This window comes from Motacilla alba, chromosome 18 (assembly GCF_015832195.1).
Source record: "Motacilla alba alba isolate MOTALB_02 chromosome 18, Motacilla_alba_V1.0_pri, whole genome shotgun sequence".
In the NCBI taxonomy this organism is placed as follows: Eukaryota; Metazoa; Chordata; class Aves; order Passeriformes; family Motacillidae; genus Motacilla; species Motacilla alba.
In genome coordinates this window covers 9,404,305-9,530,843 of record NC_052033.1, presented here as the reverse complement: position 1 = coordinate 9,530,843, position 126,539 = coordinate 9,404,305, and the positions used below count along the sequence as shown (strand labels likewise).

The 126,539-nt window shown below is 49.0% G+C and overlaps 2 protein-coding genes across 6 annotated transcripts; one reads left to right on the top strand and one right to left on the bottom strand.

Annotated features, from left to right (window-relative positions):
- Positions 1 to 5,782: 5,782 nt before the first annotated feature.
- On the bottom strand, positions 5,783 to 35,556 carry GNA13 (G protein subunit alpha 13). Its single transcript, XM_038157083.1, has 4 exons — positions 35,185 to 35,556; positions 32,687 to 32,913; positions 14,944 to 14,994; positions 5,783 to 10,533 (listed from the first exon to the last, which is right to left on the bottom strand). The coding sequence occupies exons 1-4, from the start codon at positions 35,465 to 35,467 to the stop codon at positions 9,961 to 9,963; spliced, it is 1,134 nt and encodes a 377-aa protein (XP_038013011.1). The 5' UTR covers positions 35,468 to 35,556; the 3' UTR covers positions 5,783 to 9,960.
- Positions 35,557 to 43,157: 7,601 nt separating this feature from the next.
- Positions 43,158 to 75,562, top strand: RGS9 (regulator of G protein signaling 9). 5 transcript variants are annotated; one of them, XM_038157272.1, is made up of 19 exons: positions 43,158 to 43,249; positions 48,781 to 48,877; positions 51,326 to 51,376; positions 51,541 to 51,647; positions 52,120 to 52,171; positions 53,567 to 53,625; positions 54,021 to 54,097; positions 55,493 to 55,574; positions 55,891 to 55,953; positions 61,979 to 62,008; positions 62,608 to 62,669; positions 64,827 to 64,940; positions 65,830 to 65,945; positions 66,546 to 66,633; positions 67,143 to 67,281; positions 67,855 to 67,939; positions 69,237 to 69,438; positions 73,279 to 73,670; positions 74,485 to 74,740. In XM_038157272.1, the coding sequence occupies exons 1-19, from the start codon at positions 43,187 to 43,189 to the stop codon at positions 74,595 to 74,597; spliced, it is 1,992 nt and encodes a 663-aa protein (XP_038013200.1). In that variant the 5' UTR covers positions 43,158 to 43,186; the 3' UTR covers positions 74,598 to 74,740. The 5 variants fall into 5 exon arrangements, 4 of the variants coding, with proteins under 4 accessions (XP_038013200.1, XP_038013201.1, XP_038013204.1 ...); XM_038157273.1 differs by having other exon boundaries at positions 43,187 to 43,249; positions 67,855 to 67,940; positions 69,239 to 69,353; positions 74,485 to 75,562; XR_005259365.1 differs by lacking the exons at positions 73,279 to 73,670; positions 74,485 to 74,740 and adding an exon at positions 71,746 to 72,493 and having other exon boundaries at positions 69,237 to 71,619.
- The last annotated feature ends 50,977 nt before the right edge of the window (positions 75,563 to 126,539 follow it).

Genomic DNA, 126,539 nt, shown 5'->3' with positions numbered 1-126,539 from the left:
GGCACAGAGGAGTGGGGCACACAGGAGTGGGGCACAGAGGAGTGGGCACACAGGAGTGGGCACAGAGGAGTGGGCACACAGGAGTGGGCACAGAGGAGTGGGGCACAGAGGAGTGGGCACAGAGGAGTGGGGCACAGAGGAGTGGGCACAGAGGAGTGGGCACAAAGCAGTGGGGCACACAGGAGTGGGCACACAGGAGTGGGCACAAAGCAGTGGGCACACAGGAGTGGGCACAAAGCAGTGGGCACACAGGAGTGGGGCACAGAGGAGTGGGCACAGAGGAGTGGGCACAGAGGAGTGGGGCGCACAGGAGTGGGCACAAAGGAGTGGGGCGCACAGGAGTGGGGCACACAGGAGTGGGCACAGAGGAGTGGGGCACAGAGGAGTGGGGCACACAGGAGTGGGCACACAGGAGTGGGCACAAAGCAGTGGGCACACAGGAGTGGGCACACAGGAGTGGGCACAGAGGAGTGGGCACAGAGGAGTGGGGCACACAGGAGTGGGGCACACAGGAGTGGGGCACACAGGAGTGGGCACAGAGGAGTGGGCACAGAGGAGTGGGGCACACAGGAGTGGGGCACACAGGAGTGGGCACAAAGCAGTGGGCGCACAGGAGTGGGCACACAGGAGTGGGCACACAGGAGTGGGCACAGAGGAGTGGGGCACAAAGGAGTGGGCACAAAGCTGTGGGGTGAAGCTGGTCTCACTTCACTGACAGTGCAGCCAGATGCTGACACATCTGGCAGTGACTCATCCCACCAACCTGGGACACCTTTCCTGGCTGAGGATTGCTCTCTGCAGGTGCTTCTCTCTCCCTGCTGGTGCCCTGGAAGCTGCCAGCCCCCAGGAACATCTCCTCCACGTGGACAGTGATTCCCACCCCAGGCTCCCCTGCTCCGGAATCACTGATCTCCCCTGGCAGGGAGGGAATGTGCCAGGCTGTGTTTCCTCCTCTGCCCTCTTCCCTTGGCATCATCCCAGGTGTTTGCCTTGGTAGGGAGATGAGGAGTGGGAAGCCTGGCTCCAGAGGAAGGCTGGAGGGCTTCCAGGTGCTCTCCTGCTCCATCCCTGCTGCTGTGCAGAGGGGAGAACAACAATTTACCTTCTGGCCCTTAAGAGAGGAGCTCCCTCTGGCAATTCTTTTGAATAATAAATGTCTAAATACTCTCCATATATCCAACCTTCCAGTTCAGCCAACTGGCGTTGCTTTTCTAAAGGGAGAAATCTTGGAATGGGCTGGGTTGGAGGGACCTTGAAGCTCATCCAGTGCCACCCCTGCCATGGCAGGGACACCTTCCACTGTGCCAGGCTGCTCCAAGCCCTGTCCAACCTGGCCTTGGGCATTGCCAGGGATCCATGGGCACCCTCAGGGCCTCCCCACCCTCCCAGGGAAAGATTTCTTCCTGACATCTCATCTAAACCTGCTCTCTGTCAGTTTGAGGCCATTCCCCCTTGTCCTGCCACTCCAGGCCCTTGCAAATCGGTTTTTTCCATCTTTCTTTCAGGCTCCCTGCAGGGACTGAAGAGCACAATTAGTCCTTGCAGTGGTGTCAGTCAGCTGAACAAGGAGACAGCCACAGACCTGCTGCTTCTGCACATGCAAAAATGTTCCTTTCCCCAGTGACACCCCCAGAGAACACCAGGGCTGACTCCTCACTGCTTCATTACAGCACAGTGAGAGCCAGCTTTTCACTGGAAATGACAGGAGGATTTAGGATTTGCCACATGCTGGCAAAAAAAATAAATAAATTGTTTAATAATTTTTCACCTTGAGCATTGCAGAGGTGAGAGGAGCAGCAGCAGAAGGGTTTCCTGCTGTGGGAGGAGATGCAATACCATCAACAGGGAGGGACTGGAGTGGCTTCTGCTGCAGAGCCTCAGGCTGGTGTTCCTTCCCCAGGCAGCTTGTGGAGCACAGCAGAGGATAAAATGAGAAATAAAATAAATAAAAAGAGAAAAAAATCCCCTTTTCTCAAGTTTTGTAAGTGGGCATGGGAAAGAGAGAGAAGGAGAGTGTGTGTGGGTCGTCTGCAAGAACAGAAGAGGAAGTTCTGCCCTTAATTTTAGACAATTTTTCAGCAAATGCCAGACGTGATGTAAGAAGGCTGGTGCTGCTAAAGCCTTGCTCAACTTGCACCCCTGCAAATCCTGGTGTTAGTAACACTTTGAAAATGCTGATTTTACTGAAGTTCTTTCATTTGCTTCCCTTTTCTTCAGGGAAAATGGAGGCTAGAGCAGGAACCAGTCATCAATTCCCAGCTGCTCCCACCCTTGGATTCTGGATCGATAAGAGAATCAGCTCATAGAGCAAAAATGCAAAATATTCTGCCTAGGCAACCCAAGAAAGATCTGTATCACTGATAGGTGCTGGCTTTTCTTGCAAGAAAAGCTGAAAACAACAACCAGGCACAGTCTGGGGGTGCACAGAGGAGCTGAACTTCCCCTGGTGGCACTGCAGGGACAGCTGGATGCAGGGAGTGCTGGAGGGGTCACTCCCTGGAGGGGAGTTATTCACAGCTGCTGTCACCCCCCAAACGTCTCTGACTGGAATATGGTCAGCTTGGAAACAGTGGTACAAAGGCTGCCTGGGGGAATGGGGATGTTAAATTAAATGTCCTTCTCCTTTTTGCCGCTCCTGCTTCCCCTCTGGATCTGATGGAGGTGGCTTTTTGGTACATCAGAGAAGCTGGTTGTGTTCCAGGCTGCAGTGACAACAGAGAGGACAGGACAGCACCTGCAGCCTGGCCAAGAGCCACCAAAGGTGGCCTGATGCTGGACAGGACAGAGACTGGGACATCAGCAGGGATCTGGGCTCTAAGATGCTGCCTGTCAATGGGCAGAATCCTGGGAAAGGCATCAGCACCTTTTATACAGGCAAGATCCACTACTGAACACTGGGAGAGGGAAAATCTCCCTTTGGATGCTGTTGGATGCACAGGATCTCGTGCTTCCTCCTGCTCTGCAGGTCCTAAATTAATCAAGACCAGTCTGCACTGATCAGCATCATCTTAGCGGGTCACTGCGTTCCCAGCCATCCAGGCAGAGAAACGGGATTTATTCAGGTCCTGCATCTGACAAACACCTTCCTGCCTACCCCTGCAGTGCCTCGGAGCCCTCCCTGCCCCAGGAGCAGCACACACGACCTGCTGCTCGCAGCTTGGGAGTGCTCAGCCTTCAGATATTAACTCTGCGTGGAGCTGCAAGCAGCGTGGCAGAGCCGCAACCCCAGCTTCGTCAGATCAGAGCTCAGCAATTCACCAAAGCCAGAGCTGGGCAGAGGCAGCAGCCCAGGGCAGGGGCTGCTCTCCCCTCTCATCTCACTGGGGATGTTTGGATTGCTCATCTCGAGCCGTCTGCTGCCTGTTTGCTGAGCCAGGCTGAGCACTGGCTGTGCCGTGGAGCCCTGCAGCAGGGCTGGCTTGGAAACGGCAGGAGCTGCTCTGAGCAGGGCACTGAGCGAGAACCCAGAGCCCAGGGAAACGCTGTGTGTGGGAGCTGCACTCCGGCTGCAAGCGATGTCTGGCTCCTCATGTGCATAAAAGAAAGCAGAGAAAGGCAATCCAAGAGCACCTGAGGTTAGGCACAAATAAAACACCACTGCAAAGCCTCGTGGGACTCGATTCACCTGGGTCACAGAACTCACAGAATCACAGAATCACAAAATCACAGAATCCACAGAACTCACAGAATCACAAAATCACAGAATCACAGAACCACAGAATCCCCAGGTTGACAGACACCTGCAAGACCATCGAGTCCAACCCAGCCCCAACCCCTCAGCTAAACCCTGGCACCCAGTGCCACATCCAGGCTTTGTTAAACACCCCCAGGGATGGGGACTCCACCACCTCCCCGGGCAGAACATTCCAGAACTTGATCCCCCTTTCTGTGAAACACTTTTTCCTGCTCTCCAGCCTGTATTTCCCTTGGTGCAGCTTGAGGCTGTGTGCTCTGGTTCTGTCAGTGCCTGGAGAAGGAGCCCAGCCCCAGCTGAGCACAGGCACCTTTCAGGGGGCTGTAGAGAGTGACAAGGTCCTTCTTATCAATTTAATCAAGTAATTCCCATTTCACATACACTGAGAACTGTTCAGCTGGTGTCAACACAAGTGGACAGTCAGGTGGAGGGGCCAGAAGTACCTCCTGCCATCACCTGTCCTGTTTTAGAGGGCAAACCCAGCAGGGTCTGTGCTAGAGCAGATTCCTGCCCCATTTCCAGCTGGATTCCCCATGGGATCTCTCTCCTGGCAGCTCCTCCTCAGCACTTTGCCCTCCATGGTCACCTCTGCTCCCCGGAAGGAGCAGGACCAAGGTCAGCTCTGAACCCGGCTCCTGCTGCCAGGGGACAGCTGGGGACACTTTGGGCTCAGCCCCACTGCATTTTTAATCCCTCCTGTCAGTTATTGTGCAATCACTGAGTTACTTTAACAGGAAGGAAGAGGCTTGAACACCCAACCTACATTCAGCACTGCAACGAGGTGTTTTGGTAAATGAAAAGCGTTGCAAATGTGAAGAAACTTCACTTCCTCCTGGAAATAAATCCTGGAACATGCTCTTTTTTCCACTTCTGCTCTTCCCAGCACTTCAGCCCCCAGCACATCAGTGTGGCGAGGTGATCAGAGCCCAGGATGCTCCAACACCACTAACCCATTCCAAAGAAATGATTAGTTATTTATAGGTCATGAATTATTTAATGGAATTATCATGGAATCATGGAATGGTTTGAGTCAGGAGGGACCTTCAAGCTCATCCAGTTCCAGCCCCTGCCATGGGCAGGGACACCTTCCACTAGAGCAGTTTGCTCAAGGCTTTGGTTCCCAAAAGCTTCACCCAGGTGAAGGCGATGCAATTACACCTGTGATTATAAACCCCAACAAACGTGACTTGTTATGCTGAGCTCTAGACGGGCTTGGTTTTACTCCTCAGGGGGCATCTCAGGAAACAGGATGAAAAAAAAAGCTTAAAACCCCCCTGGATTTTAAAGTCAGAGGAACATGACAGCATTCAGCTGGTGTGACTTTTCCAGAGTGAAAAAGGGCCAGGCAGGACGTGGAATGGAAACCACGTGGAGCTGAGTGAGTCCCAGGGCAGCCAGTGGGTTTTGAACTGGTTTCAGTGACCAGAGGTGGCTCTGAGAGCCTCCAGGCCCCACTTACCCCCAACACCCACAGAGAGAATCCTGCACTCCTGGGTGCCTGTCTGCAGGCCCGGCAGCAGCGCTGAGCTCCAGCTCCACAAACAAGGATGACCAGGCTGAGACTGCTGGGATTTAGTGCCACAGCGTGCCAGCCAAATCCAAGGGCTGCTGTGGAAAATGAAGCATTTCAGGCCCATAAAAACTGAGGAGAAATCAATGTTTTGCTGCAAAATCCTGCTTGGTACTGCAGCCAGTGAGCCTCTTCTCCAGGAGGCAGAGGCTGGCTTAGTCAAAAGGAGCTAAAAAAAATAAAAATCAACTCTGCTATATCCAGATCCATAATTCATTGAGCTTTGTCGCAGAACACACCCAAGTGCCATCAATATTTTAAATATTGAGCACAAAACAGGCTGTCAAGTGCAAGTCAGCAATTTCCTGGTGCCTCCCTGCTGGGGACAAAGTCATCAGGCTGGGCAGAACCTGGAGGAGCCTTCTGAGCAGAGTTTGTTTGACTCTGTCACATATTTTATTTGAAACACAAGATGTGTTTGCAGGAGCAAATCAGCCAGGCTCTGCCAACTAACAAAGAGAGTCAGCTGACTGCCTGTGCTGTTACTAAACAGAAAAAATGATTTCATCACACCAACATGAGGCTGCATACGTTTATTCATCGTCAGTACTTTTGTACACAAGGCAAATATTAATAGCTGAAAGGCAACACTTTTGGAGAGTATGTACAGAGCAATGTACAAGCAAGAGTAAAGGTTTGAAACTGTGAATTGATTTAACCGTTTTATAAAAAAGAAGTGATGCTTTTTCTTCTAAGACCTCCCTTAGAAATAATTTATTGCCAATCTTAAACTAAAGCAAGGAGAGAAAAAAAAAATTTACAATAAAAAGTAGTCCCTGGAAAGTTTATAAAAAGTTAAACATATAAAATTGTAAGCCACAAACATTTATACAAAGCTAATACAAATCTTGGTTTTGTTAAAGATCTATGAGGTTGTTATAAAATATATTTTTACATAAAGGCTTCACATAAGGTAAGCTCTCACTGCTACTGAAAGCGCAGGAAAGCAGTTTTAAATAGTCTGCAATTCAACTTATTTTCAAGTACAACGCAAAGAAATTGCAAAATGGCACTGTATTGCAATGCTGTGTAATTAAAAACTACATTAATGGTACCATCAGAGAGACAAGACCTGTAAAGTGAACTGGTGAACCATTTGCAGGAGACTTCCCCAGGGTGTGGAACGGGAGTGGCGCTGGAAAATGAAAATGAACTTCTGCAACCGTGCTGCAGGAGGAACTGCCAGGGGCTCTGGGCACGGGGGACAGCTCGGGCTGGGATCCACCAGGACCCCCCAGCCACCCCACCACTCTGCTGGATAATGCTGAATGTAAAGCTGCTCACAAACAAGCCCCGTAAACAGCCTTTGAGATCAACTTGACTTTTTTTTTTTTTAAGAGCAGTTATTCTAGAGAAAGCTGAAGTTTCACACAAACTGATGGCTTAAGCTCCCATGTACAATATATATATATAAAAGAGTAACATTTTTAAAGCCCTGATGAACAGCCACAGTTTTTAGGTATCAATCATCTCAGCTGAACACTCTGCAGCAGGGAACAGTTGCTGAAACACCAATTTCACCTTCAAGTACAGCTTGTACAGGACAGTGGTTTATCTCCATAGGGTCAGTGATCTTTAGGACACAGCTCACTCCAGCAAAGAGAACTAAAGAATTTTGGGAAACTTGATTTTCTGGGACATTTCACTTTCTATCTGCTTTCCCACCTTCACTAGGAATCCATCCCAACCTTGTACCACAGACTGGTTTCCATGAGGAAGCTCCACTCTCAGCAGCAAACTGTAATTCTGCTTCTTTCAGGACAAAGCTCAGCCTGTCCAGAGCATCGACCCTTCAGCTCTTGCACCAGATTTGTGTCCTGCTATGAACAAATGACATGCAGGAACAAATCTAACAGGAAATACAACAGCCCAAGGTGTGCTCCGCTCAGGGAGGGCATGAGGAGTGAGCCTGAAGATGGACAAGGGGGTTGATTGGGGGTTTTTGGCTGCAGGGAACACAGGAACCATGTAAACAGGAACATCCAGGGGCGCTGCCTCACCCCTCTCACGCACTGGGAGTGGGAAACCCGAGTGATTGGACTCAGTTATTTCATTGAAACAATTCATTTCTGCCTGAGATTCATAGAGTGCTTTATCTCCCAGGGCCTACAAGTGACCCAGCACTGGGGTCCCCCTTGCTCTCTGACAGGCCCTGGGGTTCACAGGGAGAGTGATCTGAAAGGATTCAGAACAGGGATTTTTGTGGTGGTTCTGGGGAATTTCTCCCACTTTGGCCAAGGTCAGAAGTGCCCAGTGCCTTGGTGACCCTGCCTACATCCTTAGACTGACATCAGTTTCAAGGATCTTCAGTAAATTAACAGATTCCATTGACAAAAAAGTCATCAATACTTCACATAAATTAGTTTAGACAAATCCCTGGTACTTGCCCTATCATCCACTACCAGTCTTTAGTCTTTTCTGCAATCATCTGGTCTGACACCCTCCAAAGCACCTACTGCAGACCTCTCCAGATCAACTGTTTTAATCAGATTGAAGTGAAAAGACACTTGTTCAGACAACTGCCAGCAAAGGAAAAAACAACCCAACTCCTCCTCCTGTTGACAACCAAGGGCATGAATTTGTTCTCTGCTTTCCAAGACTGGACTTGGAGGCCACCAGAGGTTTGTGTCTGTTCTTGGAGCATTTATAGCCCAAAGGAGAACTTCTGCTCCCACCACAGGTGTGTTCTTCAGTCCTTCAAAGAGCCTCCCCAGCCTTTCCTGAGGTCTCTGCTTCATTCTCCTTCCTGAATTGCTCTGAATATAATCTGAACACACCAAATCAGAAATAATCCATGTCCAGTAGAGGCAAGTTCTACATTAAATATCCCCATCCAAGATTCTATTAACCCTCCTGACATCAGTGCTGCATCCAGACTTTAGGATTACGTTTAGATTCTGCACTGTGACTTCTCCCAAGCTCTTTTCAGAATTCTTTCCTCCCCCAACAGTGCCTGATGGCCAGAATCACAGACTAACCTATGACTATTCACTGGATGACATTAAAAAAATAGAGGTCTTTCAAAGCACCTAGCTAAATAAAAATACAATATTCCCCTTCTACCGCCAGGAGAACGAGGTACAGAGATGTTAATACAACTTACAATCACAGTAAGTAAAGGCTAAGTCCAGGAGACAGGCAGCTTTCCTATGTCCTGGCAGGGCCACTGCTCCCAGCAGTGACGCCACCGTGTCACCCCTGGCTCGTGGGATGAGAATAAAGAAGTATTCAAGGATTGGCCACCAGCACGATCCACAGGAATTGGCCAATTCCAAGGGGCAAAGTGGCAGCTGAACTGCCCACACCACTGTAGCCTGGGGGAAACGTGGCAGGGACACTGATTTTTATATCACAACCTCACTCTTTCTGCAGTGTGCCGTGGGGTACCTCAGGATTGCTTTATTTTTACTATTTTTCATTATTATTGTTATAATTTCTTCTTTTAATCACACGGCGATGCTGACAACTCCCCATGAAAAATTCAACAAAACTGCAAAAGGACTTTGGGTAAAATAGTCACAAGCAGCACTCTGGAAGATGCTGTGCAACATATTTGGCTCAAGTACACTTAGGATTGCTTAGACCCAACTGGGAAGTCTCAGAAAGAACCTCATCAGCTGAAGCACATTCTGCTGGGACAAGGTCTTCAATTTTTTCAGAAGAAAACATTCATCTGCACGGTGTCAGCTACACAAGGCCTCTGCTGGGAACTCATAAGGCCACTGAAAATGCCAGAGGAGGACAGAACGCAAGGAGGCACTTAGGTTTGCAAGTCCTTCTCTCCATCAGCAAATGCTCCTGACTCAGAGGAGGCACCCGGGAAGGAGGCAGGGAGTTCAAATAAACCAGTGCCAAGTTAAAGCGCTTCCAGAACAGGTGAGCCACAGGTAACATCTGCTACCTGCAGGTAACATCTGCTCGGTGAAGATAAAAAACGCAAGCTGGGCTTGCTCCCCCCTTCCCACACCAGAATGCCGAGAGGATTGATCAGAGTGCTCTGTGCTTTGCCATGGCTCCAGGACGTGGGGACGCCTCTGGAGCGAATCCGTGCACTGTGCCAACCATGAATCCCCCGTCACTGGACTCAGCACTTCCTGACAGACATGTCTGAAACTCCTCATTTCCCATCTTTTTGAAGCATCTCCTATTCCAACCCAATGCCATGATTTATACTTAAGCAGGAAGTACGTCACACCCAGGAAGGTGCTACAAAGAGATGATTCCAGCAAGGGATCTGATGGGATTTCTAACCAAAAACAGACCTGAGAAATCATAAGTCAGCTATGGTATCACAGTCTTCACAATGAAGTCAGATGTGAGAAGTTTCTTTCTCTCTCTCCCCCACCGCCTTAAATTACTGCCACAGTCTAATAATTGCAACAATTTCATTGACGTTTCGACTTGGAATTCTGGATTTTCTAGGATAATACACATGTTGGTAAAAGGTCAAATTTACCACTTTACAGGTAACTTAGACATAGGTCTGCTATAAAATTACAACTTGAGTCAACTTGAAGCTACACTGGAAGAGATTAAGCCTGAATTTCTGCAGAAATTGGCAATAATGTGTTCAGCAGCAGCTTTTAGCCACATATCAAGAAGTCTGACAGGATCTGGATTTCTCTACTCCTGCTGTAAACTTCTAGTTAAAAAACAACACACAAGAGTTACTGAAATAAACCAGTCTTTCTGCACATCACTGTAACATCAGCTGCTTGAGGTTGTCGTGCAGGATGGTATCCTTAACGTCACGGAAAACTAGCCGGATGTTCTCTGTGTTAATAGCAGTGGTGAAGTGGTGGTACAGGGGCTTCTGCTGCTGGTCCCGGCGTTTCGTGCGAAAACAATCCACCAGGAATTTCTGGACATCTGTTAAGCAGTGGGGATCCCCTTCAAACTCTGGGAAATAGTCTTTGATGCTGACTTTCTGTACTTTTTCCTCGAGCAAGTCCGTCTTGTTTAAGAAGAGGATGATGGAGACGTTGCTGAACACCCGGTTGTTGACTATGGTTTCAAAAATGTTCAGGGACTCCGTGAGGCGATTCGTCTGCCTGTCCTCCATGAGCACTTGGTCAAATTCACTGGAGGACACGAGGAACAATATTGATGTGACGCTGTCGAAGCACTCGAACCACCGCTTCCGCTCCGACCTCTGGCCGCCCACATCGACCATCTTGAAAGGGACATTTTTGATTTCAAAGTCGTACTCGTGAATCCCTTTGGTGGGCCTTCGTGCCAGCAGGATGTCTTGCTGTGAGGGAAGGTAATCCTAGAAATAAAGGAGAGTTTTGGGGTTAGGATGTGATAATAGGTATGGGCACAGCTGAGCTGCAGTGGAGAGAGCAGCTTGCATGGGAACAGGACGAGGTTTTCAATAAAAAGACATGGATGTGGATTTCCACGCCAACATCGGAGCTTTTGGGAAAGAGCTGGAGGCCAAAGCAGGAAACACACCCAATATTAAACCAGAACATGTACCCCAAAGAACTTAAGCTTTCCCTCTGCCACGTGACAAGGATCCATAACCAACCTCAGAGGTGAACCAGCAATTCCTCCTGCCAGTTTCCCTCATTCTGGATCACTTCCTGCTTCCTTCATTCCCTTCCCACAGCACTGGCTGCCAACACTCCAATGCAGCAAATGGGTTCTAAACCAGCTTTCTCAAACCAGTAACTGTGGGATATCCCACGCCAGCTGTGGGCTCTCCATTCCTCCCATGCTCTCCTGCAAAGTGCATGACTGCTTCCAGAAACAAACCAGCTGCTCCACTAAATAACTTTGAAGCAATCAATTATGCCTGAAAACTAAAACCTAAGCAACTTCCTGTGTTTGTGCCATGCAGCTTTGCACCCTGCTGGATCACTGCAAACTGGTGAGCTCACTCTGCCTGGCTTTGCCCAAAATTTACTGTGCAGTGAGTAGAACAAGGGAAAAAACAGAGCTGGGGACAGCAGTGCCTTTCCAGCCTGGGGGGCACAGACAGCTGTATCCTGAAGTTCTCCAGCCCACCTTTCCCCCAGAATTTAAGAGGCATTCCAGAGACTATTTTTTTTTAAATTGTTATATGAACATCATCAGTGGATGCAGATGAAGAGGAATTCTTATTAGTCAGCTTTTGACAGCATGAATCCAACACTCGGATTGGGGATTTCTTCATTCCCAGAATTACACTTTGGTCTATGGTCCAAGGCTTCCTGTTATCTGCAAAGTGCATCTCTACCACACAGCTGCCTGTGCTGGACTTTAAAACCTTGTTGTTCACTTGTTATGGAAACTCTTCCTCATATTTTTCCAGCATTCCTCACCCTTTCAGAGAGCGCTATTTAGGTTTTGGAATTTCAGTCTCTTGTTAAAAAGTGAATGATCTATGATCTTCCTTTGACAGCGCCAGTTCCCACACTTGGAGCTTTTATAAAGACGTGTAAGAGCAAGGTTCAGAAAGTCTGATTCAACCAGTCGCTGGGTGGGGGAACAGGCACACAGCACCATGGCAATTTCAGTACTTGTATCCCACGTTTAAGGCAGCTGGGCAAGCTCAAACCACAAAAATAAAATTTAAAAATCATGAAGTGAGGGCAACATTTCAAAAAGATCACTTTGCTTTACCGTGTAAGTTCCAAAGTGAAACCAGAGAGAGAGGGCTTTGTCTGAACTCTGGGTTCCTTTTCCAGAGCTGCCCATGACTAAGGCTCTGATTTTTATCGTGGCACAAATTACAAAGCAGCTCTGAAGCACAGGCTCCCCACCCTGCAGCCTTTGCTGCAGCACTGTACACAGCCAAACCCCACAGCACCAAAATCTGGTGAGGAGAATTCCTAAAGCAACATCAAGTTCCCTCCAAACTGACCCAAAGAGGTGCTGCACCCCCTAGTGTGATTAATGGACAACTTTAAAGGGTGATAAGACTTTTCCCTTTGTTAAATGCATCTTGGGTTTTTCCTACTGAAATGAGAGAGAGGAGAACAATCAGCCAAAGCAGGGCAGGGACTGTATGAAATGTCACTGGGCAGATGTGAAGGGATTTTGAGCAAAGCTGACTGTCAACATGTGGGCAGGAGTGTCACAGGTTCAACACTCACTCCAGCTTCCAAATGGGAATGTATATTCTTCTGTTTTTTAGTCTCAGCTTCTCAGAACAAAAGCAACGAGTCTTAGGAAAGCTCAGGAGTTACTGAAATTATTAAATTATATAAATGAATAAAACCAACTAATATAATAGGCAAAGCCACATGCACCTTCAATATTGAAACAAGGGCACAAAGCAAACTCTCCTGGGAGTCGGCCTGTAATGTTTGTTCAGTAAAGCTTTCCAGAACAAGCTTATCCCCGGAATTCCTGACAAATTCCCTCTCAAGTACTATTAGTCATTGAAAATTCCTTCCACACTTGCAGCCACTAAGAGAATCCTTTCCAGTGCTTTCTACTTCTACATTCTACCAGGGAACTGGGTATCTTTAGGGTCCCCTCCAACCCAAACCACTCCGTGTATTATCCTGGATATTGGCTACTCTGATCCAACAGGCAGCAAATGAGGGCTCTGCGAGTTCAGTGCTGGTATCCAGCCACCTTCTGGCTACAGGAGACCAAACACAACTCCTCTCAGGAACCCTCCCAGTAGTTTATACCTCTTTCTGAAGGACAGTTAGGTTTTCTCCCTCATGTCCAGACCCTTGGAATACAAGCAGCTTGCCCCTGTCTCAGTGCTGATCCCATTCTCCATGTCTGAAGACTGCAGCACCAGGTGAGTATTTTCCTTGGATGGCACTCAGTATCACTGTCCAAGTTCTTTTAATGTTTTCCCATTGTCAATAAGTGTTTTTCCCTCAAGCATTCTCACATTGACACTGATTTGGAACACGTGCTTTCTTCCTGATTTTCCTATCTCCTTTCCTCAAATTCACTGCACTCTGCTTCTTCTAAAGGAGTTCCTTTGGTTATCAGCAGCTCTTTTGGCTATCACATCACTGTTTGCCTAGCTCAAATTACAATTTAAGGCATGACTAAGATCCAATCACAAGATGGAAAGCCAAGTCCCTCCGTGAGGTATTTTGGATACATAGAGTCTGCACTGGCAGTTGAAATAGCAACACACAGTTGCAAGGAATCCAGGAGATCCCACGCATGTCTGCCTGTCAGATACTCTTATTCTGCTGATCTGATTAAATCTGAACATTAAGTTCTTTTCCCTCAGTGCTGTTATCAGCTCCCTTTTGGCAAGAGGCACGTGAATTGCAGATCTATGTGCTTATAAGCAATTTAGCTGCAAGTCAGCCCAGTTGCATCAGATAAGAACAAATACTTTTATTTACAATTTGGGGAAGCAATCATTAAACAATCTTCCATATAGATAAGAACAAACCAGAACCACCTATCAAATCTTTCACTAACAAAACTCAGCTAGTGCTTTTTAGCTCATAGATGTAACATTTTTTACAACAGCAGATCCTGATGAGTCCCTCTGATTCTCAACACCATTGGTCCAACCTGAAGCCAGAAAAGCTGCAATTCACAGCACTGCCACAGGAACATCAGACCTGCAGTAAGTGTGTTTATGTATAAGAATATTAAAAAACCCAACTGCTGACCATGTTTCACACTTGAATCAAAGAATGGACCAAAGTTTCTCCACAAAGAACTTTGAAATGGAGCTGCAAAACTCTATCCAATATTGCTGGGGAAAAATCCAAGCCCTTTGAAACTGAAAGGCAATGGATTCAAAGACCATGAGAAATCCACCACAGGCAGAGAGTTCAGCAGCTCATTAGAGCCAGTGCAGTTCCCCTCCTAAGTGCAAGGAGAGACCAAATATCTCCACCAAATATCTTCATATCTGGAGACCAAATCCAAATTCAGAGACCAGGTGCTGGAGTTCTCAAGCCAGAGATCTGGGAAGCACAATGACCACCAGGGCTTTAGTTAGAACAACGACAGTTCAAAGCAGAAAAACAGTCTGGCTTAAAATTCAATCTGTTAAAAACAAAAATGAAATTAAGCATGATGTAACAGGGTTTCACTGAAGTGGTTTGGATTCCTTCATTTGTTACCATCAGCTGGGAATGACCATGGAGAAACTGTCTCCCCACAGAGACACAGCTCAAGCACCATATTAAAACTCCTGTTTTAAAGGCAGCTTTTCCACATGCCATTCCTGCAATCCACAACTGATGAGCATCAGCAGATACCTTCATTATTCAAGTGCTAATTAACAGTTCTATAAAAAAGTATTCTACAGAATGTTCAGGTTTTTCTCCAGAGAAAAGAGACTTTATTCTTTACTGTGTTTAGGTTAAAGTAGATATTCCTGGAAGGTACCACTGACTTGTGACTGATTTAACTCAAGAGTTCCTAACTGGACATGTAACCCCATACCCAGTTGTTTTTTAGATGTCATTTAGTCTTGAAAAGCTACTTTAACAGTCTCCTGCCTGGCCAAGCATTTGTAACTTGTTTTTGGTTCGATTTTGACAGATGGTTTATTTCCAGAAAGTCTCCTGGCCCCTGCACTGCCCTGTGTTTTTGACATGTCAGTGATGAACTGCTGAGATAATGCGACAGTCCGAGTTAACCAAAGATAAAGTCATTGGAGTAGACACTAATTACATTTCATCTATTTAAAACCCAGAGATCACAAAGACTACTTAAAACTCAAGACTGGAAAGAAAAATAAAAAAGGACTTACTTGTTCTCCAAGTTTATCCAAGTTGTCCAAGAAATACTTTACAGATTCCCCCTAAAAACAAATCAAACAGTTATTTAAATAAGCGACATCCTTGATCCCAATAGTTTACATTCTGAAGTCCAGACAATTTATCAGAAACCTACATTTAAGCATTGTAAGCTTTAATCACTGCCCTTTTTAAAAGCAGCTATCTTAAGAACACAACTGATGATTTATTCTTAAGCCAGTTAATATTTAAGCTTAAAAGCATAAAAGGCACTTTTATAATAGTCACATTCTTTCCAAGTTTAGATTTGATAAATAAATCCAAGTGTTACCCACAGGGAGCATCAATGAAGCAGCCACACCTTCGCTCTGAAAAGAAACATTCAATTCCTCTGAGGCTTAGCAGTGTGCACACACAGGCACTCGGGTGCAGGGATTAACCACCAGAGAAAGTTCATTTCTACCTCAGTGCCACAGGACTCGTGCCCAGGTACTTCCCTGGAGCACAGCGAGCGATGAGCAGAACACGGGATGAAAACCACAGCACACAAAGCATTTGACTCGAGTTTCCCATCAGACACCAAGCTGGACCAGAACACCTTACTCTGAGTGATGAGCAGAGCTGCTGGGCATGACACCACATTTCCTACCCAGGTTTATCTTCTGGATTCAACTCATCCCTGTCCTGGCAAAGGGTAACTGCAGTTTTTAATCTCTCCAGTAATGCAGAACCACAGATTTTTTCATGGTAAACCTGAACCACAGTCAACCCTGCAGAACTCCATCAGGGGGCTGGATTAAGGAGGAATTCTGCCATGGATACTGTTGCACCTGAGTTCACTTGCAATGGGAATGTACTGATGGAATTGACTGCAGAGGAAAGTACCTTTTTAAGGTTCTCAGCATCCTCACAGAAGCACAGATCTGCTTCCTTTTGGAAACTCTTAATTACCAGCTGTAACTTACTCATTTTACAGTAAGTGCAGGAAAGAAACCACCTGTGTTTTCACTCTGCAGGTGGAAGAGCAGGAATTCTGTCTGAGCTTTCTTGATGAGAAAATCAAACAGCATCTGAGACCAGGGTGACTACACCTAATCCGGACAAGTGAATTAGGACAGGAGCTACACCCTGATAATGACTTCCCCTCACTTCAACCTGAGCTCTGCAAGCTTATCTAGGGAGAATATAAACCTCACTATTCAACTGTGTCATCTAAGCATCTACTCTGAACAGAGTAAGGTAAATAAAGGCCAAAGAGGGGTCTGGCAGACACATCAGCAAGGTACCTTTGCAAGTTTTCCAGGCACTAGAATAAGTTACATAATACAAGTAGATGCCACACCTTGAAGTGTGCAATTTGAACATCAGTGTTTAATGAGGCAAAACTGGGGCTCTGGTTGGAACATGCCTCGTGCTCGACACACCTGCAGGGAGAGAGCCCAGCACACCTCTACTGCCTCACTGTACCTCCTGTTTGGCTCAGCTGTCCTGATTTTCTCAGGGGTGACAAACTGCAGCAGGAACAGCATTTTAGTAGCACACAGCAACAACTGCTTGCAATGATAGCAGTATTGTATCTTTTCCATCACCTGTTCTAGCCTCAATCCTCTAAGGAAGGTATGCAGGGAAGAGCACTCCTATTTCACAGAAAATAAACAACTTTGATGCATGAATCCATCAAGCTTCCCAAGAAGGAGTAACAGGATCAGAATTCAGGCCAAGTGCTAAAGCCACTGTCTGTAGCTGATTACTAAGGCAAAATAAAATTTAAGGTCAGATTTAATTTCTTTTTTAGGTGCCAATAGGAGCTGGCAACCTTTCCTTCCCCACAGGGCTGGCTACATAGCAATGAGGCAGATTTCAGACTCAATAAATGCAGGTGTTTACTCTGGAATACCTGGGCTCAGAGGCTGAAATTGTGTGTGTGTGTGCATACAAACATGCATCTCAATCTTAGACAGCTTTTAATACGACTTACAGCAATATGCACTCCCTAAAGAAGCATTAACTCTGCACTTAATGTGGAAGTTACTACCTCTCCTCTAAGTCCCAGGGCTTACAGCTACTGCAATGCACAGAGCAGTTGGAGCAGACAAGCAAACCACAGCCTGGAAAGGTCACAAAACATCCCCACAGGCAGCTTTCCAAAAGAGGGGATTTCCTGAAATCACAAATGCAAAACACACAGGCCTGCAGCGACAGCAACACTCCAGAGCCACCCATCCAACAGCAAAGCCACTCAGGGAGCACCGAGATGCCAGCTCCACTTCTGGGCTGTCACCTGTCAGAGTCAATGGCACACGAACATCAAGGTGGCCAGGCTGAAACTGAAGAGACTGAACTCTTAAATGCCTCAGTTACAACATAACCCAGCTCATTAAGCAGGGACATTCCAGCTTCCCTCCTCCACACCGTGGGCTCAGCTGCTTGGGCTCTCCCCTCATAAAAATCTGTTCAGACAGCAAGTGCTGTGGACATGACTCAGCTCTGGAACCAAGGACAGAAGTTGTTCATTCACTGTTTTTTACCCATCTGCATACCAATTAAAAACCTAGAACAGCTTCAAGCTCATCATCTCCCATCCCACTCCAGCCACCCATCCATACCACACAGCCACAAGCCAGGGCCCTGACCAGTGGTAATTTTCTGTCTGCCCTGGACATGTTGCTATCAGGCTGAGCTCTGCTAACTACAGACACTCTTGAGCAGCAAACTACCTCACTGAACAGATCTTTATCAGAATGCACTACTGGAGAACCAGAGAGTTTTGACCCATTTACACAAGCTTCAAAGAGGCAGCATTACAAAGCAGCCAAGCTTCAATCCCTTCCCAAAGAGTGTAGGTTTTTTTATTTTATCCAATAATGAAGAGAAACACATTGAAAAACTCAGCACACAACAACTAAGGAAAGCTTTAATGGCACCTATTTTTAAAAATCAGTTAGAAAAGGACCCATTCACATCCCTGTACAACAACAGCCCCAAAGACAGCTTCTGTGTCAGGCTGCTTTTTCTTGTAGAGAGAGAACCAGACCCCACTCAGTAAATCCATGACAGTGACCATATTTAAATAGCTGCATGCAACAGCTATCACCTAAAATTTCCTTTCTGACGAACTGTAAACTCTCTGGTTTACCCAAGATGACTAGAAAAAAGAAACTGGGTTTCCCCACTCGGTCCCGCTAATGCCAGTGTGGCTCACCATGTCCAGCCCTGCCACGAGGCTGCTCAGCAATCAATCTGTGGTGTCACACCACAAAGGAGCCACACCAAGGGCAAAATCTAGACAGAAATGAGAAACTGAAGGATCTGCCCCCATTAAAACCCCCACAGTTCTCCATTACACTCCTGATGTCTTCACACCCACATTCTGTGAGTACATAGGACGGAAATTTAAAGATTAGCTAAAAATACAGTGATGTCCCCAGGACAGGAAGGACCTTGACCTGTTGGAGGGAGTCCAGAGGAGGCCATCAAGTTGACTGCAGAGATGGAGCACCCCTCCTACAAGGAAAGGCTGAGAGAATTGGGAACGTTCAGCCTGGAAAAGGGAAGACTTTGGGGTCACCTAACTGTGGCCTTCAGTACCTGAAGGAAGCATAAAGAAAAGGTGGAAACACTATTTACAAGGGTCTGCAGTGAGAGGACAAGGGGCAATGGCTTCACACTGACAGAAAGAAGGTTTAGATTGGTTATTAGGAAGAAATTCTTTACTTTGAGGATTCTGTGGCACTGGCACAAGTTGCCCAGAGCTGTGGATGCTGCATCCCTGGGAACGTTCAAGGCCAGGTGTGACAGGGCTTGGAGCAACCTGGGATAGTGGCAGGTGTCCCTCCACACCATTCCATGTTCTGTGTGACAGTCTCAAATCAGTCCCAGACTGATTTCAAATGCAGATGAACCCTGTGAAGTCATTTGTACAGTTGAGCAGTTTGGAAATGCAAATCTCTGCAGGCTGCAGTGACACTGCAGGAACCAGCCATGCCATGAACCCAACTCACGGCCTGCCCACCCCCCTCTCCTGCACCTCAAGCGCAGCCCAAAGATGCCAACACAAGGACAAAACCCAGCACAGGCTTGGGCACACATCTCAAATGAATACTGAGGTACTGCAGTAAGCAAACTTCTCGAGCACACCCCAATACAGCAGAAGGAACAACCCACACATCAGCTTCAAAGACCTTCTGGAGTTCCAGGAGGGTGCTCCGGCAGTTTTAAACTTTATTGTTGGATTTTGAAGCAGTCCCTTTTGAATGCTTGAGAAAGATGCCCTGTTTTGTTCAGACGGAATATACACGTCTCAGCTGTGGCCCTTCAGCCTCCTCCTGATTCAGAAGTGCATGTAAACCACAGGAAGTTGACTGTTAAGTAACTTTATTCATAACTGTCAACTATTCCATTTTCAGAAAGGTTTGAGTCAAAGCAGCCTGTGTCTCCTGGAGCCCTGGGATCCTCCCTGAGAGAGCCAAGCCACTTCATCATGAATGTACAAGAAAACACTGAAATCTTCCTCCTGTCAAGGTGACTGACACAACAGCTTCCCCTACAACTCTGCATTTAACTACATGTTAAATGAATTATCTCCAGTTCTATAATTCATCCTTTTTACTAAGACATTTTACAAATTCATTCTTTTTACAAAGCAGAGGTGGTCATTTAGTTGTAGGCCAACACCTGCTGGTGTGGTCATCTGCAGTAAACCAGAGCAAGTACCTTTCCTAAGCAAAACACAGCACAAAGATCACTGTCTGGTTACTGCCTAAAGCAAACTAACCACAAAAATAGTTTTGGGGAGGGAAGAGGAAAAAAAACCAAAAACCTACATGAAATACACACCAGATGAACACATCTTTTAAACCCAGGAAGCACCAATTTATTTGGTTTCCATGAAAACAATGTCAGCAATCTAAATATGATTTGTTGAAACCTTAGCATAGCCAAATGGCTTTTTAGCTCTTCAAGGGGATCAGGGACACTGCATTTTTTCCACTAGCAATTGCTTAAAAAAGAAAAAAGAGATAGAGAAAAAGCATCAAATAAAGATTTAGTCATCACAAGGTTTAAAGAAAGAAACAATTTATCAAACCATCTAGGTTTGGCTGCAAGTTCAGTGGAACATACTGAACTGACAAGGCTTATTAAGTGTCTGAAATAATAAATGTGATACTTTAAGAAAATAGGAGATATAGCTTAGTAGCTCTATATTAGAACTCTAAGAACCACCAAACATTTTCTCTTCCTGACCTTACTTGAATTTCTTGAAAAAGAGAAACAAATATTTCCTATTTTATTTAATTAAAAACCCACAAAAAACACTAGAAACAAAAACACCACCAAAAATAAGCTTTTTTACAAGCCTAGTTTAGAATAAGAACAGGTAATTGCAGTGTTTTTAGGCTGGTGTGTACATGCCTAAATATGCAAACCAAACCATCCAAAACTCTGGAGAATCAGCTTGAAGGAAGATGATGGAGACATAAGAAGAGTCTAAAATTCCTGCATTTTACAGCACCCTAGTAATGCTTACAGCACACACTTCATTATGTACAGGGTGTTTTTCTGTTAGGGCTTAATCCAGGAAAATCCATATCTGAGGATTTTGGCAAAGGAAAGAATCTCTTTTTTTTTCCTTGCCACCCCACCCTAAGCTGATTTAAAAGAAGACTGAGTACAAATCAATAGTGCTGCCACTGAAGTTCTGGCAGATGTCTTCTGAAATGACAGCAATAAACAGAGGGATAATGAATGGAGAAACGTTTCAATCAAATCAATCAATGCAGATTCCCAGAGGAAGGGAGATTAGAGGGCACGACCTCCTCCACCCAAACAGGGAATACGAGGGAGATGATCCATGTGATGTATTTATGCCATAAATGCATATCCTAATTACATGAACGAGCTCAAATCCTCATGTCTCTTGATTGTTACAGCAGCAGGTTTAACCACGTCTCATGTCACGACATTCAACTGGTTTGGTCTCTTTTGCTGGTCTCACACTTGGAGGTAAATGAAACAATCGTGGTTCCTTCACAGCTTTCAGGTTTCTACAATTTCTCTTTCCAGTCACTCCTCCCAGTGCTTTTTGATGAGGATTCCTCTTTCAAAGATGCCCCAGTCAACAGACTAGGACAAAACTTCCCCACATTCATACCTATAACCTGTTTACTCAAGGAACTAAAGTTTAAAAATACACTTTCCCTGTTTTACAGCAGCAATCCAGCAACTTGACTGGTCTCTCCTAAAGTGAAAGTGTTTTTATTTCTGAATTGCCACTCCATACTCTAATACTTGATTTAACACTCACTCTCCAAGCAGTATTAGCAGCATTCTGGAAGTTTACAATAAGCATATACAAGAGCTATTTTTTAATAATGGTGCTGAAGGTATTTGGGGGAAAAAGCCCAGGTAAGCAGCAGTATATTTACTTCCCAAATTGCAAATCGGGGTAAAAATATTTGAGTGTGCACTAACACAAAATACAATTCCCTGTGATAGGTTTCCTTTCTCTGAGTGTTCATCACGGCCAAAGCACAGCAGTCCCCGTCTATGCCCGCATGAGCATTACTGTGGCCATGTGCAGAGCAGCCAAGTGTTCCATGTGAAACTAATCCCAAACTCTCCAAAAGCCAAGGGGCAAACTGCTGGAAAATGGCACTGCTGCCTGTGGAAGCATCGATGGAGCAGCCTTACGAGGGCTGTGTCACCATCTGCTAGTACAAGCTGGGGTCACGATGGTTCCTTAACTGATCTCAGAGTGCAAAAGGGGAAACTGCTTTTTCTGTACGTGTGAATTTGGACTGTCTGGGAAGGAAGGGACAACTTGAAGTAACTAAGCAGAACCTCCCAGGCGGATTTTGTCTCTTCACCCGCCCAGCAGCAGACGGTCTCTTAGAGGCTGAAGCACAGACAGTGTGTGTCAAGACCAGACATCTCACATCTCCCAGCTTCTTTCTCTCCAGCTCAACCATTTGAATAGCCATTTAAACCTGATCTGCCCATTCCCAGAGATAAAAGCCAGCACATTGGGATTAATTCCTGTTTCTTTGCAAGAACAGAGAGTTCAGACACAGTTGCTGATACAGAGTACAAAATAATGCTGCTCCTCATCAATCCACATCACAAATGCGTCACAGCTCGGGCCAGCTCTCAGAGCTCAGACCCATTTCCCCTTTCCAGCGCTCGCTGCGTGCGGCCCGAGCCGTGTTTGCCTTTTTTCAGAGCCATCAGAACTGCGTCACGCGGGGTAGAAGTGAAACCTGCCTCGTGTTTGGTCCCACAAACTCAGTATCTGTCCTAAAAAAAACCAAAGGTTCAAGTCCTGACTCATAGAAGCCATCTTTTGTAAAACCTTTTGGTGGCAGAGCAGAAATCTGTGTTTGCAACAGCTGGATCACTTTGGCTGGAGGGTGCTCCACTCCAAAAGCACCAAGAGGAGTCAGCCCAAGTTTATTTCATGAGTGACATTTTTATCTTGCATAACGGTATTAACAAAGAAAGGTGAAGGGGTTTAAGAAGGGGTTTAACCCAATAATATCCCTTTAATCTATTATCCCCTATTTACCATGTAATCCAATTAATCCATAATTCTCAAAATGTGGATAACAAATGGAGGGAGACAGAGCACGCCAACCTGAGGGCCTGCACTGTGACACCCGGGCAGCACCTGCAAGCTGGGGACATCTGCCATACCCTGGGAGTGACAGAAGGATGTCACCAAGGCAGCCTGGAATTAAATACTCCAAACAAGGCTCTAGCATCAGCTGCTGCTCCTTCTTGCACCCAGCTCAGCAGTGCTCTCCCTTCCAAGAGCCAGACACACAACTCACACCCAGGATGTCTCCCACAGTAGAGCATTTACACACTTTCATATATACCATGCCACTCCAATTAAAATAACTAAAACATGATTGAACTCTAAAAAGAAGTTAATCTGCACACCAGTATACCACAGAGCAAACTATTCCAGTTTTCAATTACTCTCCCAAGAGGGAAGAAATCCATTTCAGTTTTCTTAGTTAGGTATCCCTCCCCTCTCCTGGTGGAATTTAATTGCTGAATTCTTAATTGCTCAAAAATATGCAAAGTCACTACAGCTTTTAGGTAGGAAACAGCATTCCACTAAAGCCTACAAAACTACAATTTCTTCACACCAGGCATTCTGCTATTGTATTTCTAATTCTGAAAGACTGCTTGGAAACCAGGATGTGACATATTCTAGAGACAGCTTCCAGCAATTAAAAACCCTCAGAGTCCACAGCATCGATCCTGAAATTAAGAAATTCTTCCCTGTGAGGTCCTGGCACAGGTTATCCAGAGAAGCTGTGGCTGGCCCACCCCTGGAATGTCCAAGGCCAGGCTGGACAGAGCTTGGAGCACTCTGGGATAGTGGAAGGTTGGGAGAGGAACAAGATGAGCTTTAAGGTTCCTCCATCCCAAAGCATTCTGTGATTCCATGATTTTCCTTAGGATCACCGTGCCTTCAAATAGGAAGCAAACTCAAGGTTGTTGCAGCCCCTTCTGGAGATCAGAGCCAGGCTGAGGAACACATGAACTGGCACATGGAACAACCACAGACCCAGAGCATCCAACCAAAAGGCTGCTGCTTGCCAGAACCTGAACAGAAATTAATCCATGAAAGCAAAGATCAGGTGAACTTTGTTTCTTCAAAGGTCTTTTTACTCCTTCCCTAAGTATTTACAATCCAAACTCTTCTTCCACAGTTTACTTTAGGAAGGACACCAATACCTTGCAGAAGATTTTCAAATTTCATTGATGAAACCAATCCTCCAAGGCCCAGAACACACAGACCTAGAAATCCTATGAAAACATGCACTGACCAAGGAGAAACTGCCACCTCCCAGTTACTATTTACACTCCGGGCAGCATCTCTATAAACCTCAGATGTTTTGCACACAAAACAGACTGGAACCAGCCTGTAAACATTTGCTCCTCTTTCAGAGCACTGACCCACTGGCTCCATGACTTCATGTGTTTGCAACTCCAACTGCATTTAATCTAATGCTGGAGCAGTGGTGAGTCTGCAAATCTGCCATCCATCATTTAGAGCTTCACTTGCTTCCAAGTTGTACAAGACCAGCAAAGGCTCCCAAAAGCATGACAAATATTTGGCATATGGAAATGGATCAGCACTAAAACTGGCCACACTGAACTTGAAGATGCTTGAAAAGTCCATTATTGCATAAACTCTGCACTAAATCAAAACATTTCAAAATCAGAGCCCTGAACTGGATCCCAATGCATTTCTCTAGGATTCAGTTTTAAAGTACATTTGGTTCCTATTTCAGCCTCATGAGAAATCCAGATGACCAAATGCTTTTTAGTTCCTTCCTCTGTCTCAATTAGAAGAATCCATTTCAATTAAGTTCTGGTATTTCTGTTTGCAGCCAGTGATGCACTCATAAACCAGCTCTCGTTCCAAGCTGACAAGATCCTGTGTGAATTTACTGGGCCTAGTGAAAGATCTACCTTATCATTAGCTGAATATTGGTGTTTTTAAAAACTACTAAAAGTTGTGTCTGAAAGACTCAAAGTAACAGTGAAGTACACAAGACTCCCTAAAGAGCACCAAGAGGCTGAAAGCATTTCGTGTCACTTGTAGAATTTCCTACCATGAATTTACTAAAACTAGAAAGAAACACAAATTAATTACTAGAGCAACTATGTAACTTTGCTACTGAACCAATTGAGTCCCAATACCATCCACTTGTAAAATTTTAGTAATCACCCTGCATTACTTTTTTCCCCACAATTTTGTGTAGATATTTTGAAATACAAATGGTACCAGTGCACCGTTTCCACCCCTGGAAATTCTGCATCCTCTTGATTTGGTCACCAGTGGGTGATAAAATATCATCATGTGCCCAAAGAGAGAAGTGCTCCCAGGCTGGCTGCAGAGATCCCAGCGTTTGGTTTAAAATTATTTCCCCAGCATCTTTAAACAAAGGAAAAAGAAACAGTAACTCATTTGGTATTTTACATTCCTGTACCCTTGAGCCATAAAAAAGAATTTGGGGTTTTTTCAGTTCCTTGGTTAAGTCTCTGAAGAGGAACATCTATTTCACTTATTAACTGAGGAGACTGAAGGAAAAGAAATTTAAGGCAGGAATGACTATGATGGAGAGGTGTGCAACATGGTACAGTGAACTGAGTGCTGTAAAAGGCAGCTCACTCCCTATTACTGCTCAGAAATTTTCTTTTCTCAATTAGTTGTTGTCAGTTACTGTGATGATAATTCAGGGTGTTTTCTGTATTTAAAATTCCTCAACTTTTCCAGCTCTATTAGCTAATGTTTCTTCTTAATGCAGACATGCAAGTTAAGAAGATATTGGAAGTAATTTAAAACTTTTTTAGTTATTGATTTACTCTTAAACATTTTCTTTATCACTATTTAAATTCAACCCATCAGGCAGCTCTGGTATAAAATATAAGCGTAAGTCTCCGGGATTATTCAGATTTTTATTTGAATTAAACACATTTTATTTACAGTTTGAGGCTGCCAAGTTAACTAATATCATGTTCTATGCCTCATTTATTCACCTTTAAGATATAAATAAAGGCTTGATATTCCAGAGTAATACAAGACACCACTTGGTATCAGGCAGCCTCCATCAGCACTGTGAGTATACAGCCTGTTATTCTGTAAAAGGGCAGGTTCTGCACCCTCAAACTTCTCAACTGAATTTGATAATTGAGATCCTTAGCAAAGGAAAGTGCCAGCAGACACAATGCTGGCACAGAGATTATCTTGCTTTCCCACAACTACAGTTTTTCTATTGCTTGTTTTACGTAGTGAGTGAGGTCAGCTGCACTCGGTTTTCTCACATTTTCTGAAGCAACTTCCTCAGCTACCACAAGCTGAAGTTTCTTACCCCTTTTGCTAGTTCTGTGTAAGAGGTGCAGCCTGAGCCCAGAAGATATCAAAGCATTCACCATGAACAGAAATCTGGGACAATAAAGAGCCAAAACAGCCACCCAGTGCAAGCTAGGTGTAGTACGTGCCTGGTGAGAGCTGACTTCACCAGCCTCTGAGGCTGAAGCCTTGTCACAGTGAGCTCAAATTAGGGAACAGCGAGTCAACACCGCCTCTGGCAAGGCACCTCAGTCCTGAAGGATCCCATATTTACACGTGAAAATGCTCTCTGCTCCTTGCCTCAGGTGCAGAACACAGGCATGGAAGATGACACTGCATTTATCCCACACAGATTTGCTGACAGCCACGAGCCCGGGGACTGTGCAGGGTTTGTGTTCAGGAAGTCATTTCTAAATGGACCCAGAAGGGGTGCAGCCACTGCTGTTTAAATTCCAAAGGTTGTAACGAGACAGCTCTGCAGGCACCAACATGCAACACCTTGCAGGTGAGCGGAGAGCACGGAAATGAGCTTGCAATGAACGTCTGTACCAAGGGCTCAATTTACACGGCACAGCAGAAGCAGCAAAAGCTCCTCTAACACATTTGCAGAGATTCGAAACAACCTGCTGAGAAGAGGTTCACACGCTCTAGATGTGAATATTCATATTCAGAAGGGCACTTGTATTTTATATTTCTTTAACCACGGCTTGGTTACAGAATCCCATTTTATTGCAAGAAGTAGGTCACCTTCTAGTCTTCTGCAACAAAACGTTTAGGAAACTAAGGCACATGACTATCAACACGACACAGCTTGTTGGAGATGGCATATGTATAAGAACACATCCCTCTGCTCCCACACTGCATTGTACAAGTCTGCATTTTAAAAGCAGCAGTTCCCCATGAACAGATCACAGAAGCCCAGAATGGTTTGGGTTAAGAGCACCTTAAAGATCCCCTTGTTCCAACCTGCTGCCATGGGCAGGGACCCCTTCCACTAGACCAGGTTAGTCAGTACCTGGATTGAGTTTGAATTAAGAATTCCACCCTCAGAGAGTGCACTGAAAGCATGCAGAAAACACAGGCTTGCACAAGGCAAGTGTAGCACACAGGACTCCAAAGGCATTCCTGCCTCGAAGACAACTCATCCTGCTTCGGTCTGGCACTACATGTCTACATCAAGACAGCTCCTGCTGAAAGACCTCTCAAGTCCAGAACCACGTTTGTGCTTAATAGCAACAAAAAATAAAAATATAAAAAAAGAAATAGAGCAACATTTGGAAAAAAATACAGCAAAGAGGTTCTCCATTAAAACCAGACCAGCACAAACTGGCAATAAAGACTGGTCCACTCTCCAAACACATCAATATTTTGCTGCTAACAAGAAAAGTTACCAGGCAGGAGAGGAAGAGTGATGGAAAGGGAAGAAGGCAGCCCCAGAAACAGCATTTCAACTCTCAGAGGCTGAAAGAGGAATCCTAATCCCAATTCGAAAAAGGATAAAAGATGGCACTTTAAGTTAGTATAATTAACCTGAAGATCACTCAGCCTGACTGAAATATTACAGTCAATCCCCACTACCAAAGCACTGACATACACTGAAGGGTTTTTGGCCACAAACCTGGAGTAAGGACACTCAACCCTCTACTGCTGGACTCTAGAGTTAATCTCTATAAGGAGTCTTATTAATACCAACTCCAAACCAGCATTATCTTGTCATTGAAGCTGGAAAAACAGCAAATCTTCAAAAATCCGTGTCTCTTTGTAGGATTTGAACAGCTCATTTTAAAGTATAAATTTGTAAAGCCCTTTTCTTTCCATAGTTATAGGAACAATCTTTGATAAATCCTTTTCACCTGAAGAGCATGAGATGGCAAATATCCTTTTCCAAGGGCTTTAAGGAGTCATGCTCACTGTACACAGGCCATCCTGTGATCTGGGGTTTGGCAGAGCACTGATTAGAGAAAGGGGGAAAAACTGTTCCTACTTCAACATATATAAAGCAGCAGCTTTTTGGGTTTCCACACAGAAATTTAAGCAATAGTCAGTGTAATTGCAACACCACATTTCAATAAACTCTGAATTATGTGATTTTTTTAATGTCCAAACAGTCAATATTTAGAGAAATGCTGGGTGACTGGATCTCATGCCTGTAATGAAGATTCTCCTGTCAGTCTCAGAAACCTCCTCCCAACAGTTTATGCACTCATATCCCAATAGAAGCAACTCCTGAACCCTTCAAGCAGAGTGGGAGCACTGAACACCCAATCCCAGATCCAAGAGGAGATCCAAGGGGAAAGCCATGCCTACCTCCTAAGGTAGGGGCGTGGAGAGGTTAAAGAGATGAACTCTGGGAGGAAAACCAACACTTTGCAGAAGCTGCTGAAAGGCTTCTGAAAGTCACTGTCACAAACACAATGTAGGCACTTCCATGAATGACAGGTAAGACACTCTTTCCAGGCTCTACACTTGTGACTTCAGAGGGACTTGGTGCACTGACCTCACAGCTGTCCCGTAAGATGGGAATCCACCTTCCAAAAGGGGAAAATCAACATCTGGCTTCACACAAACTGACCTCTGCAGGATCAGGGTCTATAATCAGGCATATTTCAAGATGTGTTGAAAAAACAATAAACTTTCTGAATATTCTGCAGTGTCCATTTGAGGACTCATCCTTTCAGTAGAGCTTAAATTATTTTCTTGTGTGTATAACAGCCCTACTAATATTCAGACAGAACCCTGAAAAGCCCAAGGAGAATAAGACAAAATACAATACAATCTCCCAGTAAACTGACTAATACTTGCAAAAAATACTTGTCTGCAAAAGAAAAATGCTACATGGAAGCTGCTGCAAAGCTATCAGTGTAACTTCAGGCAGAACACGCCTCTTCCTGTCTCCTATAATCTGATCTAGCACTTGCAGGCATGTCACAGAAAAAGTTGTGATGCAGAGGTGAGTGCATATCCCATAATCCTTACTGTATCATCTGTGCCTGCAGTTCTATGCAAATATGGACAAAAATGAAGTGTCATCTCACATGAATCTCACATCTCTGCAGCTTTCTGGCTTCAAAATACTCAACAACTTCACTTAAACTGCAAGTAGGGCAATAAGTATCTGTCTGAAGATCAACAACTGCTGGCAGCAAAGATCAAAACTCGCCCAAAAGTTACCTTCAACAAGAACAAACCCTGAACACATTCAAAGCTTATCACACATCTGAGCAACTCGGCTCTCATCACACTCTTCCATTCTCAGAGAACAATGAGACTCCTGGAGAACACTTCAAAATGCTCCTCTGTTAGCAGCTCTCACAGCAAGTTCAAGAAATGACTGACATGAGAGGGAAGTACAAGGCTACTCTTACTCGCAAGGTCCCTGCTCAGGGCTCCTCAGCACCAAAGGCTGCTCAGCTGTCAGTGCCCCGGAGCAAAGCTCCAGGAGAACAGCAAACCCTGACAGCCACACACGGAACAGCTCAGCAGCACGAAGAGAACAGCGAGGAAATGCCCAGGTAAGTCAGCTTGCACGCTGCAGAACTGACAGAACGGCTGTGTTTATCCAAGTCACTTCAGATTTTTACCGGAAACCAAGCGCTGAGGGGAAATGTGAAATGTTAATGAGGTGTCAGAAGGTGTTGGGCTGATTCAGATTAAATCTGTAACTCAGCCCTGTCAGCCACCTGAGAGGCCAGAGGAGAAACAAGCCTGGTGGACGGAGGAGAGGAAGCCTGTGGATGACCAGAACCTCCAGTGGAAGTTACAGAACCGCCTCAGCTGCAGAGCCAGGCCAGTCTGCAGCTACCTGTGCTAGAGGAACGAGCACCTGGGTGAGTCTGGTTTGTAAGAAATGTGAGGGATTAGAACGTGAACCACCCGGGAAGCACTGAAGTGGCACATATTGCACCAAGCTGTAATTAGCTCTTTCCAGTTTTAAAGCACTACACAAGCATGACCTAATGAATTTTCATAAATGCTGCTGCTAGTGGCCAGAAGGCCTCTATTTTTATACCAAGGAAAATAAATCATATTGGCTATCCCATGACCACTTGAGTTAACAAAATGAGGAAGGACACTCCAGTGAACTAGACATGGAAATGCTGATTCCTAATTCCATTAAAATACAACCAAGTTCTTTTTTTTTTTTTTTTTTGCCGCTATAAAAAGATCACATTGTTTCCTTAGGCTCCCAACACCATCAGTAAAAGATCCTGGAGAAAAACAACAAAAAAGCAAAAGCAGCTGAACAAATCCTCACAAACGTACATATATGTTGAAGTTTTAACCATATTCTTGCAGAAACTTCAATTTTAAACCCTTTTTCTCTGTACTTCCTACCTGCCCAAGCTACAAATGGCTTCTACACTACATATTCTTGCTGCCTTTCCTCCACAATTTTCATGTAAATTTTGTCATTTTTCACTCCTTACCCATCACTGCTCCATTTTCCATTTGCTCGCCTCTACCTCTGTCCCAAAGTGTCCTTTTCCCACGGCAAACACTTCCCCACTGCTTCTGCCCGTGCTCTCACAGTATGAGCCATGTTCTTCAGACCAGTGAGAAGTTAAACTCACTCAACAGTCTGAAAAGAAGTCAGGGCAGACACAGCCCAATGATGCTTGTCTACAACGTCAGCCCTAGAGCTTTACTCTATTTTTGTGCCACTTTTCCCTCTCTCCTACTCATCTAATCATTGCTTCTATCTCTCATCATATTTTTTTGCCACAAGCAGCTAAACTGGAAGCAGAACAGTGTTTTCCTCTTTTTCCCCTTTCTACAGTGTTAAAGATTTTTAGTCTGGAGCCTTCACTTGGAGAGTCAGTGCTTGACACGCCTGAACTGTCTGTCTCTCCCAACTTCCCCCTGCTCTACCTCCTGACTGGGACACGCCTGTCACTCCCTCCTTAACCCTTGGTGTCCTCCTCTCCTGTCAGAGCACAGCAACTCTCTGAACACTCTCCTGCAAAGCCTGCAGCAGGTACAGCACGAATCCACAGCGCTCCAGGAGCCTCCCTCTGCTCTGCTGCTCACATGGAGCTCTGGCAGAAGTCAAGCTGAAGCTTACTGGGGTAAAACTGAGACTTCATGCTTGGCCAGCACAGATCACAGTGCCTGCACTCAACACAATGACATCATTCAGCTGCCTTATTTTTTTCTTTCATGTTTATAACTTGGCATAAATATGTCCAGCGGAGATTTTGAAAGGATTTAGGAAATAAAGTAATATAAGAATAAATAAAGCAATTATCTTGCTTTCAAAAATTATTAGGATAGTACTGAACTATTAAGAGCATATAAAAATATTCCTGAGTTTTACCTAAAGCACAACATGATAAATACATATTTTTGCAGACAATTACACAGATGTAGGGATTTACAGAAGAAAGCAACAGCTTTCTTTCTGTAAGGTTCAGAAGAACAAATTCTTCACTACCCTCTTCTCAACCCACTCAAAGTGAAACTCTGCACGTTTCAGCTATGGAAAGAACCCACTTCCCAGGGCCTCAAGATGACAGAACACTAATTGCTCCCTTCCCTTTGCTACACAGCCTCAAGTCACTAAACATGTTTAATCGAAGACAAAACTGTCTTATTGAACAGATTTTACAGCAGATCCTTCCAGCACAGCAATTACACCAGCAGAAGTCACATCTGCACCAGAATCTTGACTACGGAAGAGCAATTACTCTTTTATGATCACTTGAAGGTGAAACTCAAGGAGCAACAGGTCTCCTTAGGAACTTATTTACAGAGCTCAGCCCAGGGCTGGGCAGGTGATAGGCCACTGCAGCACCTGCCCATTCTGCAATCTCCAGAAGACATTCCATGATCAGGGCAATACATATTTATAGAATATTTACACAACCTCTTTAAGTCAGGCTATGATTACACAACCATTCATAATAGCTCAACAGGAGACATCGTAAGCTATTGTTTGGATTCACACTAACACAAAGGTTATTTTTAAGACATAAAAACACAAAGCCACTTATGTTTGAGAGACCTAGAAGAACAGATTTAATCTATTTTAAGGTTCTCAACCCCCACCCCCACAAAACCCTATGCCACTGGCATACACAAGTCTAGGAACCAACAATCAAATTTAACTTGAATTTTTCATTTCTTTTTGCAGCATTTGCATGGGAATGGAGCAAAGGGAGTTCAGCTGTCACAGACAGTTTGAGCTGCTGCTCAAGAATCAAGAGGTTTCTTTTTCCTTTCCAACCCCACTACTGAATTGTGTACTCCATCTCCACCCCGCTAAAATAAAATTGTGTATTCCATTATATTTCACACAGAATAATGAATAATTTCCATTCCATTTTGTTACATTGAAGCTGAGGACTTCAATGTAACAAAAATCTCATTACACGAGTATTAACACAGACATTCAAAATTAAACAGGAAGTATACAGAGGGAATGTTTGCTAGATTGCTCAAACTGGAATAGAGAAGGGAGTGGTTTTTAAATTCTTCTCATTAACCCATGCATATCTTTTCTTTAAAAATCACATTACTATTAAGTCTGGGGTTTTTTGACAAACCATTTTTTTTTTTTTGCTTGGCTTGGTTAAGTTGATGCACTAGTTAATAAAAGAGTGGTAATAATTATATGGTAAAAATACTGTGCAGGTACCAGCTTTTGTTACAAAACTTAAAAGCCCTCAATACCTCAGCTTTCCCACATATGAAATGAGGACGATTACGTCAGAATTTCTTTTATTATTATTAAAAAAAGAGGGGGGGAAGTAGCTAAATGCAGCTGTGTGCAACACCACAGAGTAACAGCCAACCACTCAAGGAAGCGGCTGGGTCGGCGTTTCACAGAGAAGCAAGGCAGGGACAAAATCACACGCGGGCACTTAAAGACACCGAAGGCCAAATCTTACCAGCTGGAACTCCCTGCGCCTGTCGTAGGCGTGCTGGATGCCACTGTCTGCCCACAGGGCTCGGATGGCTGGCAGGTAGTCCAAAAACACGCCGGTCTCCACCATGCCCTGCGCCACGGTGACCGCGCGCGTGTCGAAAGCCATCACCTTGTCGCCGTTGCTCTGGTTGGCAGGATCTCCCCAAGGGATGTGGAGCTTCTCTCGGGCGTCCACGAGGACTCGGACACCTGCAATGACAAGGAAGGGCACCGTGAGCAGAGTTTCTCAGCATCTCCTGTTTCACCAGCCCGCAGATCTGCACAGAGGAACAATGCACCTACTCTGCACAAAGCTCAGTGGGAACATCCACACGTAGGGAAGCAGGAAGGGTCCAAAAAAGTGATTTCAAGCCACTACAATTAGCAAATCTGGGGTTTGCTGTTACCTCTATCTCAAGAACATGACTATACCATCAACAGGATTATCCCCACAGTGCAAATTCAATTCCTGAACAAGTGTTATTTTTAATTACTAAGTTTATCCAACCTGTGCTAAAAAACTCTTTCACTTGGCTTGAGTACAAAGTACACTTAAAAGTTTATTTCAAAATACGTTAAACCACCTCATTTCTTGCTTTAAGGCTCTCTAGGCTTTGTGTTCTTATCAACTTGGTATCCAGTTATATCAAATTATACAAAGAATCTCTATCGCTGACAGTATTTCTACGATTGCTTTTAATACTTTCAGAGAGACTAAGACATGTATTAAAATCACTGCACTTGCTCAAAGTATGTTCCTATAGCTTAAGTGCAGAGGAATTATATCACTTAAAGGCTTTCCTGCATTCTGTGGCTGTTTTGGTAAATATTCTCTAGGAAAAAAAGAGTATTTTAAACTCCTTCTGAAGGATATAAAAACCCACTGTGCTCAGGTCGATAAGGTAAATGCAGGGAAATGATTCCTGGCACTAAATTTACTGATGAAAAAATAAAAAGAAAATTCCAGAAAGAATAAGCAACTGTAAAGGCATGGGAAGAGATATAAGGAAATTAAGATGTGGCAACAAATGACTGTACAGTAACATACTCATTCAGTGCCAAGGTGTTTTGTCAAGGTTCACTCCCTTTCCATGGTGTTTCTCTCTATCAAAGGGGGGTATCTGTCAAATCTATCTGTGACTGCAGGAAAACAGCCTCGCAGACAGATGTGCAGTTCCTACGTGGATACCTTCACAGAGTACCAAGCAGCTTTAACACTAACCTTTAACCTGGTTGAGATACATGCAAACTTTAACCTGCTTGAGATACATGTGTGTGATTTCTCCTGCCTTCTACTGCTATCAATAGTTTTTCCAGGCTTGATTCATCAGCAGGTTTGTAAAATTGAGAACTGCTGGATTTTCAGGGGCTGAGTCTGGCAACACTTTTGCTGTTTTGAGAAGCCACATTAAGATTCTGTCCAACTATTGCACAGTCCAAACTGAAAATCCAAGGAGCGATTTAGATAAGAGAGAAAATGAGGATGACCAATGAAGTCAGGATGACAGCAGTGAAATCAAGCGTCCACTACTCCCCTAAACCATGTGTGGAGGTTTTGGCAAAGCGTCTATGAGAGAGGCTCTGCCTGCGGGTTGCAGTTAATTGATGTGTCAGCCGAGTTTCCAACACAACGGCAGCGATTCTTCCACTGCAGCGAAATGCTGAAAGCACAGGGCTGGGCTCCTCCTCACGCACTTCCAGGTGCATCTTCCCCTCATCCATTACCGCTCATTACTGCACTCGCATTACCAGGAAATCACAGAATCAATTAGATTGGAAAAGACCTCTGAGATCATTCAGTCCAACCTATGACCGAACACCACCTTGTCAACCAGACTTGCCATTAAGTGCCACGTCCAGTCTTAAACACCTCCAGCGACAGTGACTCCACCACCTCCCTGGGCAGCTCATTCCCATGTCTGAAGTGAAGAATTCTTCCTAATGTCCAGAATAAATCTCCTCAGGTGCAGCTTAACACTGTCCCTTCATCCTATCTCTGGTTCCCTGGGAGCAGAGCCCGACCCCCACCTGGCTGCACCGTCCTTCCACTGGTTGTAGAGAGCGATAAGATCACCCCTGAGCGTCCTGTTCTCTTCAGGCTGCGCCCCCTCCAGCTCCCCCAGCCGCCCCTTGTGCTCCAGCCCCTTCCCCAGCTCTGCTGCCCTTCTCTGGCCTCGCTCCAGCGCAGCACCGAAAGGCAAAGCCCGGCACCTCCCGGGCTCAAACCGCTGCTCCCGGGGCCGGGCGGCGGAGCCGCCCCGCGGGCCGCACCCGGGCGGCGCGGTGACAGCCCCGCGGGCGCGGAGGGGCCGGGAGCCGGCCCCGGGGGAAGCTGAGGCGCCGGGACAGCGCGGGAGGAGGAGGCGGCGGCGGCCCCACGGCTCCCCCGGCCCGCGGGACCCGCCCGAGCCGCCTCTCCCCGCCCCGGCCCGGCCGGGCCCGGCGCTCGCAGGGCGGCCCGTCCCCGCCGCCCTCACCCACCCTTGATCACGTTGCTGTAGATGGTGGCGCGGAACTCCTCGCGGGCCGCGCGGTCCCAGTCCTGCCCGTGGATGATCCGCATCTGCTTCAGGAAGGTGGACTTGCCGCTCTCGCCCGCGCCCAGCAGCAGGATCTTGACGAGGCGCTTCACGTAGGTCTTCTCGCGGTTGAGGCACTTGTCGATCTCCTTGGACTTGCGCTGCTGCTCGGCCTCGCCGCTGGTGAGGAGGCAGCCGGGGAAGCAGCCGGACAGCGCGGAGCGGGACGGCAGGAAATCCGCCATCTTAGCGAGCGCTGCCAGCGAGGGGAGCGCCCGCCCGCCGCCCGCGCCGCCCGCGCCCCGCACCGCGCCTGCGCGCCCCGCCACGCCCGGCGCGTGACGAGCGCCGGCCCCGCCCACGGCGCGGGCTCCGCCCCCTGCGCGGCCCCTCACAGGAAATGGCGGGAGCGCAGGGCGGCGGGTCACCCTGAGGGACCCCGGGGCCGCCAGCCCGGCCCTGCGAGCACACCCCGGCCAGGTGCCTCACAGCCTGTCCGAACGCTCCTTGATCTCAGGCAGGCAGGGCGCTTTTTAGCCGGACTGACAGTTTACTTGTATAACTCTGCCTTTTCCTCAAGAAATCCCCCGAGTCGCTTTGAAGTTGAGCTTGAAATTGGGATTTTTCAGCACCGTTCCTGGAGGAGATCCAGGCTGTACCTTCCTGGAGTATTTCTGAATCCTTGCTGTACCTGCTGGCAGGTGCCGGGCTGCTCACGAGGAAACACAGTGAAAGAACATTCAGGCACAGGGTGCTGCTGTGTAATGGAATTAAAGGTTTATAGATGCACATGATTATAATTTTAACGTGCTTTGTAATGGGAAATAAAGTTAAGGTGGAGAATGACTTCATAGAGTAATAAAGGTTTGGAAGAGACCTTTAAGACCAAGTCCAACCATCCACCCAGCATCCACAAAACCACATCACCCAGCAGCAGGTCCAGATGTTTCTCAAACACCTTCAGGGATGGTGACTCCACCGCCTTCCTGGGCAGCCCCTTCCAATGCCAGACCACCCTAAGTAATTTTACTCTTTTTTTTCTAATCTAATCTGAATCCCCCATGTCTCATCTTGAGGCCATGTCCACCGGTCCTCTCACTGTAGGCAGGCAGAAAAAACTAAATCATAGAAACACAGAATCAGTTAGGTTGGAAAAGATCTCTGAGATCATCCAGCCCAATCTGTGACTAATCACCTCCTTGTCAACTGGACCATGGCACCAATTGCCGTATCCAGTCTTTCCTTGAGCACCTCCAGGGTGTCTCCACCACATCTCCGGGCAGTCCATTCCAATGTCTAATTACCCTTTCCATGAAGAAATTTTCCATAATAGCCAACCCCAACCTCCCCTGGAGCAGCCTGAGGTTGTTCCCTCGTGTCCTGTTCCTTATCCCTGGAGCAGAGCCTGACCCCCAGCTGGCTGCACCCTCCTGTTAGGGGTTATAGAGTGAGAAGGTCCCCCCTGAACCTTCTTTTCTCCAGGCTGAGCCCCCTGAGTTCCCTCAGCAGCTCCTGGTGCTCCAGCCCCTTCCCAGCTCCATTCCTTCTCCAGACATGCTCCAGCCCTTCAATCTTCATCCTGAACTGAGGGGCCCAGAACTGGACACAGGAATTGACGCAGCCACTCCTGTCCCTGTCCTTATCCCTGTCCCTGTCCCTGGCTTCTCATGGGTAGGTTTAGGAGAGAAGACTGAGAGGAGATCTCATTAATGCCCATAAATATCTCCAAGGTGAGTGCTAAGAGGATGGTCCCAGACCCTTCAGTGGTACCCAGTGACAGGATGAGGAGCAATGGCCATAAACTAAAACATGACAAGTTCCACCTCAACATGAGGAAGACCTTCTTTCCATGGAGGGGCCAGAGCCTTGGAACAGCTGCCCAGGGAGATTGTGGAGTCTCCTCCCTCTCTGGAGACGTTCCAAACACACCTGGACCTGTTCCTGGATGACCCTGCTTAGGCAGGGGGGTCGGGCTGGACGATCTTAGGAGGTCCCTTCCAACCTTAACCCATCTGGGATTCCGTGGAAACGAGCCCCAGGCTCAGCCCACCCCTGGCTGCTGGGAAGCTGCCGGGCAGGCGGCCCGGGGAGGTCGGCCCTCGGTCAGGGGGGCAGGATGGTGCTTGCCAGCTAAGCAGGTTTTGTTCTCGCTGCAGAAAGAGAGCTGTTTTGTTAAAGCGCTTGGAAAAATCGGCACGTCCTTCCTCTCTGGCTGGCTGAGAAGAGCTCCCCGGTGCTGCAGGGCTGCAGCACCGAGCTGAGCAAACAGCCGGGCTCCGACCTCTCCCGAGACACAACGAGCAAAAGAGAGTGGGACTCTGAATCTGATACTGAGTTAGAAGAAGCAAGGACTTATTTTCAATGGTAACCCTGCATGTGAAGGGTAGAACAACTCATGGGCTGAGGGACCTGCAAGGATTGGAAGTCCCAAGGACTGAAAATCCCACACTTCATTCAACCCAGCCCTAAGCACAGCTGCTCTTTTACTCCTTTGTTTAATAAATTAACTTTAACTACCATCAGTTACACCATCGTAGTGCAAAGATTGCATTAAGCATTTTTCTCTCCTTACATCTCTTAGTCTTTGATATCTAGTGAGTTATCCTCTCAATTTTTTCTGCTTTCCCCCCCAACATTAATAATAACTTAGAAAAAGGAAGAAATAAATGTGGAAACGGTGAGGTGAATTTAGAACAAGGAAATGTTGCTTGGCCCCAACTGGAAGGACCTTCAAAATCTGAAATGGGCATCAGTGTTCTCACCTTAGGTTGGTCCCACACAGAGATAAACTGCATGAGAATTATTTTGCAGGGCCTTACCAGAAAAAAAAAAAAAAAAAAAAAAAAAAAAAAAAAAAAGAATAAAAAGAAAAAAGCATTTCTCATAGGAGAACAGGATGTGGTACAAGATTAATATAAGGAGCACATCCTGGTGTTCTTGGTACAGATGTGGAAGCCAGTCATTCCTGAGCTCTGGTCTCAGTTTTAAAATGAAGTTTTAAGATATTTGACTCAGCCCTCATCTCACCTCCCTAGCTGCAGAGGACTCCCGAGTTTCCACAGTCGAGTCGGTGAAGTGCTGGGGAGTCCCTGACCTCGCCGTGTCTCTGCCCTTCACTGGGGAGCTCTCCGAGCTCCGTTGCCGTGTGCTGGCCCCGCAGCCTGGCTCTGGCAGCTGTGCCCTGCGGGAAGGCTGTTCCTGCCCTGCGTGTTCCCTGGAGAGGCCTCAGCACCATCCAGCTCAGCTGTGAGCCCAGCTGCATCCTCCCAGCCCAGCAGCCAGGCTTCATCTCTAAGGCAGGGTGCATGAGGTCTTTCTCTGCTTGGCTTTTTTCCTTCCTCTTTGCCACTGCTTTCCTTAGCTTTCCTGGAAAGCCCAGGAATGACGGGAAACAAATGCTGCCCCGCTTGCGCTCGCAGCTCTTCCCGTGAGGCTGCTAAGGAAACTTCTCATTTTCAGTGCTTGTGCCCCACCAGGCAGGACAATGGACTCTGGAGATATTCCTTTAACCATTGCCTTGCTGGCAGAGCTGAGCTGAAGTCGCGCCTCTCTCTATGCCACAGTTCACACAAATTTTTTTTTTTTTTTTTTTGTTGGCAAACTGCTTTGAAATCTTCCTGGAAGGAACTGCGTGCTAAAACCGAGCCCCCACTTGCCACTTGCTTCACTTACGTTACCCCTTCCTTCCCCTCAGGGCGTCCCCAGTTCCTTGCATAGAAAGGTCGCTTACTCACCACATGCCTTTTGTGTCGGATGATTCAACTTTCTGATGTGTGAAGAAGGGGCAACCACGTAGGAAATGTCACCTTTTAAAGACAAGGGGGGATTCCCTTGGCAGCGCTTTCCACAAGAGAAACTCCGGAGAGTTGAGAGCCGGTCTGTTGAGAGCAATCACAGCTTGTGGGGCTGCACAAGGAGACCAGAGGGATAAAATCCAGCTTTCAGCAGACCTTTCCCCAGCCTGGACATACTCTGTGGGAGAGGCTGGCAGGGATCTGTGGGCTCTGGAGAGCCCATGGACTCTCAGCATTGCCCTGTGATGTGATGATGTGATGTGATGTGATGATGTGATGATGTGATGTGATGACCACAAGTGTATTTCCACGGTAGCATCATTCACCCTCTGCATGGGGTAGAACACCCATGGAGACTTGCAGCTACATAAATACCACTGCATTTACCATACAAAACAGGAGGGTACGGAGACTCTCCAGAGAGAGACTCCTGCATTATCTGGGGGGCAGAAAGGCCAGGGTGAACGTGGGGAGTCAGAAATCTGGAGGGAGCCTGCGTGGCTGCTGCTGGTGCTCTCCACCGCTCTTCCTGCTGTTCAAGTCCCTTGTTTTCTTGACCAACAAATTCACACATCAGCCAGCCAGGCTGTGTCAAGGACTGGAGAATTCTTTGCTTTCCACAAGTGTGGGTTTCGTGATTAGAGGCCCAGGAGTGCCTGCCCTAGACAAGCCTCTATAATCTGATTTAAATGCCTCGTGCTTCATGTGGCAGATCTGCCAAGAGCATTAACGGCTGGGGTGGTTCACCTGGGCACAGGTGAAATCTCAGTTCATGTGTGTTTGGTGCTGTGGGTCACTCACAGATGTTAATAAAGCTGAATTTACCTTGGACATGTTCTGGAAATTATACAAAGTAGCTTTATAATAGAGAAATATCCATAAGCTTCATCATAGCTTGTCAGAGAAGACTAGAAATAGAAAAAACCCTACACCTGACCTGTGAGGGGGTGTTTGGGGGATCGGAAGGATTTAAAATTATCTGAATCTTTGGAGCTCAGTGAGGCTGAAGAGCTCACACCTCAGCGTGAGCTTCTCAGGGCTATTTTTCCGGGATCTCCTGCAAGACCATTTTATTTTTGAACTCACTTGAAGACCCAGATTTCAAATGTTTCTTGTGAATAAGACACTTATATTCCTCAGTGTAACTGTTAAAGTCAGCATTTTGGAATGAAATTACCATTTTTATTCCTTTAAGTGTGTGGGACATGGGAAGTTGTTGGTAGTTGATCCTTTACTTAGGCCAGTGTTGGCACCACACCTGGAGTATTTCTGAGTCCTTTAACTATCACTTGTGTAACAGACCAAGTTGTTTGGTTTTAAACTGCAAATGTTTCAGAGGAACCATTGTAGACTATGACAAGTTTTCCTATTTTGCCTATCAAACCAAGAAAACGAGCTATATCTTTTTATGTGCTCCTTACTCTGATATTTTCTCTCAAAGAATTCCTTGCATCTGTCTCTAAGAGATGGAAGCACTTTAGTTCACTAGCATCATCAAAATGCCTGCTTGCCTTTGCTGTCCTTTCTCTTGCTTCCTAACTCCCCTCTGAACTCCCTTTTTCCTCCCTTTTGCCTCCAGGACCATCTGTGCTACTGAGTTTGTCACCCTTGGCCTTTCAGAGGCGCACCAGGATCTGAGCTTGGTTTGGCAGAACAAAACAGCACTTCAGAGCCTGAATGATGAGACTCTGCAAACATCAGGAGCTCCCCTCCCGCTCATTTGGCCATCAGCGGATGCCTTGAAGCATGAGGCAGGATAACTCGGTACCAGTGTGGAATGACAGGGGTTGCTCATCATCTGCATGGAGCAGAGGGTCTGATCAGCAGCTGCTGTGACTTCCAGGGGAATTCCACATGGGAAGGGCTGAGCAGACACAGGGGAAAGGCCTTCCAAAGCACTGGCTTGTCTGGGTGCTATGAAAGAGCAGAGCTAAAGATAAAACACCTCCACAGGGCAGCAAAGCAATTGGGAAAGCAGCCTGTGCCTTCAGGGCATTACTGTTCATGGGAAAAGCTCGGTTCGAGCTCAGAGCCAGCCTGCTCCCCTCAAGTGTGAGAACCACGGATCCTAAATCCAGAGCAGTCACAAGTACTGTGGTGAGGGAGGCACTGCCCTGAGAAACAGCTGCACACGTGTGGGGAGTGTGAGTGCTCCCCGTGTGACATGGCAACGTGGATGTGAAGTGTGTGAGGCACACGGGGCTGGGGGTACAAATATGCTTGTTTGTACATACACACATGCTGGGGGTACAAATGTGCCTGTGCAATCTGTGTTCCTGTACATACACACATGCTGGGGGTACAAATGTGCCTGTGCAATCTGTGTTCCTGTACATACACACATGCTGGGGGTACAAATGTGCCTGTGCAATCTGTGTTCCTGTACATACACACATGCTGGGGGTACAAATGTGCCTGTGCAATCTGTGTTCCTGTACATACACACATGCTGGGGGTACAAATGTGCCTGTGCAGTCTGTTCCTGTACATACACACATGCTCAGGGTACAAATGTGCCTGTACAGTCTGTGTTCCTGTACATACACACATGCTGGGGGTACAAATGTGCCTGTACAGTCTGTGTTCCTGTACATACACACATGCTGGGGGTACAAATGTGCCTGTGCAATCTGTGTTCCTGTACATACACACATGCTGGGGGTACAAATGTGCCTGTGCAATCTGTGTTCCTGTACATACACACATGCTGGGGGTACAAATGTGCCTGTGCAGTCTGTTCCTGTACATACACACATGCTGGGGGTACAAATGTGCCTGTGCAATCTGTGTTCCTGTACATACACACATGCTGGGGGTACAAATGTGCCTGTACCATCTGTTGCTGTGTGTCCTGGGCACACTGGGAGATGCCAACAGTGTTGGGTGGGATCAGCTCACGGACAGAGAGGTGTGAGTGCCTGCTCAGGATGTGTACAGGTGGCACTCTGGGCACACACAGGTGTGAGCACACACTCCTGTGTGGGTGCTCTCTGGGGTGTGCAGGAGGGTACTCACACAAAGGGCAGTGCCTTTTGGCTGGCAAGAATCCTGGGAATGCATCGTCCGAGCCCTGGCAGAATCAGGTTCTGTGTGAGTGAGGACTCAGCCTCTCCTCCTGCCCAGCTGTGCTGGCAGCTGAGCTGGGGGCAGCAGAGGAAACTCTGCCACTTTCTGGAGGAACCACGCAAAATCTTGCTGGAGCTCTTGGTTTCCAGTGCTGCCAGTCAGGTACTGTTCTCCCTCCACCCCATGGCATGAGGCAGTTCCACTGGGAGGAAGAACTCTAACCACATGGTCTTCCTCTGGTCACTCTTCATCACAATTTCCCCATGTGAAGAAGCCACCAACTCCCCAAACCCACCTGGCTCCTGCATCCACAGCTGAGCTGCCTGAGGCTGGTGGCATTCAAGGGACACGTGCCCAAAGCACTGCTCGCCCTCACACACATGACACTCAGCCACAGCACCTTGGCCTTAGCTTGTTTAACGTGACTTCACAAATTCCAGAATGATCTTATGCCTTTATTTTCTCCATCGCTTCAGCACATGGCTGCCCCCCCAAGCCTGACCCCTGGAGCCAGCTGGGGTCTGCAACAGGTCATGACCCGAAACTCTGGGGGACAGGGCTGTTATTCCTTGGACCTTACACCTGGACCTTGGAATCGTGGCCCAGCAGGATGCTGTGACCATGGATCCCCCCCGGAAGTGCTGCCCTGGGCACCCTTCATGGGCAATCAGCCTCCATCGCTTTCTGGGCCTGCTCCAAACCCAGGCCTGAGACCCTGGCCCTCCCATTCCGTTCCGTCCTGTTCCGTTCCATTCCGTTCCATCCCGTCCCGTCCCATCCCATTCCATTCCGTTTCGTCCCGTCCCGTCCTGTCCCGTCCCGTCCCATTCCATTCCATTCCATTCCATTCCATTCCATTCCATTCCATTCCATTCCATTCCATTCCATTCCATTCCATCCCATTCCATCCCAGCCCCTCCGCGCGCTCCCACGAGCGCCCCCAAGCGGCCGCCCCCCCGCCTTCATGCAAATGAGCGCGGGGCGGCGGGTGCTGATTGGCTGCGGCGCGCGGCGGTGGCGCCGCCCCCGGCGGGTGGCGGTGTCCGCAGCCAGGTGCGCCGGGCCGGGCCCGCTCCGCTCCGCTCCGCCACCGCCACCGCCACCATGACCGTCACACGGCTCGACCAGGGCCAGCGCTACCGCCCGCGGATGGCCTTCCTCAAAAAGGTGAGGGCTCAGCAGCGCCGGGGACAGCCGCACCGTTATGGGCACGCCGGGGCGATGCGATGCCCCGGGCAGCGCTGGCGGTGCTTCGGGTGATGCGCGTTCTCAGCATCTTGCTCGGCCACCGCTCCGCGGGCACCTCTGGGCGGGTGGGGTCCGAGGGGGGACAGCCCGTCCCCGGAGTTTGGAGCCATGACCTGTTGCAGAGCGCCGTGGATCCCAGCTGGCTCGGGGGGCAGGCTGGAGGGGCAGCGTGTGCTGAAGTGATGGAGAAAACAGGACCGTAATGGTATTTATCTTTTGTAGCTTATCGCACATGAATGGTTGCCCTGACACGTTTTCTCCCTCTTCCATCATTTTTTTTCCAAGTCCCTCAAACCCAGCGTCCGTTCCCAGGGAAAAACCCACTATCTGCAGCGCTAGGCCACTCGGTATAGCTCTGCTCCAGTCGGTCCAGCGTGTGTTCCCAGTGCTTCCAGCTGATGTCCACATTCAGAGGGTGTATTGCAGCCTGCTCTCTGCCTCCTTGCAGTTTTTCAGACCTGAGTGCATTTGTGGCCAGAAGCAGTAGAAGGAGTGGGGTGATGTATGCCCACGCTTTTGGGTGTAATGAGTAATTTTGTGCAGCATTTGGTGGGCTTTTTCTGTAGCATTCATTCAAAGCATAGCCAGTTGTAGTGTAGCTGGTACTGCAGATTTTAAAAAGCAGTGTGTTAAGCTAGCTTTCCCCCCACCCACCTCTCCTGAGTGTGGCTTATCCTGTTGGATGGAATTAACTGAATTTCCAGTGACAAGTACAGCCAGCAAGTTGCTGTTTGAATTGTAGTTAGCTTTCCTCAACGCCCACAACCTAAGGAGGATTCCAGGGGTAAAGGGAGGGGAATTTGGGGATATTCAATGCTAAGGTATAAGCCTGGCAGTACTTACTACCCCAGAGGAAGTAAAGAGGGTATTTTCTTTGGTGCTATGTCTTGCAGGGTAAATTTGGCTGGGGAGCCCTGCCAAGGGAAATATTCCAGGCCAAATTCTGTACTGAGTAATACTCGGTGGAGTTGTGTGCGGGGGTGCAGAGGAGAAGCTGTGCTTTGAGAAAACAACTGCCTGCAGCTGTGCTTCAGCTGCTCCGTGGGAGTGCAGCAGGCTCTGCAAAGCACTCCGAGTTCCTCAGGTGGGAAGATCAGTCAAAACACAGCCAATGCTGTTACAGAGGGTGCACCACTCACACTGAGAGCAGCCAGGGGGGCTGAGCGCTTCCAGTGCTTTAGTCCAGGACCTGTTAGCAGCAGGAGGGTCAGTGAGCTCCAGGTGGTCAGTGAAAGCCCTTGGCTCTCATCTCCACTTTCATTCCTGCTCTGTTTCTTCCAGACCTTGGAGAAGCCGTGGAGGCTCGGCTGTTGCATGGCAGTGTGGCCAGCCACATCCTCAGAGCTGCCTGGGAACACCAGGCACCTTCACTGGTGCCCATGGCAGGAGCTGAGGATGCTCAGGGTGCACCCAGTGAGCACCTTACAGGCTTAGACCCATGAGGAGCTAAAATCCTAGAAAGAAGCTTTGTTAATTGCTTAAGCCTGTGCTCACGCTCTGCCCCCAGCTGACACACGCTGTGCCTGGGCTGCTGCAGCTGCAGGGAGGGATTCCTGCCATGCTGCCAGCCCGTGGGCCCTGTGTGTGTTCACAGCTGCCAGCAGCTCCCTGTGCTGGAATCTGGTGACCACAGCACCAATCCTGCCGTGGGACATGGGGAGAGGACAGGGGGCTGCTGCAGGGGTGGTGGGCAGTGCCCTGCTCTTGCTGTGAGGCTGCTCTGAACGACTCGGGCTGGATGTGCAGCTTGGGCTTTGTGGCTGAGCTGTGAGGGGATCAGAGGCCTCCAGGGCCCTGTAACACCTGCTCCTCATGCTAGCACTTAGGTTGTTTTATTCTGTTTTTTCCTCCCCTTCTAAACCATCTTGGCTGGAAGAAGAATGACCCAAAAGTCTGTTGGGATAGCAGGCAAGCCTCTGAAATGCATTTTGGCTGGATGCTGTGAGAGCTTGAATGAACCCAAGCTCTTGGTGCCTGTGCCTGCTCCAGCAGCCAGATCTGGCTCTGCTGGGCATCAGCTGGCAGAGCTGGGCTGCGCTCTCCAGGAGCTCCTGGGCTGGGTGTTTTTCCTTGCTGTGCCACACGAGCTGCACAGTGACTCACACCTTGTGGGTAGGGCTGATGGATGCCTTCTTCCCTGCCTCCTCCTCTCTCTGGTCCCTGGTGGCTTCTCCCAAGCTCTGCAGCAGCCAGGGAGGGGCTGTTCCAGGGTCTGCAGCATGGCAGGGGCCTTTTCCAGCCTGGCTTTGCCTCTCCAGGCTTAGACTTTCCAGCAGCTGCTGGGCCTCATCTTCCTGGGCATTTCCAGAAGTGTGTGAGCAGCTGAGTTGTGTTTTTGCTGGAATCCAGCAGACTCCTGCTCTCTGAGGCCCTGGGTATGGCTGAAACTGAGCCTTAGGCCAAGCACAGCCTCATCCCTTTCTCCCTTTCGTTGTTCCAGGCTGGGAGATGCCAGTGTCACATCTTTCTTTGGAAAAAATCCCCTCTGGACTGGGAAGAGCCAGCTACAGCCCTGCCCTCCCCACTCACAGATTGCTTCCTTTAGCTGAGGCATCACTCAGTGGGAACAAGCCACTTCCCCTCAGCTTTAATTATGAAAAAGCAGGAAGTTTTAGCTGGTTAACAATGGATTTTTTTTCATTTCTTCTTTTTTTTCTGGTCATCCATCAACATGCAAAGCAAGGGTGGTAGTTGTAGACCTAGAAAAGAATTGACTGAGCCCTCAGAGGCCAGAGTGGGGATAAGGACTGTGGTGTTACCTTGGAAATCAGAGCAGGTAGGGCTGATCCTTGCAAACAGCAGCAGGCAGTGAGGGGGGCTAGAAGCAGGCAAATAGGCTGGAGAAAGCAGCAGATGTTTAATTACAGCACCAGGGCTGTGCACTCAGCTGGGAACTGGAAATTCCTGCTGGGAAAATTGATCTCTCTTGTGTCTGAAGCAAAGATGCCTCTGTCTGGGTTGATGCTGAGAAGGGCTGAGCTCCTCACCTTGGCAGTGTTCTGCTGTTGCATTTCTGAGTCTCAGCACCTGGAGTTAGTTTTTCCTGCATTGTGGATGCCCTGATCCTGGGGAGCTGGAGGATGCCCAAAGAATGGGACCTGCACCCAGGGTAACTCAGGGAAGCAATCCATCACTGCCCCACTGCTCCATGCTGCAGCAAAGCATCCATCCTCCTCCTCCAGAACCACGGGCACCCCCTCAGTTGGTGGCCATTTGCCTCTCCCTGGGGCTTCCCACGGGCTCCTGAAATCCAGTGAGGGTTTTTCCCACTTTGTGGGAGTTTGAGTTCTGCTTTGCACTCAGTGAGCTGAGCCCTGTGGCTTTGTGCAGTCGGCGAGGGGACATTTTCCTGTTGTCTCCTCTGTGGCTTTCAGGGTGAGTTCACCTCCAGGCAGAGACTCCAGCTGATCTGAAGGGAAATCTCCAGGGGGCTCCTGCCTTGTGGTGTCTGTGTGTGCAGCCTGGCTCCTTCAGCAGTCCTGATATTTACCTCTGTGTGCATCTCCACCCATCAACCAGTCAGGAAGTGGCTTCTGGCTCTGCAAAATTCAAACCAGACAGCTCTTTCCTGGCTGAAAGCGTGACAGAATGTGCTAGAGACCTTAGCAAAGCAAGGAAGTGTTCCTGCTGCGTGTGAAGCAGCCTCCTGGCCTCCCTCTGGTGCTGATAGCAGCTCCTGATCCTGGAACCCACTGTTCCCTTGGGAGAAGAGGCACAGACAGGCTGAGGTTTGATCAGCAAGGTGGATGGTTTGCAGCCAGAGCTAGGCAGCTCCTTGCTTTTTAATGTATTTGTCATTTCTCCAGTGACAAGAGAGAGTGTGGCAGAGTGTGAACGCCACGAGAGTTGAAGAGTTGCTGGTTAAAGGAAGGGAACATGCTGTGCTGGGGGGGTTTCAGAGCCAATTCCCTGCTCTCAGCTGGTTGAAGATGTGTCTCTTGAGCCCACCTGGAGAGCAGCAGCTGTGTGCTGGAGCAGGATGTGCTGTGCTGCCTGCCTGGAACACAGATCCTGGTGGGATCTGCCAGGTGGTCACTGCACAGGGACAGGGGGATGAGCAGGGCTGTGTTTGCCCCCAGGATCTCTGTTCTCTGTGAAGGGACTGTGCAGTCACTGAGGGTGACTTCCCAAGGTACCTGGGTTTGCTTAGAATCCCAGTTTCCTAAAGAGTGCCCTGCCTGCCTCACCTCATCCCACACAGCTGAACTTCCTGAGGTTGAAATTGTGAGTTCTGTTAAAAGACCTAAAAAAAAAAAAAAGTCTTTATATTCCATCACCTCTGCTCTGGTTTTGCTCCTTTAAAATATTTAATAAGTATTTATACAAATATTTATGTTAAATTTTAGCAGGCTTCTCCATTTTAGCATTAATTTGTCAGTGCCTTTACAAGCAGTTGAAAATCCAGTTTTACTGACAAGCCCGGAGTGTATCCTGTCACTACAGTTTAAATCCTCACAGAACTTGGCAAGACTTGGGACCAAAGTCACTGTGGTGCCTGTGAAGACAATACCCTCCATTATGTGTGTGTGTCATCAGCTCACACTGTTAAATCCCCTGCTCTCAGTTAAAAAGCTACAGCCTCACCCAAAACAAATGTGTGGAGAGACCAAATTGGTCCTGTTGGAGCAGTTTTGATTTAATAGCCCTGGAAGCAGAAGACAAAAAGAAGAACGTCTTCCCCAGAGCTCTCATGGCACCCAGATAATCAAAAACGAGGAGATGAGGAGTGTGCCCCAGCTCCATCCATCTGAGCACACATCCCAGCTGAAAGAAAAGCTTTGTGCTTTGGGAGCGGTGCTGGTAGGAAGTCAAAGAGAGGCAAATACCTTTGAAAATCTTTATCTTTTAAAAAGAAATAAAGGTAATTGGGAATGAGGAGTAAAAGTTGTCTGGCCCTGAGCGTGAGACTCATCCTGTGTTAAAAATGAGTCAGCAGGACCCCTGAGGAATCCCAGGTGGGAGGTGATGGGCAGCCCCCAGAGAGGAGGATGTGCCTGCCCCATCCCTGGAGGCGCTGACACCTGGGTGGGGGAGTGCAGCCCTGCACAGGAATGGTCAGAGCGTCCCTCACACACCTCCTTTGCACCTCCTAACAGAAGCACAGATTTTATTCCCTCCCCATTTTTCTTTCTAAGTGCCCAGGGAGCCAGAGGAGAACCTTTCTGGGTGTGGTGGGGTCTGGGTAGCACAGATTTTTATTTTTTTTTTTTTTTTCCTTAGCTCTCATGGAGTGGTTCCATCCTGTCCCTCCTGTGCCAGCCCTGGCTCTGTGTGTGTGTCCATGGCAGTGTGAGCTGCTGTGGGCTGGAGGTGGCACCTCTGGTGCCAGGGGGAGGTTCAGAGAGGGCTGTGGCCGCTGCATGCATTGCTGTGGCACACCAGTGCCCACCCTCTGGAATGCTGGCTCTCCTCTGCCATCCATCCCATCCCATCCCATCGCTGCTTTGCAGATTGAAGCTCTCATGATGGAGATGCAGAGCCCGGACACAGGAATCAAGACACAGACACAGACAGTGATGGTCGCCAACATCCCCCACGCTGTGACAGGTAAGAGCTGCCCTGGGGGAAGGGACTGGGCCCAGTTCAGCAGGGAAAATCTGCCTGTGGACCCCCGGCCAGGGCTGCCAGTGCCTGGCTGTGTGCTGGAGCTCTGCTCCCAATAATATCAGCTGTTCATCATTTGAAATGTCCCTGCTCCCTTGATCTCTTGTCTCATTTCATTCCTGCTCCTTGAATCAGACAAAGGTTGATCCCCAGGCACTTCCAGCTGTCCCCTGGGGGTTAACTCAAGTGACCTTGCCTTAGCACAGAGGTGAGGACACGCTGCAGCCTCCAGACCTCTCGTGCTCCCAGTGAGGCTGGATCACAAATAAAGATAAATATTAAAAACCCAATTAAAACAAGCAGCCTGGAGGCAGGCTGAAACATGGTACTTCAGAAATGAGCAATTAACAATTAGTCTTCCTTTTAATGTTTACTGCTAGTAATAATTTTTCTTGAGTAGGCAGGAAAAGAACAAAATATTCAACCCACTTCTGTGCCTGTAAATGACAGCTTTGCCTCCCTCAAGGAGGCTGGAGGAGCAGCAGACAGGAGCTGAGCTGTGTCATGTGCAGTGTTCCAGGCAGCTCTTATCACAGCCTCCTTGTGCCTGCTACTCCTTTCACCAGGCACTATCAGTCCCTCTGCTTCCCTGCTCTCCAAGCCTCCACAAAAGCTCTTGTGAGGAATCCTCTGCTATAAATATTCACACGTACTCCAGACCCAAGTTTCCTCCTCCTGCTTCGATCTCTCTTCAGCACATGGAAATTCGGAACAAAACCTCCCACTGAAACAAAGTGGGTTTGCTCCAGGCAAGTCAAGAGAATTCCCCCACTGTGTTTGCAAAGCCTGGTAGGCTCAGTGTGTTGTTTGCCCCATTTTGTTTTTTTTTTTAAAGAGGCTGCAGAGGCACTGAAATCACTTGCCCATGGGAAGAGGCAGTCAGTGGAAGGGTCAGAGAGCTTGGGCACATGTGAAGCCTGCTCCCAGCAGCACCCTCCGTGCCCTGCAGTGCAGCCCACATCCTGGCTCACGCAGCTGAGCTGGCTGGAGGCTTTGCCTGCACAAGGAGCTTCCCAGAGCTGTCAGGGCAGCACAAAGAGGAGATTCCCTGTGCTGAGGATGACGTCTCACACAGATGAATTGCAGGGGAAGGAGAACTTCTCTTGATGTCTGCCCAATGTAAAACCCCGCTTCCTAAAAGTCCTTGGGTGTCTGATGTCTTGGCACTCACCCTCATTGTGTGCTGTCTGCTTCACTCTGCTTCCTTAACTAGAATTGTTCCAAGTTCCCTCTTGCACAAGTCATAAATTCCAGTCCACCTCTGAGAGGCAAGTGACTTCCACTCCCCCTGTGTGCTGGTCATCCCTCTCTAAACTGGTATTTTTATGCTGCATGGATACTGATTTGCTCCTGGGTGTTGCAGAAGAGATTGATTCATTTTGATGAGGGTGTGGTGAAGATATTGGAGCAGGGGACGCAGAGCCATTGGAGAGAGCCTGGCTCTGTCTGTGCAGGAAGCCAACTAGTTAAATTCAGTGAAAGCCAGTAAAATGAACAAATAAACCTCAATGTTAAATGTGCACCTTTGGGGGAAAGTGCTTACAGAGGGAGCTGTCTAGAAATGAGTGATGAGATAATCCTTTAATTTCATCTATTTCAGGAAGCAGGCAGTAGGATAAGAGCTCTGAGCCCCTATTAGAAAGTTAAGTCATCACTGCAATGTCAAGAAAGGTCAACACCTCAGTCTGCAGTCCTAGGGGAGGTTTGGAGGAAAAGGCCAGGAACTGGTCAGGGGACAAGAGCCTTTTTGCCCTCTTGAAATGGAAGAAGGTTCATGAAATTTGCTCCCCAGAACGTAAAACTAAAACTGAAGTTTATGCTGCCTGTGGTGGGTACAACTGCTCACAGTCCAGCAAAAGAACTGGGAGAGATAAAATGTGTGTGAATTTGATAAATCCTGTAACCACTGCAGCTTGGATCTCAGATTTGGACATCCCTTCTGCCCTGTAAGGGACTCTTAGGGGATCAGGCACTGGTCTTCTACAAAACTGGGACAGGACTGTGCTCTGTGGCTCTGGAGCTTCTTTGAGTGAATCTCTCCAGGCAAGGTGGAGCAAAGCCTCCCCTTCCCTGGTGAGAAAGCTGTTGCATCCTTAAGCCCTTTCTAAGCCCCTGATGGGGGTTTGGATGCTGCTGAGGCCACGTGAGCTGGTGACACTCTCTCTGTGCCATGCCAAGGTCACGCCTGCCTCAGGCTCCCTCTGGGTGCCCTGGGGGTGCCACATGGCATCTTACCTGTGCCTCCTTGCATCTGAAAGCACTTTTGCAGAAAAGGAGGCTGTGGGATCCAGAGCACAGTGAGGGGGAGGACTGGAGAGTCTCCTTTCCCCCTGTGGATTTGGGCACACTCCTGATTTCAGTGCCTGACCTTTGCTTTGCTCTGCTTTGCAGGGATTGATATCATGCAGTGGATCCTTCAGCGCTTGCAGGTCACTGCAGAAGGTGGGTAAAAATGTGAAAACTGGAGCTTTCTCAGCTTCCAGTCATAAAATTAAGACCTCAAGCAGCAAAACCTTCTAGCTGAATTCTCCCCTGCATAAGAGCTCACTTTTAATTCCAGTGAAGTGTTTCTGTGCAATGAAAACATCTGCATTCTCCATTTTCAGAGGCACTCCACCTGGGAGACCTGTTTGTCAAATACGGATATATCTACCCTCTTCAGGAGCCAAAGAACCTCACCCTGAAGGCAGATGGCAGCCTCTACAGGTTTCAAGTGAGTTGCAGCTCCTCTAAGCCTGTTGAGAGGGAGTTCAGCACTGGTTTTTATTAAAAACAGGCAGCTGGGGCACTTCCCAGGAGCTGTGTAGCTGTGCAGGAGGAAGGGGAAGACTCAGAGAAATCTGCACAGAGAAGGCTGAGATTGCAGTTTACAGGGAAACTGTGATTGTTTCTTCAATGAAATTAGTGTGCTTGTTCAGCCTAAAAATAGCTGTGCTTTCCTCCAAAGGGTGTTCCCTCCCAGGTCTTAAAGTAGCAAATGGAATTGTTGGTTGGACGTGGAATGATGTGCGGGCACGGAGTGATGGATATTCAAAAAGCACAGTGAGAGCAGGATGGCATTGAGGTTCATGGCTGGACTCTCTCCACTGCTATCAGGGGGAAATCAGGATATTCCTGGGTCTTGGAATGAGGAGTCCATGAGTTCAGGGCCTGTGTGCACTAACAGGAGGCTCCTTGCCTTGCAGACCCCCTATTTCTGGCCAGTGCAGGGCTGGGCTGCTGATGACACAGACTATGGTGAGTGGTGGCACTGCACGTGCCCAGGGGTGAGGATTTGTCCCACAGTCCAGGGGTGTGGGTTTGTCACACAGTCCAGGGGTGTCTCCAGAGGTTCCCAGGGGTGTCCAGGGGTGAGAGTTTGTCCCCCAGTCCAGGAGTGTGGGTTTGTCCCACAGTCCAGGGGTGCCCAGGGGTATGGGTTTGTCCCACAGCCCAGGGGTGTCCAGGGGTGTGGGTTTGTCCCCCAGTCCAGGGGTGTGGGTTTGTCCCACAGCCCAGGGGTGCCCAGGGGTGAGAGTTTGTCACACAGTCCAGGGGTGTGGGTTTATCACACAGCCCAGGGGTGCCCAGGGCTATGGGTTTGTTCCACAGTCCAGGGGTATGGGTTTGTCCCCCAGTCCATAGGTGTGGGTTTGTCCCCCCACCCCAGGGGTGCCCAGGGGTGTGGGTTTGTTCCACAGTCCTGCTCCACACCTGCTCTTCCTGTTCTTGTGCTGTGTCTCCACTCACAATGACCAGCCCATTTTTTTTCATGCTGCTTTGTGAATATTTCTCAGTAGTGGTGAATTGAGGGTGTGACCATCTTGTGGTGGTGGCCTTGATGAGAGAAAGTGCTTAAGCTCTTCTGCTGCACTAAGATCCATCACACAGGAACACATCTGAATTACCTTGCTGGGGAGGGAAGACTTTAAACACAAGATTAGATTTCCCTGAGCAGTTAAGTGTGTTCCTGGATCTGAGCCCAAGGCTGTCTTCCTGTAGATTTGGATCAAGCCCTGCATTCAGAGATGGCTCTTTCTGTGTAGAAAGCACAGTGGCTTCCAAGATCTCCTGATGGTTTTTTTCCATATAAATCTCTTGTTGTCTTTATGATGCTTTTTGTTGTAGAGCTGATCATGAATCTTGGGCTGGTCAGCTGGGTTGGCTCCTGTGAGCTGTGCAGTTCACAGACTGATCTGTCCATGCCAGGGTTGTCCTCTGTGGCTTTTAGCTGCATTATGCTGTAGATCTCCTGAGGAAATAAAAAAGCCTGGTTTGGATTGGAATGTTTTTGTTAGAACTTGAGCAAAAAAACACTGGCCTGTGCTCAGAAAACTTGGAGGTCAAACTCTGAGGAGCCTCAACACCTGGAAGGTTTGGCCCAGTGTCCCTTGACCCGTGGAAGCCTGGCTGAGTTCCCCAGGGAAGGGTGGCAGAAGGCACATGCTGCCTGTCCTGCCTGGGCATCAGTGACATCCCAAAAGCACCAAGTCCTTTCTTCTTCACTGAGCTTTCACGAGCTTTGGAGCTCATGCCTGGGAAGATATTGCAGCAGACAAAGGCTCCTGTGTTTGTAATGTGGGTAAATTTTAATTATTCTTGGACTTGTTGGTCTAAGTATAACTGACTGCTAATTTGCTTCTACCTCCACAGCAATTTATCTAGCAAAGAAGAACATTAAAAGGAAAGGGATTTTGGAAGAATATGAAAAGGTGAGGAGACACTTCACTTGTTCCATTACAAGACTCTCATTTGCTACAACTTAAGCCCTTTGTTGTTATGAGTGGGGGACAGCAAAAAAATCACCTCTTCAATTGCACGAGGTGTTCCTCCAGCTGTATCAAAAGCCAACATTTTGCAAGTGAAAAAAACGACCAGTACAGAAAACTACTGTGAAGTCAATTATAATTTTAGCAGGGGTAATTGCTCTCCTTGCAATGGCATTTTTGAACTGTTGCAATTCTTGTAATTACGTGCAGAACAATCCAGATTTCTTGGCTCAGTGGCCAGCCTGGCCTCGTTGAACTATGGAGAGTCAAGAAAACCCCAGCATGGGAGTGCCCTGGTCAGAATTTTCACACTAACTGCTTTTTTATTTTTATTCCAGGAACATTACAACATGCTCAATCAAAAAATAAACTACAAGTGGGATTTTGTCATTATGCAGGCCAAGGAGCAGTATAAGTGAGTGGAATTGCATTCCGTTGTTTGCATCACTGGGGAGGGCGTGAGGAGCAGAGCTTGGCTGCCTTGGTGCACAGTTCAATCACACATTAAAAACACCAAAATGGCTTTAAAATGGCTTGGAGTGAAGGTTTAGATTTTGCACTTGATGTGGTTCTGGGAAGAAGCTGGGTTCTGCTGCTGCAAGCCCTAATTAGAAACAACTTCATTTAGCTCAGTGTTCTCCATGAGTATTTGTGGATCAGGCCCTGGACTTTGGGCCTGTTGCTGGTCTGGGTCAGGAGTTTCTGGCACATCTCTCAGCTGAGTGGAGCGAATCAAGAAGCAGTAAATAGTCCCAGCAGGGACTTCTGGAGAAAACTGAAGTGCATCCTTATGTACCCAGCTAAAATGACTTGGTTTTAGGAACTGAAACCTTCAAATTGCCAGGAAAGTTGGTGAACATGAGATGGGAATACTCCTTTAGAGATCTTTCCTGCTTCTGAGGGCTCCTCTTACCTTCCTTTACCTGCTGGCAGGGCAGGCAGTGCCTCTGCTGCTCAGCAGCCTCTCTGTTCCCTGGGATGGCAGCCAAGTCCTCGGAGTGCAGCTCATCAGATAACTGTCTCATTAAACACCAGACTGTTGTTCTTGTAAATTGAGGTCAGACTTGGGCTAAGAGATGCCAAATGCAGTTTCAAAGTTAGATCCCCAGCCTGTGTCTGAACGAGCAGATTAAACTCGTCTGAGGCTGTTTGATGGGGCTGCTGGGGCAGACTGGTGCAGAGCACCCACCCTGCTCACCACAGCAGGGAGGCCACATGCAAACAGCCTGTTGGGAATGTTCCCTTCCCCATGCTCAGGCCCAAATTGTGCTCAGGACTTTTCTGGGAAAGAATTAGTTGGTCCAAGCCCAAACCATGCTAGTGCCTCTTCTGTTTAATTGTGGAGGTGATTTGGGTTTTAGTGCCTGGGAACCTTCCTCAGAACCATTTCCAAGCAGTTTCTCTGAGAAATGCCTCTGCTTTCCTGAGAGACGGGGATGAGACATGTCCAGGATGTGTCTCTGGGTGGCAGTCCTTGGGGACATGGGACAGGGACGAAGGTGAAGCAGCAGGACTGAGGGCAAGTCAGCAGAGAGCTCCCAGAGGGCTGTGTGCCTAATCAGAAGGGGATGTGTCTGCTCCCCACTCAGCTCAGGAAGATGATGATTTCTCAAAAGCCAGTCACGTGTGGCCATGTGAAGATGATGTGCAGCCCAGAATTAGTCAGGACAGGATGTGGTCAGGGGTGGCATCGGGGCAGCGATGGCGCGGTCAGGCCGGGACCCACGGGAGCCTGGAGGTGTGCCCTGCTTCTCATCCCACTGATTTCAGGAGGGCAAAATTCCTGAATTCCCCTGTTCTTGGCTTGCAGGGCAGGGAAGGAGCGGAAGAAGGAGGACAGGTATGCCCTGGACTGCCAGGAGAGAGCCTACTGGCTTGTGAACAGAGCTCCTGTGAGTAGAGGGTGACAGGGTGGCCTCAGTGACTCGGTGGTGCCCTCCCTGCAGCCACCTGGGACAAGCTCCCACGTGGAAAGGGCACAGCCTCTGGGCCATGTGCCAGGGAAGGGCCAGCCCAGAGCTGCCCTGAGTCCCCACCACCTTCCCTTGGCTGTTCCCAAAGCTGCAAGGGACAGAGGTCCAGCTGCAGCTTGAAGAGGGGCATTCCCAAATCTGGGGGTTCCCAAGCCTGGGGGTCTCCTCTGCATTTGTGTGATGCACAGCCTTTAAACCCAATGAGTTACAAAGCTTTGTTTGCTGTTCACCACAGCCAGGCATGCTGGATGTCCTCGAGTATGGATTAGACCGTGTCACAGATCCCAATGAAAATAAGGTAAACCAGGTGAGACAGGGTTGGTTTTTCTTTACACACCTACTGAATTTGTCTGGGAGGACCCAGAAAATGTCCCTGGGGTTGTCATTTTTTGGGCGCTGCAGGCTGAGTGTGTCAGCTCAGCTCTAAGAGCTGAACAGGCCAGAGGCTGAGGCTCTCTCACCCGGGAGGTGAGGCCCTCAAAACAGGCTTTGGCAGCTTCTTCTGCCTCGAAAAGACTTTGTCAGCTTTCTTGCCACACCAGTTAGTGTGAGTGCTTGGCTGCAGGACATGTTTTCTTTGCTGGTGAAGCTGAACCAAGGAATCCTCTGTCTCCAGGTGCTCCTTGCTGCCTTTTTGTGAGTGCTGAATGAACTTTGAGGGGTGTAAAGGGTCAGTGCAGAGATCCAGATTTAAAATGAAATTACAGAATACCTCCCAGAGGGTAATTAATGTGTGGTAAGATGATGAAGAGGTTGGTGTGGTGGATAGGAGACACAAAATGTTGCCAAAAAATGCATATTGTAGACCATAAGGAAGCAGAATCAGTGAACTGAGAGCATGAGGGCTGTAACTGGGTGAACTGGTCTGAGATCACACAGATGCAGTCAGTGGATGAGGAGCTGGAGCTGCTGCTCCCTTCCCCATCAGCCCTCTGAGATGATCCTGTCTCTGTGCCCTTAGCAGTGTTCCTTTGGAAGAAAAGTCAAAACATCTCTCAGCAATTCAATGCAAATGTTTCTGCCATCACACTCACAGTGTGCCCACAACTTCCCATTCTTGTAGCAGCCTCTAAACATCTCCAGCCAAGGCAGGATAATTGCTTTGGCCAGCTGTGTTCTGTTGCTATAGAGACTGAAAAGGAGCAAAGTGGAGGCTTGGGGTGTATTTTATTTTTTTTTTTCTTGCTGTAAGTAGCAGCTGCTGGAAAGCCTTTTTCTTTCTTTTTTTTTAAGAGTAAAGAAGTAGTGGAAAGGGAAAGGGATAGAAAGAGGAGTGAGCCAACTTCTCACCCACAGTTTTACAGCTGACATGGAAGGGATTTTAGGTTTGCAAACGGTCTGAAGAGCTCCATCCATCTGCCAGCTGCCTGGTAGCACGGAGGGGGAGCTGAGGGATCTCTGCCCACTTCCACCCTGGCCATAAGAGACAGGGGCAGCTCCCCCCATCAAGGGAGGCTCCAGGGAGGGCAGAAGCCCAAGGACACCAGCTTTGGGGTGACTTCCCTGCCCCTCTCCTTTCTGTGCCTCCCCTCTGGAGGCTGAGCTGAAGAGGAAAGGTTCTCCTTGCTCCTCCTTTTGCTTTTGAAAGAGTGGTTGAGAATATATGAGACAGCCAAGAGCCCTCATGGAGCCACCTTTGGACCAGCAGCTTTATTTTTGTCCTCTGCTGTCACCAACACCTGTGGCTCAGCAGCCTTTGGTGAGCAGAAAGAATGGGCCAAGCTCTGATTTGTGTCCCTGCTCCTGCTCAGTCTACCCTCACTTTGTTGGCCAAATTATGGAGTTTTTTATCTTGGCAGTTGAGAAGGAAAGAAAAGAATGAATTCCTGATTTCTTTGAAGCTGAGATTAGCATGAACATCTCTCCTCTTGCTCAGACCCTTTGGTGGGCTGCTCCCCCTCACAGATAGAGTCCTCTGGTGCTCAGAATCGTTTGAAACACTTTTATTACTGATCCATGGGCAGACCTCGTGGTTACAATGAGTTAGGGGTTGTGGGTGGGCAGGAGGAGTCAGGCAGAAGTAGCCACCCATTGAACAGCTAATTTAGGGATGTTTTAGCCTTTAGTTGCTGGCTCTCAGGCTCACAGCAAGCCTCACTGTTTGAGAATGCCCACTCAGTGCCTGCAGGTACCTGCACAGCCTCTGCCTCCTGGAACCAGAATATTTCTAAAGAGCTTTAGCTCCCCCAAAAACCTCTGTGCTGCACTCAGGGGCTGCTGAATGACGTGCCCTGGTTTGTTGTGTGCAGCAAATCAGCCACAGATCAACGAGTCATTGCTGGCCTTTAATTTCATAAATCCCTGCCAGTTTGCCTGATAAAATTCTGCTGCATCATCACAAGTTTGGAGAGCACAGAGTCAGGGGAAGATAAACAGGGGAAAAATGGCCATTTGAACAAGGCTGGGGGCATGGGCTGGGGCAGATTTGATTTCCAGCTGCAGGGCTGGATGCCCCAGCACAGTGGAGATGGGTGTTGAGATGATCTAACGCCAGAGTCAGGATTTGCCTCTGCAGGATCTCAGCTGGCTGAGTGCAGGGAGCAGGGGTGCACTCAGCAGGGGTGTTGGGGTGTGCAGAGGCAGCTGGGGTGCACTTTGCAGGGTTGCAGAGGCAGATCTTCCTGCCCAGAGGCAGCTCTTCCTGCCCAGAGCTCTGGAGGGAGGCTGGGCTGGCTCTGCCCTGTGCTCAGTGGCCAATTCCCTGCACAGGATTCCAGGGATCAGCCTCAGCCAAGCTCTGTGCATGGAGCACTCGGGGCAGAGTGAGGCTGGAACTGCAGTGTCCTGGTCCCAAACAAACTCTGCACAACCTTCTTCACTCCCAGCTCCTTCCAGGCATCCACCCAAAGCTGTTTCCAGGTGTTTATGACCTCTGTAAACAGGGAGGCAAAACCACCATGACCATCATCTCCCCAGTGTGGTCAGGAAGTCTCCCACTGGGCAGAGGAGCAAGCAGGTAGCTGGGAATGAGCAGATATCCCAGCTCTTGTAGGAGCTGGTGGCCTCAGCCACGGGGATCAGCTCCAGGGAGGGCTCTGATCAGCTCCTGGCTGGCTCCCAGCTGGGCTCTGCAGCCACATTTCTCTTCACAGAGAAAAGCAAGGCACAATTCTTCCCAAGAATATTTCTGGGTTTCACATTCTCTGAACCTCAGAGAAAGCAAAAACAATTCTTACCTTATTTGCTGTACCTGTGTTTGTGCAAAAGCAGAATGTAATATGGAGATGGTTTACCCAAAGTGGTGGTGTTTTGTTCCCTTGGCCTGTCAGGGCCAAGTGTGTGTGTGGGGACTGACAGTCACGAGATTCTGTGCAGTTGTGTGCAGCTAAGTGCTTAGCAAATTCAGTTTAAATGTAATATAACATAGAACAGAATAATACAGTATAATAAAGTCATTAATTAGCCTTCTCCTAAGATGAAGTCAGATGCATCATTCTCTCCCCCTTGTCAGGGGCAAAAATATCTTCAATAGGGCTCTGCAGCCCCAGTGCCTGGGGAGCACAGAGCTGCTGGCACGGGGTGTGACCAGGGCACTCAGGGTGTCTCAGGGCCGTCACAGGATGTGGAACAGCTCGTGGCACTCGCTTGGGACACACTGAGGCCTTGCAGTAATTGCCATGCTGATTTGGAGGCCGCGGGGCCGGGAGCTGATCCGCGCTAATTGCGATAAGTCACTCGTTAAGGGCATTGCAAAATTAATCTCATTATGAGAAACCACTCTTTTGTTCCAAAGATGATTTCCTGCCAAATGAGGCAGAGTGGGTGGGTGGTGCAGGGCACTGTGGCACTGCTGCAGTCAGTAGTGGGGGTAGGGGAGGGTGGGTGGTGGGCACCGCTGGCAGTGCTCAGTGGGACATGGAGAGTGCTCAGGGCCACTTGCAGCAGCTCTGAACTGGGAGCTGGTTCTGGGGGCGCTGTGGGAGTGAGAGGGAAATGAAATGATGAGCAGCTCTGGGTGAAATAGCTGAGATTCCTCCCAGTTACTGCTGATTTGAGAACTGCAAGGGGCTGAGCACAGCCAGCACCTGCAGCCTCCCCAGTGTTCAGCGCTGGGCTCCCCTTGGATTTGGTGCAGTTCAGTTTGTGCCGCTGCTCAGAGAGGCTCAGCCCCTTTCTGGGGGGGCCTTGGCAAATCCCCTCCCCACCTGGAGCACCCCAGCAAAGCCCCCCTTGTTTTCCCAGGAGCAGCTGCCCACCACACTGACCTCCACACGGACTGCAGCAGGAGGGCATCCTTGGTGTGTGGGGCACTTAAAAAATGAAATCTTCCCTTGTTTGCTGATTTTTCTTCCCCCACATATAATTTTCCTGTTGTGATGGCATTTTAATTGATCCCTTTCTGTCTCTGTATAACATTTGACTCACTGTGCTCTCTTTCTCTTTCCCACAGCTGTTTGTCTCATGTGTGTGTGGTGTGCTGCCAGCCTCAGACCCCTCTAGAAGATAACACCACTTTCCTGCCACGTGAGCTGCCTTCAAGCCACTGTGCCAGCACCCACTTCTCCTTCCCCACTGCACCAGGCCTGTCTGAGGCCCCAGCTGAGGAAAAAAGTGGAAGAAAATAGAGTTTTTTTAAATGATTTGAACGTGTTGAAATCACTGCTCTAGCCACAAGTTCCATCAAATGGAGCCCTTCAGCTGGCACTTGTAAATCTGATGAGGCCTGGTTTGTAGCTGAGATTCCCCAGGGAGACAGTGAACTCCTGTTGTGCAGGAGTGGAGCAGAAACACAGGTCTCTAAACAGGACACTTCAGGACAGTAAATACAATAAATTTCTCCGTGCAAGCAGGTGATTTTTCCCTTCCACTTCTGCAGTCTGTCTGAACCCATGACACTGTAGAAGTGAGGGGAAGAAATGGTGTCTGTATGCAAGGTGGCCTGGAATGAGGGATGCAGCTGAGAGCAGAGGAGGCTGAGAAGCTGTTCCTCAGCTCCTCCATCATTTATCAGGGTGTCCCAGGAGCTTGTGAATCGGCAGGGGAGGTTGTGCAGCCCTGTGAGCAAGGATCCTGCTGTCCTAGAGCTTTTTCTGTCCCCTGATGTGTCAGTCCTTTCCCCCTCTCCCACAGGGGGCCAGCACAGCATCACTGCTGGCTTTTGCTGCCCTGTTTGTCCCTGCTGAGGTGGTCTGTGCTGCCCACTCAGAGCTGCTCATGGTATTCCCAGCAGGAAAAGCTTCCTCCCCTCACAACACCACTGTGAGGACTTTTTTTGATGCCCCTCTGGCCAGGCTGGGTCTGGGTCAGGGTCAGGGCTGGCTCCGTGGTGGTGCTGTAGGGATTGGGCTCTGCTGCATTTCTGGCTCCTGCTGCTGAAATGGTGAGTTCAGAAACAAGTGTCAGCAAAATGGGGGTGTTTTCCTGCCTTGTGGAGAAGAGTTTCTCCCTCCTGAGCAGGACTGGTGATGGTTAAAGTGCAAAAGCAGATCAGTGTCCCCACAAAGCAGCCCTGGGAGAGCATCTTGCCTTTCCCAAAACAGGGGCAGTTTGGGGTGCAGGGTCTCTGGGGAGGTGAGGGGAGAGCAGAGCTGCCTGTGGCATTCAGTACCAGAATCTTCATCCCTCATCCCTCACAAACTGCACTCCACCAAGGCACTCTGCAGACCCCCACCTGCCCCAGGGTTTTTTTTGATAGAATAATTTTGGGATGCAGGTCTTGACTGAAACAGGAGCTGAGCAACTGAAACCCCTGAGCCTTTAAAGGCTTGCTGGGAGCATCCCTGACTTAGCCTGTCTTTCCTTCTCCCTTCTGCAGTTTATTCCACACAAAGTAACTGTGCTTCAAAGGAAGCTGTGTGAATAAACACCCTGCAGTTAATTCCTTGCCTTCGATTGCCTGCTCATTTGTGGATGACATGTAACATAGGCTGAGTTATTCAAATCACAACGTAAACACCCTTTGCACAGCAGATACTGCTTCTGAGGCTTTTAATTGTGGTGTTTATATTTTGCAATGTGTTGGTTCCTGTCTCCTTTAGCTAATATTGAATGATCTAATCTGTGTCTCGTAAATGAATCTATTTTAGCTCCATTAGAATAACCCCTTAATTGAAGGCATGCAGGCAGCCTGTGATGGGAGAAGCAATGCTAAACAGTAAATACAGCTAATGGGACAATTTACCGTGTGGGGATGCTCTTAGCTTTGATGATACCCTGATTAGCTCAGCTGCTGTGTTTGATTTTAATTGTAATCAGAATTAATTGGAGAGCGCTGCACAACGGCAGCCCTGCAACGGTGTTTCCATGTCTCAAAAAAAAAACCCAAACCAAGTGTAAGTACCCATCCCAATTTAATAATTCTCTTTTTTTTATATATTTTACAGAAAAATACTATGGAATTCTATAGGAGAGAGGTGAGTGGTGCTTCCCTCACTTCTCAGTGTTCATCCTGTGTGAGTTGCTTCCACCAGTGCCCTCTGTGCAGGGCACGGGCTCTTTAAAAAGCAGGATCCCTGCCTCATGGAGCTTTTATCAATGTAATTTCAGGACATTCCCTCCCACTGCAGCTCTCCCAGTGACGGGAAGGCTCAGGCAAGGACAGACACCAGGGCTAAAATCCAATAGATCAAAATTAGTGGTGGGGAAATCACAGTGGCGCCAGCACAGAGACAGCCAAGAATCAATGATAATTACATGCTAAATCATCCAGAGCATTTGTAGGTGCTGAGGATGGTAGCTATTATTCAATTTCTATATAACATGGGGAGTGCTTTTTAATTACTTGCACATTGCAAAGTGTGTTTCTGATGTTTGCAGTAAGCTCGGTGAAAACAGACATTTTACTGAGACAATTCCGGGGTCCTCTGGTTCCTTGGACATTCAGGAATTAGGGAAGAAGCAGTCCCTGCTGTAATTAGCCCCACTACCTGGGAGAGAACCTGTTTGAGGTTTAGATAGGCCTTATCTCTCTCGTATCCATGCTCCTAACCATGGCCATGTCTGATCCCCTCAGATCATGTACTATCAGCAGGCCATCCTGAAGACCAGAGTGAAATCTTCTGTCTCTCTTGGAGGGTAAGTCCTGATTTCCTTCTGTCCACACATTAATTAGTCTTCAGTGCTTATCTCCTAATGAGCTGATGAAGCTGTCTGCTCTGGCAGCTGGTGACTCAGCCAGGGGATCCATGTGGTGGCCCAGTGCTGTCTGGGCTGTCTGGGAGGAGGAGGCTGAGGAGGGATCGGAGTCCCAGGCAGGATGAAGCTCTCTGGGAGCTTTGCTGCAGAGCAGCACCAGCGCCTGGGCTGAGAATCCCACTGAAATCAGGAGATGCTGACACTGCTCTGTCAGCTGTGATGCCTGGGCACAGCCCTGCAGCCAGGGGAGGATCCAGCAGTGTGTCTGTCCTTCAGGAGGAGCAACCAGCAGGACAGACTGACCCTCCTGTCACTGGTCCCCACCCTGGGCTGGATTCACCCCCACGAGTGTCCCTGCCCATGGTGGTGCTCTGCTCTGGCTGTGTAACACTGGTTATTCTGCACTGCAGGGGGAATCAGCCTCCCCATGAACATCCAAGCAATTAATTAGCAATTCCCCTTCCCGGGGGGAGTGTTTCCTGATTGCGTTCTTGATGAAACCTCCAGCCCTGGCATTAGGCACTGGTGTGTTTGCCAGAGGCATTCCTGCCTGGAACCTGCCTTGCTGACCAGGCTCCTTGAGGTGCAGCCTCAGAGCGTGCAGAGCACCTGCCTGCTTTGCACTGCCATTGCCACCAGGGATTCCTGTCACATCTGACATGAACCTGCTTTGCACTGCCATTGCCACCAGGGATTCCTGTCACATCTGACATGAACAAGGTGCTCAGGCCAGTCCCCTGGAGAAGAGTCTTGGATGAATGCAATGGGTGGAAGAGAGAGTCTTCTGAGAGCCACAATTTGCAGGGCACCAGCAGCTCTGCTCGTTTTGTCACTGCCTCAATTCTCCAAACTCTGAGCTGGAGCTGGGGTTACCTGGCTGCTTTCCAGGAATTTTGTGATGTTTCTCTGTTTGGCAATGGGGCTTTTCTCTCATTAGTTCGGGTGGGATGATGCTTCTGGTGGGATGCTTCTAGATCAAAAATCTCAGGAACTTTGGAGCTCCAGAGTGTCAGCTGCAGGGTTGGCTCCAAATCAAATTATTATTAATGAGGATTTGAGCAGCAACTGGGCAGTGTGCATGCTTCAGAGCATTGCAGTGACTTAGGAGAAGCTGCAAAGCACTTCAAGACCACACAGCAGTGCTGCCTGAGCTGACAGGTTTAGATTTGCTTGATCATGGGCTGGAGTGCCCGGTGCAGGTGCTGGATGCCTTGGCATTCCCAGTGGGAAGGCAGGATGGAGCAGCTGTGTGCCAGCCCTGTGGTTTGCTCTGTGCAGGAGCATTGTATAACTGCAGGGTATGTGCCAAGGTGCCTGTTAGCAAAGGGCTCCTGGACACTGCACTCCCAGCTCTGAGCACATGAAAGCACTTTGGCCTGGAAGGAATTTTAAATGCAGAAACCAGAGAATTTTAGTTTTTTTTTCAAGAATGAAAAAGGGAGGCGGGAGCTAAAATTCCAGGACATTAGTGAAATCGGTTGTAATTAGAAGTCTGGCCAAGTTGGAAGGTAGGAGAAGTGTTTGTCTGGTTCCTGATGGGAGAGAGACAGCTCTGCTTTGTGCCAAGCCCTCGGAGCCGCTCACAGAGAAACGAGCCCTGTGGTAGGTGATGGAGGAAAGGAGAAGCTGGGATGAGCCCTCAGCATTCCCTCACTTTCCCAGAGCTCCCTGAGTTCTCCCATGGCTCATGGGGAGGCTGCAGAGAACCCACCTGGCTCAGCACAACCCCTGTGTTCCTTTCCCTGCCACTTTCCCCCCAGAGCAGTGCAGGATCAGGCCCCGGCCAGCTGAGAACAGAAGGAGACAGAAACTCTCCTTAGAGTCCTAAATCTCTCTACCTTAAAATGAAAAAGCAGATGGAGGTGATGGAAGAGAGTCTTGTATCTCCTTGTATTTCAATTGACAAATTGACTGCTTTAAAAGGAGACTTCTGCTGGCAAATGGAAAAGATACCTGAGCTAATGAATTGATTTTTCTAGATCCCTGTGCTGAGAGTCCTGCACCTCTGAGGATATCTGTAGTCTGTTATTTGGCTGTAATGGGCCTGGCTGTAATTCTGGCTTCCAAATTCATATTTTGATTTTGGATTTGTTGCAGAGTTGTGAAGTATTCTGAGCAGTTCCTCTCCAATGATCCCATCCTGTCTGGATGTCTCCCCAGCAACCCTTGGATATCAGATGACCCTGACTTTTGGGATCTCAATGCAAAGCTGTATGTATTTCTCTTGTTTTGCCAACCTGTGGTTTACAGTGACCTTTATACTGATAGAAATCAGGAAAGGAAACCACTGATTTTCGTTGTGGTATCTGATCTCTGCTCATGAGCAGAGGAGCGTTCCCTTTCAAACTTACTCTGAAATTGGGAATACTCCCTGCTGAACTTTCAGCACTGCCTTCTTCAGGTGGAGCCTTCCTTAACATCACAGAAGTTCCTGAGCTGATGATGGGAGTGTGCACTCAGCCCCTGCTGATGGGTCTGATCCTCCCTGGGACGAGTGAGGCCCCCCTTAACCAGCACAGGAACGGAACAGGACCAGCTCAGGCTTCAGCTGCTCCCCTGGCTCTTTGCTCACCCCTCAGGCTGCTTCCTTGGGAGAGGCTTTGGGTTGGAGGCACACACTGGTGGTCCGTCCCTTCTCTGAGGCCTCCCCTGGTTTTCCCTTTGGACAGGGTTTGCTAATTACACGGTGGCATCTCGGGGCTTGGAGCATCCAACATCTCGGTGGTTCTGAGAGCAGCAGTCCTGGACTCATTGCATCCCATTAGACATCCCCAGGGGATGCCTGCACCGAGTGCCTTTATGAGGAGCAAAGCTCTGGGCAGCAGCCAGTGCCTCCTCCAGGATGGGACTGACAGACCTCAGGGCAAGGCTGGGTGTCACTGTGAGAGCTGCATAAATCCCAATTCAATTCTCATCCCGCTGCGCCCGAGTTGTTTAATTACAGCTTACTTAGGGGGTTGACTTCAGGAGCTCACTACACCACTCTGGAAAACAAGAGAATGCTGAGAAGTCCCTTGGCACTGCAGCAAAGGGCATTTTGGTTTTAATTAATCTGCTAATTAGAGAAAGCAGCGGTGCTGTTTGTGCTCTCCCCACGCAGGGTGGAGGTGCCCACCAGGATGCGCGTGGAGCGATGGGCCTTCAACTTCAGCGAGCTGATCCGGGACCCCAAAGGCCGCCAGAACTTCCAGATCTTCCTGAAGAAGGAGTTCAGCGGTGGGTGGCAGTGTCCCTGTTTGTCCCCAGGCTGAGGTGACGGGCACAGGCTGCTGCAGGCTGTGCAGCCAGGGCAGGCGGTACCATCTAGTGGCTCGGGACACACGGTACAGCCCGGCGTGTCCCCAGCGCGGGGATGGCCTCCGAGGGTTTACACTGCAGTTTAGGAAGGAGTTCTTCCCTGTCAGGGTGGGCTGGCCCTGGCACAGGTGCCCAGAGAAGCCGCGGCTGACCCTGGATCCTTGGCAGTGCCCAAGGCCAGGTCAGACAGGGCTTGGAGCAGCCTGGGACAGTGGAAGGTGTCCCTGCCCGTGGGACTGAGATGGGCTTTCAGGTCCCTTCCACCCCAGAGCATTCCATGATTCTCTGACTGCTCCCAGAGAAGCTGTAACTGCCTGAGCTCACAAGTTCTTAGAGGGGTCAGTGGGCAGAGAACAGGGGAGAGCTGTTTTCCTCTTTCAGTCACTGGAGAGTGACTTTCAGTCAATTGGAGAGACAGGTTTGGGGCCAGCAAATTGTGCCAAACAAATCCAGGAGTTGATAAATTGGATTGTGTTTTCCTCAATCTCACTCTCTGCTGATTGTGTCCTTGCCATGCAGGAGAGAATCTGGGTTTCTGGGAAGCCTGTGAGGATCTCAAGTATGGAGATCAATCCAAGGTCAAAGAAAAAGCAGAAGAAATCTACAAGTGAGTGTGAAAATTTTCCACTCTTTAACTCTTTGTGCATGAATCCCATCAGCTTCCACAGGTTCTCATTCTCCAAATGATTTATTCCTAAGATTTTTGCGTGCAGGCTGTTATCAGATGTGGCTGTCTTTTGTCCCCACACAGGAAAGGAACTTCAGGAGATGAAAAGAGAGCTGGATTTTTAAAATATATATATTTACTTTTCCTCTCTGTTGTCTGTTACATTTCAGCCTTAGGATGTAATTTAAATATCGGTGTGAAATAGCAAAGTTCTTGAGGCTGCCACAAGCCAAGTGGGGAGAGGCTTTTTGCTTCCAGTGAGCTAAAGTTTGGCTTCTATTATGTGCAAGAGGAAGTGAGTGCAGTCTCTGATGAAGAGAACATTGATTGCCCGAGATCAGGACAGCAAATTGCAGCAGGGAGCAGAAGGGACTTTTCCTTTCATGCATAGATTGGAGTCTGTGAACTCTCCAGCTGCTAATGGCACTGTTGATTCCTCCTCCTGGCAGGCTCTTCCTGGCTCCAGGAGCAAGGCGCTGGATTAACATCGATGGCAAAACAATGGGCATCACAGTCAAAGGCCTGGAGCACCCTCATCGTTATGTTCTAGATGCTGCTCAGACCCACATTTACATGCTGATGAAAAAGGTTTGTTATTTGCTGCCAGAGCCTGAGGGGGATTCCAGCCCTCTGGGCCTTTCAGTGCCTTTGTGTGCTATCAGCTGTCCCTTTCAAGGGGCCTTTGTTTGAAAATCCCTCAAATTTGCAGAGTGAAGCAAGTGCTGCTTCAGGCATTGGTATTTTGCTGCTGCTCCTTCCCTCTCAGCCTGCCCCCAAGGTGGTGGGGGTCAGGTGGGCACCAAGCAGCAGAACTGGACTGATTTTCACCCACTGATGAAAAGTTTGGCTCCTGGAACACAAGCTCCTCACCTTGCAGTGACTCTGAGACCCTGCTGGCCCAGGCTAAGCTTCATCCAGATCTTTTGATCTGGGTCTTACCTGTGAAGCTTTATTGTGAGATGGAAAATCCTGGGAATTTTACAGCAAGATGAAAGGATATTGGTTTAAATAGCTACATTTGCCTGAAAGATGCAAAGTCCCTTGAGCTGCTGGGGGAGATTATCCAGTTCCCAGCCTCCCTGGCTCCTGAGCAGCTGTATTTGGTGGTGATTTTAATAAGGGTGTTTGCAGCCCATAACTACCTCTTTTTTCTCCTAGTAGGACTCCTATGGCCGCTATTTAAAGTCTCCAATATACAAGGAAATGCTGGCCAAGGCTGTTGTGCCACAAGAGGGTGTCAAAAAAAGGCAAGTGAAACTGGCTGTAATTGTGGGGTTTGTTTTTCTTGTTGTAGCAAGGGTAGAAAAAGCCCAAGTTGCAGCAAAATTACTATGATTTAGATGTTCTCTTAATTAAATAAAATTTTGCACTGAGAAGATGCTTTGCTTTGAGACTGCTGGTGCTGTTTATTCATGAGCCCTTTGGAAAAGGCTTGTGAACAGGAGTGGAGCTGCTGATTGCTCAGCTGCCTTCTCTGCTGGGTCTGCTGAGAAGGGCTGGGATTGTTGAATTAATTCGTGGCTCCTTTCCTGGAAGGAGACAGCACTGGTGTCCTGGGCAGGGGAAGGCTCCTGCCCACCAAACATTGGCTGCCAGAGCAGAGGCAGACCCAAGGTTTGGGATAATCCACGGGATCTGCTCATGTCTGCCTGGACAAAGCTCACTCCTGGTGTCAAGGAAGGTGGCAGGCATTTGGGAACAAGCAGCACCTTGTGAGTGACAGCTGGCACAAGGTGGATGGCCTTGGAAATGGCTTTTTCCCAGCAAGATGAAGGTTATACAGCAAATCCAGGCCATTTGAGCTGCAGCTGCTCCTCAAACTGAGTGTGCAGTGCCAGACTGCGTGCTGTTTCTTTCTCTGTTCCACTCATCAACCTAGCAGGCAAGAAAGAGGAATCATGGACTTTCACACTGTTGTTTAATCTAAAGCCTGTTTTAAGTCGGTGGGAAAAGCCCTGCTGCTCCCTGGCCTGGGGTTAGGTCAGTTTTCCCCTGAGCCACACCTCCCGAGGTCCCTGGCAGATCCTGCCTGATCCTGGTGGTCCTGCCTTCATGTTTGTCAGTGCTTGTTCTGGATGCCCCAGACCTCAGCATCCCGTTGACCTGGAGCTGGTGCCTCATGCAGAGGTGGGTTAGCACCTGTTCCCACTGCTGGGCGTTGCTGAAGCAGGCAGTAGGTGTTTTTTGGGGGCATCACAGACACCAGGAACACCCACACTGGTCCCTGCCTTGATCTTCCCGAGGACACTGGAGAAAACTCCACGGATGGGAGCTGTGTGGCTTCACCCCGGGTGTGAGTTATGTGCCAACACAACAAAGGAGTGATGTGGGTGTGCCTGGAGTCCCTCAGGAGCGGGACTTTGACACTTTTAGCAGTCCTGTAGCCTGTGTGTGACACTGACTCACCGAGTGCTGTTTAAAGCACTTTGCGCTCCTTTGGCCAGCTCTGTGTCCGAGCTTGTCCCGTTGGGTCCCTTTACTTCCCGGGGGGGAGGTTTTGTTCCCTTCTCCTCAGTAACCCTCTCCTTCCCCTCTCTCTGCCCAGCACGGGTTTGTTCGGACGCCGCCACCTCCGCTCCAGCCCCAGCCCCATCATCCTGAGGCAGCAGGAGGAAGAGGCCAAAGCCAGGGAGGCCGCCAACACCGTGGACATCACGCAGGTCATGAGCAAGCTGGATCGCAGGAACCAGCTCCAGAAGGAAGCTCCTCCCAAGTAGGCTCTGAGCCCCGCAGGGAAAAGACAAGGCGAGGCTGGTGTTGAGCTTCGTCTCCCCTTCCTGAAGGTGTCAGTGCTGCTTTAGGTTTCCCAGGCCGGCTCTGCGCTCTGCCGGCTTCCCTCCCGTTGCCATGGCTTCTGGAGAGCAGATGTCCCTTCCCGGGCAGTGCCGGGCTGCTGCTGAGCCGGGCTCGGCGTGCAGCACCCCGCACACCTCGGAGGGGAGATGCCTTCTGCTGCCCCGCACCCCCGGAGGCTGCAGAGCCCGGCTGCGTGTCCCTGCTGCTCCAGGAGTGGGTGGCACAAGGCAGGGTAGAGCTGTGCCCCGGTGCTGCGGGTTCAGAGCAGCCTGCCTTGGTGCAAGGGGGGTGAGCCTGCGGGGAGCCGGGCGAGGTGACCCAGCCCAGAGTGTCCCTGCTGGCCTCCGTCCCCTCGGGGGGCTCTGCACCCTCCCAGGGTGTGTATCTGGTATCCCCTGAGAGGAGCACACCCCCACTCCAAGAGTCCTGCACCTCCAGCCAGCCCACAGGAAGAAGAGCTGCTTGTGGGAACAGTAGCAGGAGCATTTCTGAAGGTTTAGCTGACCTTCTGGATTTGAATGACACTCCCACATCCCCTGGCACGCTGGAGATGATCAGTAGGAAGCTCTGCTCTGCTCTCCCTGTGACTCCTATGCTGTGAGCTGGGTGTGCAGGTGCAGAGAGCAGCCCCTTGCCAGAGCCTGCATGAGGCCAAGAGAGATTTTATCCAATCCTTCCCACCTCTTGTCTTGTCTTTTTCCTGCTCTTCTATTTTCTATTGTTAACAATCCAACAGGAGGTAGCTGCAGTTGTCACTGGCTTGTAGCCCAGAGGCAAGGGAGAACAGGGTAGAGGTGTTAAGAGCACATTTCAACTTTAGGTAGTATTTTCTTTTTCATTTGTTCTGTCTCTTTTGCTCTGTAGAGTAAGGCAAGCTAAAATATCATATTACTGCTAAAGAGCTCAGGGAGATTGCAGGCCTTGCTGGAAAAGCCCAGCATGCCTGGACCAGGCCAATGGTTACCAGAAGGGTGAAGATTCCTGCAAAGCCCAGTAAAGGGAATTGAAGGGGCAGAAAAGCTTCCTTGTTTGTTAAGATTCTGGGGAAGGAAAGGAAGTGAGTGCAAGCACTGAGGTTTGGGAAGCTGCCTCTCTCCAGTTCACATTGTTCATCCCTTTTTAATAGTGGTAGGACTTTACAGAAAATGGGAGATCATAGAATCCCAGAATGGTTTGGATTTGAAAGGACCTTAAAGCTCATCTCATTCCACCCCCTGCCATGGGCAGGGACAACTTCCACTGTCCCAGGGTGCTCAGAGCCACATCCAGCCTGGCCTTGGACACCCCCAGGGATGGGGCAGCTTCTGGAGGGAGCTGGCAGGGAGTGGGAGCCCTCGGATAGTGGGGTGCAGGCAGGCCTCTGGAGCCCTGGGGTCCTTGCAGGGCAGCTCCCTGTGAACAGGGGACAGTCATGATGTCACTGTGTCCCTGACAGCTCTAACAGTGACTCTGGCCCTCCCCATGGCAGGATCAGGGCTGCACACTCTGATCTGGTGTCACTCCTCCACTTGTGGCTGAGCCAGGGAGGTTGTCCTGCCTTTCCTTACCCCATCACTGATAAGCCTCCTCAGAGGAATTCTGAGTCACCCCAGGCCTTCCCTCTGATGTCTGTGCTGAGTCTGTTCTCGCTCCTGCTGGAAGCACAGGCCCATTCTGCACTGCTGGACAGGGGAGCAGGCTCAGGCTGCCTATTTTAAAATTGAAACCCCAAGGCTTTGTTACATCAGGTGCTGAGCACCCTCAGCATACTTGGACATCAGAGCATTGGAAGACTCTCCAGAACCTGGCAGGGTTGGCCCAAAGCCAGTGGGCTGTGATGAGCTCTACAGCCTCTGCAGAGTTGTGTAACATGGAGCACTGAGCATGTTGGGATTGCCAGTATGTAGGAACATGTGGAAGATCAAGTCAGGGTATAAATAATAAATAACAAATCTGTGTGTTCCCGTCAGTCCCTCTGATTCTACTTCTATTTTGTCTGCTGCTTTGCTTGTTATGTTCTCTGTATCCATTCCTTTCTCTGATTTTTTTATCATCTCTGCTTGGCATTGCTGCTCCCCTGCCATGGGTTGTGCTGCATGCTCAGGAGTCACTGTGCTTGTGGAACACCAGTTACTGTGTGTGGAACACCAGGTAGTGCTTGTGGAACACCAGTTACTGTGTGTGGAACACCAGTTAGTGCTTGTGGAACACCAGTTACTGTGTGTGGAACACCAGTTAGTGCTTGTGGAACACCAGGTAGTGCATGTGGAACACCAGTTACTGTGTGTGGAACACCAGTTAGTGCATGTGGAACACCAGGTAGTGCATGTGGAACACCAGTTACTGTGTGTGGAACACCAGGTAGTGCTTGTGGAACACCAGTTACTGTGTGTGGAACACCAGGTAGTGCTTGTGGAACACCAGGTAGTGCATGTGGAACACCAGTTACTGTGTGTGGAACACCAGGTAGTGCATGTGGAACACCAGGTAGTGCATGTGGAACACCAGTTACTGTGTGTGGAACACCAGGTAGTGCATGTGGAACACCAGGTAGTGCATGTGGAACACCAGTTAGTGCGTGTGGAACACCAGTTACTGTGTGTGGAACACCAGTCCTTGCTTGTGGAACACCAGTTAGTGCGTGTGGAACACCAGTTACTGTGTGTGGAACACCAGTCCTTGCTTGTGGAACACCAGTTAGTGCATGTGGAATACCTGTTACTGTGTGTGGACACCTGTTAGTGCATGTGGAACAAGCAACCATCCTTCACACTCAGGCAGGAGCTGTCTTTGCCCTGCCACAGGCTGATGGAGCTGTCACAGCCCAGCCTTCTGCTCCTCATCCTCTGCTGCTCAGTCCCTGAAGAGGAAAGTTGCCTGGTACAAGCTGAACTTCACTTTGTGCCAGACGAGAAATTGTTTGTTTCCATGTGTTGTTTAATTTTTTTTGGCCATGGCTTCCATGCATTCATCTGTCTAATAAAAATAAATGTAGAAAACAGAAAAAGAGCCGAGTTCATCCTTCTCTGTCGTGTCTCAGTGTGTTCATGCTTCTCTGTGCCATCTCTGCATGTGTGTGTACAAGTCCTGTGCGTGCCTCTGCTCTCAGCTCCTCTCCTTGGACACTTGAGCTGCATTTCATTTTGCTGGGACTAAGTCCTTGAGAAATGGGAGGGGACCTGGCATGCAGCATGTGCTGTCCTTGTCCTGTCCAGTCTGTGCTTGGGCTTGTCCTGAGGGCTGACTGAGCAGTGCTGGAGCCGCCCCAGAACCCAGCCAGGCACACTGGGGTTCCAGCAGGAGATGTCATTGGTACCACGAGGTGGGCTGGGGCTCGGGGTCTGTTCCCGGCCCTGGTGGTGCCGTGGGTGTGACATGGTTGTGCTGTTCATAACCAAGATCACATTCCCGGGATGACAGCCTCCTCAGCTAATTGTGCTGAGGAATGATACAAGCTGGTGTCTCCTCCAGCATCCCGGCGGGTGTGGGGCTGATCTGTCAGCACCCGCTGGGGCTGTGGTGGCAGCAGTGACCCTGCAGGCAAGTTGTGACACCCCAGTGCTCTGGCAGTGGGAAGGGGACAGAGCTGCAGGACAGGGGGACACGGGCACAGGCATGGCTGGGGTGGCCAGAGCTGCAGGACAGGGGGACACGGGCACAGGCATGGCTGGGGTGGCCAGAGCTGCCTCCCAGCTAAGCCTTCTCTCCTGGCAGCACCAAAGGAGAGGGGTTCTCCTCATGAAGAAGCCCGGGGAGCCCTGGGTGTCACCCCCAGACCTGACCGAGCCTCTCTCCTTTTCCTCCCCACAGCCAGGCCTCCTCGCCTCCTGCTCCCCTGGCCCGGCTGCCCACGCTGGCCCCAGCACCGCGGCATCGCCACCAGCCGTGCCCCAGGCCGTGCCTCCCGTGTCCCCGGCCCTGCCCCGGGGCCCCGCCTGCCCCTCAGCCACCAGCCGGGCCGCGGGCAGCGCCGCGGGCACCCAGCCGGACCCGCGGGCCGCCGGCCCCGGCCCCTTCCCGTCCGGCGGCCGCAGATCGCGCCCGGCCGCCCGGGCCTGGGCCCGCTTCCTGCGGAGGGGCTGCCGCAGCTCGGGCAGCCTGGCCCCGCTGCCGGCCCGCTGCCCGGCCGTGCCCCACGGCAAGGTGCAGCCGCTGGGCGGGCGGGAGCGGCGGCTGCGGCCGGACAGCAGGACGGTCAGCAGGTGAGCGGCGCACGGACACACGGACACCCGGCTGGAGAGGGCTCGGCTCCAGGGCCGGTTCGGTTTGGGATTAGCCAGAGGGAGAGGTCCCTGAGAACCTGTCTGGCAGTCACCTTTGCCACACTCGCCCCAAACCCCGGTGTCTTCCCTGTGTCCATTCCTCCAGTTTTCCGATGGGAGCAGGCCGGGAGCCCGTGCTGGCGGTGCCTCTGCTATTGTCACACCTCCTGCTCAGGGTGCGAAACCCCAGGTTTTACTTTTAATCCCTGAATTTGGAAAACCTCAGTGTTCTTGAGCACTGACTCAGGTTTGGTTTGGTAATTTCAAGTCAGAGGAGAACTAGAAGTGACAAGGGACGGGAAATCTTGAGTAAGAGTCGCTAAGTGTTTGTCGGTCCAGGGCAGAGATGGGGAATTTTTGCCTGGAAAGGCTGCCCCTGCAGGAACCAAACCCTGGCCATGTCCCTCACCAGGAGCAGCGTGTCCCTGATCCCGTTTAACCCACCTCTGCTGCTGACCGTGTGGATGAGTCCACATTATAAATTCCTAAAGCACAAACCTGAGGGCTCCTGCTCTACCTGGCTCCGTGCTCCGGAGCTCTGTCACACGGCGTTGCAGCTTCAAAGGAGCGGCAGCGCACGTTCCCTTCGTCCTCCCTCTCCGTGGGCTCGTGCCCGGGAGTTTTGCTTTGGGATTTGGGGCTGGAACGGTGGAAATCTGAAAGCCGAGCTCACTTGCCGCCTCGGAGCACATCAAAAAGCGCTGTATGTGTGTTTGTGTGTGTGTGTGTGATGAGTTTGTGTTTCCCAACGCAGCTTCTTCCAAGTCAGAACGGCCGCGCCTCTGGAGAGCCCAGCGTGCCCCAGGGGCTCCAGGCAGGGAGAGGACAGGCAGCAGCAGGCTCGGAAGGACTCTGCAAAGGAGCTGATCTGCCCCTGGGAGACCCCCACGGAGCAGGGGAGAGCGGGGTAACCCCGACACGGACGCTCCTGCCAGGCCTGAGACCACAGTGTTTGCCGTGCGTGGCTCAGCACATGGTGGAGAAGTGTGTTGGAGCCATCCTCCAGCACCAGGGACACCCAGACCACCACAGCTCTGGATAGCAGCCCCTGGTGTGCCCAGCTGTTTGTGATCCAAGAGCTCCAAGCCTCTCTGGACTGGTTTTCTTTCCTGTCTTTGGTGTGCTCAGTTCTGCTGATGACAAACTCGTTGATAAATGAGCCTGGTTCCATGCCTTGGAGCAGATGGAGGACGTGTGGGGTGATGTCCTGGGAAGCGGTGTCTTATCGGAGTTTCTGCCTTGGCCATGAGGTGTCAGCACACTGAACACAGCACAGCTGGAGCGGGGCTGGCAGGGGGCTGGCAGGGTTCAGTACTGAAACTGGGGTGTGTTTGTGTCCCCAGCTTGGGCCCACCGCCTATTAATTACAATTTTTAAATTTTAAAGTGTGCTGATTAAGAGGCTGGGGAAAATGGAGTGCCCCTCAGGAGATGCTGAGTGGCAAAGCATCATTCCTTCATCCAAACCAAACATGATCCCAGAGGCATCAGAGTGTGCAGAGCCCTCCTGCATTAGCTCCAGCTTCCCAGTGCATGGGTTTGAAACCATGGCTCGACCTGGGAACACCTGGGGAGATCCAAGCCAAATCCCTGTTGGTGTTTTGGGCCCCTCCAAGCTGGGACTGATGTGTTGCCACAGGCAATGCTGATATTGAGTGTTGGACTGTTGCCTTCCTTGTGCCAGTGTTTGAAGATGGTTGTTTTATTCCCTGGACGAGTTTCCTCAGTGTGTGTGTGCTGTGGGTCCCTGTTCTGTACCTTGGCCATGACCTGTGACTTCTGATGTTGCTGTTTTGTACTTTCTGATTATAAATGGAGTTTTTCCTGTGTGGCTGATGTGGTTCCACATGCTCAGTCCTGCTATGGGATTTAAATCTGTCCTCACACACACTCAGTGCTCCCTGTTTCCCCCAGGTCTGGGCTGACACTTCCCATCGCAGGGAAGTTTGGGAAAATCAGAAGGCTGCTTCTGTCTCCAAAGAGTCTTTCCCAGGCTGCTGGCCCTCACTGCCATGGTGCTCCTCTTGTACAAACACACGTTGGCTCTCGGTGGCTTTGCTCTGTTAGAGAGACCTGGTCTGGCTCTGCTGCCACTGACAGGGACATCTGTTATCGATGAGAGACAAATCTGGTGTCTTCTGCAATTTTTTGTGTGAGTATTGTTACTTAGCTAGTCCTGGCAGGATGCTGGTGATGTGTAAGCCAGGAAACACAACAGGAAGACATTGTGATTTGTCAGAGAAAAGAACATTATATTTTATATTATGTACATATGATAAGAGCCATCCTACTGTAAATACTTCTCTCATTGGTTTCAGGCTTCTCTTGGGCACCTCCTTGCCTTTGAATACTCCTCGTGTTCATCTTCTACACCACAGGAAAGAGTTCAGATGCAAATCTGCTGCTCTGCCAGGGCTGGGACACCCAGTGCAGCCAGGTACACACCTATCCCAGAGGCCAGCTCTGGCAGTTCCCAACATTTATCCCTTCAGGGCACTGATTTTTATTCCCCAATATCTTCTAAATATCTTTTCTCCCAATATCCTTCAAGCAGAGCTCTTTTCCCTGAGGGCACAGGGCATCTCAAGCCCTTGCCTGGTCCCCCTCCCTGTGCCTTGGCTCCCCCGGGTGCCTGCTGACTGCAGGTTGGAAATGACAGCTCCAGAGGCCCCGGGCCCCTCCTGCCCCCGTGCTGTGACATCTGAGGCTGTGTCCCCTGCTGGAGGCCTGGCGTGCCGGAGTTGGGAGCGCTTTCAGCTCTGGCACTTCAAACCCCTCGCTGTGCAGGAGCCCACTTATCGCTGCCTGGAGTCACCTGGAGGAATTAGCTCGCTGCAGCAACTTAGACATCCAAGGTATTCCTGTAATGTGAGGGATGTGTAAGGTTAATGACTGGAAAAAGTGATCGCTCCCTGTGGGCAGTTTCTCAGAAAACTCCCTGCTGCTTGGCTGCCAGAAGAAAGGAGATTCCAGCAGCAGCGGCGGCGGCGGCGAGGGAGCCTCGTGTCCTTTGCAGAGGCTCCTTTCTCCAGCCTCCCATGGCTGCACAGACCCTCCCACTCTGTCTCCTCGGTGCTGGAGGAGCTCCCACACCCCGTGTGCTGCTGGGTGGGCTGTGGTGGTCCGGCTTTGGACAGCCACAGAATGAAGCTGGAAGGAGATTCTTACCTGAGTGGTTCTCCAAGTGCTTCGCTCCCAAGCGTGGAGCTCCCACACCCACTGTGGGGTGGGCTGCTCCAGCATCCTTCACTCGGGCTGATTCACAGCTGCTGGGATTTGTTGTTGGAGCAGCCTGGAAAACGAGAGCAGCTTCTGGGATTCCCCTGCACCTCCATGAGAGCTCTTCCCAGGCTGCCTCAGCCACCAGCCTCAAGGGGACACTGTTGGGATAGGATGGGAGCGAGTCCCACGCTGGTGATCCTCATCCTTCTCTGGAGAGATGGGACTGCCAGTTTTGGGAGTCTCAGCCTGTGCTGGGGAGGAGAGCTGTGTGTGAGAGCATGGCCAGCTCGGAGAACCTGGCTAAAATCTCCAGATTATGGATCTGTTTTCCAGGCATCTCTCATATCTCCCTTCAAGCCTGACATTTCCCTCTCCTCTCCAGCTGGGCCACACGGCCAAAGTGCCGAAAACACCGAGGGGCTGTTTCTTCCCCACGGTCTGGCACCGTGCATTGCTCGAGCCTCATTAATTTAAAAATGGAACAAAGAATGCTCAGCATCCAGCAGGATCAGGCCTCGGGAGCAGGAAGTACCAGCTGGCTCGGGAGAGGGCTGGTTCCCATGGGATTCCCAGTGTGGTTTTGGCAGGCGGCGTGGTTGGGATGGTTCTTCAAGCAGGCTCTTCCTGCCTGGAATGCCAGCCCTGGAAGAACAGCTGACTCAGAGCGTGACAGCTCCTCACAGCATCCCCTCCTGAAAGGAGCTGTCAGGGAGGGTTCCTGACACCGCTGCCTCTACATTTTGTGCGGGTGGCTTGAAAGCCGAGCTGTAAGCCGAGCCCACGTCATGGTGCTCTTGGAAACGCCTGCCGTGGGTGGAATTCACCCCTGAGCAGCGCCTGGCAGCTCACCCCGCTCCCAGAATAGGATGCCAGCACAGCCCAAGTGCTTCGTGCTGCATCCACCCCAACATCTGAATATCTGAGCTGTGATAAACACACAGTGACAGAATCACCGTGACTTGGCTCTTTGGGGTGCAAAGCCAGTCACGGAATAATTTTTCCCCTTGCCACGAGGGATATGTTTTATGCATTTTGCAATACACCTGGCCCAGAAGCAGAGGTGAGCGCCTCACAGGATCCCTTTCAGGTAGAGGGTTCCCAGATCTGTTCTGCACCACACTAAAGAGGAAAAGATAAGCTCTTGCAAGTGAGTTTATTTTTTAAAATTCATGTTGCCATAGCAGCTCAGCACACTGTCTCAAGTCCTCCTCCTTGCAAAACTTTGATCACCATGAAAACAGAATTATGTTGTTCTCCAACACATTCTATACATAAATATGTTGAAGTTCCCATAGTTCATGCCTCAGCACCTCTGCAAAGACCTCTTTTATTTCTTGCTCACAAAGAATTTCTCTGGCCAGAGGTCAGTGTTTTAAATCTTGGTTTAAAGGCATCTCCTCAGCACCTCTGTGGTCCTGCTGCTCATGTTCCCAGCCAAGGTTCTGGTTCCAGTGGTTTCTAACACACTCTGGTGCACCACAGCACTGAGCCCAGCCACCAGCTGCTGTCCCCAAGATTGCAGGGATACCTTCCTCCCTTGGCTCTGCTCCAGCCTCTCCCTGAAGCACCAGAAGAGCACAAATCCCACTGAAACATCCACTCGTTTGTTGTTATCCAAGGGAAGCGCTGAGCTACGTTATCCTCGCTCACCTCCAGTTCCATCATGCTGGATTCCCTCTGTCCCAGGGAAGGAGTCTGTCACCCCTCTTGGGATGGGATGAATCAGCTGTGGGAATGGTTTATTTTTGGCTTTAGGGGATGAGCTCCAGGCTGGACAAGAGTTCTGTGTGGGTAGGGTTTGGTGACAGCTCTGGGTGGGATCACCTGACACCAGTGGCTTTAATGAGAGTTCCTGCATCCAGCATTGAGTGCAGGCAGCTGCTGCAGCCCCAGGGGCTGAGGTCTGGCTCTTTGCAAGCTCTGCTTTCAGCCTCAGGAGTCCTGGAATCATGGAATAGTTTGGGGTGGAGGGGACCTTAAAGTCCAATCAGTCCCACAAGGACACCTTCCACTATCCCAGGGTGCTCCAACCTGGCCTTGGGCACTTCCAGGGTTGGGGCAGCCACAGCTTCTCCGGAAAACCTGTGCCAGGGCCTCCCCACCCTCACAGGGAAGGACATTTTCCCAATATCCCATCTAACCCTGCCCTCTGGCAGTGGGAAGCCATTCCCCTTTGTCCTGTTACCACTTGCTCTTGTAAATAGTCTCCCTCCACCTTTCTCGTCAGGTGTCCCATTTTTCCATAGCAATACTGGAAAAGGGGAAAACAAAATTAAAAAAAAAGGAAATTAGGTTAAATATAGACAAATTTGGAATGAGAGCCTACACAGTCATTTGATTAAAGAGCATGTTACCCTGAGCCCCTCTTCTGCTGTTGTTGTTCCCATTAATCCACCTCCTCACACAGAGAAGACCCTCCCAGACCAGGACTAGGAAAGGTCAGTGGAATTTTTATTAATACTCACAGCCAGACTTCTCCCAGTCAGCTTTCCCCCCCTCCACCCCAATAACTGAAGGGAAAAGGAAAAAAAAAAAAAAAGAAGAGGAGGAAGAGGAAGAAAAAAATTGGGGTAAAAGTTGAAGAACACTTTAATTTATAAGAAAAAGAACTAAATAATTGATGTAGTCATGGTGCCAAAGGTAATTTCTGCTGCTCCCTCTATCTCACAAAGACATTTAGCATTGATTGAGATCAAAGTATCAAAAACCCCTGCTGCTGAGCTGAAAGGCAAAACTTTCGGCTGCCTTTCTCCGCTCTAATAATATCGTCTTTATGTAGTTAATAAACTGCACACTTCAGTCAAACTATATCATTACAGAAGACTTAGGGAGCTAATAATTTAAAAGCAAAGAATTGCCTCTGTTCTTCGCTTTGAACTAAACAACATTCTGTTGAATGAGGGGGACATCAAAGCTTTGTTACTATTACCAATGTGGCTGGAGCATAGGGCCGCACAGAGTGTGTACTTCAGTCATCAAGAGAAAAAAAAAAGATTAAAGATATTGGCTTATCAACCCACAGGCAGAACCAGGTGTTTTCTTTTCTGCTGTGCAAGCATCAGGTGGTTTGCTTATCAATGAGTTTTCTTGTTAAATAGATGTACATGACTTAGGCTGATCCCGCCGATCCCGTGGCCCTTTTCTTTCCCGAGCCATCTTTGAAAAAGTTGGGCTGTGGGGATGTTTGTTTGCAGGAGGATGCTTTAATTGGGCCTTTTGTCCAGGACCAGCTCCTGCTCTGTCACTCTCCTGTCGTGCCAGGCCCCTCCCTGCTCCCACCTTCCCCCCTCCCACTTGCCCCTGGCATGAGGGGCAGCCTCATCCTCTGGGGATGCACCAGGGTGGGATTAGGTTGGATATTAACAAAAATTTTTCATGGTAAGGGTTGTAAAGCATGGAACAGCCTGGAACCCAAGGTAGACAGTGACCACCCCTGGAGGAGGAGTCACCACAGAGTCACTGATGGAGTCACCACCCCTGTGTTCAAAAGTGGCGATGTGGCACCAGGGTTATTGATGGCTCTGGGTCATGGTTGGACTCGATGATCCTGAAGGTCTTCTCCAACCTTCGTGAGTCCATGGTTCACCCCCTGCCTGCCATCTCATCCCCACAGCCTCAGCTCCTGCCAGGGCAGAGCTGTGTCCTGGGCACCCAGGAGGAGCCTCTGGCATGGCTGGGGCTGAGGAAGGCACGTCCTGCTCCTTTCCCTCTGTGAGGGGAGGACAGGGAGCGCCTGGCTCCTGCTGCTGCCTTCTCCAAGAACTGCTTCTTCCCCTCCCACCCACCAGGCAGTGGCTTGGGGGGCCCTGGTGCTGCCAGGAGTGGGCGTCCATGGAGGGTTTGAGTGTGGAGATCCCCAACTCCTTGGTGGGTGTGTGAATCACTTGTGTTCATCCCAGTGATGGTCCCAGATCATTCTTAGCCAGAGGATTTTTTTTTCCAAGTATGGCCCTTCCTTATCAACCCCACTAAAATACAGAGCTTTTCCTGGGACAGGGGCAGGGGTAGGATCAGTAAATCCAGTCCAAGGAGCCTTCAGGAGCTCATCCCTTCCCTGCATGGCCACATCTGCCCGTGAGTGTCTGGATCTGGTTCCAGGTTGGTGGTTTTTGACTGGAAACAGTTGAATGTGGGGCTGTGGTGTGAGCCCTGAGGCCTCACCAGCACAAACCAGGTCAGCCATGAGGTCAGGGGGCCTCTAACCCGCCCTGCTCTGGTGTCCCAGGCTGGATGGATCCCTGGATGCTCCAGGCAGGCCTGGGAGCTGGTAATGTGGCGTGGGCTCTATTATGGGATACTTGCACTTCTTAAAAGCCACTTTTCATTTGCATCAAAAACTCTCCTTGGTTCTTGGCAGTCTGGGTCTCATCGCCTATTAAAGACTGGAATTTTAAAAAGCAGAAAATAATGGCTTATTTCAAAGTAACAATTCGAGTGCTTTTTGAAACGCTGTCCTTATTCAAAACCACTTAAATTTATACATATTTCTAAGTCGTTATTATCCTCAGAGGCTGAACCAATTTGGGTCTTGATTTCTCCAAGTGTTCTCCTGGATTTCTGTGTCAGAAAGTTGAGCTGCCATGTGAGCAGACTGGATGTTAACCACAGGTAACAAATGGTTCCCTGGGAATTATTGCTGAATTGTTCTTTAAAATACTTTGCAAAGCCTGTTACTATGAGGAGAAAAATCATAGCAAAAGGACTTTGGGAGAGGGATAATCTGATTTTATCCTGTTCAGGTGCAGGAGTGTGTGCCTGAGCACGCTTGTAGACGTGTGCACATGTGTGCTTTTGTGGGCTCTGCTCTTTTCTCAGTGGAATTGGCCTTGCCCTGCCTTCAGAGTGGCATTTTAGACCTGCTGGAGTGCTCTCTTTGCCTTTAATTTTGGCAAGTTTAGATTATTGCAATAATGTAATCATGTGACCAGAGAGGAGGTGTCCATCACAGACACCCCGTGCAGGTCGTGTGTGTTGTTTGAGGACAAAAATAATCCAATGGGGAGGTGGGAAAAGGTCTTGTACCCTCTCTGGCCCTGTGTCTCACATGCAGGCATGGAGCCATGGCTCTCAGGACTCACAGAAATGTTGTTCTCTTCTGCTGGGGAGGCTTTGAGCTGCCCTGAGCTCATCAGACTGATGCCAGCCTGGACTGTGTCACACCTGCATCAACCCCATTGTTCCTCAGAGGCAGCTATCAAACCAAGGGGGACTCTGGTGTCTTCTGCTTGACTCATTTGGCTTCCACTATCACAGAATCATCATGGTGGGAAGAGACCTTCAGGATCATCCAGTCCCACCATCACCCAGCACCTCAACCATAACCCCAAGTGCATCCAGATGACTCTTGAGCACTTCCATGGTGACTCCACCACATCCCTGGGCAGCTCATCCCAGTGCCTGACCACTGACGGGCTCTGTTGGACACATCACCCAAGATTGGTGTGAATTCTGTGAATTCTGTGAATTTGCACCCAGAAATCAGCTCAGAGGTGGGTTGTATTGAATACAACTTTCAGGGTAAAGTGCTTTAAGCAAACCCTAGAGCGCGGTGTCTGCTGGCTGTCCATCTGTCTGTCTGTGTCTCTCCAGGCAAACTCATCCTTGGAGCGGCTGTTTCTGCAGCATTTCTTCACAACAGTGCTGAGAGTGAAGAGAGAGGTTCTGGCTGGACAGAGCTGCAGAGCTGGAGGCTCTGGAGCCAACCTTTGCAAGATGTGGTAACACAAAGATAATAAAGCGCCTCCGATGGAGTGCAAGGCAGAGGGAAGCTGTCTTTAGCCTTTACCAAAACCACTGTCAGTCCTTTGCCTTTGCACGGCACAGCTCTAGCAAAGCTAATTGGGTTAGTGCCTTGCAGGGGGTTCTCAGTGTCTGCAGGAGGTGGGCTGCTGCAAACACCTTCCCCTTCAAGGCACACAGCGTTGCCTTTTTCACACCACAGCTCTCTCCCTGGCTTCTGTTCTCGAAAAGCAAAAGTCCCAGGCTGTTCTTCAGTATCAGCCATTACAGTGTTTCAGCTCTTTCCTCCCAGCCATTTTCAAATGTTCAACTTAAAAGGAAAATGTTTCATTTTAGGCCAAATCCCCCCTTCCTCTCCCTTTTCCCTCTCTTCTCCTTCGTCCCCCCCCCTCCCCTTTTCTCTGGAAGAAGAACAAAGTCATTCAAATCAGGAAGCTGAGGAACTCCATGTATACTTTCCACTGGGACCTCAATCCCTACTGGTTTGGCATGATTTGATTGAAGTGTAATTTAATCCTTCATCATTTGTCATAATGTCATTTATATATAAAAACAACACTGCATCCAAACTTCAGATCAGCACCAAGGAGCTCTCCAGGAGGGATGGGAAGGGGCTGAAGAGCTGTGCTGGTGGAGAGGAGGGGGTGAGGAGCTGCCAGGCAGTGTCCCCCTCTCTGGGCAGGCACCAGGACAGGGCATGGCATTGTTAAGTCAGCTCAGAGGAGAGGGGTTTGGACTCCCAGGGAAATGAAGGGGTGGCTGTGAGCACTCCTGTGTGAAAGGGTTCAGGCTGGCTAGGTGAAATAGCTGGGCAGGGGTGAGCAACCTGGGTGTCAGCGTGGCTGGAGTCTGGGCTGTGTTTGCTCTGGAAAGTGTAGTGATGGTGGTGTCACTGCCCTCTGTCACCAGCTGTGAGCCTGCACACCTCAAACCTCATCTCTGTTTGTGCTGGAAGGGGAAAACAGACAAGAGCCCTTCATGGTAGGAAATTTCTTCCCAGCCTTGCTCTGCCATGAGGTGCAGTTTCCTTCATCCCCTCCTCTTCAGAGTGACCCCTGCCTTGTTGCTGTTCACCTCCAGGTGCTGGGGTTGGGGTTGCAGCAGGTTTTTGTCTCTGAGTCCCCCTCATGGATCCTGTCAGTGAGGGAAGAGAAGCCCCAGACTCATCTTAGGGCTGTAGGAAGCTGAGTCTTCTTCCTTTTATTCAGATATTTAGCTAAGCACAGCTCAAATACCGACCACCTTCACCCAGGAGAGGACAGGCAGGGAGGACCCTGCAGATGGGATCTGGTTGCTCAGGCAGGGAGGCACTTCAGAGGGCTGGTGGCTCCTGCTGGTTTGGCCTTGCTGCTCACAGATGGTGACCAAGCCCTGCATGGGCTGCCCTGTGGAAGCTCTTCCCTCCCCAGTGTTCCCTCAGTGCAAAGGGAGCTCCAGGATGGGCAGGAGGCTGGTGGATGGGCAGGATCATCCCTCTGTTACTGCACCTGTTCCTCTCTGCAGCCCTGCAGAATAAAAGCATTTTCTGAAGCTTTGGTGCAATATGGACCAAAAACCAGCCCAGGGGTAGCTGAGCGGTGTCAGGAAAGCTCTGCCCTGCAAAGCCCCAGGGGATTTTGTTTCCAGATCCTCACAGCTCAGGCAGGGTGAGCTCCCCACAGAGGCACCCACCTGGCTCTGCACCTGGGCACAGTGGCTTCTCGTCCCCTCTCAAGCTGCCACCTCCCTGCTCCTTGCCTGAGTATTTTTGGCATGGCCTGGCCTCAAGGGGAGGCATGTCCTGGAATGCACCATGGCTCATCCTGAGGAGTGCCTCTACACAACAGGAAGGTTGTGGCTAATCTGCAAAACACGTGAGGTGCTTGACTGGGCATTTGTTTGAGAGAGATGTTGAACATCTTTACTTCCCCTTCCTATCTGTTCACTGAACACCCTAAAAGGAAGTAGGAGCAAGGGGAACAGATAAGCCTTATCCCTCAGAAAGAAAACATTCCTAGAGTCAGGGTATATCAGCCAGACACTGCCTGCCTTGCTTCAGCCTGAACTGTGCAGGGATCCCAGCAGCCAGAGCCTGGGTATCCCAGAATCCAGAGCCTGGATATCCCAAAATCCAGAAACTGGGTATCCCAAAATCCAGAAACTGGATATCCCAGCAGCCATAGCCTGGGTATCCCAAAATCCAGAAACTGGGTATCCCAGAATCCAGAGCCTGAGTATCCCAACAGCCAGAGCCTGGATATCCCAAAATCCAGAAACTGGATATCCCAGCAGCCAGAGCCTGGGTATCCCAGAATCCAGAGCCTGGGTATCCCAAAATCCAGAAACTGGGTATCCCAAAATCCAGAGCCTGAGTATCCCATCAGCCACAGCCTGGATATCCCAAAATCCAGAAAATGGATATCCCAGCAGCCAGAGCCTGAGTATCCCAGCAGCCAGAGCCTGGATATCCCAGCAGCCAGAGCCTGGGTATCCCAAAATCCAGAGCCTGAGTATCCCAACAGCCAGAGCCTGGGTATCCCAAAATCCAGAGCCTGAGTATCCCATCAGCCAGAGCCTGGATATCCCAGCAGCCAGAGCCTGGGTATCCCAGAATCCAGAGCCTGAGTACCCCAGAGTCCAGAGCCCAGAATCCAGAGCCTGGCTATCCCAGCAGCCTGAACAGCCCAGCATCCAGAGCCTTGCTCTCTGCTGGAGTAGGGACAAGAGCCAGAGGTTGGAGCTGGCAGGGGACAGCACCCAGCACCCTCAGAGCCCTCCCTGTCATGCCTCCCTCCCCCAGGCACCAAGCTGCCAGCTCAGCTGCAGTCTGGCATGGTCTAACCTGCTGTGAAACACCCACCAGAGAGGGCTGGGTGAGGGTGGGACCCCCACTCACCCCCACCAGGCTCCCACTGGGGTCAGGGCTCTGCCCCATCCCTCCCCTTTCCCAGCAGAGCAGGGTGTCTATTCACAGCACTTGTCAAAAATTAAAGCAGAACCTTCTTTCAAATGTTCCATCTGTGCTTGGCTGCCAGAAAAGCGATTCTTCCTCCAAAAAAAATTTGCATTTAAAATTCCAAATATGCACTTTTGCTCAGACCAAAGAATGTGTGTTCCTGCTTTCAAGTCGGGCTCCCTGTGACCTCTAGGTTTTAATAATTTCAGCAAAGTGTCATTTGACAATTCAAATACAGGCCGTAAGCACAGGAAAGTAAATGTCCTTTAAGATAAGCACATATTATATTGAGAGTTGATGATGAGAAGATTTCACCTACAGCTAGGAACTTCAGAGCAATGTGTATGACACTTCTGCATATTAAAAACCTCTTTGGTGAAATATTGGTATTTCCAGATTTCAGCTTTGCCAGCTCTCAAGCATTTCCACTGTTTAATTCATAAGAAGGTGTGATGGCCTTGTGTATAGAGGGTTCACTGTTTAGCTTTTGCTTCCCAATTAAAAATAAATCAGTGCTTAAATCCTGCTGGCTGCTGATCCGAGGGGGTGAAGGACCACAGCTGGGATGGCAAAAATCTGTGCTGCCGACCCACTCCTGGCCCAGGGATGTGCAGGGATGTGAGGCTGACCCCCCAGGCTCTGAACCCTCAGGATCTGCTCACTGGGGTTCCCCCTCACTCTCTCCCAGATCCCCTGGGTTTTGTTGTGCTGCCCCAGCCCCTCGCACAGAGCGGCCTCTTATCACCCCAACACCCAGCCAAGCCCAGATCTGCGTGTCACCAGAATTCACAGGCTTCCCTGTGCTCCCTGGTAATCCATCCCTGCACAGCCCTGCCTCTGTTTTGCTGAGGTACATGGAAGCCTCAGAGCAGCCCCAAACAGAGCCTTTTTCATGAAAACTGCTTCATTCAACACCTTCTAAGGGCTGCGGGCGCAGGGAGGGGGCAAGTTTACACAGATGCTTGTGTCTCAGGGCTTGCTAGCAGGTGTCTCCTAACTTTACACAGACCACCCTCACACTAAAGGGACTCCTTTGCTTTGAGCCTGGTTGAGTTACATGGCTTTGGTCTCCAGGTTCCTGTCCTGCAGGAGATTTATGGCTCTGCAGGCTGACAATGCTGCCGTGAGGGAGCACAGGGATGGGGCAGGGTGGCTTCCACAGCACCCTCAGATGGCTGGGCTCCCCTGGCCATGAAATCCTCGGGCTTTCCAGGGAAAGGAAAACAACAGCAACACCCCTACGGGCTGTAGGTCTTTCATTTGTTTGTTTGTTTGTTTAAAATGGGTCGGGGGGTGTGGGGGGAAGAGTTAATGAAGATTTAGGCAAAGAATTTCCTCTCTATCTGGCCATGTTCTGTTGCTGAGGTCGTATGACAGCTGAGCTTGCACAATTAGAAATGTTTTGAGGCATTCCTTCAGCCTCGAGAGGGGAGGAGAGAAGATATTTAGGGTTTGCTGTCTGTAGTTTGGGGAACAGACGCCTGCAGAGCTCTCCTGTGCAGGGGTGATCATGGAGAGCACTGCCTCCTTCCCAAGGGGTACTGGTGAGCTCAGGCTGCTGCTCCTCAAGGAGAATTTGGGGTTGCTCAGGCTTTGGGAAGCTTGGGTTGGGCTGTTGCAAGGTTTGTGTCCCTTTTTGCAGTTCTCTGAAATTTCTTTGGTTCTCATTGGGAGTTAGTGGGGAGGAAATGTTATTGGGGTGAAGGGTTTGGGATGGAGGGGACCTTAAAGATCCATGGGCAGGGACACCTTCCACTGTCCCAGGCTGCTCCCAGCCCTGTCCAGCCTGGCCTTGGGCACTGCCAGGGATCCAGGGGCAGCCACAGCTGCTCTGGGCACCTGTGCCAGGGCCTGCCCACCCTCCCAGGGAGGGATTTCTTCCCAGTATCCCATCTCTAAGTGCAGCCCAGCACCCAGCAGTGCCTCCCAGCTGCTGCAGGAGCAGGGATGGGTGCTCCCAGATAGAAATGGCATTTCTGGAACATGTCCTTTTCTGGTGCAACCAGGAGTAGCCACAAGATCCATCTCCTTCTCCTGCTTTATCAGCTGCCAGTAGAAAGGAAAGGAGGACAGTCTCCTGCTGATCACAGGGAGGTTATTGGCTGAGTTTATTCTTGGCTGCTTGATAAGTCCAGCCCTCATCCCTCTGGTCATTTAATATTTTCCTCCTGACAGAGCTGCAGAGGCACCAGTTGAAGGCAGCGGAAGTGTCAGGCACTGGATTGTCCCTCCAAAGGCTGCTGGTGACACTGGGGAGGGTCTCAGCAATCTCTGAGGATGACTTCCCGTGCCCCCAGCCCCTGCCTCTCCCACACAATGCTTTGTAAAAGCTGTAAGGGATTAGTTTGGAGTGGCACGATAAAAAATAAATGACTTTGTTGTGCTTTTGGAACAAAATAATGCTTTAATAGCAGAATCCTTTTCAAAGTTAGCAGTTAAGAGTAAGCAGTACTTTAGGCAATCCAGGCATCTGCTGCAGGGACTTTCCCTCATAATTACTTAATGAGCTTGATGTACTTTTCCCATCTAATTAAGGTGCCGTCCTTTTAGCCTTGTTAGGAAAGGTAAACTCTTGAGACATGTTAGAGACAGGTCCCCTTGCTGACCATGGCTGGGGGAGGGAGCTGGGTGTCTGTGTGTGGGAGCTGAGGCAGGATGTGACCAGACCTGTGTCCATCTCCAGTCTGGCCATCCTCCTGGCTGGGATAACCCTGCTGAGCAGGGCCCCAAAGCAGGGCTGGGGGTGGCACAGCCCTTTCCCAACTCCCTGCAAAGGGGTGACCTGTGAGTCCATCTGCACGAGCAGAGGGGGTGTGCACACGTGAGGAAACACCCCAGAGCCAAAGGGAAGCAGCAGATCTCACCAAAGCCAGTGCTTTCCCCCAAGCTCAAAAGAAAGAGCTGCTTTGAAAGGCCTCTGAGGGCTGGGAGCTGCAGGCCTGATGCTTGGTCAGGGCTGTGGGCTCAGAGTTTTCTCTGGCAGCAAATGAAAGCAGCCACAGCTCCAGTAGCTGGAAGCTGCCTGTGTGCTGGAGTGCCAAAATACAAGAGAGCATTTGGGATAAGGATCCAAGAGGGGCAGGGATGGAGTGCCAGAATACAGGAGAACACTGGGATGAGGATCCAAGAGGGGCAGGGATGGAGTGCCAAAATGCAGGAGAGAATTGGGATAAAAATCCAAGAGGGGCAGGGATAGAGTGCCAAAATGCAGGAGAGAATTGGGATAAAAATCCAAGAGGGGCAGGGATAGAGTGCCAAAATGCAGGAGAGCTTTGGGAGCAGGGATCCAAGCAGGGATGGAGTGCCAAAATACAGGAGGGATCATTTAGATAAGGATCCAAGAGGAGCAGGCACAGGGACCTGCTGGCTCCTGTGCTGGCTTTGCACGGGCACCTTCACCAGGGCAGCAGGGGGGGATGGCACTGGGTCCACAGCCCCCTGGTGTGTCCTGCCTGGGGCAGAAATCCCTTGGGATGGCACAGGAGACCACAATCCCGGCCCTCCAGGACCTCCCATCACTTTTACAGCTGCACCCAGCTGTGCCACAAACCATCTGAAAGCCCAGGGCTCGGGGTCTGGCTCTCCTGGGGATGAGGGAGCAGCTCCTGCTCTTTCATGGAGCATCTGGAGCACCAGCCCCACGTCAGGATGAAGGAGACTCAGTAAAGCAGAGTGACTTCTGCCTTTCACAGCCAGACACTGAACTGGAGGCCACCCTGGCATGTCTGTCAGCCTCTTTTCCCAGCTGACCCCATTTTCACATGTTCCCCCTTCAGAGCTGGGCTCCAAAGCCTGGATACATTTCCTCCTGGCCTGCCATCGTGCTGATGGGATTTAAATATGAAAAGCATTGCTCTCTGTGCAAGTTAAGCCTTTGGTTAAAAGTGCAGGATGCTAAGAGGTGTGGGATTTTTTTTAGTCTCTTGTAAGGTCTTTTTCAGTGTTCCTTATGAGACGGTGTTGAAAATGTCTGTAATATAATGATCCCACACGTGAATATGCAATATCTCTCCTCCCTTTATGCAGAGTTTTCCCAGCTAATTTCACAGTTTATTCCCTTAAATCCTTGCCATCCTTTGCCATGAACTCTGGAGGTTTTGCTGCCACATGGTGCATGTGGCTGCTGCTTGTGTATCTGCCTGGAATTAATGTGGGCAGCCTTCATCTCCTGCAGCCTTTCTGCAAAGATCAATGGCCTTAATCCTTGGCCTCCAGGATCTACTGAGCTCTCTGCCTCTTGCACTGTGGTCCATCTTTTACTTGGCAGCCTTTAAGTAAAAGTTTCATAGAATTACAGGCTGGTTTGGGTTGGGGTGGACCTTAAAGATCATTTGTTCCACCCCCATGCCATGTGCAGGGACATCTTCCACTAGAACAGGTTGCCCAGAGTCCCATCCAGCCTGGCCTTGAATACTTCCAGGGATGTGATGTGTTTGGGAAAATTCTAGTGATGGGAAGTTTGACCTCCCTTCAGGTTTTGAAATGCCAGCTCCCAGAGACTCAGAGCACTGAGGCAGGAGGTGTCCCTTGGAGTGGCAGGAGCCTCTCCTGAGCCACAGCCCCTTTGGGCTGCCAAGGCTGGCCCTGCTCGTGGGCAGCTGCAATTGGGAGCCATCCCACACCTTCACTATTGCTCATCCCCACCCAGCTTTGGAGGACTGGTGTTGCAGACAGCTCCTTTTTACCCCCAGAATCTTCAGAATAAGAGTAAAAAGATAGAAAAAGGGAGCACTCGTGGGTCCAGCTGCAATTTTACAACTCATAATTGTCTCTTCCAATCCTTTACTCAGATTTTCCTGCATGGGTCAGCCCAAGGCTTCATGCACAGCCCAGTTCTGTCAGGGGTGTTCTTCCCATTGTCTTTGGTGAGCCATAAATCCTGGAGGTGACCCTCAGCTGCCCCTCCCTCAGCACCAGGCACCCCTGGTCCCTTGGGATGGCATTCCTTGGCTCAGGAGCCCTGGCACAGGGCAGGGACAGGAGGGGACACTCGGTCAGGCTGCAGGCTCTGACACACAGACTCCCTCTGCCCAGCCCAAAAAAAGAGAAGATAAAACAGGGATGAGAAGACAAAGAAAGAAAAGCAAGGCAGGAAAACAGCACAAGGGGAAGGTTATGGCTGTAAAACACATTTTGGCACGAGCTTCCCCCATAAACTGCAGGCGCAGCACAGCGGGGTGAGCGGGGAGGCAAACTCCCTCCTTCCTCCCCGAACCACACACACCTCGCTGCTGGCACTGTCACTGCTGCCACCTCGGTGTCCCCGGAGAGGGGCTGCCAGTCATTCGGGGGTGCTTTGAAGCGGGCACAAAGGAACAAGTCATTTGAGACGCTTCCTGCCTGGTGGCCTGTATCAGCTTGTGAATCATCCCGGCGCTCCCGCTTAATCCGCTTGTGCATCTTTGAAGCCTTTTCTGTCTCGCAAACAAATGATCAACTGCAACTTATTTTTAATCCATTAAAAGGTTCCAGATATTCCCCCCTGTAAAAAACAAAACAAAACAAAAAAACCAAAAAAAAAAAAAAAAGCACCAAAACCAGAATACCCAGCCTTGGAACCTCAGGGAGGAGCGAGTTTTGTAAGTATTGACTGGGTCTCTGCTGAGCACAGCCAAATATTAGCATCAATTTGTGAGTTGCTTGCAAGGAAGAAATGTCAAAGGTTCAGCTTTTGCTGTGAGCTAATCCTGGCTATTAAAATACCAGGATCTCAAGGAAAGGAGCTACAAGACGGTGTCAAAATGTCTTGTATGCAGAATTGTGTATGGCGTACTTGATCCAAGGGACCACAGAGTCAGGTCTGGAGTTGGGAGAGAAATCCAGGGACTGTTGTCTTCCATTTGCAGCTGGATGTACCTGGAAGGACGCTGCTCTGCTCCCAGACATTTATATAACTACCCTCCCATTAAGTTTGATGTGAATTAATTGATGCTTTCCATTCCTTCTTTCATGTTTTGCTCTGAACAAAAAACCCCTAAAATTACAAAATCCAGCTGAAACTTAATTGAAAACAACAAGTTCCATCTGGCCTCACATAAATTATGGCCAAAGTTGCCATTTTAAAGAACAGTTGTTGTTGTTGTTGTTGTTGTTGTTGTTGTTGTTGAATGCTGAACTATAAATCAGCTCAAATGGAGTTCAAATCAACTCAAAATTGGGACCAGGTTTGCTCAAGCGGGTTGAAAACTTAAGCAAAAGGTTTTGGGAACAGCTCAGCTGAGCTCTAGACTTGCAAGGATCCAAGAGAACTCAGGGTTTTGTACTGGGGATTTCCCAACACATAAAGGGGCTGTGAGAGAGATGGGGAGGGATTTTGGACAAGAGACAGGACAAGGGGAATGGCTTCAGACTGACAGAGAGTGGGTTTGGATGGGATTTTGGGGAAAAATCCTTCCCTGGGAGGGTGGGCAGGCCCTGGCACAGGTGCCCAGAGCAGCTGTGGCTGCCCCTGGATCCTGGCAGTGCCCAAGGCCAGGCTGGACGGGGCTGGGAGCAGCCTGGGACAGTGGAAGGTGTCCCTGCCCATGGGACTAAATGTCCTTTCAAGGTCCCTCCCAGCCCAGGCTGTTCCATGGTTCTGTGCCCAGGGGCTGTGCCAGGCACTGGTGCAAGAGCAGCCCGAGGGCTCTGCCCTCCTCTGAGTCACCTGCTCCTTGATTGAACCTCTAAATTATGTTGCTCTGAGGGTGGTTTTAACCACATACTCTAAAAATCCCTCCCATGGCACTGAGTTCTGGGTGTGTAAGCAAAGCAAATCTGTGTTTCACACCCTTCCCTGGCTGTCCTGGCTGTGGGGAGGTGCAGGAAGGCTTCTCCTCCCCACAGCCCCAGTCTGGGTCCTGGTCTGTGAGCTGCAGGTGCTTGTGCTGCTGAAATTGGGCTGAATGGTGAGAATACCATCCCTAGGCCCAAAATGTGCCTCCACAGCTCTGTCCAGCTGTAAACAGCACCGGAGAGATCCTGCGGGATGGGTTTGGAAGAGGAACTGGGAGGGATGTCCCTCTGACATGAGGGATGAAAACAGCTCTGGTGAGCAGTGGGGCTGAGGGTTGTGTAAAATCTGTGAGTTGTCTGAGTGCAAGGTGCTGCTGCCCTTGGGAGGCTGACTGGGCTATTTTTTGGTATTTATTTAATCACTGCACATCTTTAAGACACAAATACTCAGCTGATCCTCCTTCCTTTTGGGCTGACTGCACCTTGTGGAGTTGAGCATCCTCCTGTGATGTGTAAATGACCAGTGACTGCTGGTGATCAAAGGGCACTGGCTTGACAGACACATTTCAGCCTCCTGTTGGATACCCAGGTAGCATTTCCTATCCGCCCTCATATCCCAGGGAATCTTTCCCAGAACATGCATTTACTGGATTAATTCTCTCCAGGCAGCCAGTTCAGTGGGAGCCATTTCCTCTTCAGCTTGCCATGGCAGTCCCTCTGCTTCTGTCAGTAACTGCAGGCACCCCAGGATCCCCTGGGATGTCATTCAGATGTGTAAATCTTGTTCTGAGCAGGAGTGGGGGATTAGGATGGAGTTACTGGGAAAAGCGTTAGTCCTGTGTGGTGGCAGCACCAACAGAGCCAAACCCCAATCTCCTGCCACGTGTGGGGGAAACACAAATTGTCCATCTCTGTGTGCTGGGGCAGTGCTGGGGAGCTGCCCCAGCAGAGGAGCTGCACAGGCCTGGGTGTCCATCACACCCGTGGGGTTGGGACCCTCAAACCCTTCAGTGGGGTTGCCAGAGCCTGAGGAAGTGCTTCCAGTCCAGGCATTGCCCTCCATGCAGGTCTCAGGTGTGAACTGGAGCATTTCTGCTGCAGCTTATTGGGAAACCCACAGCAATTCAGAAAATCCACAGCAATTCACACCAGAGGGGGAAAGATACTGCATTTTATATTATTCTTCATTTCTTAAAAGAGACAACTGGAATTACTGTCCTGCCTTTGTCAAAGGAAGGCACCAGTCCAGTGTGTGGGAAGTGCTTTCTCTGACATTTCCTTTTGCCTTTGGTCACAAAGAAAAAGCAAATCAGCCTCTGCCCCTGCCACATCCTGGAGGAAGCTGCTCCCTGTGTGCAAACCTGTAGGAAAAGGGAATTAATTATCGGTGGTTTGTCTTGGGATCCAAAAGGCTCTTTCTGTTGAGGGGGAATGGACCTGCAGGAGCATCTCCCACTTCACTTTGCATCTGTTCCTGTTCTTCTGGGAGCTGGAGCTGAGGTCTGAGGTGTGGGCACAGCCTCTCCCACCACTGGAGGGTGAAGGGGTCCAAGATGTGGTGGGCAAAAGCCAAACTGGAGGAAAGGGATGCTTTGAAATGGGGTCCTGAGCCCAGAGAGATGCGTGTCCTTCCCAAAATGACAGTCTGGGGTGTGCCTTGGTAAACTGGGATTTTCATCTCCCCTGGGGACTGAAGGGTTTTCCTTTCCCACCTCCAGGAGTGAGGAATGGGCAGTGAGACCCTGCACTGTCATTAAATGTCGTGGTTATTGCTCTTTTCCCACTGTTTAACCTTCCAAAGTGATGAAAAAATACTTCAGACCCCTGAAAGCAGCAGTGAATGTCCAGCACTGGCTCCAAAACCTTACAGGAATCACAGGGACTTTGATCTGCCATCACTCCACCCCCTTCTACTTTCTGTTGTTTAAGATTTACCAAACGTTGCATCTCCTCGCATCAAAATTCACCTTTGTTTCGCTACAGATAATCACCCAACGCTGATAATAACAATAAAATTCCTAGGAAATCTCCCTGTGGCAACAAGTAATTGACCCAAGAATTTTCACTACAAGGAATTATGATTTTTTTTTTTTAATAACCACACAGCACTGGAGATGCTCGTCTGTCGGGGGATGCACTGCTATTGTTCTCATCAGTCCTGATGCTTTGCCTTCACCCTTTGAGTTCTCTCAAAGGATTGAGATTATTTGGTTTCTTTGAAGAACAAAGGAGAAGGAATTTTTTTTAGATGACTGGCTATTTTGATCTGCAAGGTCTGCACGCAGTGTGAGGGAACAAACATCACTAAATCATTAAGGGAAAAGGGAAGGGTATGCATAATGGAAAGAGAAACACAAAAGCCACCGGGTGCAGTGGTGGCAGCCGGGGCTGGGCGCTGCTTTCAGCCCCACTGCTGATCCTGCACGGGGTTTGTTGCTTGGCTTCTCTGGGCCTTGCTTCCTCTCATGGGTTATTTGGCACCACAGCACTCCCAGCCTCACTCTGTCAGGTTTCGTTAGAATTCCCAATGCCTCTGCAGAAATAAAGGACGTTGAGTAGGATGTTTATTTAACCAGCACGTGTCTTGAAAATGGAGATTTAAAGTGTCGTGGAGGTGTCCATGAAAATCCTCTTTGGCTGCCTGGACTCCCTGTCTGTGCCTGGACTGAGGATGCCAACCTTGGGTGCCTCGGAGGGGACCTTGAGGGACACAACTGGCCAAGCCAAGGTGCCTCTTTTCCCCAGGAGCTGGAAGGATTTGGAGCTTGCCCTCCTGTGCCCCACAGAAAATGAAGATCCCTTGGAATCTGTATGGCATGGGATGGAACACAAGCACACCCCCATTCAAATGTGCCTTTTCCATTTGGGGAGATAAGGAAATATCACATGTTCTGAGGAAATAGGATTAGCTTGTAATTAAGCAAAAATCCTCCTATTTAGCATAAATCATTTTTTTTCTTAAATTAAAGAGTGAATATTACCTGCTAATTACGGGGTACACAATATACATAAAGCAATGGCTAATTTGTATATGAGTGTCTATTTTTGTTCTGTTTGAGAAAAATTAAACTTTAATACAGTCATTTACCCAGATGCATAAGTAGAAGATGTTTTCTGGACTCCCAGCTAAACAAACAGCATCCTGCTGAGCCGAGTCCTTGCTGATCCTGCCAGCTGGAACACAGCAGGTGATGCTGTAGCTGACTTAAAACTGCTCAGCTTGAGGTGGTCACCTAAAAAGGGAGCACACAACACACCTCAAGGCTGTCACAGCCTGTGCAGGTCAGGCCAAGGCTGCTGTGGAGCTCTGAACCACAGAGGGATCCTGAAATCTGGAGGAGTTTTAGTCTGGATCCAAGCTCTGCAGAGTGTTCCTTGGCCAGGGCCTGGAGCTGTGCTGGCCTTCTCCTGGTTTTGGCAAGGAACTAAAAGCCTGGTGTAGTTCTGACAAAGTGTGGGCTTGTACAAGTGAGCTTGAGCTGTGTTGTGGCTGAACTTTGCCTTTTCATGGTGGAACTGGTTCACTTGAAGCTGTGCAGGGTGAGTGAACTTACTCCCCTCAGATTCTGACCCCCCTGTTACCCACCCGTTTTAGATTCAGTTCTGCATTCTGCAAACACTTGAGCACACATTTTGCCTCCCACACTTACCAGGAGTGCTCACTCACACACAGCCAAACATGTGCTGCTTCTCACAGCATCCAAGAGGCTGCCACGAAGATTTCAACTTCCATTTTCCCATCTCTTGAATTGGAGCTGCTCTTCTTCCAGAAACTGCCCTAATTAGTCACTTTGATGCTCTAATCCCCTTCCTGCCCTTCAGACACATGGATTTGTGAATGTCCCTAATCTCCAGTGGGGATTTTCACCAGGGTCCAGACGTCTCCTGGAGATGAGTGAGCGTTCCTGACACACAAGGAGCTGTGTTGGTCATGGGGTTAACCACAACAACTCCTGAAAACAAACCAAGGGGAAACATCACCTTGCCCGGGGTGCCACTGCCACGTGGGGAATATTCCCAGCTGTGGCTGGCTATCCTTGAGAAGTGAACAGCCCTGGGTGCTGCACCCCTGTGCACTGGCTGCTGACTGTGCAGCAGGGTGACACCTGAGGGAGGGCACTGCCAGGTGGCACAAGGCCTCTTTTATTCAGGAATGTGGATTATTTTCCAAATTCCAGCAGCGCTGTTCAGCTGCCACCAGCCCGGCCTGGCACCTGAGCAGGCTGGGTTCAGGAGTGCTCTCCTGCCTTCGGGTGCACAGGGCAGGGTGTTGTCCCTGATCCGGGGGGCAGGACAGTCCCTGTCCCTGCTGCAGGAGGCTGATGTCACCCTGTGGTGGCTCTGCTGTGCCCTGCCTGGCAGCAGAGCCACCCCCGTGCTGCTGCTTCCTGCCCCTAGTACAGAAATATTAAAGTCTACCTTGCAGAAAAGTGAGGCTTCCTCAATTAACAAACGTGCTCACAGGCTTGCCAGATGAAAGGAATGTAAAATACCTTGATAGCTTCTTTTATGATCATTAATAATAGTATAAGTTACCTGAAAGGCACAGAGCGTGTCCCCAGCGGGTTTTGATCTCTTGTCATGCCTGGCTATGTGGGATGGGCAAGGCTCTGTCTCTTTGGGGAGTTGTTAGATGAGAAAACAGGCAGCAGAGATTTCTCCACCCCCTGCTCTGCTCTATTCCCAACACTGCCTCGCTCCCAAGGATCAATATCTGAGCTGAGAAATTATATTATTAAGCTGCACATTGTAATCAGACATCAAGTAGAGTCCAGTTCCCCCCTTGGCTGGCATTAGCATGCCCTGGTGGAGTGGTGGTGCTTTTGAAAAGATGAAGAGCATCATCCATGCAAAATATGTGGGGTGCAGGAGCGGGCCAGGCCTTGTGCAGAGCGTGGCTGATGTGCCTCACAATTTGCATTACAGAAAAACAATCTTTTATTTATTTAAGTTGGAAATCCCTTTGCATCTGAACTTCAAGTGTGCAGCAAACACACTTTGATCATTTTAATGCAGAAGTCACTGATTTACAATAAATATTGTGTTTTCTTTTCATACTTCTTTTTGTTCTTCGAGGAGATTAGAGCAAAGGAAGGAAAATAATTTTTGACCTCATTAGAATTGCTCCTGGTGGAAGGAAATGTGCAGAATGAGGAAGATGCTGGGCTTCAAATGTCCCAAGCTAAGGACAGGCATTACAGCATGGATGGGTCATTAATTCCTGCAGCTGATGAGGGCTGGGACAATGACTCCACTCAAAGTGCCTCTGAATGGGATTTGGGAGGGGGTCTTGTTTTCTGTACAGGATCAGGAGGAAATGATGGATCCTGAGACACATCCTGCTGTGGGGTGCACCTGATAATTCACCTTCGAGGGGTTCCAGCTTTGTGGATCCCTGAAATCCCCGTTTTCTCTGTGTGCCTGGCTCTGAACTTGAGATGGGGACCAGGACTGAGCCCAAAGAGGGCAGTGAAATGTTAAAAAGGAGCGGCTTCCCTGGAGCATCGGGCATGGTCCCACCCCCAGGTTAGAAAGGTTGCAGCCAGCAGGTTGGGTGGTGTCTGGGAGGGATCAGTGAGCTCGGGGCTGGGTCAGGCAGCAGCTGATCCCCTGCGAGCTGGAGAAGCTGATTTTTGGGAAGGGTTTGCTGGAGCATCCTGGTGGGTTGTGCTCCTGCCCAAGGGGGCTGAGCCCTCCCCCAGCACAGCTCCTCGCAGCTTCCCAGGGAAGCTTTCATGTGGATTTGCAGAATTCCTCCCCCTTTCGGGGATAGAAATAGATACAAAGTGGATACTTTAAAAAAAAAACCGAACAAAACCCAAAACAAAAACAAACAAAAACCACAACAGAAACAAAATCCCCCAAAACATAAAAAAGCCACAAAAGAACCCAAAACCACAAAACAAAGAAACCACTCCCCCCAAATCCCATCCAACCCACCTCGAACAAACAGAGCTTTCTTCTGGAGCAATGCAGTGGAAAGGGAAGGGCTCAGGTCCCTTTATTGCCCCTCTGCACTGACACTGATCCGAGCTGACTCGGGCCTTTGTGGCCTCCCCATGGCAGGAGCAGCAGGTCCAGCTCCCAGGTGTGAATTCCAGCCCTGCCTCCTTTCAAAAGGGACATTTCTTGCTGGGCAGGCTGGGACAGAGAACAATTAAACAAAAGGAGTGGTTTGCTTTGGGGTCACTCCTGCCTTTCCCCCTCTGTCCTTTGCTGCTCTTTTTATTTCCTTATTCCACGTGGGTTCCTTTTACTTCATTCAGTGTGGTTGGTTTTTTTTCCCCCAATTGTTTGTTTGTTTGTTTGTTGTTGGTTTTTTTTTTTTTCATCCTGGAGCAAACCTATGAAATCATATTCCTGGTGTAAATTCCTAAAGAAAAGAAAAGGCCACAAGGAAACTCAGGTTGCTTGGACTTTCCTCAGGGCTGTAACTGGAACCAGCAGGAGCCGTGGGGTATTGGTTGCTCCAGGTAGGTTGGTTCCTGCAGGCCATAAAGGGTTATTTTGTACTTGGTCCCCAGCTGCTGAAATTGTTGTGTATATTAAATTTGCAGTCCTGAGCATCAGGAACAGATGTGAGGAAGGAGAAGGATGGATTTGCTTTTAACAGAGTAAAGAAACTGAGAGGCATCTCCCAAAATGAGATTTTTTTTTCCAGTGTAGGGAGCTGGAAATCCAGGCCACCATCATCCCTTTCACTCCATGCTAATTCATTGTTCTCCAGGGTTGCCGGCAGGACAGTTTAGGCCAGAAGTGATCCACTCAATTATCTGCTACTGTGTCACTTCAGCTACAAAGAGACCAGAGACCCATCCCCTTATCCCCAGCATCTTGGGCAAACAAAGCAGGGGGGTTCGTGGCAGTGTAAACACATTTAAATTACCCTCTTTGCAAAACCCTGATCACTCATTATGGTCAAATCCAGCTGGATGGAGCCAGAGTGGCACTTGAAGGTTTTTGTCTGCTGGGAAAATGTGTTCTGGAGAGCTGTGAAGAACAAACCCAGCGTCACCCTGCCATGTCCTGGGGAAGCTGGTTGCAGTCCCGGGCTGGCGAGCAGTTGTCCTGCTCCATCCTGGCTTTCAGGGTCTCCTGGTGAGGTGTGACTCCACCTGTTCCTCTGCACACCAGGATTATCAGCGCTGCACTCACAGGGTGCTTTTTCTAGTGGCAAGGGATAAAACCCCAGCGATAATTTCTGAGCCCATTTTGCACCCAAGTGCATCCTCATCCCTCCTCCATCCTCAGCAGGTGGAGAAGAGCAGGAAGGGCATCTTGGGGCCACGTTCCCACCCCTTCCCCCACAGTTTTCCATCCCCACGGAGGAACTGGCACTGCAATGGGCACATGCCCATGGGATCCTGCAGGGCACACCTGGCCCTGCCAGCCAGGCTGATGGCTGTGACCTGCAGGTGTCCCAGGGCAGGTGGACACCTCTCTGAACCACTTTGGGCAGCTGAAACACCAGAGGGACGGCGGGGAAAGTCAATCCCAGCAAAACTGGTGGAAAGGCAGGCACCCCTGGCTGCTGCTGCACGCCCTCCACCCCCAGGTGTGCTGGGCAGGGTTTCCCTGCTGTGACCCCTCCGTGTCCACACCTCTGCCAGAAACAGCTGCTCGCTTTGAAAATTTAAAAAGGTTTATTAAACCTTAACAAAAGTACAACAAAGGACCACATAAGGAATACCCTGCTGCACTGGGGACTGGGGGGCCCCTCGTGTGTACCACGAGGCCAGTTCATCTTCGAGATGGATGCTCAGTCTTTTACACCCCAGGGGTTGCACCAGCCAGCCCTGGCCCCCCTCAAAGTCTGTCAGTCAGCTCTTCTTTGCCATTTATCGGTGGAAACTGCTTTCTTGTAACTTGTTGGAGGTCGGGTGTTGCCATGCCGCGCCCCCTGAGCACCAAGCTTTTCCATTCCCACCTGCCCCAGGTAAGGGACATGTGAAAAACGCCAATCACTTGGCTTTAGAATTTTAAAAGTTTAATAGCAATAAAATGGTTATAAAAATAGTAATGTAATTAGAGGAATAAAAATTTGAACAATTGAGATTAGGACAATACAAGACAATAAAATGAAGAGTTACTGACAGTCCAGGTACCTTTTCTGGGCAAAATAAGCCCAAAAAAGGACCCACATTAACAGAGGATTAACCCTTTAAAGCAACAGCCTGTTGCATATTCATACACCTCACACATGATGCATAAATTCCATTCAAACAGAGGATTCTGTCTGGTCAGTGTCAGCTTCTTCCTCTTAATCCTAATGGCATCTTCAGGGCTGAGTGAGGTGGGAAGAAGTTCGTTTCTTCTGATAATGGAGCAATAAATTCTCTTTCTCTGAAAGACTGAGGTGTCCTGTGGCTGCTGTCTGGTGTGAGTACCTCATTCCTTTCTTTAAAACAATATCCCACATATACAGTTTCTATTTTAACATTATGTTATAACCTAAAACTATATTTAACACACTGCTTGAGAAAATTAATACAGCATAACTTTCTAACATAGCACATATAATATTCATCCTAATATTTGCAAAAAAGCCAATCATAAAATACACATTTTTCACAGGACACATGTGCACATCTTCTTTTTACCTGTCCTAGACAACCCAGGCTGTCTGACAGCAACCATACAGGGGGGAAAGGGAACTGTGGGGAGAACAGAGGACATCTAAACTGCAATAGCACAACTGTACATCACTAAAGCTTGTCTTAATATTCACACGATAGTTATCTTTTCATTGCGAGAGCAAATCATCTCAATATCCATCTATAACAACACCTTTGTGAGAAACAACTGCTCACTTTGAAAGTTGAAAGAGGTTTATTAAACCGTAACAAAAATACAACAAAAGGACCACATAAGGAAAAATGCACAGCGCTGGGAGCTGCCCTCATGGATACCACATGGCTGGTTCATCCTCAAGAACAGAGGGCATCTAAACTTTAATAACATAACTACACATCACTGAAGCTTCTCTGAATATTCACACAATAGTTATTTTTTAATTGCGAGAGCCAATCATCTCATCATCCATCTGTAACCCCTTGATTCAGCTGGGAAGTGCTGGAGCCACCTCACCCCAAGCTAGGGCCAGAAATGTCAGCACCCCTGGGAGAAGCCTGGGAGACACCAACCTGGGAGTGTCCTGCAGCTGGAGGGAGGGGATGGCAGGAGCTGCTGGTCCCACCTGGATCCACCTCAGAGCCCCAGGTCCCCCCTTTCCTCGAGATGCTTGAAAAGGAACAGTAGTTTCCACTTAAACCTCATTTCCTGCCCATTTCATGGGATGCGATCATGCAATTCCCTTCATGCAAGTTTTGCTGGGAAAACTCTGGATTTTGGAGGGGTTACAGTGGGGCTGAATTCCTCCTGTCCTGTGAGTGGGTTTAGGGAGGCTCCTCCAGGATGGCACCAGCACATCCTGAGAAACCTCCATCAAAGCTCAGACAGCATTTTCCAGTTATTATCTGGTGGCTGACTGAGTTTAGGTTTTCTGCTGACAATAAAACAGTGGGTAAAAGGAAATGATTAGCAGCTTACAACTGTATCTAGTTCCTCCTGAGCAAAGCTCTCTGCTTTATTTTGGGCCTTGGAAGATGAACTGTACAGTATATTGTTTGAAAAGGCGTCCTCTGTTTTGGAAAATCTCCATATATTTTGTTTCCATGTTATCTGCATGGTTGTAATTAGAAAATTATGTGCCTGCTACATGACCTCCTCATAAAGAACATATTTAAAGTGAGACAATAACATTCAATTCCCTTTCTAAACCATCAAAAAGAAAATGGTTTTCAAGGCATTTCTTCCTCCTTCCCAATTCCCTCCCTCTGGCCACTTGGGTGGTCTCATTTGACAAGTTTTACAATAGAGGACTTTTTTTTTTTTTTTTCATGGACAAACATGTAAGTGCAGGAGAAAATCTGGAACTGGGAAACAAATGCTTCCCCCCTGCCTTCCCCAAGAAAAACTCAGAGGCTGAATCTCAGCAGATCCTGGCAAAGGCAGGATGAGAGGGAGACCTTGCAAAGGGAAATCCAATTTTTTTTTTCTTTTTGCTGTGTGCCTTCATTCCTGCTGCAAAATTCCCAAATCTGTGCCCCTGGGAGGGAGAAGGATGTGCATGGCCCCTGAGGAGAGCTGGGGACAATGATGGGACAGAACCTCTGCTTGTCCCTGCTCCAGGACCAGGTGAAACACATGGGATGGGCACTGGTGAGACCACCAGAACCTGCAGGTTTTAAATAAAATTGCATTGCAGGGGAACAGGCTGGGGCACTGTGTGCCTGAATATTGTTCAGAGGGAATAAGGATAAGACGGGGAGGTGATATGGAATTAAACAGGAGCTGCTGTGAGGGGCTCATTGGGAATGGGAGAAAATGCGATTTTTTGTATGGCAAGGATGCAGAAGATGAGGTGGATAATGCCTGTTTTTAGCAGTGAAACCCTTTGGTCCCCAGGATCCCCAGGGTGTTTGCTGTGCTGGAGCTGGGCATGGCTTCCCCAAGCTCCTGGCCACCAGTGTCACAGTGTCACACACCTTGGGCTGTCCCCTGCCCAGGGAAATGCTGCCTTTGGAAATCTGTCCCCACTCTCAGCTGATCCCTCTGGCTTTGTGGCACCCTCAGAGCTCAGGGAAGGGGCTGCAGGTGCAGTGAGGGAGCAGGAGCTGCTCTTGGGGCTGTGCTGGATCAGTGCTGTTGGCTTTGGAGCTGTGATTCCCTGCTGTGAGCCGTGTCTGCACCACCAGCACTGCTCTGCTGCCTTTTCAACCTGCACACGAGCAGCTTCCTGGTCTGAGTGCCCTGGATCCCCAGAACTGCACATTTCCCTTTGCACAGTCACTGTGTCACACAGGAGAGGAGCCCCTGGGGCACCTGGAGAGAAAGACAGGGGGAGAAGAGAGAGCAGAGCCAGGTGTGACACAGGGTGGGGACAGCAGAGCACAGGTGCACCATGAGAACTGAAAAAAACCATTTTGCTTGTATAGAATAAAATGGAGTAACTGGAATGACTGCCCAGAGCTGCAGTAAATTATCCATTCCACTTGTTTGGGGAAGAGCAAAATGAGGATTTGAGCTCTGCTCACTGCTCTGGGAGGGTGCTGCTCCTGTAAGGAGCCACCTGCATTGTGCCTCGGCTATGGCTCCCAGAGGGAGGATTCTTTGCTTCTTTATGCCAAGGTCAGGATTAAACGTGCTGGAGGGTGTTTCTTGTTGGACTCAGATGTTCATCAGTTCTTATCTCTGTCACAGTCTCACACACCCTGAGTGCTGCAGCACTTCACTCCAACAAACTAAAAATGGAGCCCCATCTCTCTCTCCACAAGGCCTTTGAAGGATAAACTGTCCAATTAAGAAATGAAACCTAAATTATTTTCACTTTTAACCCAATAACCAACCATCCATGGCCACAATGGGGACTTTTTTATCCAATTACACAAAACCACCCAAGCCCATGGAGAAGAAGGTGAAGAAGGAGCAGCCTCTGCCCCAAAACCTCCATCTTTCTTTATATATATTACTGTATTCTAAACCCTTAAACTCTGAGTTTCCCACCCTGTGATATCACACACTTCTATCCAAACTCCACACCCACAATCCCAGCTCTGCCATTCCATTTTGGAAGCTTCTCCACGGCCTCAGGTCAGTGCAGTGTTCTCTTGGGGGTCAGTGCCTGGCAGCACAGAAAGTCTCAAAATCTCAGTAACCAGAACTCCAACACCAGGAAATTAACAGAACAAGGGTTGGGAGCTCCCAGCATTTAACTTTGGTAGCCTGTGCAGGATCACAGCCCTGCAGAGAAATAACCTGCCACGAGCTCACCTGCTCTGATCAACAGAAGTGTGAGCATGATTACCCCTTCCACTGCCACCCTTTTAAATCACTCTGCCAAGCTAAGAAGCCTTTAGTACAAATGAGAATTTATATTCATGACCACGGGCACCAGAACCGGGAGGGATTTGCAGCCTCCACTTCTCCTTTGTGCCTGCTCAGCTCAGCCAGGCTGTGAAGGACAGCACCTGTCCACCCCAGGCTGCTCCTTTTGGCTGTGCAAGCAGGAGCCTGCTCACCTCCTCTTGTTTCTAATGATCTCTTTGTTCACCAGCTCAGCTCCTGTGTTCGTGCAGCAGAGGCCCCACGAGCAGAAAGCAGAGCAGCTCTCCCAGGAGTTGTGCCTGGGGGATTTTCCATGCTGTGGTGCCAGCAGGGCACAGGTGCACAGCCAGGAGCAGGGGACACTGGCAGGGCTGGTGACACTCAGTGGCTGCAAGGTTCTGCCACCAGGCACCTGGGATGTGTCACAGGCACGGCTGTGAGCTGGGCTTTCAAACAGGTGAGCAGCAGCTTTACCTAAAAGCCCATAAAATAATCATCATTAAAAAATCATGAAGCTGTAAAATGTCCTAGGGAGCCTCCCACTCAAACTCTGGAGAGGGGAGCTGTGCTGAGCTGCACCCTGTGAGAGGCAGAGCTGCTGCAGGGAACTTCTCCTTAAAGCTGGCAGAACTTTTTGGGCATTTTTTTTTGATTAAATCCACGTAGATTAAATCAAATTTAATTGAATCCAAAATTTAGTTTAATCCAAAATTTGGTTTAATCCAAAATTTAAGAGCACCCAAAGATGGGTGAATGCAGCAGAGCATTCCCCAGTCTGCACAGAATCATGGAATGGCTTGGGATGGAAGGGACCTTAAAATCATCATGATTCCAACCCCCCTGCCATGGGCAGGGACACCTTCCACTGTCCCAGGGTGCTCCAAGCCCTGTCCAACCTGGCCTTGGACACTCCAGGGATCCAGGGGCAGCCACAGATTCTCTGTGCCAGGGCCTCACAACCCTTACAGGGACAATTTTTTTCCTAATATCAAAATAATGCAGCTTTTGTCAGGCCTCTTCTGTAGTTAGTCATGTCTTAGGAGCTGGGGAAACACTGGTATAAAAATAATTCATGAACAATCGGAACATTATAAACTCAATTGGAAATTATAAAAGAAAAAATGTGCCAGGTTCTCTTACAGCTCTGTGTACTCCCTGTCTGTCTGTCTGTCTGGGCCTGCAGGCTTCGACAATGAAGTGACAGCAGTGATATTGTGAATATTTAAAACCTAAACCATCATCAGCATTTCCATTTAGGTCATTGCTTCATGTTGTCTCTGGCATTTTATCTTCCCTGCAAATGAGGTTTGAGATCTCCATCTGGTCCTGGTGGACAAAAGCTTTCTTAGAGAAAGCAAACAGCTTCAGCAGCAGCTTCAAAGCTGTTGGGGGTCTCATGTGAAGATGGGAAAGCAGCTCTGAACCTGTTGGATTTCACATCCCATAGAACACAAATTGGACCATAATTCTCATGTCACTAAGTCATTCTACAGCATTGGACCACTCAAAGCATAATTTCTTCTTTCTCCAGGTTTTTTCCGTAAATTTTTTGCAAAGCAATGGGATGGAGTCTTAAAGCATAATTTCTACTTTCTCCAGGTTTTTTCCCTTAATTTTTTGTAAAGCAATGGGATGGAGCCTACCCAGTAGGGCAGCAAATTGAAATTCTGAATGCCTCACCCATGAGGGGATAAAGGACACCCCTGTAGCTCCAGGGAGGAGCTGGATGAAGACTGCTCTGAGTCTGTGGAGCAGGAATATCACAGGGCTTCCCCCCTTGGGGCAGAGGATGGAGGTTGCCTCCTTCCCACAGCAGCCCTTGCCCCAGCATGGGTTCCAGGGCTATTTTAGGCAGTTTGGGGCAGCTCAGGGATGCACAGCCATTTATCTGGGATCAAAGAAGTGAAATTCTCAAAGGTTTGTAAATAGACATCGGTTAGGAAAAATGGGGAAAAAAATAATCTTTGAGTTGACCTTATCCTGTGAGATCTGTGAGGTTCCTGTGCCTCTAAAGTTCATCCTCTTACTTGGCAGTGCTGGGTTTACAGTTGGACTTGATGACCTTAAAGGTCTTTTCCAGCCTAAATGAGCCTGTAATTCCGTTATGTTTACAGCCAGATTTTGCTCCATGTAAACCCCTGGCACAGCCTGTGCTCGTGGACAGCTGTGTGGATTTTTCCAGCTGTGGGTGAAGTTATTCAGTACCTGGGGGCAGAGGAAGAAGGAGGGTTCCAAGGGGTCCCAAGGTGAAGGAAGTGAAGTCCCACTCTTTTCCCCTCAGTCTACTCGAGACTTTAAATGACAATTATTTTATATATGCTATAAATTTATAATCTGTTTAATAGATAAAAATGGGTTTATTTATGTAATTTTTTTTTTTTCCTGCACAGTTGAGCTCCTGGTGCCCCTCCTGGAAGAGAGGTGAGGAACACACCTGGTAGAGCCCAGTTTGCTGGGGGCGCTGTCACTGTCCTTATGGGCTGCTGTGGAATCTAAACTCCGGGGTGTTTTTGTGTACTTGGAGGACAGGCTTTGAGCGACAGATCAAATGGGCAGATTTTAGTGTGTGTTAGGAAAATTAGTTAATTTGGCTAGAGAAATCAAGGTTCCCCATGGAGTTTGCAGGGTAGAACTTGCTTCAGATGGTTCGTAAACAAAGGGATGTGTTGCTAGGATTGTGAAGTTCAATGGATTTTGCTTTTGCAACCCACTGTTGCAGTTTTACTCTTCCCTTTCCGTCTGGGAGATATTTTGTTGCCTCTCACTTTTTATGTTTTCCTTCTGATTTTTCTTTATTTTTTTTCTTTTTTATTTTGATTTCTTTCAACAATCCTAACAGCAGGATTTACATTTGCAGACTGTTTCAAGGGACATTAAAAAGCCCCCAGATGACAAATAAATCGCAAAAATATCAAGTGAGTTTTAGCAGTAGGGATGCTGGGGGAGCCTGGCTGAACCAAAACCATCTCAGCTGGCTTGGGCACGTGCATCCTTGTGCAGGTGAAGGTGGGGATCAGGAAACAGAGGAGCACAAAGCTGTGGGAAGTGTGTGCAAGGCCATTTCATCCACAGCTTCCTCTCTGCCACCATTACCCTTAGGCACGGTTAAGCTGCTCCACCAGGATGTCCTGGCGTGTCTCCCAGTGCCGTGGTGTTCCTCAGTGACTCCCTGGGTTTGTTCTCTGGCTGATGTTGCCCAACAGAGCAGGATTCCTTGATCTTGCCTTGCTTGGATTCTTTCAGGAGTTGCAGCCGTGTGTCCGAGGCGCTGAGCCCTTTCACATAATTGGGAAATATTTGCATTGAGTGAGCTGTTCCCTCCCACATGAGGGCGGGTGGTTGTTCCTTCCATTCCCAGGGGTGCTGCTGTGATGGCTCTGGATGGGGACACACGGCTGTGACTCCGGGACAGAGGGCCACAGCAGAACATTTGTGCCCTGTGTTTTTCCCTGGAAGCAGCTGGTTTTCCCTTCAGGGCAGGGCACTGGCTGTGCCTGAAGGCCATTTGGAAATGGAGGGCAGGATTTGGGCATGCCCGTTGAGCAGGGCTCTTGTCAAAACTCTGCAGGGCTCTGCACTTGCACTCTTGTGTAGTACTGAGGGCAGTGGATTTAGCTGCTCAATCCCAGCCAGTCTGGAGCTGGGCACGTGAGGATCAGCTTCTGTTGTCCTGGATGCCATGGAGTCCATCCCCGTGAGCACAGCCCCCTTGTGCCAACAGAGCAGAAACAGTGGCTGAAGCTGCCAGGGGAATGTCCTTCCCTCCTTTGACGTGTGTGTGTGTGTGTGATTCACTTGCCAGCTTTGTCCAACAAAGACATTTTGGAATTTCCCCTCAACCCTCTTTCCAATAAAATACTGATTTCATGACTATTCCCAGAGGTGGCATCTCAGTGGGTCAGAAATTGAGGCTGGTGTCAGCTGGGATGTTAATTGTCATTTATGTGTTTGCTCTGCTCCCTGCACACCAGTGCAAGACAATGAGCTACAACTTGTCATGACTGGGTTTCAGAGGGCTTTCTTAGAGAGTGGTGCTTTTATTCTCAAGCACTATCTCATCCTTTCCCCTGCTGTATGTCTGATTTATCAGATTGGTTTAACATGGGCTTGTTCCCCCTTTTTTCCTCCTCAGTCTCTTGCTGATATTTGTGAGCAAATCACCTCCGTTTTCCATGAAGTGAAAGATAAAGAATGAGATTGTTGTGTGCACTGAGCAATGGACATGACGACTGAAAAGGCTATTAATGGTTGTTCCCAGCATGCCCAGACATGACTTTAATTTCTTGCTGATTCCAGCTCTGGCAATGCACTCTGGTAGCACCGTCCCCAGCCTCACTTCTCCTGGAACCTGCCCAAACACAGGTGGTGCTGTCCCTGAGCTGCTGCTCTAAAGGGGATCAAGCCCTTGGTTTGTTTCTAGCCCATCAGTTTGGATTTCCAAACACAGTTTGTGATTCCTTACATTTGGTTTTCACAGAGGTTACTCAAGGCTTAGTGAAAATGTTCAGTGTGAACATTTGCATGACTGAAAAATGAGATATCTAAACCCAACAGTCGTGTCTGACAGTGCTAGTCATTAAATAAGTGATTAGTTCATCTGTGACAGTGTTGAGGCATGAAAATGCCATAGTTTTGGGTGCAGACAGGCTCTGTTGGGCAGGGCTGTCATGCCCAAGAGAACCACAGGCTTTGCCTGCTTTCACTAGCCTCCTCAAAATAACTTTTTTAATATCTTAAAAACTGGCTCCTGTTTCTCCTCCACCACAGAGGCACTATCAGAGCCCTAATTGGAGAGGGGGAGTGAGGGGAAAGGGCACAAAACCCAGGAGGTGAATGGGGGAGAGTAGATCCCAGAGGCTAAGCTTAATGCCATCAGACTTGGATGGAAATATTCCTCTTGCAGAGCACAGAAACAGGGCTTTTTGTGGGAGCGAAAAGAGGAGAGGCACGATAAGGCTGGTGAAGTCAGTGCAGTTGGTGCAATGAACCCAGGGCCGTTTCCTGGGATGCCTGACAGAAGTTTCCTTCTGTGGGAAAATCAAGGACTGGAATAGGTCTGTCTTTTTTGCCACAGCAAACCTATACTTTAGTGTGATTAAAATGCTTTCGGCAAAGGAAATACCCTGTAGTTTAAGCCAAACATGGGGACATCCTCTGTGCCTCTGATTGATGTTATGTTGGTTTGTGTGGTGTACTATATCCTGAACCAGGCCCAAGTCAATTAGGCACCATTTCAAAGTATTTTCTCATGCAGCCCAAGGTTTTGCTCGTGCCAGTGAAACCCGAGGCTGGGGGAAATGATAGCAGAAATGAATTCCGCGAGCAAGCGCAGCCGGGCCATCGGGTTAGCAGGCAGCAGGCACTGCAGGATTCCCTGCTTCAAGGAGCAAGATGCCTTTTTCAAGTTGTGAGATTTAATGGCCTTTTTGCTGAGATCAAGTGTGGTATTGGTTTAATATCTGATACAAGCTCTATCAGGAAAGTATATCCTCCCTTTGCAGGGGAATGAGGAGATCCAACCACGAAATAATCAGATCCTTACAGTTCTTTTCTACCCCTAGACCAGGTGGGATTTCTGCCCCAGAGACATCATCTAAAGCACATTTCCACTCAGCCTTTGGCTGTTTGAAGCTTTCAGACAATCACAGTGTGGGAAAGGACAGTCCTTACAAATCTTTCGCCCTTTCAGTCCTGAAATATCATTCCTTGTGATGGAAGAGAGTAATAACATGTGAGAGCACCATCACAAGCCAGCCAGCAAAGGAAATAACAGGGTGACCTTATAAAATCAGGGCCCAAAAAAACCACCCAATTATAGGGTTAAATGCCACTGAAGTAATGATTCTCCTGGTTTATCTGCCTCATGGTGCACTGCATGTTAAACCCAGCCACTGGGGACATGTGAAATGGTGCTTAAACCATCAGTGGAAGGTTCCTTCATGCTACAGAGATATTTCCATGTATTCCAAAACAGCCCTGGAGTCTGGGCAGGCAAGGAGTGAGCTTAATGCCTTCCTTTGTAGTAGGAGATCTTTGAAACTCTTATTTGATCGTTTCCCTAGATTAGGATGATTCTGGGCTGCTTTGGAGGAATGTGTTCCCCCTGCCCACCAACCCCCTCTCCCAAAGTGATAAGGCATCTGTAAATGAAAATACTCTCTGAAACTGTGCACAGAACCTCCTCTGTACACGGCTTTGAAGCAGAGCTGCATGAAGACCTCTGTACCGGCTGAAAATATCTTGCAAACTGATAAAGAAGTGCAGGTACAGCTAAAATCCACTGTGTAATGAGGATTAGCAAGCCTAAGGAGGTTTGTTTGGATTGAAGATGGAGTTGAAATGTGTGAGGCTTGGGTTTGACCAGAAATAAACTGAACTTGGATTTCATCAGATGCCTCCTGGCCCCCTCCCGTCCTGCTCCTCCTCGCCCCACTCCACATTCAGAGTAAATACTCAGAGCTCATCATTTTAAAAGGAGCTGTTTAATTTTCCCACCGGCCCAGGTTCTTGTTAAATGTGCTGTGCTTCAGTACAATCCTCCACTTTCCCAACCAGCCCTCAGCTCCCTGCATCTCCCTACCCGTGTGCTGGGCTGTATTGATCTCAGATATGTGGGCAATTGCTCTGTGGAATACAGCCTGAAAGGACCCTGTTTGATCCAATGATGATCCTATAGCAGATATTCTGACTAATTGTATCCATGGAAATCAAGTGCACTTTAACTAATGAAAAAAAAAAAAAAAGATGGTGTGGTCAAAGCTTATTTGAAGAAATGACATGTTTTAAAACCTGACATGACTTAAAACAGAATCATATAAGTTCCTTTGCTAAAACACTTTCAGGATATATTAGGTATAACAATAGTTTTCTACATGAAAATGGCTTTGAAATCTTAAAAGAAAAGTATTTTAAAAGAAAAGAATTTTTGCGGTGCATTAAATTGGACGTGAATATGACAGATTTCAAAGACTGTCAAAATAACGAATTTACATCATAAATGCACAGGCTCCCTTTTTAAAGGCCTCTTCAACAACTCAGGAAGGCGTTTAATGGTGAGCAAGTTCAAAGTGTCATGGACTCCCACTGGTATAAAAAGGAGGCAATACCCACTATACTCTCTGTGTTTCAGATAATGTATCTGTCTCTTTTCAAGTTAATAAACTGCACTCCTGTCAAATTGCAGATAAATGAAAGCGACCAAGACATTGTTTTCCCCACATATTGCTAAGAAAGATATCTCCCAATATTTCTAAACGACCAGTATGCTAAAAAGAACTTGAAATGAATCCACCCTGCAGTTATTTTACAGCATCAAAGACAATGAAATTTCCACAGAGGCACTTTCTGAAGTTTTAAATGCTTTATTTCTGATAGCTGCTCATTAAGAAGCTTCGAAAGCTTTTTATTGTTTCAAAGGCAGTCATCTAAATTTTTAATCATTCACTAGTGCTATATGGTCATGATGTTACTCTCTAGCTTTAAAAACCCTTTTTTATTTTCTAAACAGTAATGTCAACATAATGTTTTCCTGAATAATTGTTAGGTATGGCCTTACTCAAAGAGCAACTGTGAAGAGGGGAGAAAGAAAGGGAAAAAGAGGATTTTTTTTTCCAGCTCCCTTTAGTGGATGAGAGAAATGAGACACTTCAGGAAATTAAAACCCAGGACCAGCAGTTGACAGAGCTGGCCAGCAACTTAAAACTCTGGTCTTCTGGGATGGCTTCAGCTCAGTCCTTTAGAGCTGGGGAAGTTTGTGCTGGGTATTTTTAAAGTGAACAATGATGCTCTGCAGGATGATCCTCACTCCGTGACACTTGAGTGTCCTGGTGGCTAAAAGAGGGTTTAGGAAATTTCCTGTCCCTGCCCCTCTGAGCTGCCTCCTGCCCCACCCACAATGATCACCAGTCAGATCCCACTGGCAGGGGACAGCATGGAAAGATTCATCCCCATGCCATTGCCTCATCTCACTGCTCCATCCCCTTGCCCATCCCATTGCCTATCCCATTGCCCCATCCCATTCCCCATCTCATTACCCATCCCGTTCCCCATCCTGTTCCCCATCCCATTGCCTATTCTATTCTCCATCCCATTGCCTATCCCACTGCCCACCCATTGCCCCTCCCATTCCCTGTCCCATTGCCCATCCTACTGGCCATCCCATTGCCCATCCCATTGCCCCATTCCATTCCCTGTCCCATTGCCCCATCCCATTGCCCCATCCCATTGGCCTCCCACTGCCCATCCCATTGCCCATCTTATTCCCCGTCCCATTCCCTGTCCCATTGTCCATCCCACTGCCCATCCCATTCCCTGTCCCATTGCCCATCCCACTGCCCGTCCCGTTCCCCATTCCCTTTCCCATCCCTTTCCCCATTCCAAGGCTGGCAGTGGGCAGCAGCCAGCAGAGCACAGCGAGTCCCTGTGCAGGGGCAGTGCCCTTCCATGCCCACCAGCTTGGGCCCATCCCAGCCTTGCATCTGGTTTCACTTTGCTCCTCATCCAGCACCATTAGGGACAGGATTTCTTTCCCTCTGCCTGGCCCAAAGGTTCTCACACACCAGACGTAGGGATGAGGTTGCAGTTTATTTACTTTTCAAGCTTGTATTAAATTTCTGCCTCCAGAAACCACAACCCAGCCTCTCTCCTCTTGGGGGACTGTGAGTTTTCCATTCTCAGGATCTAAGTGTTGGACTGAACCCACGCTCCAGCTCAAGGCTCTTCCCTTTCTTGTGCCTGTGTTAAAGTAGGTAGAGCTCACTGATAAGGGAGCAGGGAGGAGATGTGGGGAAGGTCGAGGTTGTCTCTGCTGAGCAGGGAAATGGATCCCTCTGTATGCAGGCACTTGGCAGCTCCAGCCTCCAGATTTCAGTCAGGATAAAAGCAAAAGGAAACAAAATACTGAGCTGCAGTAAGAGCCCATCCATGGAGCAGCCATCACCTGCAAGAGAGGGGGATAACAACTGGCTCTTGGTAATACAGTGTTTTGCTCTCTTTTAGTGGTACTCGTGATCTGAGACTCTCAAAGGAATTACAAATATTGGTACAACGGCCTCCTATCAGCTCTAGCCATTCCCCCTTGAGCTGAAGGGTTGGGAGAGCTCTCCTCACAATCTGATGGGATGGGCCATGTGCTTTAGCCAGCAGCTCTTCAAAGAACCACATTTTCCATGCTGAATGTGTGGCTGTTGAATGGATCTCATCAGTTTTAGCTGTTGTATGCAAACTTATTCCTGACACAAATGTATGTTGACACTTTTATCTGTCCCTCCCCAGCCTGGGTTTGGGTGGTTTCGAGCACACTGGGCTCAGCTTTCTGGCTTTTCCGGGTGACCGTGCCAGGACTTCCTTCCCCTCTCTGCCCTGGACCCTCTGTCAGCTGAGCTCATCACCAGCAAACAGCCCGAGCACAGAAATTTCAAAATGCAGATAGTTTCAGAGGCATGTTGGGAACGTGGAGCCAAGAGAGGCGAGCACGTTCCCCCGCTCAGGCCCTGGGAGAGGGAATGTGCTGGTTACAATTAACTCCTGATATCATGGGAACTGTAAAACAAAACCAAGCCTTTGCTCTCCTTGTACCAAAGGCCTGGGAAAAGACAAGTTGCCAGTGTTCCTGTCGGGAGCAGAGCAGGAGCTGCTGGGCTGTCGGTGCTGGTCATGCTCCATGGCACAGCCCCTGCTCCCTGCCAGTGGGATTTCCTCTGGTGTCTGTATTTGGGCTGTGTCCTGGGATCTCTCTTGGTTTTCTCAGCCACCAGACCCCAGATTACTTTTTGGCTGCTTTGGGTTGTGCTCTGGCTGGTGTGGCCACTCCTGGAATTCCATCACACCTCTGAGCTGAGCATCTGCCCAGCTGTGGGCTCTTCTGGCTGCACCTGGGCAAGCAGCCACCACCATTCAGTGTTAGTCCTTTCCCCTTCTCCAGCAAGCCCTTGGAGCAGCCCTTCTCTTCGGGAAGCATTAGTGGAGCTCTGAGTTAATTTTTTGCTCTCATGGGTTGAAGTTTGCTTGATTCTGGTGCTGAAGAAATCAAAGGATAACCGGGAAGTGATGTCTTGAGCTGGGATTTGACAAGGCTTGTGCTTCCCAAACATCCTGGGAGACATCAGTCCATTGGGCAGATGTCTGCAGTGATCAAATCCATGGGATAGAACCATAGAACCTCCTGAAAACCAGAGTTAAGGCAGCAATTCCTGTGAGAATCCCAGGTTAGAGAAGTTAACTGTGTTCCGTGTGGGCTGTCCAGCATCCACCACTCTGCAGCTGTGTTGTGCGGGTGGGAGGACCTGATCCCAGAGCTGCCAGGCTCCAAAATCCTGCCTCACCTCAGAAATCCTACACTCACTGCACTGGGCAGGCACAGAGCTTTGTCCCCTCACACTGAGGAGCTGCTGCTCAGCCAGTGTCAAATGCCACAGCTGCCTTGGGAAGCCTTCATATCCTCTCTCCAAATCTCACTTTTTCAGAACACCCTTTTCCTGTAATGATAAAAGCCTAATTGCATCTGCCCAGAATCCTGTCTGAAAAATAATTCCCATCCTATGACCAAGGAAAACAAATGAGATGAATAAATAATAAAATTTGCAGGACATGTATTTTGCCAGAGACAAAACAGATCCAGATCTGGATGTGCTATGTTTGGAGCTAAGTTTAGAACTTGGGATTTTGGATGGACTTCTAAATATTGACATACAGGGTCTCAGGCCTTTCTCACAGACTCCAAACATCCTGCGTTCTTGGCTGTTTTCATGCCAGGATCCATGCTCTGTTACCTTTCCAGGGAGAATTTAACTCTGGCCCTTAATGCAGGAAGAGCCAAGGGCTTTGGGAATAATTAGAATGTTCATATGCTACCAGATCATTTGGCCTATCTTTTGAAGCATAAAAGGAAGGGATGGAGTAAGATACAGCTCTTGCATCTGTGAAATTCTTTCCCATTGGCAACGTCCCTGCAAAGTCATAATTAATGAGGATATTCCAGTTCAAGATCTCAGTTCTATCACAGGCACTGGCTTTCCCAGACTCTGAGGTCTCTGCACTTGGAGGGAGATCCCAGCACAGTGTCCTGGGCCCAGGCTGGATTTAAAGCCACTGCTCAGAGTGTGCTGGATGCAGACAAGCGTGGCCAGCAGCAGAGCCAGCAGCAGAGCCAGCAGCAGAGCCTTTCCATTTGTTTTTCCTGGCCTGGTGTGTGCCCAGTGCTGCAGGGTGAGGGAGAGGTCCCCCAGTCCTCATGCCACAGGGGATCCAGGTGTCCAGGAGCTGTGTCCATGTGGCCCAGCAGGCCACAGGAGTGCCAGGAGTGTGTTTGGTGTGTTCGGTGCCCTGGTCCCTGATCCTCTGCAGGGAGTGGGGCTGTGCTGGTGCCTTGTGAAGGCTGAGCTAGCACAGAGACCAGACAGAGTTCCAGAAAATAAAGTAGGAATGTATTAGAAGGCCTCAATGGATCCACCTTGGGCAGCACCAGAGCCCAGCCAGGGCTGCCCCCAAGATGAACCCAAATGGTCCCAAAATGCACGAGCGCTCCCGGGGTCTCTCCCTTGGCTCAGTTCTGCTCCATTTGCACCTTGCAGTTCATTGTCCAGTTCCAGCTTTAGCCCAGGCACTCCCACCCTGCTTGTTTTCCTCTCCTCAGCCCACGCTGTTTGTGCTCCTGGGCTGAGCTTTGGATCATTTGTCCTTGGTGCCCAGCTGGAGCAGGAATTGTTTTGTCTCCCTGCTCTGTGCAGAGAGCTCAGCATCCCCTGCTGTGAGCCCAGCCCCGCACACTAAAGCAGCACAGAACCTGAAACACAGAAAAGCCAAACCTGAGGCAATAGTGCCCACTCTGAGTGACCCTCAAGCCAGGCCAGCTCCTCCCCTGCTCCCTCCAGGATGGAAATGCAGATCCCAGCCCTCAGGCTGTGCTCCCAGTGCCACTTGGTCTGCAATACCCTGCATGACACATTCCTGTGCTGTAATTACCAGCCTGGGCCCTGCTGGCTGTAAAGCTGTCCTCGAAGGCCCTGATGGATGAGGCTGTGCTGTTGGAGTGGCCTTTTCCAGGGAGTGTTGCTAATTCCCTGGCATGTTCCTTGAGGTGATCCTCTGCTGCTCCATTGCTTCAGAGTGAGCCACAATTCCCCACTGCTTTCACTTCCCAGTAAACTGGTTGCTCTTAGGCTGTTCCTGATGTTTTCATTGCTGATGTCTGAGGAAAAGATGAATTTTTCCTTGAAGTGGGGAGTTTTTCAGAGGTTACATTGCTGCAGATGGTCAGTTAAAGAGAATATCACCTCTATTCATTATTTTAAATTACTTCTCCATGTCTTTGTACCTTATTTCTTCTCTCTGGTGGTTCTGAAAAAGTTAAACTTCAGCATTCCATCACTGCTGGCAAAACAGCTCTGTCGTATGGTATTGCTTCTCTTTCCTCCTGACTAACTTGGGTGATTGACCAACAAAATACTTTAAATATTTGATCTGAAATTTGCTTTTGGGTAAAATTCAAGGCTTTAAACTTCAAACTTCATTACTGGAGAGCTTTCCTGGGTAAACTCTGAGCATTCCTTCCAGACACCAGCCCAAAGCACCTTGTGTGCTGCCACCCTGTCCTGTGGGCAGGTGCAGAAGAGGCCTTGCAGAAGGTTTTCAGCATGAGTGACTTGTCTCATCAGTGTAGTTGGGGAGGGTGGGATCTGTCTCTTTTAACTTAGACACCAGTTTTAAGCAGATGAAATTAGACATCTTGGCTCCCTCTGTGATGAACAGAGATAGTGCCCCAAAGGGAGAGGTCTGAGCCCTTAAATTGACATTCAGGGCAGGTTTGAGGAGGTGCCCTGTGGTGATGTCCACTCTCCACTGATGATGAGAGCTGCCTGTGTGACTGGATAGACCAAACCCTTGACTTCCATGTGGCAGGATGGATCCCAGCTGCAGGCCTATGATTTTAAAGGTATTTATGTGGCTAACTAATCAGGTTTGCAGGATTTACAGAAGGGTTTTCATTTCAATAAGGCAGAACTTTGGGAAATCTGTGTCTCATGTATTCATCTCAACCCTTCAGAAGAATGTGTGCTTGAATATTCTCTCAGAGTAAGGTCAGATGTGGCTGATGGGCATTTGACACATCAAATCATGATGTGAACCTCAGGAATCAGCAAACTTCTATTTTAAAAGAAATACTTTATTCAGAGGAACTGAAAAGAGAGCCTTTCCCTCTGCTTTTGAGTCATGTGCTCCTTCCCCTGAGGTCTCAACTGCACCATCCCACCTTGCAGTGCCTTGGTAGGGAGGAGAAGGCAGCAAGGGCTGAGTCCAGGTTCACCTTGGGATGTGCAGAGCTGGAATAACTCTCCTTTCCCCTGCATAGACACCAGCTATTTCCTTCTATTCCTAGAACTAGGAAAATGCACTGTCAGCCTTGACTTCCACTTCAATCACATCCCACCACTCCCAGAACCTGATTTAGAGAGGAGACAGCTTCATGTTAGCTCACAAAAACTCCAAAACAACAACAAGAAAGAGACCCTGAGCAAAATCCCTTGTGTGCTTAGGTCCAGACATCCCTTCTTGAGCTGTAATTTGTGGCTGTCTGATCACTTTGGAGCTGTAGCCTTGATTTCCTCACTCCTCCCTCCCCATTCTCCAAGGCCTGGAGAGCTCCACTGGCTGCACTTCTGGGCTGCTCTTGAAAATGCTGATCCTTTCTTGAAAACTGGAGGGGGAATAAATCACCTGACAAACCTGCATGGAATTCAGCCACGGTAAAACCACACACAGGGGCTGAAGGCAGCTCCTGTTGGGAGGTTTTATGCCCATACTGGTGCTGTGGGAGCCGTGCCACATCTGCAGGGGTGTGTTTGGATCCAGCTGTGCTCTGCTGCAGGATGGCAGCTGGTCACATCTGGTTCCCCCAATCCCACTGCTGAGAAACCACCTTGTTCTCATTTTGAAGTAGCAAAGATGGCAGAAAGTCCCTTTATTCACAGGAATCACTTCCGGTTGGGAGAGAGAATAGCAAGATCCAGTAAGATGGAGCTACTAAAGGTCAAGGCAGAAATAAGATGAGAAGTTTTGCGCAAAGCATAATTAATCATCACAATATCCTTTGTGTTTCTGTAGGGAAGGCTACTTCAAGCTGAAGTTTAAAGTTTCGGGATGCTGGTCCAGACCTGATCTTCTGTGTAGGCTGTCTTGAGTCCAGCTTAGCCCTTTGAAGGTCCCTCAAGCCCCTGAGCTATCAGTTATCTGTTAAATAGACATGCCTGAGGGTCTTACAGAGGCTGATAAGAAAGAGTAGACCACATGGCCCAAACATAAAGGAATCTCTGAATTCTTGCCTTACTGCTCACCAAGCAGAGCACTGGATGGCCCAGGGATTGAGGTGGAAGAAGGAAGGGGCAAAGTAGTGATGGAAACGGGGTGGAGAAACATCTTATTTTTCTGATTTAATACTAAGCCACTGGCTGGATGTGTAACTTGGGCCAGCTGCCATGTGAAGTTCCCTCTGGACAACCACAGGTTGGGCTTTTTGCTTTTCCTTGCTTCTTGCAAAAGAAAAAAATTGCTGGAACACCCTCACTGGAAAACCAGATGTGGCATCTTGAAGCTGAATTTTCTCTGGTAAATAAATTCCACAATGAAACTGAACTAAACAAAGCTGCTAACTAACCTTGCCCTGCTGCTGAAGAGTTTGTAGAGTTTTCAAACATCCTTGTGATGATTCTGTTCTTTCACTGTTCTCCCAGCGCCACGTTGAAACATTACATGACTTGAAAGCCCCCAAGTCGTGGAAAGGGGTATGGGAGGAGGAGAATACAAAGGAACTTGTACAGACTGCTGTTGGGGGGGAATGAGGATTTTTTTTTTTTTCACAAGCCCCAGTAACCACATGAAAGCTCTTTAAAAAGTAACAAAACCGTCTTCTTTGTAGCAGATCTAGTAGCGCAGGTAGCAAAGGCTGGTATTAATTACCTGATGGAGCTTATTGCTGCAGGTGGCAGGCAGTCAGGAGCTGAGTGCTTGGGTGGCCAGTTGCACTGGTTTCCATAAAGCCAACAGGACACCTTGTCTCCCGCAGCCCCCAGAGGAGGGGCAGAGCAGGTTTCTGGAAGACATCGCCCTCCCAAAGGAGCCTGGTCTGGCTTTCTGGAGCCACCTGGATCCAAATGTGTGCAGACACGTGTGCCTGCCTGTAAACCAGAGCTGCTGGAGGAGGAGGAATCACTCGTGTGACACAAACAGGAGCCTTCCAGCAGCCGGCACCATGGGTGCTCCAATTAACGGTGCCACGGCGATCGCGGCTGCTCATGGGTTCATTACAAAAGACAGACAGACATCTGCAGGGGTCTTAAAATAATGATTCCTTTTATCTGGTGATTGGCAGAGGTGGGGTGACAAGGATCTGCTGCTTAGCATAATCTGAGACTTTTTCTTCTGGTTTTTTTGGATACCAACAGAGGATGTAATGCGGGCAGCTGGAGCGGTGGCTCGGGGAGGAGATGGGGCTGCAGCAGGTCTTTGCCTCCCTCGTCCCACTGCAGAGAGGCCTTCCCAAAGTGCTCAGCCCTGAGCCTGAGGATGAAGTCACTCCTGGTCTCCATTGCTCCAATGAGCTGCTGGTGCTTTCTGAGGACACGTTTTCCCTGCAGCCCGGGCATGTCCTTGGCTCTGTGCGCTGACCACCAGGTCACAGACCCCAGGCTGACCTCAGTGCCTCCTGCCTCCTTCTGCTTCAGAGTCTGCTCAGATCTGTTACCACCACTGCCAAGGCCTTACTCAGAGCAGGCAATAATGGCAGAAGTTCCCTTTGAAGTGTCCTCTCTTCCCAAGGCTGCACGGCTCTTCCATTGCTGCTCTCTTTCCTAAGGGCAAAGCCACTTCACATCAGCCCCTTCATTCTCCCTGCCTTGGGAAACATCCTGGAACTCTCAAAGGAGGAAACTGCACCCGTCCAAATCAATTGCTGGGACATCCATAGGGAAAAGACTTGTGCCAGTTCAGGCTTCTCATGAGTCTTCTGAGATCCCTGAGGTTTTAGTCTAAATAATTTTTCTTATGCCAGGCTCAGCAATAGAAAATAAGAAGAGGTTATTAGCTATTTCCTAATTATACTCTGACCTTTTAAAGTATTATTCAGTTATGGATTTCAAATCCATCTGCAAAGTTTGGTGAACTAAGTCCCAGCATAAAGAAGTGCCACCTTATTTTTCAGGTCAGAAAAGTAAAGTGTTTTCCCAAAGTATATGAGGAGCTGAGCAGGGATTAGACCCCAGACCCCCAGCTCACAATCCCCTGCTTTAAGTGCCAGCTCAGCCTTTCCTCATTCTGGTATGGGAAAAGCAATTGGGAATAAGAAGCTATTACTGGGGCAGGCAGTCTGTGGGGGATAGAGTTACAGTTTTTGCAATAATGTATTATTTAGGACTGGGTTGCCATTTGAGATGGACTCAGGCTGCAGATTCAGAGGCACTGCTGGGATTGAATACTGAAAACCCCAGTGTGGAGAAGCATTTGAGCAGAGAAGCATTTCAGTTTGAGTTTTGGGATCTATTACTGTGGATTCCCAGAGACGTCTGTTCCAGAGGTCTACAGCCCATCTTCTGCACCACTTATCTCTTGCCCTCAATATTTATTTTACCATTCAGGAGGAGAGACAGGAGGATTTTCTCTGTCATAGCATTATGATTCCTCCCTCTTATTGACCAGCTCAAGAAAAATTATTTGCAGATCTAATGGAAAGGGCAAAACTTTCTCATTAATTTTTTCCTGGCTCCCATTACATGGCTGTGTATTTGGAATGTGTGTCAAAATAGAAGAAAAAGGGATGCTGATGTGTTTTATTTGGTCTTTCATTTGAGGCTTGCTAGCTGTTTTCAAATTGAACTTAAACAGAAGGCCACAAGAGTTTAAACCTGATTAAAAGGATGCAGGAGAACATGAAATGCTGCTCTCCAGAAGCTCTCAGGCTCCCTGTTAATCTGTGCTGATGCCTTTTGAGCATCGGGGTTAAGAGACAATAAAGAACATGGGGCAAACGGGATCAAGACAAAAAAAAGTGAATTAGTGAATTAATGAAGAAAGATCTTGAGAAAAATGTCTTTGATACCTAAAAATAACTAATAATGTGTGTTAGTTTAAAAGCATATTTTCAATGCAGGGATAAGAGCACGCAGCAGGGAGGAAAATACAAGAGAGAGGCTGGAGTAGAGAGTGGAGAGGGTGAATTTAACTGACAATAGATCACTCGAGCCCGTGGTATCGCGTTTAGAGGGTTAAAAGGCTAAACATCTTCGTATTTAATGGAAGATGCTCCTAGAATTCTCAAAAGCAAAAGATGGAGAGAAAAATCTGCTGCCTGGGAACTTGAAAGAGCTGCACTTTTGAGCCCAGAGCCTGGAAAGCTGCAAATCTATTCAGTGGGGAGACCCAACAGATCTGTTCCTTCTCTTCAGCCCCGCAGGGGGATTTGGGATGCTGAGGCTGATCCCAGGGGTGCTGCTCACCCTGCCCCGTGTCCAGGGCACTCCAGGATTAACTCACCTGCAGTTCAGGCTTAAATTAGGAGTTTTCAGGGCCTTTCCACCTTTATTCATGGACAAACACTTTGACCAATGGATGAGAAGGGACATCGATCAAGAAAGGTTTGCTTTGCTGGCAGCACGTCAGGCCAGCAGTGAGTTTACAGTGAAATACTTTGGGTTTATAGTGAAATACTTTGGGTTTGTAGTGAAATACTTTCTACCACTTTGCTGAAGATTGTTCTTGGGCATTAATCAGGCTGGAGTTTGCAGGCTCAGGACCAAACTGAATGATCATAATTCAGAAAACTACAGTAATGTGCTGATGGTTGTCTTTGCTAGAATTTTACCACTCAGTATTTCAATCAAAAAGTCACCTTTTTTTTTTTTTTTTTTCTGTAGGGGAAGCATGCTCTGTAGGTAACCTGCCCTCCCTAAAAACCAATAAATTATGTTCTTGGAGAACAAAGATCTAAGGATGCTCTATAGAAAGGAATAACATGAACAAGGCTGTACCATACATTAAAACCAGCAAAACTGCTCAAGGCAATCCAAGTGCATTTTTTTATTAGCATTGTGTTGTGATGCTAAACAGAAAATGACAACTGTGAATAAGATAAAGGTCTTCATTGTGCATGAAAAATTCAAATTGTTACTTTAAGGAGCGATTTATTTTTTTTAAACATCATAAAACATTTATGATAACATTTTACAAAATTAAGAAGGGGAGAATTGGCTTGAAATCTCCTAAAACCATTAAATTTTCATGTTGTTGTTCAAAGCAATGGTTAAAAAAGCAAGAAAAGAAAAAGGTCTAGAAGGCATGAATATAGATATTTGAATATATATTTGACAGCTTTATCTGAGAATCAGAAGTCTGGAACTTGAACTAATTTAGGGCTGAACGAAACTTTTATCTGTGGGTTGGCTGAGAATTTCTGAATGATTAATGACTGCGGCAGAGCATGAACTTTCCAGGCTGCAGAGGGAAGAAGAGGGTCATTCCCAGACGATACTGGATGCGGTTGAGCCAGAGACAAGGCAGTGAAACCACTTTGCTCAAAGTTTAGGGAAAATCTTTGCGTCTCACGAGATATGGTGAATTTCTCAGGTCTAAGTGTCTTCAGGCACCTTTGCAGTAAGTTTTGCCTCTCTCTAAGCATCTGGAGCAAGAATTATGCTCCAAGGAAAGGAGAGGGAGGTGGTGACCTTGCCAAAGCCAGCAGGTCTCTGCTGCCTCATGGAGAGGCACAAAAACGAGGACCTGAAAACCATTTTCTGGCAGCTGCTATTATGGGCTTTGGGTGGGTATGCATGTCTCTCCCAGGGCAGGATCAGGGATTAAGCCCCCAAAACACAGCAGGGTGGGGGGCTGCCCCAACTGAGACACGCTGGAGATGGTTTTAGGTGAAATCAATGTGGTTTTACACGAAAATTTGAAATAATGGGCTGTGAGAGTGCAGGGAGTGGAGTAAGGAGGAGCTGGCATGCCGGGAAAATCATGTCTGTTGAGCACAGTGGGATTCACATCTCCCACCGTGCCAGGGGAACAGGGCCCTGACACCCCCACATGCCCAGGGACCCCAGGCACACCGTCCCTGTCCCCTCCCTGGCAGCTGGGAGAGCCCTCCCCACACGCTCCGCACCGCCCGCCCGACAAGAGCAGCAATTTGTTCCCTTTTAAAGAGAAATTAATTGTGGCACAGGAGTAAATGCGAGGACTTCAAAGGAGCCAGTGACTCCGACTGGAGAAGTTGGCACTTGGAAAACAAACACGAGCAGCAGCAACATCCTTGTGTGTCATGCTGCACTCGCAGAGAGACTTTTGAAATCCCGGCTCCGCGCTCTCTGGTCGGCGGAGCCGCGGGAAACCCGCTCGCTGCATTTCGCCGGTTAGTAATTACATTTTTCATATTTTATTTATTTCCTCAAAAGGAACAAGTAATTATTACACAATACGTTCCCCCCACACCAATTTGGAAGATTTATCAATTATAATCTAGGAGAACGGCCCCATGTTAGACTTCAAATGTGTCTCATTAAAGATATTTTTTAGGGAGAGTGGTGGAAAAACAAAGAACTGCTGTGCTGTTGTCTTTTACTTCGCTTTAATGTCGGGTTCAGAAGTAATGATGTTGGGAACAATCATTCTTCAAGCCTGTGTTTCCTTGTGTTTACTCATTAAACATGAGAACCAGGTGCTCTCACGGGGAAATGCTCATTCTAACATTGGCTTTAGAAATCAAAAGTCTCTTCACTTTCACTAACAAGCACAGCTTCGCAGGGAAGGAACTGGGAAAAAAGCAGCCAGGACCTGCTTTAAAAATGGAATATTAGTGCCCAGCCCATAGAAGCTGTCCTGATTTTGGAGAGCTCTTGGTGGGAGGCATATGATTACAGGGTGTTCGCAGTGCCTGATGTTTGGTCTTGGTGTTCAGAGCTTCCCAGGGAGAGAGGGGCTCCTTTAGGAGCAGTGGAGATCAGCTCCTGCTCTCATTCTCCTCCAGAGGAACCTGTCCATCCCCACTGATCAGCCAGGGTAACCAGCTCCCCTGACTGCGCAGTGAATATGCCTGTGGAAGGCAGTTCAAGCTCTGTGACATCTCCTGAGCTGTTCTGTGACCTCAGTGTAGATGTTTCATGCCATTCTGGACACCTCAGGTCACTCAGGAGATCTGCCCAGGCTGGCGGGTGCAACAGCAGCTGGTGGGACATGGAGTGTGCAGAGGACAGGGAGGTGCCCCAGGGCTCATAAGGGCTCCATCTGCTCATCCCTGGGCAAGCACAGCTCCACCTCAGCTGGGATGAGCTGGCAGGGTATGATGGGGACACATCAGGGCTTGGAAGACTGAAAATCTCCTGTTTCTGGGGTAAGGTCACTCAGTTTTCTTGAATTTTCTGTAGGTAGCATTCAGGAGTCCAGAGGACGGGTCCAAGCTGAGAAGCTGATCTGTCTCTGAAAGTTTCTCTGTTATCTGTGCCCACATAGTCACAATTTGGTGCCTGTGTTGGCCATGAATCTTTTTTGGTCCCTTCAGCAATGAGGGAGTGGGAAAATTCAGAACTGAAATCCCAAGCTGATTTTCTTCCACTGGTTTTCGTGTGGGGCATACCTGGGAATGTCCCATAGGGAACCAGAGTTTCTCTGTGGTATGGATAAGGGTGGGAGAGAGAGAAATGCTCTCCTTTTGGATGGCATTGGTTGGATGCACAGAAGGTGGCATGAGTGCATCTGGACAGGAGGCAAAGAGAGCAGCTGTCAAAGACCTTTCTGTATTTTCCTTGAATCCTGAAAACTTTCATATTACCAGAATTTGAACTTTAAAAAAGAAATTATTTTGCTGTGGAGTAGAAAACTTCCATTTCTGCACGAAGTGCTTTTTTTGCAGGATTTCAACCCATCTTAATTTTAGTCCCAGTTTAGTGGAGCTCAGGGCTGGACCTTTATTTGCACTGATTTCCAGCAGTGTCTCCCCAGCGCCGGGCTGTGAGTGGCAGAGGCAGCACCAGCCAGTACATTCATCCATTCAGGTGTCAACCTCCATTAATAATTATTCAAATTGTCCAACTGCCCTAAATGGGCTTTGCTGGAGGGCTGCTCACATTCCTGGCTGCTGCAGAGCTCCACTTGCCAAGCCCCTGAGCCTCTGAGCCATCCCATTGATGGAGAACCTGAATCTGTGTTAAAAGCTGTGAATCTGCTTTCCTGCTTCCAGCCCACCTTCACAGAGCCGGCCGCTTAAACTTTTTACTTGTCCTGCAGGAAAGCCTGTTAGTGGGAAGATATCAAGGGGAATCTGTGTAGATCTGATTGGCAAGCTGTGTTCTTAGTTCTTGGTGCTTTTTTGAGTCGTCGTCTTTTCCCCAGCAGTGCCTTTTAATTCTGGTTTTATAGCTGACCTTGTTACTGTTGTTAGTACGGTTTTTCCCTTTCCCTTTTTTTCAGCGTAGCACTTCTGTAAATGTTTTTGTTCTTTGTTCTAGTTCACTGTCCCTTTGAGGTTCTCTCTGATGTCTAGTCAGTGGTGTGTTTTTGATAAATTCTTCCCTAGCTGGTGCATCTTCTCTCCAGGTATCAAAAATCAGGGCAATGGTTATTGAAGGGACGCTCATTAGAGCGAGCCACGATTTCAGTGCTGCTGCCTCTGCTAAGGAGTGGGTGCCTCCAAGTCAACAAATGGGCCAGCATTTAAACAAAGAAGCAGGAGAGCTGCCCTTGCAGACCCTCTGGGCAGCACCTCAGCCGAGCGCGGGGCTTTGAGCGCGGGGCTTTGATTGCCACGGGTGTGATGGAGAGAGCAGCAGCCACATCCCACACCCACCAAAACAGAGCTGCCTCTTCGTGCTCCCACACAGCCAAGCTGTGCTTGGATGGCCAAGGGGAAGGATTGAAAGATGGGAAATGGCAAAAGGAGCTCTGGTTTGTACCTCTGTGCTTACAATTGCTGTGCACGAAAAGGGTGCTGGGATGGGCACTAGGATGGAAAGTTCCCAAAGTCCTGCTGGCACAGCAACCACATTCCAGCCTTGGCTTCTCTGTGGCTAAGCTGGCTCTGACTGCCTCCATGGGTATGGTGACCTGAACCAAGTCCTTGGCTTCAACCTCAGCCCAACCAAACAATCTGTGCTGCAGCAGAACACAAGTCACACACAGTTCAAAGCGGTTTCTCTATGTCTCAAGGGTTCAGTGTAAAGCTCTGCCTCTCTGGCTACCCTCTTTTTTGTCAACCTGTCCCCAGGCATCAAGAGATCACCCAGTACACAAAGTATTTTTGAGCATGACGTAAGATTTGCTGCATCTTCTTGAAGTCCTCTG

Bases quoted from the DNA above. Each gene is read 5' to 3' on its own strand.
- RGS9 (XM_038157272.1), top strand. From the start codon at position 43,187: ATGACCGTCACACGGCTCGACCAGGGCCAGCGCTACCGCCCGCGGATG. The intron at 43,250-48,780 runs GTGAGGGCTCAG...GCTGCTTTGCAG, and splicing joins GGATGGCCTTCCTCAAAAAG to ATTGAAGCTCTCATGATGGA. The intron at 65,946-66,545 runs GTGGGTGGCAGT...CTTGCCATGCAG, and splicing joins CCTGAAGAAGGAGTTCAGCG to GAGAGAATCTGGGTTTCTGG.
- GNA13 (XM_038157083.1), bottom strand. From the start codon at position 35,467: ATGGCGGATTTCCTGCCGTCCCGCTCCGCGCTGTCCGGCTGCTTCCCC. The intron at 32,914-35,184 runs GTGGGTGAGGGC...TTGTCATTGCAG, and splicing joins CTACAGCAACGTGATCAAGG to GTGTCCGAGTCCTCGTGGAC. The intron at 10,534-14,943 runs GTAAGTCCTTTT...CTTTATTTCTAG, and splicing joins TGGATAAACTTGGAGAACAA to GATTACCTTCCCTCACAGCA.